Source organism: Rhinoraja longicauda, chromosome 5 (genome assembly GCF_053455715.1).
Source record: "Rhinoraja longicauda isolate Sanriku21f chromosome 5, sRhiLon1.1, whole genome shotgun sequence".
Lineage (NCBI taxonomy): Eukaryota > Metazoa > Chordata > Chondrichthyes > Rajiformes > Arhynchobatidae > Rhinoraja > Rhinoraja longicauda.
Genome location: NC_135957.1, coordinates 3,161,508 through 3,273,433, shown reverse-complemented (window position 1 = coordinate 3,273,433; position 111,926 = coordinate 3,161,508). Strand labels below are relative to the sequence as shown.

General features: G+C 48.5%; 1 protein-coding gene and 3 non-coding genes across 4 annotated transcripts; all 4 read right to left on the bottom strand.

The window, feature by feature from the left end:
• Positions 1-35,298: 35,298 nt before the first annotated feature.
• Positions 35,299-103,824, bottom strand: wdr43 (WD repeat domain 43). The gene is made up of 18 exons (XM_078399974.1): positions 103,496-103,824; positions 94,887-95,021; positions 90,085-90,206; positions 81,219-81,339; positions 78,356-78,495; positions 77,116-77,218; positions 75,078-75,142; positions 74,009-74,174; positions 72,413-72,499; positions 70,186-70,317; positions 67,749-67,886; positions 64,554-64,640; positions 56,312-56,343; positions 54,307-54,370; positions 51,202-51,315; positions 41,335-41,404; positions 38,582-38,637; positions 35,299-36,007 (listed from the first exon to the last, which is right to left on the bottom strand). The coding sequence occupies exons 1-18, from the start codon at positions 103,781-103,783 to the stop codon at positions 35,888-35,890; spliced, it is 2,040 nt and encodes a 679-aa protein (XP_078256100.1). The 5' UTR covers positions 103,784-103,824; the 3' UTR covers positions 35,299-35,887.
• On the bottom strand, positions 39,645-39,777 carry LOC144594135 (small nucleolar RNA SNORA31). Its single transcript, XR_013547357.1, has one exon. It is a non-coding gene; the product is annotated as a small nucleolar RNA SNORA31 (small nucleolar RNA).
• On the bottom strand, positions 80,330-80,403 carry LOC144594094 (small nucleolar RNA SNORD53/SNORD92). Its single transcript, XR_013547326.1, has one exon. It is a non-coding gene; the product is annotated as a small nucleolar RNA SNORD53/SNORD92 (small nucleolar RNA).
• On the bottom strand, positions 84,692-84,765 carry LOC144594095 (small nucleolar RNA SNORD53/SNORD92). The gene has a single exon (XR_013547327.1). It is a non-coding gene; the product is annotated as a small nucleolar RNA SNORD53/SNORD92 (small nucleolar RNA).
• Positions 103,825-111,926: the final 8,102 nt, after the last annotated feature.

Sequence of the window (111,926 nt, the reverse complement as noted above, 5' to 3'; positions counted from 1 at the left end):
GAGAGAATCAATATTCATACCACTGGGCTGTAAGCTGTCTGTGGCAGCTAGCTTATTTAGAAAGATCCAAAAAGGCAGCTTACCGTATAAAGTAGTAATGGGAGCCGATACCTTTCCTACGCACATAACAACGGAGATCTCCACAACGTAGCAGTTGGACGTTTATTTGAAGTTGCAATATAACATATTGACATATTGACATATCAGTCTGAAGAAGGGTCTCGACCCGAAACGTCACCCATTCCTTCTCTCTGAGATGCTGCCTGACCTGCTGAGTTACTCCAGCATTTTGTGAATAAATACCTTCGATTTGTACCAGCATCTGCAGTTATTTTCTTATACTACTTTAACATATTGACATATGCTTATCGTGCACTTATTATGGCTCGTTGTTAGCTTGTAGTAATTGTGTGGTAAAAATCTAATATCAAATCGTCGTTCCTACGTAACTAATGACTGTTTGCTGATCTTATATCAATAGGTTTGGCTTGTAAGCTGACCTTATTGTCAACAGGTTTCTTCGTTGTCACACACTAAAGCATTTCGTAAATGTGAAGCAAGTTATACTAAGGATCCTGGCTCCTCCCAGTCCACCGTAAACATAATATTAACCTCTTAGTGTCCAAAATACAGCAGGGTACAAAGTAATATAATAATACTAGACCAAGTGGACCCGTTGGGCCCAAACCTCTCCTGCATTGGTGCAGCACCCTCTCCTACCCCACTCTCCCTCCCCCTCCCTCCCCCCTCCCTCCCTTCCCTCCCCCTTTCTCCTCCCTCCCTCCCTTGGGTGCTGGGGTGGTTTGGATGGGAAGGGATGAGTTAACCAGGAGTTGCCGGAGGGAACGGTCTCTGCGGAAGGTGGAAAGGGGTGAGATGGGAAGATGTGGCTAGTGGTGGGATCCCGTTGAGGTGGCGAAAATATCGGAGGATTGTGTGTTGTATGTGACGGCTGATGGGGTGGAAGGTGAAGACTAGGGGGACTCTGTCTCTGTTGTGACTAGGGGGAGGGGGAGCAAGGGTGGAGCTGCGGGGTACTGAGGAGACACGAGTGAGGGCCTCACCCACATAACCTCACCCAGCCAGCGGCCGGCCACCTGCTCCCGCTGCCACCAATGATGGCTGCCCGGGCCGGGAGGCGGGTTGCTACGCAACCTCCGTTAGGCGACGCCCGGGCCTCCGGACCTACAGCGAACCCCGGGCCTACAGCGTCAGGGCCTACAGCGAACCCCGGGCCTACAGCGTCCGGGCCTACAGCGTCCGGGCCTACAGCGTCCGGGCCTACAGCGTCCGGGCCTACAGCGAACCCTGGGTCTACAGTGTCCGGACCTACAGCGAACCCCGGGCCTACAGCGTCCGGGCCTACAGCGTCTCCTGGGCCTACAGCGAACCCCGGGCCTACAGCGTCCCCCGGGCCTACAGCGTCCCGCGGGCCTACAGCGTCCCCCGGGCCTACAGCGTCCCCCGGGCCTACAGCGTCCAGGCCTACAGCGAACCCCGGGCCTACAGCGAACACCGGGCCTACAGCGAACCCCGGTCCTACAGCGAACCCCGGCCTACAGCGAACCCGGGCCTACAGCGAACCCCAGGCCTACAGCGAACCTCGGGCCTACAGCGAACCCCGGGCCTACAGCGAACCCCGGGCCTACAGCGTCCGGCCTACAGCGAACCCGGGCCTATAGCGTCCGGGCCTACAGCGAACCCCGGGCCTACAGCGTCCGGGCCTACAGCGTCTCCCGGGCCTACAGCGAACCCCGGGCCTACAGCGAACCCCAGGCCTACAGCGAACCCCGGTCCTACAGCGAACCCCGGGCCTACAGCGAACCCCGGGCCTACAGCAAACCCGGGCCTACAGCGAACCCCGGGCCTACAGCGAACCCCGGGCCTACAGCGAAACCTCGGGCCTACAGCGAACCCCGGGCCTACAGCGTCTCCCGGGCCTACAGCGAACCCCGGGCCTACAGCGTCCCCCGGGCCTACAGCGTCCCCCGGGCCTACAGCGTCCGGGCCCTACAGCGTCCCCCGGGCCTACAGCGTACCCCGGGCCTACAGCGTCCCCCGGGCCTACAGCGAACCCCGGGCCTACAGCGAACCCGAGCCTAAACGAACCCCGGGCCCTACAGCGAACCCCGGGCCTACAGCAAACCCCAGGCTATAGCGAACCCCGGGCCTACAGCGAACCCCGGGCTACAGCGAACCCCGGGCCTACAGCGAACCCCGGGCCTACAGCCGTCGTCCGGTCCTACAGCGTCCCCCGGGCCTACAGCGCTCCTCGAACCTAATACGGGACAAGGTCGGTCCCGTACAGGACAAACCAATTTAGCCCAATATACGGGATGTCCCGGCTAATACGGACAGTTGGCAACCCTAGGGAGAACGTACAACTCTGTACAGGCAGCACCCGGAGTCAGGATGGAACCTGGGTCTCTGGTGCCCCCTGCTGCCCTGTGTAGTTCTCCTCCAACAACAAGCTGGTCCTGTCAGGACAGGGGTGCTTTGAGGAGGGTCTCGGATCTGCAGTGTCACCGTGCTAGAGGAATTCACCACATTTCGGCTATGACGTCAATGGTCTTCCCAGTATACTCCCTTGGCCACTGCACTCCTATAGCCCTTGCCACCACCCCTTTTAGTTTAGTTTGGAGATACAGCGCGGAAACAGGCCCTTCGGCCCACCGGGTCTGCACCGACCAGCGATCCCTGCACATTAACACTGTGGTGTGGGATGACTATAGTGGCGTTTAAGAGGCTTTTAGATCGGCACAAGGATATGCAGAGAATAGAGGGTTATGGATCACACAGGGATAGGGTGGCGCAGCGGTAGAGTTGCCGCCTTACAGCGAATGCAGCGCGGAGACCCGGGTTCCATCCCGACTACGGGCGCCGTCTGTACGGAGTTTGTACGTTCTCCCCGTGACCTGCGTGGGTTTTCTCCGAGATCTTCAGTTTCCAACCACACACCAAAGACGTGCAGGTTTGTAGGTTAACTGGCTTGGTGCATGTGTAAATTGTCCCTGGTGTGGTTGGGATAGTGTTAGTGTGCGGGGATCGCTGGTCAGTGCGGACACGGTGGGCCGAAGGGCCTGTTTCCGCGCTGTATCACTAAACTAAACTAATCTGTTGTATCTCAGCCAACCCTATTCACTATAATCAGAAAGGTATAATTCTGTGAGCATTACCACGTTAGGCTATTCCCTTTCTAGTTTGTTGCCCAATTGGCTTGGTAAAAAATGTAAAATTGTCCCTTGTGGGTGTAGGATAGTATTAGTGGGCCGAAAGGGCCTGTTTCCGCGCTGTATCTCTAAACTAAATTAAACTAAAAACTACAGTGGCGTTTGAGAGGCTTTTAGATAGGCACATGAATATGCAGAGAATGGAGGGACAGGAATCACGTGCAGGCAGAGGAGGTTAGTTTACCTTGCCTTCATGTTTGGCATGGACATTGTGGGCTGAAGGGCCTGTTCCTGTGCTGTACTGTTCTGTGTCATACAACGGCAGCAAAGTATTTGAGTATTTACCACTGTCCCGATTTGAATTGGAGTAATGAACTTCCTGGACCAACAACTAAAGGCACAACTTTGAGGAATAGATCGGGTAGATACACAGAGTCTCTTTCCCAGAGTAGGGGAATCGAGGACCAGAGGACACAGGTTCAAGGTGAAGGGGAAAAGATTTAATAGGAATCCGAGGGGTATGGAACAAGCTGCCAGAGGAGGTAGTTGAGGCTGGTACTATCCCATCGTTTAAGAAACAGTTGGACAGGTACATGGATAGGACAGGTTTAGAGGGATATGGACCAAGCGCAGGCAGATGGGACTAGGATAGCTGGGACATGTTGGCCGGTGTGGGCGAGTTGGGCCGAAGGGCCTGTTTCCACACTGTATCACTCTGTGACTCTATGAAGGGTCTGTTTCCACACTGTATCACTCTGTGACTCTATGAAGGGTCTGTTTCCACACTGTATCACTCTGTGACTCTATGAAGGGCCTGTTTCCACACTGTATCACTCTATCACTCTATGACTAACTAAAGCTTTGATGATTGATGTACAGACACACGTTTGCTCCCAACCCTGGCAGCGAGGGAATTTAAATTGATGCAATTAAGTTATAAATGAAGGTAGACACAAAGTGCTGGAGTAACTCAGCGGGACAGGCAGCGTCTCTGGATAGAAGGAATGGGTGACGTTTCGGATTGAGACCCTTCTCCTGATCTCCGCTGATCTGGTAACCCAGTGAGGTGTGTGGGAACGTTGGCTGAGGCTGGTGAATCTGGAGAATGCTCTGTAGGACATTGCGCACAGAAACTCGTTTTTGTTTGGATCCACGATATCTCAGTTGACCACGACGCCAATTTCAACTGAACCCACAGAGCAACAAGCAATCTGACAGAGACACTCAGCGGGTCAGGCGGCATCTGTGGAGGGGAAATGGACGGGCCACATCCCGGGTTGGTTGCCTGCAGTTTAGTTTAGTTTAGTTTAGAGATACAGCGTGGAAACAGGCCCTTCGGCCCACCGAGTCCGCGCCGACCAGCGATCCCCGCACACTAACACGAAGGTAGACACAAAATGCTGGAGTAACTCAGCGGGTCAGGCAGCATCTCAGGAGAGAAGGAATGGGTGACGTTTCGGGTCGAGACCCTTCTTCAGACTCGACCCATAACGTCACCCATTCCTTCTCTCCAGAGATGCTGCCTGACCCGTTGAGTTACTCCAGCATTTTGTGTCTACCTTCGATTTGAACCAGCATCTGCTGTGATTTTCCTACCCGCACATTAACACTACCGTACACACACGAGGGACCATTTTATTTTTTACATTTGCCCAGCCAATTAACCTACAAACCTGCACGTCTTTGGAGTGTGGGAGGAAACCGAAGATCTCGGAGAAAGCCCACGCAGGTCACGGGGAGAACGTACAAACTCCGTACAGACAGCGCCCGTAGTCGGGATGGAACCCGGGTCTCCATCCGGCGCTGCATTCGCTGTGAGGCAGCAACTCTACCGCTGCACCACCGTGACCGCCATATTGGTGTTTAGATCTCAATCCCCATTACTAATCCTGTCAGCCTGCATGTTAAACTGATAAAACATAGAAGCAGAATTAGACCATTAGTTTCATCTGCTCTGAAATGGGACAATGACATTCGTACGTGCAGCAGCACAACAGAATATGTAAACACAGCTCTCTGTTGATACCCTTAATAAAAGGAAGATCAATAAATGTCAACAAATGGAAGCTCAATAAATTAATTCGGCCCATCAAGTCTACTCCGCCATCCAATCATGGCTGATCTATCTCCCTCTCAACCCCATTCACCTGCCTTCTCTCCATAACCCCTGACACCCGTACTAATGAAGAATTTATCAATTACCACTTTAAAAATAGCCATTGACTTGGCCTCCACAGCCCTCTGTAGCAATGAATTCCACAGATTCACCAGCCCCTGACTCAAGAAAATGCTCCTCTTCTCTCTCAAGATGAAAAGATGCAAATACGTAATACATAGAAATGAATTAAAGAGAGAGCTAGATAGAGCTCTTAAGGATAGCGGAGTCAGGAGGTACGGGGAGAAGGCAGGAACGGGGTACTGATTGAGAATGATCAGCCATGATCACATTGAATGGCGGTGCTGGCTCGAAGGGCTGAATGGCCTCCTCCTGCACCTATTGAGGGGGCGTGGCTGTGTTCTGCAGCTGCGGCTCACCGGCAGTCTCTCTGTTTTTTTGGGGGGTTTTTTGTCATTGTCGTTGTTAAATGTACGTTTTGTTTTATTTTTAACTCTGTGTATGTGGGGGGGTGGTGGGGGGGTTGGGGGAAACCTTTTTTCAAATCTCCTCCACAACGGAGATGCGACCTTTACCGTGTCGTATCTCCGTTCGCGCTACGGCCTAACATCGTGGAGTCGGCGGCCTCCAGCTGGGATCGACCTCAAAGACTCCGGTCGCAGGGCCTGGACTTACCATCTCGGAGGCTTCGGCCGTGGGCCCTGCAGACCGCAACATCGGGAGTTCACAGGTCCCTGGCTGGCGACCGGCTTTTGGGAGCTCCAGCCGTAGCAGCTTCGACCGCCCCGAAGCGCGAGGTATGATCGACCTGCCCGCAGGCCCTTCATCGCCCTGCGTGGCCCGGCCGCGGCACTTTCCATCGCCCGGTGGGGGCTTGGGATTTTCATCGGCCTGCTCGGCTCGGCTCGGCCCTGGGACTTTCCATCGCCCGGTGGGGGCTCAGGACTTTCATCGGCCTGCTCGGCTCGGCCCTGGGACTTTCCATCGCCCGGTGGGGGCTTCAAAAAGTTGGGAGCCTCGATCACCTCGTGGCACCACGGGAGAAGAATGAGGAGGAGATAAGACTTTGCCTTCCATCACAGTGAGGGTATGCCTAGAGCAATCACTGTGATGGCTGTTTTGTGTAAAAAATTATATCTGTGTGTCCTGTGCTTTTTAATGTCTACTGCCGGACCCTGACGTGAGAGGACGCTGGCGTTGAGTATTAGCCGCTTTTCCGTCAGGATAGTTTGTCTGTTTGTTTCTATGTTCATTGTTTTTGTAAAGCGCTTTGAGCATGTGATAAGGCGCTATATAAAATAAATGGATTATTATTATTATTATTATTGTCTATTGTCTATAAAGGAGCGTCCTTTAATTCTGAGGCTGTGCCCTCTGGTCCTAGACTCTCCCACTAGTGGAAACATCTTCTCCACATCCACTCTATCCAGGCCTTTATAGGCCCAGTGCCGATAAATAACATGATCCATATTACTTCCTCTTTCAATGCCCCCTGAAGAGCTAGTCAGGATTGTTTAGGTGGCATTTTGAGCGGCACACAGAATGGTGGAATATAGATCAAATATGAGGTGGAATGTCACAGAAACTTACCGAACAGTAAAAGGGGTGGATGGGGAAACGATGTTTCCACTGGTGGGAGAGTCTAGGACCAGAGGCTACAGCCTCAGAATTGAAGGATGTGCCTTTAGAATGGAGACAAGGAGGGATTTCTTTAGTCACAGGGTGGTGAATCTGTGGAATTCTTTGCCACAGATGGCTGTGGAGGACAAGTCAGTGGATATTTTTAAGGCGGGCACATTTTGGCAAGTTCAGGGAATTGAGGGAGATGGGGAACAGGCACAGAGGAGGGGTTGTAGCCTGGGGCAGTCACACTGGATGACAGCTGGGGGAGGTTCAATGGGTTGAAAGGTCTACTTCACCCAGGGTTGCCAACTTCCTCACTCCCAAATAAGGGACAAAAGGTGATGTCACCGCCCCGCGCCCCACCTGACCTCACCCAGCCAGCGGCCACGTGCTCCCGCTCCACCAATGGCGGTCGCCCGGGCCGGGAGGGCCTGTTTCCACGCTGTATCCCTAAACAATAGACAATAGGAGCAGGAGGAGGCCATTCGGCCCTTCGAGCCAGCACCACCATTCAATGTGATCATGGCTGATCATTCTCAATCAGTACCCCGTTCCTGCCTTCTCCCCATACCCCCTGACTCCGCTATCCTTAAGAGCTCTATCTAGCTCTCTCTTGAATGCATCCAGAGAATTGGCCTCCACTGCCTTCTGAGGCAGAGAATTCCACAGATTCACAACTCTCTGACTGAAAAAGTTTTTCCTCATCTCAGTTCTAAATGGCCTACCCCTTATTCTTAAACTGTGGCCCCTTGTTCTGGACTCCCCCAACATTGGGAACATGATTCCTGCCTCTAACGTGTCCAACCCCTTAATAATCATACGTTTCAATAAGATCCCCTCTTATCCTTCTAAATTCCAGTGTATACAAGCCTAGTCGCTCCAGTCTTTCATCATACGACAGTCAATAGACAATAGACAATAGACAATAGGTGCAGGAGGAGGCCATTCGGCCCTTCGAGCCTGCACCACCATTCAATGTGATCATGGCTGATCATTCTCAATCAGTACCCTATTCCTGCCTTCTCCCCAGTCCCACCATTCTGGGAATTAACCTAGTGAACCTACGCTGCATGCCCCTCAATAGCAAGAACTTCTGCATTTGTCTCTGGGTTCCCTTGCGTCTCGACCGTGAAACACCGCGCACACTGACCTCTGCAGACGCGCGCTCCACGAGCATTTGTCCCGGCTTCCTTTCCCCCTTTTGCAAACTTCGCTCCCCTCTAGACTCAGGCCACTGTGCGGACTAAGCACCACGCTTGGATATCCTGCTGCATGAAGCTGGCTGGCCTCTCCCCTGGGCAGGAACTGGTATAGAATGCAGCCACCCGTTCAGCGAAGGTAACTGTAAAGTAAACAGGAGCTGAGTTAGTGAACAAACAGCGCAGCCTAGCAACCATGAATCCCAGTTGGTGGCCAGAATGTGGCAGGGACTCTGTCTCAATAGGACCAACACATGACATAATTACTGCTCGGTCGTTAACAGTCTGTGTACCTGACAACAGGCACAGCAGTCTTTGTTCTTCCCTGCGCACCGGTGATTAACTATTGCCGAAGGTAGACACAAAAAGCTGGAGTAACTCAGCGGGTCAGGCAGTGTCTGTGGAGAACATGGATGGGTGACGTTTCACAGAGTGTTGGAGTAACTCAGCGGGTCAGGCAGCATCTGTGGAGAACATGGATGGGTGACGTTTCACAGAGTGCTGGAGTAACTCAGCGGGTCAGGCAGCATCTGTGGAGAACATGGATGGGTAACGTTTCACAGAGTGCTGGAGTAACTCAGCGGGTCAGGCAGCATCTGTGGAGAACATGGATGGGTAACGTTTCACAGAGTGCTGGAGTAACTCAGAGGGTCAGGCAGCATCTCTGGAGAACATGGATGGGTGACGTTTCACAGAGTGCTGGAGTAACTCAGCGGGTCAGGCAGCATCTCTGGAGAACATGGATGGGTGACGTTTCCGGGCCAAGACGGTTCCTCAGCACGACCCGAATCGACGCCCATTCCTTCTCTCCAGAGATGCTGCCTGTCCCGCTGAGTTACTCCAGCACTCTGTGTCTCCCTTCGGTGTAAACCAGCTTCTGCAGTTCCTTCAAACACATTTACTATTGCTGCATACACGGATGGTCACTTGCCCAGATAATCATCATCAGAATCACCATCACACTTTATTAGCCAAGTATGTTTTGCAACATACGAGGAATGTCATTTGCCGTACAGTCATACCAATAAAAAGCAACAGGACACACAAGATACATGTTAACATGAACATCCACCACAGTGACTCCTCCACATTCCTCACTGTGATGGAAGGCGAAAAAAAGTTCAATCTGCTTCCCTTCTTTGTCCTCCCGCGGTCGGGGGCCTCGAGCCTTCTGTTGACGGGACAATCTTGACTCCCGTAGCCGGCGGCGTTTGGACCCTCTGCATCGGGGCGATCAAGCTCCCGCATCGGGGGGGGGAATCTCAGCTCCCCCCCACCGGGCGATCTGACCCCGGGTCGGGGCTAGTCGAACCTTCTGCGACTTTGGAGCTTCCCGACATCGGTCTCTACCCGAGACTGCGAGCTCCTCGATGTTGAAGTCCGCAGGCCGCAGTTGGAGCGTCGATCCCAGGCAAGGGATCGCAGGCTCCGATGGTAAGTCCATAGCCCTGCGGTGGGGCTCAAAGTCAGTCTCGAGCAAGGCCGCCAGCTCCACGATGTTAGGCCGCAGAGTGACCGGAGATACGATCCGGAAAACAATCACATCTCCGGCAGGGTAAGAGATTCCAAACAAATCCAGACTCCGACAGACTTCGGCATGGATTCCGGAGAAATCCCAATAGAATATATCGGCTGAATGAGAGAAAAACTGGCGACAACACAATTCCACATTTTATCTCCCCTTCCTGTTCCACAAGGATGTTAGAACAATGCAGCACAAGAACAGGCCCTTCAGCCCACAATGTCCATGCTGAATATGATGCGAAGCTAGAGTTGCCAACTGTCCCGTATTTTGGGCTAAATTGGTATTTTGGGCTAAATTGGTATTTTGGGCTAAATACCGCCCTTGTCCGTATTGCACTGTAAGCCCGGACACTGTAGGCTCGGACACTGTAGGCCCAGGGGCCACTGTAGGCCTGGACAGTGTAGCCCGGGGGCCGCTGTAGGCCCGGACAGTGTAGGCCCAGAGACTGCTGTAGGCCCAGACGGTGTAGGCCCAGGGATCACTGTAGGCCCGGACAGCATAGGCCCAGGGGCTGCTGTAGGCCTGCACGTTGTAGACTGCTGTAGACCCGGACACTGTAGCCCGGGGGCCGCTGTAGGCCCAGACGGTGTAGGCCCAGGGGCCGCTGTAGGCCCGGGCGGTGTAGGCCCAGGGGCCGCTGTAGGCCTGCAGGTTGTAGGCCCGGACACTGTAGGCCCGGAGGCCTGGGCGCCGATTAACGAAGGTTGCGTAGCAACCCGGGCGGCCGCATTTGGTTGAGCAGGAGCACGTGGCCGCTGGCTGGGTGAGGTCACGTGGGGCACGGGGGCGGTGACATCACCTTGTCCCTTATTTGGGAGTGAGGAAGTTGGCACCTCTATGCCAAGCCAGTCTCTTACCTACGAGAATCTACAGTGCTGGCTCAAAGGACCGAATGGCCTCCTGCTGCACCTATTTTCTATGTGTAATAGACACAGAGTGCTGGAGTAACTCAGCGGGTCAGGCAGCATCTCAGGAGGAAGGAATAAGTGACATTTCGGGTCGGGACCCTTCTTCGGGCTGAGAGTCTTTGGGGGGGGGGGGGGATCTGGAGTGAGAAAAGGCCAGAACAAAGCAGGGCCGGCAACTGATGACCAAGGAAGGGTGGAGCCCACAATGGCCCATTGTTGGCTGGGGAAGAGGTGATGAGGAAGAGATACAAGGATGCAAACAGTGGAACTGGTGGGATGACCAGGGTGGGGGGGAGGGGGAGGAGAGGGAATGCAAGGGTTACTTGAAAGTAGAGAAGTCAATGTTCATACCGCTGGGGTGTAAGCTGCCCAAGCAAAATATCAGATGCTGTTCCTCCAAATTACGTGTTCGTCTTCAGACCAACGTTTCGGGTCGAGACCCTGCTTCGCACAAAGGGTCCCGACCCAAAACGTCACCTATTCCTTTTTTCTCCAGAGATGCTGCCTGACCCGCTGAGTTACTCCAGCACTCTGTGAAACGTCACCCATCCATGTTCTCCAGAGATGCTGCCTGACCCGCTGAGTTACTCATCGTTGATGTGCTGTGACGGTTGTCCACAATGGCTACTGTATGTAGAGTCAAACAATGAGTTATTTCCACAGTAGATACAAGGAACTGTAGATGCCGGTTTACCAAAAAAGTTGCAGAGTGCTGGAGTAACTCAGCGGGTCAGGCAGCATCTCTGGAGAACATGGATGGGTGACGTTTCAAGTCGGGACACTTCAGCAGACGAATTGTGCACACAATACTACAATGTACAATACACACAAGAATGCACTGTATAAGAAGGGACAGAGCCGGATGGGGGTGGAGTTGGACTCACGGGAGGTGGTCTTGGAGGGGAGGGTGCTCCTCAAACTGTGGAGCATCCTGGACAATACAGCTCACCCCCTCCATGACACACTGGCCAACCTGAGGAGCACCTTCAGCAACAGACTGGTCCCACCAAGATGCAGCACAGAACGCCACAGGAGATCCTTCTACCCTGTGGCTATCAAACTGTACAACTCCTCCCCCTTCTGTCCTGGAGGAGACTGAGACTGACCCCCCACCCCACCCCACCCCAATCATTGTGACATCCCTTTCCACTCATCACGTTAACTTCATGCTTCATGTATTTTGCGTTTCTATGGCAGACCAATTTCCGATAAAGTCGTATCATATCGTATCGTATACATCTGACTAATTATGGGAGGGGGAGGGGCAGAATAAAAGCTGGGAGAGAGGAGGGGCAGGACAAAGCCTGGTGGGTAGATGCAGGAGAGGGTGGTGGGGGAAAGAGGTTGATAGGCAGATGGTTGGACAAAGGCCAGAGACAAAACAACAGAAGGTGTGGGACTAAAGGATGGAAGAGTTGCGAATTGTGAAGCTGGAAGAATGAACATAGGTGGAAGGGGAGGGGGGAGAGAAATACTAGGTGCGGGTCCAGGTGAGGCAGAGGGGAGAGGTAGGGCTGAGGTTCGGGTGGAAGGAGAGAGAGAGAGAGGGCGGTTTTTTGGAGTCACCCAAAATTGGAGAATTCGATGTTCACCCCATCGTTAGGTTGGAAGCTACCCAAGCGATATTTGTGGTGATGTTCCTCCAGTTTAGGGCAGAACAGAGGCACAGCGGTAGAGTTGCTGCCTCACAGCGCAAAAGATCCTGGTCTCATCCTGACCACGGGTGCTGTCTGTATGGAGTTTGCACGTTCTCCCCGTGACCTGCGGGAGTTTTTACCCGGTGCTCTGGTTTCCTCTCACACTCCAAAGACGTGCAGGTTTGTGGATTAATTGGCCTTCTGTAAAATTGTCCCTGGAGTCCAGGATAGACGGGCGGTCACGGTGGCGCAGCGGTAGAGTTGCCGCCTTACAACGAATGCAGCGCCGGAGACCCGGGTTCCATCCCGACTACGGGTGCCGTCTGTACGGAGTTTGTACGTTCTCCCCGTGACCTGCGTGGGTTTTATAACAATATAACAATATAACAATATAACAACTACAGCATGGAAACAGGCCTGTCCGGCCCTACCAGTCCACGCCGACCATTCTCCCTGACCTAGTCTCATCTAACTGCACTCAGACCATAACCCTCTAATCCCCTCCTATCCATATACCTATCCAATTTACTCTTAAATAATAAAATCGAGCCAGCCTCCACCACTTCCGCCGGAAGCCCATTCCATACAGCCACAACCCTCTGAGTAAAGAAGTTCCCCCTCATGTTACCTCTAAACCTTTGTTCCTCAATTCTGAAGCTATGTCCCCTTGTTGGAATCTTCCCCACTCTCAAAGGGAAAAGCCTACCCACGTCAACTCTGTCCGTCCCTCTCAAAATTTTAAAAACCTCTATCAAGTCCCCCCTCAACCTTCTACGCTCCAAAGAATAAAGACCCAACCTGTTCAACCTCTCTCTGTAGCCTAAGTGCTGAAACCCAGGCAACATTCTAGTAAATCTCCTCTGTACCCTCTCCATTTTGTCGACATCCTTCCTATAATTCGGTTCTTCGGTTTCCTCCCACATTCCAAAGACGTGCAGGTTTGTAGGTTAATTGGCTTGGTAAATGTAATAAATGTAAAAATTGTCCCTTGTCGGTGTAGGATAGTGTTAGTGTGCGGGGATCGCTGGATGGCAAGCACCCGATGGTCCGAAGGGCCTGTTTCCACTTAGTATCTCCAAACTAAACTAAACTAAGGTTGGCGTGTGACCTCACTCTGGCCATGGAGGAGGCCCAGGACAGAAAGGTCACTTTTTTAACTGGAATTTAGAAGGATGAGAGGGGATCTTATAGAAACGTATAACATTTATTTAAGGACTGGACAGGCCAGGTGCAGGATAAATGTTCTGAATGTTGGGCGAGTCCAGAACCAGGGGCCACACACAGTCTAAGAATAAAGGGGAGGCCATTTAAAACTGAGGTGAAAAAAAACATTTTCACCCAGAGAGTTTGTGGAATTCTCTGCCACAGAGGACAGTGGAGGCCAATACACTGGATGAATTTAAAAGAGAGTTAGATAGAGCTCTAGGGGCTAGTGGAATCAAGAGATATGGGGAGAAGGCAGGCACAGGTTACTGATTGTAGATGATCAGCCATGATCACAATGAATGGCGGTGCTGGCTCGAGGGGCCGAATGGCCTCCTGCGGCACGGTAGCGCAGCGGTAGAGTTGCTGCTTTACAGCGAATGCAGCGCCGGAGACTCAGGTTCGATCCTGACTACGGGTGCTGCACTGTAAGGAGTTTGTACGTTCTCCCCGTGACCTGCGTGGGTTTTCTCCGAGATCTTCGGTTTCCTCCCACACTCCAAAGACGTACAGGTATGTAGGTTAATTGGCTGGGTAAATGTAAATGTAAAAATTGTCCCTAGTGGGTGTAGGATAGTGTTAATGTACGGGGATCACTGGGCGGCACGGACTTGGAGGGCCGAAAAGGCCTGTTTCCGGCTGTATATATATGATATGATACTGCACCTATTGTCTATGTTTCTTTGTGTGTATGGGAATGGGAGGTAAAATGGTTGGCAACCGAGAGATCCAGTGGACCTTGGCAGTGCAAGCTGTGTACACAGGCCCATTGTCTGGTAGTAACAAGGACCACTGTTGGCTTCGTCAATGGTTAACCTCTGCGGACTGAGTCACATCCAGCACTTGTGTCCAACACAGTATCAAAACAAGGTCCAACCATTGATCGTGCTAAGACAGAGCTGGTGCAAGTTTTTTTCCCGTAAACATTGAACTGTGGTGAGGTCTATTTTTCTCCACTCCACTTGTTCCCACAAATGTACAGGGTCACTGATGAGGCCGACACTTGGAACTTAGAAAAGTACAGCATAGGAACAGGCCCTACGGCCCAAGTCACGTCTCAAGAGTGTTTCATTATCACATGTTTAGTTTTTAGTTTAGAGATACAGCAAGGAAACAGGCCCTTCGGCCCACCGGGTCCGCGCCGACCAGCGATCCCCGCACACTAACACTATCCTACACCCACTAGGGACAATTTCTACATTTACCAAGCCAATTAACCCACAAACCTGCACGTCTTTGGAGTGTGGGAGGAAACCGAAGATCTCGGAGAAAACCCACGCAGGTCACGGGGAGAACGTACAAACTCCGTACAGACGGCGCCCGTAGTCGGGATGGAACCCGGGTCTCTGGCGCTGCATTCCCTGTAAGGCAGCAACTCTACCGCTGCACCACCGTGACTGCCCCTAATCTGTGGAGGGGAATATTCAGGTGTCGTTTTGGGTTGAGACCATCCTTGAGGTTGAAGAAGGGTCCCAACCTGCAGGGTTGCCTGTTCATTCTCTCCACAGATGCTGCCTGACCTGCTGAGTTCGTTCCTCCAGCACCCCAGTGTTATGTATTATGTATTTGCAGTTGTATAATGTATTATTTGTATTGTGCTCACTTCAGTCGATGGACTTGGTTTTCATTCATAACTTCGAGGAGTAGAATCAGGCCATTCGGCCCATCGAGTCTACTCTGCCGTTCAATCACGTCTGATCTATCCCTCCCTCCTAACCCCATTCTCCTGTCTTCTCCCCATAACCCCTGATACCCGTCAAGAACCTGTCAATCTCCGCTTTAATAACATCCACTAACTTGGCCTCGTCTGTGGCAACAAATTCAGATTCACCACCCTCTGACTGAAGAAATTCATCCTCGTCTCCTTTCTAAAGGTGCGTCCTTTTACTCTGAGGCTGGGGCTATTTCAAGCTCCCGTCCAAAGTATTCTGATATGCACAGGCTTGCAGAAGTTGGGACGTGTGCATCAGGTTTAGTTTGGTTTAGAGATACAGCGCAGAAACAGGCCCTCCAGGAGCGCGGCCGCCATTGGAGCGGGAGCACGTGGTCACTGGGAGAATGTACAAACTCCGTAACAGACATGTAGTCTGTAGTCCGTAGTCGGGATGGAACCCGGGTCTCCGGCGCTGCATTCGCTGTAAGGCAGCAACTGTACACGCTGATAAAATGTGTACGTTCTCCCCGTGACCTGCGAGGATTTTCTCCGAGGTCTTCAGTTTCCTCCCACACTCCAAAGGTGGCGTGGCGGTAGAGTTGCTGCCTCACAGCGCCAGAGACCCCAGTTCCATCCCGACTACGGGTGCTGTCTGTGCGGAGATTGCACGTTCTCCCCGTGACCGCGTGGGTTTTCTCCGGGTGCTCTGGTTTCATCCCACATTTCCAAAGCGTGTGGATTTGTAGGTTAAATCTCTTCTGTTTTTTTTCCCTAGTGTGCAAGATGCAAAAACTGGAATAACATGGAACCAGTGTATGGGTGATCATTAGTTGGCGTGGACTTGGTGGGTGAGGGACTGTTTCCACATTGTAACTCGAAAAACTAAACAAAAACTTTTTAAAATGTAGGTTTAACTCCCATGCCCCAAATACTTAGATCACACAACACGGAAATGGCCTCTGGAGCCTAACTCTCTTATGCCAACCGATGCACAACGGTGGTATCATCAAAGCACTGCAGATATACACCGATCATTATGACCACTGACAGGCGAAGTGAATAACATTGATTATCTTGTTACAATGGCACCTGTCAAGGGGTGGGATATATTAGGCAGCAAGTGAACAGTCAGTTCTTGAAGTTGATGTGTTGGATGCAGGAGAAATGGGCAGGAGTAAAGACCTGAGCGACTTTGACAAGGGCCAAATTGTTATGGCCAGACGACTGGGTCAGAGCATCTGTGAAACGGCAAGGCTTGTGGGGTGCTCCCGGTCAGCAGTGGTGAGTACCGACCGACAGTGGTCCGAGGAGGGACAAACCACAAACCGGCGACAGACAGGGTGTTGGGCGCCCAAGGCTCATCGATGCGCAAGGGCAACGAAGGCTATCCCGTCTGGTCCGAACCGACAGAAGGTCGACTGTGGCACAAGTCACAGAAAATGTTAATGGTGGTCACGGGAGGAATGTGTCACAATACACAGTGCATCGCACCCTGCTGCGTATGGGGCTGCACACGGAGGACCAACAGCATATTAGGCAGGTGGGCATAATGTTTTGGCTCATCAGGTCATGATGTTTTGGCTGATGGGTGTACGTGTAGGTTAATTGGCCCTCTGTAAATTGCCCCTAGTGTGCAGGGAGTGGGTAAGTGGGATAATATAGAAATAGTGCGAATGGGTGTTCGATGGTCAGCGTGGACTCGGTGGGCCGAAGGGCCTGCACCCATAGATGGACACAAAATGCTGGAGTAACTCAGCGGGACAGGCAGCATCTCGGGAGAGAAGGGATGGGTGACATTTCGGGTCGAGACTTGAAGGCGCGCTGTGACTTACAATTGATCAATGCCACCACGATCAATCCCTCAAATGTTGGCCAACTCCCTGAGGCACCTCACCCTCCCCTCCCCCCCCCCCCTGCTAGTGAGTTACTGAAACAACAGACCATCCACTCTCAGGATGTTAGCCGCAATGGCACAGCGGTAGAGTTGCTGCCTCACAGCGCCGGAGACCCGGCTTCCATCCCGACCATGGGTGCGGAGTTTTGACCTTCTCCCTGTGACCTGCGTGGGTTTCCTCCGGGCGCTTCGGTTTCCTCCCACATTCTGGTTTGCAGGTTAATTGGCTTCGGTAAATAAGTTCAGGGCGGTCATGGTAGAGTTGCTGACTTACAGAGAATGCTGCACCGGAGACCCGGGTTCGATCCTGACTACGGGTGCTGTCTGTACGGAGTTTGTACGTTCTCCCCGTGACCTGCGTGGGTTTTCTCCGAGATCTTCGGTTTCCTCCCACACTCCAAAGACGTGCAGGTATGTAGGTTAATTGGCTGGGTAAATGTAGAAATTGTCCCTAGTGTGTGTAGGATAGTGTTAGTGTGCGGGGATCGCTGGTCGGTGCGGACTCGGTGGGTCGATGGGCATGTTTCCGTGCTGTATCTCTAGTGTAAACTAAATCAAACTAACTGCAGATGGAGGTCGCAACACAACGGTCGAGAAGTTATGGATGAGCTTATTCCACATTGTGGTGGTGAAGACCAAGCTACTGCGATGGAATTTGAACGTACACACCATTCCCAATAATGAACAGGCTCCCTTTTTCACACACGTCAATCTGGTCCACAAGTAGGAAAAAGCACAAAGGTCCCGTGATACAAGCTCACAAGTTATAGGAGTAGAATTGGGCCATTACGGCCCATCGAGTCCACTCCGCCGTTCAATCATGGCTGATCTCTGCCTCCTAATCCCATTTTCCTGCCTTCTCCCCATAACCCTTGACACCCATTCCAATCAAGAATTTGTCTCTCTCTGCCTTAAAAATATCCACTGACTTGGCCTCCACAGCCCTCTGTGGCAATGAGTTCCACAGATTCACCACCCTCTGACTAAAGAAGTTCCTCCTCACCTCATTTCTAAAAGAGCGCCCTTTAATCCAGAGGCTGTGACCTCTGGCTCTGGACTCTCCCACTAGTGGAAACATCCTCTCCACATCCACTCTATCCAGGCCTTTCATTATTCTGTTAAGTTTCAATGTGGTAACTGTGCCTCCCGAGCGCAGTAATGAATGGCAGCCAAAGCACAGAAGGCCGATGAAAAAGAACAATAACGATAGAGGTGGATTATTATTGATTCACAAACTCTTGGTTACCTTTTGAAAGTTATAGATCCGTACAGTATAACCTAACAGAATGAAAACTGCTCCAATTCTACGGTGTCAAACGGCTGGAGACCATATCAATAGACAATAGACCATCGTTCTCAAGGTAGAAGATGTTATTAGTCAAATTACAAGCAACCCAAGCTGTTGGAACCTCCCAGGTTAGAGAATCCCATGCTAATCCCACGGAGAAAAAGGACTGGCTTCCTCCTTGGCAAAGTTGCCAATTCCCGTTTGAACAATCGGAACACTCCTTTGTTAATTTGATGGCCTGCATTATTCAGGAGGAAAACCTGGGATTGATTTCTCCGGAAGGTCGGATTGGAGGGGAGACCTGGCGGTAGTGTGTACAATTCTGGGAGGCATAGACAAGGTAGACAGTCAGAACCTTGCCCCTCAGGTGGAAAGGTCAAAGACTAGAGGGCACTTGTTTTAAGGTGAGCGGGGCAAAACGTAAAGAAGTATAGGGTAGGCTAATTATTTACATGCTGCGTAGGCAAACATTGTATCACGGGTCTTCCGACTAGCATCAAATGGGCAACATTAGAAGCCGTGAACATCACTCTGTTGGCAGCAACATTGCAAGGAAGGTAAATAGGGATATTTAATAGGGTGCTCTGGATTGAGAGCTGTGCTGTGGCACTGAACTAGCTCTGGATCCTAGACTCCGTGAGGGCTCTACGAGAATCTAAATGGGCCACCGAGCTGCAGTGTGTGGTTGCAAAGGATAAAAATAGGCAGTAGTTCAGAAATCAGGGGAGCGGGATTTCAAAGCCCGCAGGTCTTAGTGTGGGAAAGTTGAATGGCGTGGAGCTTCAAAGCAGAGTGGTACGGTGTATTACGACCAAGCGTACAAGTTACAGCAAACCCTTGCAATACGGTGGCGCAGCGATAGAGTTGCTGCCTTACAGCGAATGCAGCGCCGGAGACCCGGGTTCCATCCCGACTACGGGTGCCGTCTGTACGGAGTTTGTACGTTCTCCCCGTGACCTGCGTGGGTTTTCTCCGAGATCTTCGGTTTCCACCCACACTCCAAAGACGTACAAGGTTTGTAGGTTAACTGGTTTGGTGTAAGTGTAAATTGTCCCTGGTGGGTGTAGGATGGTGTTGATGTGCGGGGATCGCTGGGCGGTGCGGGCTCGGTGGGCCTGTTTCCGCGCTGTATCTCTAAAATCTAAACTAACGGATCACGGAGAGGGTTATAGAGGATAGTGTCTGTAATTGCCGATTGTCCGTTATAACTGAGGGGGGAAAAAGTTTAGGCCAAATCCAGGAGCAATGAAACGCGGCTTAAATAAGAGGGAGATGGGGGATACATCCTGAGCATATGAAAGGTTTATTCTGCAGTCTAATATCAGTGGGGAAGAAGGTGTTCCTGAATCTGGCAGTGTATGCTTTCAGGCTTATGTATCTTCTTGCCCGGTAGAAAAGGGATTGAACTATCCTTGATGAAGTTGGTTGCTTTCCCAGCATAGCAGTACTGTGGAGAGGGTGAGCAGCTTTAAATACCTGGGAGTCCACATCACAGAGGATCTGACATGGACAACACACATTGCCGCACTGGTGGGTAAGGCAAAGCAGCTGAGGAAATTCAGAGTCTCTCTGAGGATCCTTCAGTGCTTCTACTCTGGGGCTGTATAGAGCATCCTGTCCGGCAACATTACAGTCTGGTTTGGGAACAGCTCTGCCCAGGACAGGAAGGCCCTGCAGAGAGTAGTGCGTTCGGCTGAACGCACCATGGGAACTACACTCACCCCCCTGCAAGACCTATACATCAGGAGGTGCAGATCCAGAGCCAGCAACATTATGGGGGACCCCTACCACCCCAGCAACGGACTGTTCCAGCTGCTACGGTCAGGCAAACGCCTCCGCTGTCACGCTGTGAAAACAGAGAGGATGAGACAGAGTTTCTTCCCACAGGCCATCAGGACTGTTAACTTTTATAACTCCAGGGACTAAAATTTCTTTTCTGTATTCATTTTAATTTATATGCTGTAATTGTAAATTGTTTTTGCACAATCCGCAGGCAATGCCACTTTCATTTCACTGCACATCGTGTATGTGTACGTGACAAATAAACTTAACTTGAGAGTTGCTGCCTCACAGCGCCGGAGACCCGGGTTCCATCCCGACCACGGGTGCTGTCTGTGCGGAGTTTGTACGTTCTCCCCGTGACCTGCGTGGGTTTTCTCCGGGTGCTCCGGTTTCCTCCCACACTCCAAAGACGTGCAGGTTTGTAGGTTAAAAGGCTTTGTAAATTACCCCTAACGCGTAGGATAAAACTAGTGTCTGGGTGAATGCTGGGTGGTGTGGACTTGGTGGGCTTATTTCCACACTGAATCTCGTATCTGAGTTAGAGGTGGAGAAGGAGGGAGGGAGGGGGGAGTTGGGGAGTTGCTTCAGAAAGGCTGGTCCACGTGAGAGACTGGGCTACATGCACAACTTTAGTTTAGTTTAGTGATACAGCACAGAAACAGGCCCTTCGACCCACCGGGTCCGCGCCGACCAGCGATCCCCGCACATTAACACTATCCCACACACAACAGGGACAATTTTACCAAGTCAATTAACCTACAAACCTGTCCTGCCGTCTTTGGAGTGTGGGAGGAAACCGGAGCTTCCTGGAGAAAACCCACGCAGGTCACGGGGAGAACGAACGTACAAACTCCCTACAAACAGCACCTGTGGTCAGGATCGAACAGGGGTCTCAAACGCTATAAGGCAGGAACTCTACCACTGTTCCACCCCTTTCTGCAGTGCTTTGCAATCTTGGCCAGTGCTGTTGCCGTACCAAGATACGATGCTTTCTATGGTTTATCTTCTGAAACAGAGACTAGAGGGAGGACATTAGACAATAGGTGCAGGAGGAGGCCATTCGGCCCTTCGAGCCAGCACCACCATTCAATGTGATCATGGCTGATCATTCTTAATCAGTACCCCGTTCCTGCCTTCTCCCCATACCCCTGACTCCGCTATCCTTAAGAGCTCTATCTAACTCTCTCTTGAATGCATTCAGAGAATTGGCCTCCACTGCCTTCTGAGGCAGAGAATTCCACAGATTCACAACTCTCTGACTGAAAAAGTTTTTCCTCATCTCAGTTCTAAATGGCCTACCCCTTATTCTTAAACTGTGACCCCTTGTTCTGGACTCCCCCAACATTGGGAACATGTTTCCTACCTCTAACGTGGCCAACCCCTTAATAATCTTATACGTTTCGATAAGATCTCCTCTCATCCTTCTAAATTCCAGTGTATACAAGCCTAGTCGCTCCAGTCTTTCAACATATGACAGTCCCGCCATTCCGGGAATTAACCTAGTAAACCTACGCTGCACGCCCTCAATAGCAAGAATGTCCTTCCTCAAATTTGGAGACCAAAACTGCACACAGTACTCCAGGTGCGGTCTCACTAGCAGAAAGACCTCTTTACTCCTATACTCAACTCCTCTTGTTATGAAGGCCAACATTCCATTGGCTTTCTTCTTTCTGTAACAGGATGTAACAGGAGCTCACACCAGGAGATATCAAAAGCAGTATTGCAATATTGATATTAAATCCAGTTATGGGCCACGGTTGCTTTGCCAGGAAAAGAAAGTCAACATCCCACATCTCATTATAGACTGAGAAGCACAGTCATTAAGTCATACAGCACAGAAACAGGCCCTTGGGGCATCCACCATATGTATCCATTGTGTAAGAAACAACTGCAGATGCTTGAAGACGGACACAAAATGCTGGAGTAACTCAGCGGGACAGGCAGCATCTCTGGAGAGAAGGAATGGGTAACATTTCAGGTAGACACCCTTCTTCAGACTCTGAAGAAAGGTCTCGATCCAAAACGTTACCCGTTCCTTCTTTCCAGAGATGCTATCTGTCCCGCTGAGTTGCTCCAGCATTTTGTGTCTGTTAGGTAGCTATATTAAAATAATTTACCAGTACTTAGTCTTCTTGAAGGAAACTTGGCCCAAAAAAATGAGTTTTTATAATATCGACATTGCCGAACATGGATGGTTGTGTTGACCAGAAATTCTGCCATCCTGTGTTTCAGAATGCCAAGACGTGATGCAGTCACCACTCAGTTTCTAACTCATTTCCCAGAGGCAACATTAGTCAAGTCAAGTCAAGTCAATTTTATTTGTACAGCACATTTAAAAACAACCCACGTTGTACATCAGTTCAGGTACTAAGAACGAACACACAATAGCACACAAACATAACAGCACATACATAAACAGTTCACAGCGCCCCCCCCCCCTCAGAGGGCCTCAAACGCTAGGGAGTAGAAATAGGTTTTGAGCCTGGACTTAAAGGAGTGGATGGAGGGGGCAGTTCTGATGGGGAGAGGGATGCTGTTCCACAGTCTAGGAGCTGCAACCGCAAAAGCGCGGTCACCCCTGAGCTTAAGCCTAGACCGCGGGATAGTGAGTAGCCCCAAGTCGGCCGACCTGAGGGACCTGGAGATAGAGTGGTGGGTTAGAAGATTTTTGATATGGGGGGGGAAGCCCGTTTAGGGCTTTGTATGTGAATAGGAGGAGCTTGAAGTTGATTCTGTACTGTACTGGGAGCCAGTGGAGAGAGGCCAGAATCGGGGTGATGTGGTCCCTTTTACGGGTACCCGTCAGGAGTCTCGCTGCGGCGTTTTGGACCAATTGCAGGCGGGACAGGGATGATTGGCTGATCCCAGTGTATAGGGAGTTGCAGTAGTCTAGGCGGGAGGAAATGAATGCGTGGATGATTTTTTTCAATGTCGCCAAATTGGAGGAATGGTTTGATTTTAGCTATGGTACGAAGCTGGAAGAAGCTGGCTTTTACCACAGTGTTGACTTGCTTGTCAAACTTGTCAAACATTACAGCGGTAGAGACCCGGGTTCCATCCCGACTACGGGTGCTGTCTGTACGGAGTTTGTACGTTCTCCCCGTGACCTGCGTGGGTTTTCTCCGAGATCTTCGGTTTCCTCCCACACTCCAAAGACGTGCAGGTTTGTAGGTTATTGGCTTGGTATAAGTGTAAATTGTCCCTCGTGTGTGTGTGTGAGATGGTGTTAGTGTGCGGGGATCGCTGGTCGGCGCAGACTCGGTGGGCCGAAGGACCTGTTTCCACACTGTATCTCTGAAGGCAAAAACTGAAACACCAGCAGCACATTAAAACCTCTGACCCCACAAGTGCGCACATACACAAACATTTTCCAATTGTAGTTCACTGCCACCTCGTATTGCCGTTTGTGCACGAACCAGTTACTTTGGCCTAGGAACGAGCGATCAAAATCATAATAATAATAATAATAATAATATTCATTTATTGTCGTTGCAACGAGTACAACAAAATTAAAAATAGCAATCCTGACGGTGCGTAAAAACATATATGCAATAAATGCAAAACAAATAAATACAAATATATTAAATACAAAAGTTTTAACAGTGTGACCTAGTGCAGAAAGTAGTGTTCAGTTCTCGTATGGCCCTGGGGTAAAAACTGTTCTTAAGTCTGTTTGTTCGGGATTTGATCGACCTGAAACGTCGACCAGAGGGCAGATGAACAAACAGACGGTGGCCGGGGTGGGATGGATCTTTTATTATTTTTCCTGTTCTACTGAGGCAGCGTAGGCTGAACAGGTGCTCCAGGGAGGGCAGTGAGCAGCCGATGATCTTCTGGGCCGTCGTGATGACCCTCTGAAGGGCCTTCCTGTCCTTTTCTGAGCATCTAGCAATTTAAACATGAATCGCCAATAATAATAGCATAAAAACAAATAATATTACCTTCAATATTGAACATAGTTGAGAACTGCCTATCCAAACGGCTCCACAGTGTTGCATGGACTCCTGCACATCAAGATTAACTGGACCAATACTCAATAGCTTCTATTTCACCCAAGCTTCTGTGATGGCAACTGTCGCCATGGTAATAAATCATTCTTTTCCAATGAGAAGGCAACAAATCATAATGAAAGGCAGTTTTCAAGAACTGAACTCCTGTTACACAAACTGCTGAGGGCAAGACCGATCTAGCTTGGTAGGTTACACGCTTGAGAGAGCACTTCATCGTATACACGTCAACACCAACTTTACAAGTCTGGCAACAATCACAGGGATTTTAACCTGGTGTGGGAACCATGTCGACAGACTACTTTTAGCCTCAAGATACAGCAGAGAAAACAGGCCCTTCGGCCCGACGGGTTCCCCGCCGATCAGCGATCCCCCCCATATACTAGCACAATCTTACACACTGGGGGCAGTTACCAGAAGCCACAAGCCTTTACATCTTTGGAGTGTGGGAGGAAACCGAAGCACCCGGAGAGAACCCACGTGGTCACAGGAAGATCGTACAAACTCTGAACAGACGGCACCCGTAGTCAGGATGGAACCCGGGTCGCTGGTGTTGTGAGGCAGCAACTCTACCGCTGTCATAGAAACAAAGTTTGCTGGTCAATTTCTGTTCTGAACTTTCTGGGTTTGAACGGACGTTTCGTCAGCTTACTGACTCGTGGAAACAGTCCACCATGACCATGCCAACCACTGCACGGTGGCGCAGCGGTAGAGTTGCTGCCTTACAGTGCTTACAGCGCCAGAGTCCCGGTTTCCATCCCGACTACGGGCGCTGTCTGTACGGAGTTTGTACGTTCTCCCCGTGACCTGCGTGGGTTTTCTCCGAGATTTTCGGTTTCCTCCCACACTCCAAAGACGTGCAGGTTTGTAGGTTGATTGGCTGGGCAAATGTAAAAATTGTCCCTAGTGTGTGTAGGACAGTGTTAATGTGCGGGGATCGCTGGTCGGCACGGATCCGGTGGGCCGAAGGGCCTGTTTCTGCGCTGTATCTCTAAAGTTTAAAAAAAAATTCTCTCTACTATCTCCATTTACCTGAAATAGTGACATAACCTTCTATGCCTTGACATATGCAGCCTTAATCAGTCCAAACCTGCACTTCCTTGACCTCCGCGCATCAGATATTGGACCAATTAGTCACACAGCATGGAAGCAGGCCAACTTGCCCGCACCGACCAACATGCCCCGTCTACACTAGTCCCACCTGCCTGCGTTTGGCCCATATCCCTCTCAATCTATCCTATCCATGTACCTGTCTAAATCTTTCTTAAACATTGGTATTTATTCACAAAATGCTGGAGTAACTCAGCAGGTCAGGCAGCATCTCAGGAGAGAAGGAATGGGTGACGTTTCGGGTCGAGACCCTTCTTCAGACTGATGTCAGGGGGGGGCGGGACAAAGGAAGGATATAAGTGGAGACAGGAAGATAGAGGGAGATCTGGGAAGGGGGAGGGGAAGAGAGGGACAGAGGAACTATCTAAAGTTGGAGAAGTCAATGTTCATACCGCTGGGCTGCAAGCTGCCCAGGCGAAATATGAGGTGCTGTTCCTCCAATTTGCGGTGGGCCTCACTATGGCACTGGAGGAGGCCCATGACAGAAAGGTCAGACTGGGAGTGGGAGGGGGAGTTGAAGTGCTCAGCCACCGAGAGTTTCTTAAGCGTTGAGATAGTAAGATTGTAAAGGTCTATTTGCTCATTGCCTTCGCGTGAAGCTCAAACCAGGTGCAATTTATCAAGACTTTAGAGCTTCCGTACAGCATGGAAACAGGCCCTTCGGCCCATCGAGTCCACGCCGACCGTCCATCACCCATTCCCACTAGTTCCACGTTATCCCACTTTCCCGGTCCACTCCCTGCACCCTGGCAGCAATTAATCTACGCCAATTAGCACTTAACCTAAGCCAATTAGCACGTTCTTGGAATGCGTGAGGAGACCGCAGCGCCCGGAGGAAACCCACGCGGTCACGGGGAGAACCAACCTGCAAACTCCACACAGAAAGCATGGAAGACGAGGATCAAAGCAATGAGGCAGCAGCACCACCCGCTGCATCACTGTCGCCAGCATTTGTGACATTCTGCAATCGAGTCTCATTTCCTGATAGCCAAATTGCATCCTAAGATTGGTGTCAGTGGGTATGGGTAGGGGTGGCCGGGGGGGGGGCAATATACGACTACTTTAGACTTTAGAGACACAGACCCTTCGGCCCACCTATTCATAAGGACGTAAGGTCATAAGTGATAGGAGCAGAAATAGGACGTTCAGCCCATCAAGTTTATTCCGCCATTCACTCGTGGCTGATCAATCTCTCCCTCCCAACCCCATTCTCCTGCCTTCTCCCCATAACCTCTGACACCCGCACTAAACAAGAATCTATCTATCTCTGCCTTAAATATATCCAATGACTTGGCCTCCACAGATTCACCACCCTCTGACTAAAGGAATTCCTCCTCATCTCCTTCCTAAAGGATTGTCCTTTAATTTTGAGGCTGTGCCCTCTGGTCCTGGACTCGTTCAGTTTGTACGTTCTCCCCGTGACCTGCGTGGGTTTTCTCCGAGATCTTCGGTTTCCACCCACAATCCAAAGACGTACAGGTATGTAGGTTAATTGGCTGGCTAAATGTAAAAATTGTCCCTGGTGTGTGTAGGATAGTGTTAATGTGTGTGGATCGCTGGGCGGCACGGACCCGGTGGGCCGAAGGGCCTGTTTCCGCGCTGTATCTCTAAACTAAAAACATCCTCCCCACATTCACTCTATCTACATTTCAATGAGGTCCCCCCTCATCCTTCCAAACTCCAGCGAGTACAGGCCCAGTGCCAACAAACGCTCATCATGTTAACCCACTCATTCCTGGGATCGTTCTCGTAAACTCATAGTCAGCATTAACCAGCTCGCCCCATGCAATGGCACTACCCGACAACTTACAATACACAGAAGCTGATTAGCTCACAAACATGTACGCCTTTGGAGTGTGCAAGGAAACCCGAGGAAGCCCACGCGGTCGCCGGGAGAACGTGCAAACTCCGCACAGACAGCACCCGTGGTCAGGATGGAACCCGGGTCTCTGGCGCTGTGAGGCAGCAGCTCTACCGCTGCGCCACCGAAATGCCTTTGAAGTGACACAGCACGGTGGCTTCACGGCCGTCTGCCCTCAAGTTTTGTGCCGAACAACCGGCACCAGTCTACACAGACATTTTCCAGCGATCCATGCAAACCTGCACAGTCCCTGCCTGCTTCAAAGCCAAGGATTACTGGTCTTAATGACTACTGGTCCTTATGGCGGAGCGGTAGAGTTGCCGCCTTACAGCGAATGCAGCGCCAGAGACCCGGGTTCCATCCCGACTACGGGTGCTGTCTGTACGGAGTTTGTACGTTCTCCCCGTGACCTGCTTGGGTTTTCACCGAGATCTTCGGTTTCCTCCCACACTCCAAAGACGTGCAGGTTTGTAGGTTAATTGGCTGGGTAAATGTAAAAATTGTCCCTAGTGTGTGTAGGATAGTGTTAGTGTGCGGGGATCGCTGGGCGGCACGGACCCGGTGGGCCGAAGAGCCTGTTTCTGCGCTGTATCTCTCAATAAAACTAAAGGCCTGTCGCACTGACCTCTGTAGTCATGAAGGCCTTTGAAAGACTTGTGCTGGCCCAGCTGAAAAACATCACAAACCCCCTGCTGGACCCCCTGCAGTTTGCATACCGGGCCAATAGATCGGTTAATGACGCAGTCAACTTTGGCCTGCACTTCATCCTCCAGCACCTAGACCACAAGGGGACCTATGCCAGGATTCTGTTTGTGGACTTTAGCTCTGCCTTTAACACCATTGTGCCAGAGCTACTACACTACAAACTCTCCCAGCTGACTGTGCCTGAACCCATCTGTCAGTGGATCACCAACTTCCTGACAGACAGGAAGCAGCATGTGAGGCTGGGAAAGCACATCTCGGACCCGCAGACCCTCAGCATAGGAGCACCGCAAGGCTGCGTACTCTCCCCTCTCCTTTACTCTCTCTACACCAACGACTGCATCTCCACAGACTCCTCTGTCAAGCTCCTCAAGTTTGCGGATGACACTACCCTGATTGGACTGATCCAGGATGGGGAGGAATCTGCCTACAGATGGGAAGTGACACAGCTGGCGTCCTGGTGCCATCGCAACAACCTGGAGCTCAATGCTCTCAAGACAGTGGAACTAATTGTAGACTTTCGAAGAGCTCCCCCTCCCCTCCCCCCCTCCAGTCACCATTAACAACACCACAGTCACATCTGTGGAGTCATTTAAGTCCCTTGGAACCATCATCTCCAGGGACCTTAAATGGGAGGCCACCATCGACTCCACAGTCAAAAAGGTCCAACAGAGGATGTACTTCCTGCAGCAACTGAGGAAACACAATCTGCCACAGGCAATGATGGTCCAATTCTATTCTGCTATCATTGAGTCCATCCTCACCTTCTCCATCATGGTCTGGTTTGGCTCAGCCACCAAGCACCACATCCGGAGGCTGCAACGGATCGTTCGCACAGCTGAGAAGGTTGTTGGCTGCAACCTTCCCCCCATTGACCAACTGTACACTGCAAGGGCCAGGAAGCGAGCGGGCAAGATCATCTCTGACCCCTCTCACCCTGGCCACAAACTCTTCGAAGCACTTCCCTCTGGAAGGCGACTCCGGACTGTCAAAGCAGCCACAGCCAGACATAAAAACAGCTTTTTCCCCCCCACGAGCAGTAGCTCTACTCAACAGCCAAAAGTCTGTAGCCTCCTTGTGCTCTGGTATTTAATTTCATTCTTCACACGTATAAATTATAAACGGTTTATTTATAATTGTCTGCTGTGTACCGTGTTGTTACTTGCGAGCAAAGCACCAAGGCAAATTCCTTGTACGTGTACATGTTTAGCTCATAAAATGTATTCAATTAAATTCATTTGGCAGTTTTCAGAGGATTGGGGATTACGGCCAAAAGCCAACTCAATGTCTCGTCAGCAGTTCTATGAACAACCAAGAGGCCTTTCAGCATTCATGAACAGATTAGCGACAGCTGGGGTTTCCAATCCCCACAGAGACAGAGCATTGCAGGGAATCCAAGTTCATTGAGTTAGAAAATTAAAGTTAAATATAGTTTAGTTTAGAGATACAGCGTGGAAACAGGCCCTTTCGGCCCACCGGGTCCGCGCCGCCCAGCGATCCCCGCACACTAACACTATCCTACACCCACTAGGGACAATTTTTTACATTTTACCAAGCCAATTAACCTATAAACCTGCACGTCTTTGGAGTGTGGGAGGAAACCGAAGTTCTCGGAGAAAACCAACGCAGGTCACGGGGAGAACGTACAAACTCCTTACAGACAGCGCCCGTAGTCAGGATGGAACCCGGGTCTCCGGCGCTGCATTGCCCCAGTGCTGTCAGCAATTCACGTGTGACATTCTCAGTGTGCGAATCTGAGACTCCGATTGGGAGCCACTGACCTTCCTTAGACTTGAGACATTGCAGGGTTCAGGCAGAATCTTGGATGATGTGCTGAATGTGTTTGGGCAGGTTTGGAACCTAGCTCAGTACAGCTTGCCCACAATCTGACCTTTCTGTCCTGGGCCTCCTCCATTGTCAGAGTGAGGCCCAGCGCAAATTGGAGGAGCAGCACCTCATATTTCGCTTGGGCAGCTTACACCCCAGCGGTATGAACATTGACTTCAGATAGTCTCTGCTTCCCCTCTCTCTCCATCCCCTCCCTTTTCCCAGTTCTCCCACTAGTCTTCCTGTCTCCGACTACATTCTAACTTTGTCCCGCCCCCTCCCCTGACATCAGTCTGAAGAAAGGTCTCGACCCGAAACGTCGCCCATTCCTTCTCTCCCGAGATGCTGCCTGACCCGCTGAGTTACTCCAGCGTTTTGTGTCTATCTTCTATATGTTGGATTCTGTACTTTAGAGATACAGCACGGAAACAGGCCCATCGCCCCTACGAGTCTGCATTAACCCACGATCACCCCGTATACTAGCACTTTCCGACACACCAGGGACAATATACAATTTTTACCAATAAACCTACAAACCTGTAGGTTTGTACGCTCTCCCCGTGAGTGCTTGGCTTTTCCCCGGGTGCTCCGGTTTCGTCCAACACTCCAAAGACACGCAGGTTTGTAGGTTAATTGGCTTCGGTAAAATTGAAACTTGTCCCTCATGTGTAGGATAGTGCGGGACCGCTGGTCGAAGCAGACTGGGTGGGCCGAAGGACATGTTTCTGCGCTGTATCTCCAAACTAAACTAAAGAATCATAGGAAAGCGAGGCTGATATAAGAAGCCTATTGTGCCCTGAATTCAATACTGCATACACCTTCATCCAAAGAGGGGTGGGTATGGTCACAGAACGCACAGGGCTTTTTGCGTGCTGATCAGCTTTGGAACTGTACACACAAAATGCCGGAGTAACTCAGCAGGACAGGCAGCATCTCTGGAGAGGGTGAATGGGTGTCGTTTCGGGTCAAGACCCCCTGAAGGGGCCATTCTCTCCACAGATGGTGCCTGACCCACCAAGCTACTGCAGCACTGTTCCTTTTCTTGTAAACCAGCATCTGCAGTTCCGTGTCTCCTCGTTTTAATCTTTTTTTATTTTGGTTTTGGTTCCAGTGCCATTTTTGGGAGTCGACCCATTTCATTCTCATACGTCCTGAAAAGCCTCTTTAAAACGTAGGCCACGATGATGCAGTGTTCCAGGTTTGGTGCCAGCAGGGCTCCATACGTTTTAAGTTCTAACAACTCCATCAGTTTTAAATTCCATCCTTTAGGAAATGAATGGCAATGCTTAGTTTGCCCTACCTGATGAAATGACTGTCATATGTTGAAAGACTGGAGCGACTAGGCTTGTATACACTGGAATTTAGAAGGGTGAGAGGGGACCTTATCGAAACGTATAAGATTATTAAGAGGTTGGACACGTTAGAGGCAGGAAACATGTTCCCAATGTTGGGGGAGTCCAGAACCAGGGGCCACAGTTTAAGAATAAGGGGTAGGCCATTTAGAACGGAGATGAGGAAAAACTTTTTCAGTCAGAGAGTTGTGAATCTGTGGAATTCTCTGCCTCAGAAGGCAGTGGAGGCCAATTAATAATAATAATAATAATATTCATTTATTGTCATTGCAACGAGTACAACGAAATTAAAAAATAGCCAATCCTGACGGTGCGTACAAACATATATGCAATAAATGCAAAAACAAATAAATACATAAATACAATTAAATACAATTATATTAAGTACAAGATTTTTTAACGGTGTTGCCTAGTGCAAAGGTAGTGTTCAGTTCTCGTATGGCCCTGGGGTAAAAACTGTTCTTAAGTCTGTTTGTTCGGGATTTGATCGACCTGAAACGTCGACCAGAGGGCAGATGAACAAACAGACGGTGGCCGGGGTGGGATGGATCTTTTATTATTTTGCCTGCTCTACTGAGGCAGCGTAGTCTGAACAGGTGCTCCAGGGAGGGCAGTGAGCAGCCGATGATCTTCTGGGCCGTCGTGATGACCCTCTGAAGGGCCTTCCTGTCCTTTTCTGAGCAGCTGGCATACCATGTGGTTATACAGTATGCCAGCACACTCTCGATGGAGCAGCGATAGAAGGACAACATGAGCTTCTCCTGCAGGTTGGTTTTCCTGAGGATCCTCAGGAAGTGGAGTCTCTGCTGTGCCTTCTTTACTGTGGTGATGGTGTTGGTAGACCAGGTAAGATCCTCTGCGATGTGCGTACCCAGGAACCTGAAAGCTGGTACCCTTTCCACACAGACCCCATTGATGTAGAGTGGGTCGTAATCTCCACTGGTTTTTCTAAAGTCAATTATAAGTTCCTTTGTTTTGGAGGAGTTCAGGACCAGATTGTTCACTGAACACCATGCTGCCAGCCTTTGGATTTCATCCCTATAGGCTGTCTCATCTCCTTCTGAGATGAGTCCAACCACAGTCGTGTCATCCGCGAACTTGATGATGGTGTTGGTGGGATGGGTGGGGCGCAGTCGTGAGTGTAGAGGGAGTAAAGGATGGGGCTCAACACACAGCCCTGTGGTGAGCCGGTGCTCAGTGTAATGGTGGAGGAGAGGTGAGGGCCTATTTTGACGGTCTGGGGGCGGTTGGTCAGGAAGTCCTTGATCCATTGGCAGATGGTTTGGGAAAATCCAAGGTCGGAAAGTTTGGTGACCAGTCTGCTCGGGATGACCGTGTTAAAGGCAGAGCTGAAGTCGAGGAAGAGCATCCTCACATAGCTCCCCTGGTGTTCAAGGTGGGTCAGTGCAGTGTGAAGAGCAGTGTCGATGGCATCCCCTGTAGACCTATTTGCTCTGTAGGCAAACTGGTGTGGGTCGAAGGTGGGTGGGAGGCTGGCTTTGATGTGCTGCAGGACCAGTCTCTCGAAGCACTTTGTGATGACCGGTGTGAGTGCTACCGGACGGTAGTCGTTAAGACCGCTGATGACAGACTTTTTCGGCAGTGGGATGATTGTGGCGGACTTCAGGCAGGGAGGGATGGTGGATGTTAAAAGGGACAGGTTGAAGATTTTTGTGAAGACCTCAGATAATTGGTCTGCACATTCCCTCAGCACTCTGCCCGTCACACCATCGGGGCCTGCAGCTTTCCTGGGATGCATTCAAGAAAGAGCTAGATAGAGCTCTTAAGGACAGCGGAGTCAGGGGGTATGGGGAGGCAGGAACGGGGTACTGATTGTGAATGATCAGCCGTGATCACATTGAATGGCGGTGCTGGCTCGAAGGGCCGAATGGCCTCCTCCTGCACCTATTGTCTATTGTCTCGACCTGAAACGTCACCTATCCATGTTCTGCAGAGATACATCTGAAGGGGCCTGCCCTGAAACGTCATCTATCCATGTTCTCCAGAGATACGATCTGACCTAGTGAATTACTCCAGCGCTTGGTGTCCTTAATCTCCATGTCTACTTGAACTGCATTTACAAACTCTGTGTTTTCATAAGTACAGGAGTGAATCAGGCCATTCGGCCCATCAAGTCTATTCCGCCATTCAATCATGGCTGATCTATCGCTCCCTCCTAACCCCAATCTCCACAGAATCCATCTATCTCTGCTTTTAAAATATCCATTGACTTGGCCCATTCAGTTTAGTTTAGCGATATGGCACAGAAACAGGCCCTTCGGCTCACCGGGCCCGCGCCGACCAGAGATCCCCACACATTAACACTATCCCACACACACTAGTGACAATTTACACATACACCAAGCCAATTAACCTACATACCTGTACGTCTTTGGAGCGAGGGAGGAAACTGAAGATCAGAGAAAACCCACGCAGGTCACGGGGAGAAAGTGGCAGAGTTTCATTCACCACCCTCTGACTAAAGTAATTCCTTCTCATTTCCTTCCTAAAGGAACGTCCTTTAATTCTGAGGCTGTGACCTCTGGTCCTGGACTCTCCCACTAGTGGAAACATCCTCTCTATCCAGGCCTTTCACTATTCGGTACGTTTCAATGAGGTCCCCTCTCATTCTTCTAAACTCCAGTGAGTACAGGCCCAGTGCCGACAAACGCTCATCATATGTTAACCCACTCATTCCTGGGATCGTTCTCGTAAACCTCCTATGGACCCTCTCCAGAGCCAGCACATCCTTCCTCAGATATGGGGCCCAAAATTACTGGGTTAACCAGTCAGCGACCATTGAAACATTGTTTTGGGGGCATCAAAAGGGAGCAGTTGTCTTCAAAATAGAATTCACGTCTTTTCCAGGATAACGGATTTTTATTAGAGACTAGACCAAGTGGACCCGTTGGGCCCAAACCTTTCCTGCATTGGTGCAGCACCCTCTTCCACCACCCTCCCTCCCCCCACAGTCCCCCCCCCCCACTCAATCCCCCTTATCCCCCTCCCTCCCTAGGAGATAGATTTAAACTTTAAAATGTGAATAACTTAAAAAATATAACACCGATTTCAAGAATGAAGAAGGGTCTTGACCCGAAACGCCACCCATTCCTTCTCTCCTGAGATGCTGCCTGACCTGCTGAGTTACTCCAGCATTTTGTGAATAACCACCGATTTCAATGAAACTTCTTCCATTAGCACCAAAGGGACGACGGTGAGTTCAACAGTTCAACAGAGCTTTATTTGTCATTCGGTACCAAGGTACCGAACGAAACTACATAGCAGTCACACACAAAAAAGAACACAAGACACATGACCCCAACACAAACGTCCATCACAGTGACTCCAAACACCCCCTCACTGTGATGGAGGCAACAAAACTTCCACTCTCTTCCCCACGCCCACGGACAGACAGCTCGTCCCCGACCGACCCGCAGTCTCCGCACCGGGCGCTGAAACGTCTCGCGGCCGACCTGGGCGGTGGAAGGCCCCGCGACCGAGCCGTGCGCAGCTAAGTCCCGCGGCCGAGCCGCACCGGGCGATGTTAGGCCCCGCGGCCGAGCCGCACGATGGAAGGCCCCGCGGCCAAGCCGCACCAGGCACTGTTAAGTCCAGCGGCCGAGCCGCACCGGGCGATGTTAGGCCCCGCGGGCGAGCCGCACCGGGCGGTGGAAGGCCCCGCGGCCAACCCTCACCGGGCGATGTTAAGTCCAGCGGCCAAGCCGCACGAGCGATGAAAAGTCCTGCGGCCGAGCCGCGCCGGGCGATGTTAGGCCCCGCGGCCCGGGCACTGTTAAGTCCAGCGGCCGAGCCGCACCAGCGATGTTAGGCCCCGCGGCTGAGCCGCACCGGGCGATGGAAGGCCCCGCGGCCAAGCCGCACCGGGCACTGTTAAGTCCAGCGGCCGAGCCGCACCGGGCAATGTTAGGCCCCGCGGCCGAGCCGCACCGGGCGATGTTAGGCCCCGCGGCCGAGCCGCACCGGGCGATGGAAGGCCCCGCGGCCAAGCCGCACTGGGCACTGTTAAGTCCAGCGGCCGAGCCGCACCGGGCGATGTTAGGCCCCGCGGCCGAGCCGCACCGGGCGATGGAAGGCCCCGCGGCCAAGCCGCACCGGGCGATGTTAAGTCCAGCGGCCGAGCCGCACCCCGCGCCGTGAGGAAGAGACCTAAAAGCGAAAGGTTTCCCCCACCCCCCCCACATACACAACCAAAACAAACAAAAAAAACATCCCAACACCGACACACAACAAAAAAAAAAGGAAAAAAGACGAACAGACTGCTAGCGAGCCGCAGCCGTTAGGCGCCGCCACTTCCGCAGTAAGGTGGGCCTAAAATTGTCGCGCTATCGTGTACCGTTTTGGCTGTAGTTCAGGAACAAACAAACAAACGAGAGTTTTAGTGTATAGATGCTGCTAAAGACAAAAAGTACAGAACGATCTTGTAAAGGAGAATCTTGTTTATTCACTATACAAAGGAGAAAACAGCATTAATAGCTGCAAATTGATTTATGGACAAATATGCATAATTCTGTCAACCAGCTAGTGACTACATACCTGTAACATACCAACCTGTAAGCACACAAAGCAGCTGGTCAGAACCAACCCACCTGGGAGAAACCTCCAAACCACATCCTCCCATCAGGTTAAAATGTCACAGCAGTAGTCACGATTAGACGACTGGTGTTAAAAGCTCCCACCCCTTTTCAAATGGTCGCGAGTTTGCTCCACATTACTGGCTGTGGCGATCACTCCAAATAGAAATTGTCTTTTGAGAGAAAAAAAATGACCTGCATTAGAAACATGGTTGCAGAAATATATAACTGTGAGCCTTGTACTGCTGACAAGAGTCACAAGTTCCTTGGAATCCAATGTACACGGACAATCCTGGGTGCAGTCTTCACCGCCAGTCTGTCGTCTGCTTTCCAAACTAGATTTTCAGCGTGGAAAAAATATATATATTCAGATGCTCAGGGCAGACTCATTGGCCCACGTGTGCAGATATAGTCAATTTTCCTTTAAAAAAATGATTTCATTCCTCTTCGCTCTCGTTCTCTGTGTGCAAGTCCTCGCCAGAGTCTTCACTCACTTCTTTATCAATGTTCATTTTTGGGTCGTCCACACGCTCTTCTTTCTCTTCTTCCCAGTTTTCCTAAGTTTAGAAACATTGGACATGTGTTACAAACATTTCCCTAGAAATGTATCCCCATTTCATCCCCAGAAATCAGCCAAAACATGATGATCTGATGAGCCAAAACATTATGACCACCTGCCCAACATTATGACTACCTGCCCATTATGACCACCTGCCTAAACATTATGACCACCTGCCTAAACATTATGACCACCTCCCTAAACATTATGACCACCTGCCTAAACATTATGACCACCTGCCCATTATGCCCACCTGCCTAATATGCTGTTGGTCCTCCGTGTGCAGCCCCATACGCAGCAGGGTGCGATGCACTGTGTATTGTGACATATTCCTCCCATCACCACCATTAACATTTTCTGTGACTTGTGCCACAGTCAACCTTCTGTCGGTCTTCGTTGCCCTCGCGCATCGATGAGCCTTGGGCGCCCAACACGCTTGTCTGTCGCCGGTTTGTGGTTTGTCCCTCCTCGGACCACTGTCGGTCGATACTCACCACTGCTGACCGGGAGCACCCCACAAGCCTTGCCGTTTCACAGATGCTCTGACCCAGTCGTCTGGCCATAACAATTTGGCCCTTGTCAAAGTCGCTCAGGTCTTTACTCCTGCCCATTTCTCCTGCATCCAACACATCAACTTCAAGAACTAACTGTTCACTTGCTGCCTAATATATCCCACCCCTTGACAGGTGCCATTGTAACAAGATCATCAATGTTATCCACTTAGCCTGTCAGTGGTCATAATGTTTTGGCTGATTGGTGTAGTTTATCCACTGCGAGCTCAAAAATTATACATTAATTTTCAAGATTCCCAACCCTGTTGCAGTTTTACAAACATGGCTTTCATTGTTTAGTTCAATTTAGGGATATAGTGTGGAAACACCCTTTGGCCCACCGAGACCAGGCCGACCAGCAATCCCCGCACACTAGTTCTACCTTACACGCCGGGACAATTAACCTACAAACCTGCACGTCTTTGAAATATGGAAGGAAACCGGATGTGGTCACGGGTAGAAGGTACAAACTCCGCACAGACAGCACCCGTAGTCTGCATGGAACACGGGTTTCTGTAAGTCTGGATGGAACACGGGCTCTACCGCTGCGCCAAGGTGCAGCCACATATTCATAAATGGACAGGGTTTGCCTTCCTCCTGCACCTATTGGCTATGTCTACGTCTAACTTAGTCTCCTCTTTTAAAGGGCGAATTCCACGAGGCGTTAATGGAGCGATACAGTTGGAAACAGGCCCTTCGGTTCAAATTGCCCACACCGACTAACTTGCCCCCTCAACACTAGTGCGACCTGCTTGCGTTGGGTCCATATCCAAACCTTTCCTATCCATGTACCTGTCCAAATTTATTTTTTTTAAACGTTATGATTGTACCGTTATCTAAAACGTTATTTAGATGTCCCAACAACCACCATACAGCTCGTTCCATACACCCACCACCCTTTGTGTTAAAATAAAGTTGCTCATCAGACAATAGACAATAGGTGCAGGAGGAGGCCATTCGGCCCTTCGAGCCCATGGCTGATCTTCCACCATCAGTACCCCGTTCCTGCCTTCTCCCCATACCCCCTGACTCCGCTATCCTTAAGAGCTCTATCTACTAGCTCTCTCTTGAATGCATTGAGAATTGGCCTCCACTGCCTTCTGAGGCAGAGAATTCCACAGATTCACAACTCTCTGACTGAAAAGGTTTTTCCTCATCTCAGTTCTAAATGGCCTACCCCATATTCTTAAACTGTGGCCCCTTGTTCCGGACTCCCCCAACATTGGGAACATGTTTCCTGCCTCTAACGTGTCCAACCCCTTAATAATCTTATACGTTTCGATAAGATCTCCTCTCATCCTTCTAAATTCCAGTGTATACAAGCCTAGTCGCTCCAGTCTTTCAACATATGACAGTCCCGCCATTCCGGGAATTAACCGAATAAACCTACGCTGCACGCCCTCAATCAGGTTCCTATTAAATCTATTCTCCCTCACCTAAAACTTGCGTTCTCTTTCTTAATTCCTCTTATCTGGGTAAAAGACCCAGAATTTACCCCAGCTATTCCTCTCATGGATCACATACACCTGTATAAGATCACCCCTCATCCTCCTGCGCTCCGAGGAATAAAGTCCCAGCCTGCTCAGCCTCTCCCTAATGCTCAGGCCCTAGAGATCGGCCAACATCCTCGTAAATCTTCTCTTCCAGCTTAACAGCAACTGCACAGTGGCGCAGCGGTAGAGTTGCTGCTTTACAGCGAATGCAGCGCCGGAGACTCAGGTTCGATCCCGACTACGGGCGCCGTCTGTACGGAGTTTGTACGTTCTCCCCATGACCTGCGTGGGGTTTCTCCGAGATCTTCGGTTTCCTCCCACATTCCAAAGACGTGCAGGTTTGTAGGTTAATTGACTGGGTAAATGTAAAAATTGTCCCTAGTGTGTGTAGGATAGTGTTAGTGTGCGGGGATCGCTGGGCGGCGCGGACTCGGTGGGCCGAAGGGCCTGTTTCCGCGCTGTATCTTGAAATCTAAAAAAATCTATAACGGCGTGACTAAAATGCATGAATGATTCTGATAAACTTGCATCGGATTCCTGATCCTCCATCAACTCGTCTTCGGAGTTTTCGTCTTCCGATGATTCTAGAACGGATCAAAAAGAATCAGTGTCAATGCACGGGCCGTATTTTTACAACGCCTCCCACATTATGCACCGGGATGGAAGGAAATGCTGCGGTCGGCATCAAGAGGTGGCGGATAGGGTCTTAATGGAAGGCAATAATATTCTTAACAAACCTTTGAGGGTAAAGAATCAGGCAGGAATTTGGGAGAGTGTTTTAAGAGCAATTATAATGAAGTTAGAGAAGCTACTGCAGTTGTACAAGTCCCTGGTGAGACCACATCTGGAGTATTGTGTGCAGTTTTGGTCTCCTAATTTGAGGAAGGACGTCCTTGCTATTGAGGCAGTGTAGGCTCGCGAGGTTAATCCCCGGGATGGCGGGACTGTCATACGAGGAAAGATTAGGCTTGTATTCACCGGAGTTTAGAAGAATGAGAGGGGATCATATAGAGACATAAGTCATAAAAGGACTGGACAAGCTAGATGCAGGAAAAATGTTCCCAATGTTGGAGTCCAGAACCAGGGGCCATAGTCTAAGAATAAAGAGGAGGCCATTTAAAACTGGGATGACAAAAAACCTTTCCACCCAGAGAGTTGTGAATTTGTGGAATTCTCTGCCACAGAGGGCAGTGGAGGCCAATTCACTGGATGAATTTAAAAAAGAGTTAGATAGAGCTCTAGGGGCTAGCGGAATCAAGGGATATGGGGAGAAGGCAGGCACAGGTTACTGATTGTGGATGATCAGCCATGATCACAAAGAATGGCGGTGCTGGCTCTAAGGGCCGAATGGCCTCCTCCTGCACCTATTGTCTATGTTTCTAAGTGGATGGAGGGCGGGGACAGTGAAAGAAATGTGTGCACACTGGGAAAATGGTCTCTGGCTGGCAGTTACTACACTTCAGCTTGTTTTTCTCATTGTGAGGAAAACATTCACAAAGGTGGTCGGTCATCTTTAGGTATGTAAAGGAGCAGTAATGCATGAGTGAGTTTGCAGGTTAAATGATGCGAGGCGCACTTAACATTGTAGTGTTACTGTGTTCTTTTATTCAATCCGAGCTGCCACTGGGAAGGCAGGCAGAAAGCGCAAAGAAACTTGATCTTGCATCTCAGTAAAAATGACCTGCAAAGTTAGTGTCAAACTTGAGGCCTGTCAATAGATGCATTATCAGCCTCGCGCTCCCTTCCATAAAAGTTTGTTACATGTGGCGATGTACAGTGAAAAGCCAAACACAAAAAGCTGGAGTAACTCAGCAGGACAGACAGCATCTCTGGAGAGAAGGAATGGGTCGCCTCGGCCCGAAACGTCACCCATTCCTTCTATCCAAAGATGCTGCCTGTCCTGCCGAGTTACTCCAGCGTTTTGCGTCTGGCTTTGGTGTAAACCCACATCTGCAGTTCCTTCTTACAGTGAAAAGCTTTTTGTTGCATGCTATCCAGTCAGCGCAAAGGTTATACATTATTACAACCGAGCGGTCCAGTTTGCATGCAGGATTAACGGGAAGAACATTTAGTGCAAGGTAAGGTCCAGGAAGATAGTCCGACTCATGGTATAAAATTATTATAACATGGTCTGTTATTCTCAATTGTTCCTCATCATCAAACCTTCCACCTGCAAGAGTAATTCCAATAGTGGCGTTTCTACCAGTTGTTTTCCTCTCCTGATTCAGGGATGGTTTCTTCCCAGCCATTACCAGGGAACTGAACTGTCCACTCACCAACTAGAGTTTGGTCCTGACCTCCCCACCTGCCTCGATGGAGACCACTGAATTATCTTTAATCGTTTATTTTGCACTAAATGTTGTACCCTGTATCTGTACACCGTGGATCGCTTTATTGTAATCATGTATAGTCTTTTCCTTTGACTGGATAAAACGAACAAAATACTTTTCTCTGTGCCTATACACTGGAAACATCGCCCATTCCTTCTCTCCAGAGACGCTGCCTGACCCGCTGAGTTTCTCCAGCACTCTGTGAAACGTCACCCATCCATGTTCTCCAGAGATGCTGCCTGACCCGCTGAGTTTCTCCAGCACTCTGTGAAACGTCACCCATCCATGTTCTCCAGAGATGCTGCCTGACCCGCTGAGTTACTCCAGCACTCTGTGAAACGTCACCCATCCATGTTCTCCAGAGATGCTGCCTGACCCGCTGAGTTACTCCAGCATTTTGTGTCTACCACGAGAAGCCAATGCCTTCAGTCCCGAGCCCCCAAATTCCAAATTCTCAACCTACCCATCCCTGCATCCTGCCATTCCTTAAACAAAAACAAATTCCCCACAAAACAAGCCCCACCTGTGCGTGCAATTTCCCACCTTCTCCTTCAGTTCCATTATAATCCCAATCCAAATCCCACGCACTTCTTGTTTGACACGACCTATTACAGCGCATTCACACATGCGTGACTGGGCACTGTTACTTTAAATGGACTGCAATATCTTGGTACGTGATGATAAACCAGCCACCAATACCACCTTACACTTTCCTTTACCTGGTCTTTCTCTGTAGCTAGAACACTGTGACAATCAGTTTCCTTTTTCTTTGCACTACCCACTGTGTATGCACTTCACACACACATGGTACGATTTGCCTGGACAGCGGCAAAAAGTCTTTTCAATGCAACTCGGTACATCACAGTAAAAATCAAAGTAACTGTGCCACCGAGAGTTCAAAAGACACACACACACACACACAGATAGATACAGGCCCCTGCTCGTGCTTACCTTCTGCATAAACTAGTTTTGCTGTTTGGTTGACGGTGCTTGCATCCTGCACACGCTGTGATGCTGCAACCTAAATGATATCAAAACATCCACTCAGTTCACAAAAGTTACACTGGCAATTGCAAGAACGTACATTCGAGCCAAGCAAGACCTTCACGATAAACAAGTGGTTGACGTGCTTGATTTGTGGGTTACATTTAACAGACCTTTCAGGAAAATAACCAGGAGCCATTACAGTGCCTTTGAAATGTCATTATCTTCATGTAGGAATTGCAGAAGTCTATTTGTGCTAACATAATCCTGACACAATCTACTTTTGTTTCCGTAAGGTTGAGAGGAGTATAAAATAGACCAGAAAGCACGGAACACCCTCCTTACTGGTCTTCAAGATAATACAACAATCCCTTTAGAAGAGCATCTCTGGAGGAAAGGAATGGGTGACGTTTTGGGTCGAGACCCTTCTTCAGTGGATGAAGAAGGGCCTGGACCCAAAATGTCACCCATTCCTTCTCACCAGAGATGCTGCCTGTCCCGCTGAGTTACTCCAGCTTTTTGTGTCTATCTTCAGTTTAAACCAGCATCTGCAGTTCCTTCCTACAATATCTTTGAGGGCAGACTTGGTTCAATGCCTAATTTGAGGGAAGCCACTGCCAAACAATGTACCACCTTCCCAGCAGTACATTAGGGTGTCGGCCTGGACTGTGCCCAAGTCTCTGCCAATGAACCTTTGACTCAGGAGGTATAACCTTCTAACGGAAGCGATCAAGAATGGATGAACCATCCCACAGCAGATATCTGAAATTCTGCCAAGTTACCTCCTGGCAGCTGGAACTGCATCCCAACAGCCTCCTCCTGTGCTGTCCTCTTAGGGCAGCACGGTGGCACAGCGGTAGAGTTGCTGCCTCACAGCGCCAGAGACCCGGGTTCAATCCTGACTACGGGCGCTGTCTGCACAGAGTTTGTACGTTCTCCCTGTGAGCGCGTGGGTTTTCTTTGTAATTGGCTTCTGTAAATTGTCCTTAGCATGTAGGATAGTGCTAGCATACTGGTTGGTACAGACAGGGTGGGCTGAAGTCCTGTTTCCACACTGTGTTTCTAAAGTCTAAAGTAAATACCTTTACGAGCCATGGGTTATAGCTAAACGTATGCAAGAGCCACAAATGGTACCATACCGCGACATGGATAAGATGCCCCATCCCCAGCCACTTTCCCCTGCAACTGCAGGAGATGCAACACCTGTCCCTTTACCTCCCCCTTCAACTCCATCCAAGGACCCAAACAGTCTTTCCAGGTGAGACAGAGGTTCACCTGCACCTCCTCCAACCTCATCTATTGTATCCGCTGCTCTAGATGTCAACTTCTCTACATCGGCGAAACCAAACGCAGGCTCGGCGATCGCTTCGCTCAACACCTTCGCTCAGTCCGCCTTAACCAACCTGATCTCCCGGTGGCTGAGCACTTCAACTCCCCCTCCCACTCCCAGTCTGTCATGGGCCTCCTCCAGTGCCATAGTGAGGCCCACCGGAAATTGGAGGAACAGCACCTCATATTTCGCTTGGGCAGCTTGCAGCCCAGCGGTATGAACATTGACTTCTCCAACTTTAGATAGTTCCTCTGTCCCTCTCTTCCCCTCCCCCTTCCCAGTTCTCCCTCTATCTTCCTGTCTTCACCTATATCCTTCCTTTGTCCCGCCCCCCTGACATCAGTCTGAAGAAGGGTCTCAACCCGAAACGTCACCCATTCCGTCTCTCCTGAGATGCTGCCTGACCTGCTGAGTTACTCCAGCATTCTGTGAAATAAATACCTTGGATAAGATGGTCGATACCATGGCCGCTACACTACTTGAGCGCTTGCTTTTTGTGGTGCACAATGATTTAGACGTCATTGTCAGAGCTATAAGTTGTTTCAAAACTGTGCGGTTAGCAGAGTCACAAGCTGCAGACTGAGGTCAATCTGCACACTATTCATGCAGGCAGAAGATTGACAATAAAAGGATCATTAGGCTAAGTATGTGGTAATGCACGTAGGAAGGCAAACAGGAGCACACAAATGCTACGACGAGATATTAAAACGTGTGAACAAATGCCTGAACGAACAGCGCAGAGAGATTAGGTACTGAAGAGAGCAAGTAAAAAATAATTTATAAGAGAGGGAATGTGTGACGTTTCGGTGCTCGACCCGAAACGTCACACATTCCTTCTCTCCAGAGGCCGAGTTACTCCAGCATTTTGTGTCTATCTTCAGTTTAAACCAGCATCTGCAGTTCTTTCCTACACAGAATAAATCTTTCATTCCCCGTGGCACAAAAAAATAAGTTACCTTAGGCCTTAAATACAGTCAAGTTACTTTGAGGAGAAAGAAAGAATTACTACATTTTAGAGGATGTTGCTTTGATTGAAGAATTTTAAGCATGAAGAAATAGCCAAGCTGGAGAGAAGGTGGATACATTTAAAAAAAAGCGTAAACAACATTTCTTCTTTGGAGAGAAGGTGGATACATTAAAAAAAAAGCGTAAACAACATTTCACAGGATGTTGCCATGACTAACAAATCGAAACGACCTGAAACGTCATCCAATCCTTCTCTCCTGAGATGCTGCCTGACCTGCTGAGTTACTCCAGCATTTTGTGAAATAAATAACTTCGATTTGTACCAGCATCTGCAGTTATTTTCTTACATTGCCATGACTAAAGTATTTTAATCACAAAGAGCTAGATTGTAGTGGTTTTCTTTGGACAAAATAGATTTAATCAGGTATAAAAAACAATTGTATTAGCTAATTAAACATAATTGTATTAGCTAATTAGCTAATAATTGTATTAGAAATTAAATAAATGTATTAGCTAGATTGTAGTGGTTTTCGTATAGATAATAGATTTAATCAGGTATAAAAAATATTCTAAGAATCTAGATCGAATACAAGGAATTTAATTTCCTTTGCTTAGAATGATCATCAGGGATCCCAGATTTAAAATAGTGGGTGGGATTGGAGGAATGCCTTTCCCTCAGGGCATGGAGGCGGGCGGGGGTCTGCAATTCACCGCAGTAACGAGTGGCGGCAGCACAAACTCTCACGTTTTAAACGTGCCTGGGTGTACACCAGGAACAATCCACAAAGTGGAGAACTGAGGCTAGGCTGGATAGCTTTTTAAACGCGCCAATTTTAGGTAACTACTAGACCAAGTGGACCCGTTGGGCCCACAACTCATTGGGTTGCCATTGTGATGTGGGGAAAAATTGAGCTTTTTTCTATAAAATAAATGGCTTTAAAAAAAAAAAAATAAATAAAATAAAATGAAAATGGCGATTTTTCTTTAAAATGGTGTGTTTGTTCTGCATTGGTCTAGCACCCTCCCCTAGCCATCCCTCACTCCATCCCCTCAACCCCCCTTCTTCCCCACCCACTCCCCCCTTCCCCTCCCACCCCCGTCACCCACTCCATCCCCCCCCTTATCTCCTCCCCGCCGCCATTCCCGCCCGTCGGGTTTCCATGGTGACGTGGAACATGGAGGTATTACTGCGCATGGGCGGCTGACGGGCACAGCAAGTGGAAAAGGGATTTATTAAAGTTTAAAATGTGAATAACAAAATATAACAATTGGAACGTTAATAGGATTTCTTGATGCAGGAATTTTCAACATCAGCATCATTTCCCCTTTTCACAACAGGAAGGAGTTGTCGAAAATCGCCACAACAAAAGGTAAGAATGCCGCCAAAAGGCTCATCGTTCTTTTTGCATAGATCTCGAAGAGTTCTGTCCACCGCTTCAAAGCTCTCCCTCCTAATCATCGGGCACTCATCCCAAACAATCAGTCTCACACTCCTGATCAAATTAACCATGTTGGAGTTCTTCTCAATGTTGCACATTGTATTATCGGTCACTTCGATGGGTATCTTGAATGGAGAATGTGCAGTTCTTCCACCAGGCATCAATGTAGCTGCTATACCAGAGGATGCTACAGCAAAAGCAACATCAACTTGACCTCAAACTTTGGAGAGGATCAAATTGGTGAGAATTGTTTTGCCCATTCCTGCTGGTGTATCAATGAAAAACATTGAAGGAACATTCCTTTCCAAGCAGGTGCACACATGGTCATACACTGCTCTTTGCTCAGCATTCAGCAGAGGCTCCTTCTCTTCAACAAATCACTGTTGTTCAGGTCTATTGTACCGCAGTTCACTCAGCAAATCTGGATTGTCACCATCAAGGTTCATCCTTCCATGTCTTGGTAGTGGCACATGAAAGTATCCCAGTGTCTTGTTGTAATTCACAAGCTTGTCTTGAATATACAACAGAGCCTGATCATGATGCCTCTCATCAATCATGATATTTGGATCATCGATTGTTCTCCATTTTCTATGAAGGTAATCTTCAGACATTGAATTCTTGAAGCGATCCCATAATTGTCGAGAAGTGTTGATCTCAGCAATCGTCAGTAAAACAAACAAATCTCTCATTGCTTCGGGGAGTCTTGCCAGTCAGCATTTTCCATCGTCTGTTGCCAATGGTCGTCAGTTTACAACAAACCTCTTTATGCAGACGTCTTTGAAGGAAGGAAGAATATGTCCGTCATGTGTCCTCGATGAATCGAAGGATACTGACCTTTTTACGTGATGGAGAAGCAGTCTCAAGTAGTAGAGGTCACATCTTGGAGAAACAGTATACACTCGTCCCAGAACGTTGGCTTCAAAAATACCTGGAAGATCTTCCATCTTCCCAAACTTCTTTCTTTGCCATTTCTTATTGTTCCATGTGTAAAATCAGGGTACATCAGCGTAGTACAGTGTTCTTGCAAATTGATCTCGAGAACACAATTCCATGAATTCAGTTAAAGTTGTTCTCGTGATATCCTCATTTCTCACCTGCCGACCAGCATCAACTCTGATGATGCCTTGTTGTTCTTGTGGTAGATGTACCTGGAGTCAAATGACAGCGGGGCGTCTCTCATGAGTTGGAAATCTAAGGATTGATCTCACTGCTTCTGACGGACCAATGTATCTCCCAGTAAAATACTGTGCAATTTCATCATCCCTGTTAACTCCAAAAACTGCTTGCTCACTCCCCTTCAAGGTGTACTTGAACACGTGTTTGACCGGCTTTACAGAGGAGCATATCTCAACGTTGATGTGACATTTGAACAACTTCAAGAGTTGAGCATTACAGGGCACCACCCATTCAGAAGTAATAGGTTGATCCCAGCGTCCTTCTTGATGTCCCTGAAATCCTCCCAACTCCGGAGATCGACTCCTGTACAGAGGATGTGACTCATCTCCACACCTTGCGCTTTCGATAAACGGCTTTGGGAATCTCTTTCTGCATCTTCCATTCTTCCAACATGGAGAGGTTTGGTCACAGTATGGTTCATGAAAAGACCTCCCAACATTTGGTTCAACAAATTCATAATTTTGATGTCCAAAATTCAGAATTTTACATCAAATTCATAATATGGCACGTAATGCAACTTTTCAGCAAAAAAAAGTATGCACGCCAAATGTGCATACGCATTACGCTACATTCATGTGTGAAAAACGACATTATTTCCACCAGTCTGTAGTTTTTGGACTACATGTCCAATGTCAGGCCTATCATGAGTATTTATAGAAGGTTATTGAACAGAAATACTGTTTTGTTTTTTCTATTTTGCTTTTTCCTGACACATCCCAATTCTCTTGGTATTGAATAAAAAAAGGACAATGGCCATAAAATGTATGACTAAGTTATGAAGAAAGAGTTTCATTTAAAACTGCACATACCTAATTTCATTGAAGACATACTTGTTCCAATGGTCTTCAACAGCAAATCACAATGGCCCGGCGGGCGGCGAGGCGAGGACCGGCGAGCTGTGAGATGAGGCAAGGCCCAGGGAGCGGCGAGGTGAGTCCCGTGGAGCGGCGAGGTGAGGCGAGGCCCGGGGAGCGGCTAGGCAAGGCCCGGGGAGCCGAGGTGAGGCCTGCTGAGCGGAGAGGCCTGGCGCGTGGCGAGGTGAGAGGAGGCGAGGCCCGGCGGGCAGCGAGGGCCGGCAAGCCAAGGTGAGGCCTGCTGAGCGTAGAGGCCTGGCGGGCAGCGAGGCGAGGCCTGCTGAGCGGAGAGGCCTGGCGAGGTACGGTGGGCGGCGAGGCCTGGCGCGTGGCGAGGCCCGGCCTGGCGGGCGAGGCCTGCTGAGCGGAGAGGCCTGGCACGTGGCGAGGCCTGGCTGGCGGCGAGGCAAGGCCCGGCGAGCCGAGGTGAGGCCTGCTGAGCGGAGAGGCCTGACGCATGGCGAGGCGAGGGGCGAGGCCCAGCGGGCAGCAAGGCAAGGCCCGGCGAGCGGGGAGGCGAAGTGAGTCGAGGCACGGTCCAGCGAGCGTAGCGGCAAGGAGAGTCCCGGTGAATGGCAAGGCCCGGCCTCGACTGGTGATGCTGGGAGAGCAGCGAGGCGGGGTGGGGCGAGCGGTGGGGCAAGCGTCAAGGCATGAGTTTTCCGGAAAAATGTGAGGCGAAATCGGAATGGCAGAAATGAAATAAGAAGGCGGAAGCTTTCTGCCAAATTCGGAAGGGTTTGGAGGTCTACCTGACCTCGGAGGTCTTCCTCCCTCTTGGCATGATGTTACAAAGAGATAGGTATTGATCAGGTGAAGGGAGGGGGGATAAAGGGGGTGGAGGGGGGATGGAGTCGGTTCTTTAAAACAACCTTAACTCAATTTCAGTTAATGCAGGGGAGGTCTGGGGGAGTTTATAAGGGGGGTTATCTTTAGCAGCTCAGCAGCAAAAACTCTTGTTTATTTGTTTGTTCCTGAACTACAGCCAACACGGTACACGATAGCGCGACAATTTTAGGCCCACCTTACCGTCGCCTTGTGGTCTTATTGGAAGAAGTTTAATTGAAATAGGTGTTATATATTTTTAAGTTATAGGGGGAGAGAGGATGGGGGGGAGAGAGGAGGGGAGGGAGAGAGGAGGGGAGGGAGAGAGGAGGGGAGAGAGAGGAGGGGAGGGAGAGAGGAGGGGGGGGGAGAAAGGAGGGGGTGAGAAAGGAGTTTTCACTATCTCTAAACGTAACAACAATAAACCAATGCCACAAAATTATAGCAGAAGATAAGTCTAAATATTGACCATGTTTTCCTCTATTCAATCCGATCTGCCATTGGGAGAGCAAGCAGAAAGCGCGAGGAAATTAATCTTGCACTTAAAAAAAATAAACCAGAAAGCCACTGTTGAGGCTTCGTGGCTGTCAAAAAGTGCATTATCGGCTTGTCTTCTAACCGTTAATAGACTACAAGCTACAAGATTTCATGATTTAAAGGTGACTTTATACATTCTGTATCACCTGTAAAATTAGTCTTGATTGAAAGACTGATTTCACTGCCTGTTCATTCCACTGAATCCATGCTGATCATCGACCATCATGGTATCCCACTTTTAGTTTAGAGATACAGCGCGGAAACAGGCCCTTCGGCCCACCGGGTCCGCACCGACCAGCGATCCCCGCACATTAACACTATCCTGCACACACTAGGGACAATTTTTAACATGTACCAAGCCAATTAACATAGATACCTGCATGTCTTTGGAGTGTGGGAGGAAACCGAAGATCTCGGAGAAAACCCACGCAGGTCACGGGGAGAACATACAAACTCCGTACAGACTGCGCCCGTAGTCAGGATGGAACCCGGGTCTCCGGCGCTGCAAGGCAGCAACTCTATTGCTGCACCACCGTGACATCCCAAGGGAGGTCATAGTCAGCAAAGGAAGTGATGATCATAGTGTTTTGTTTTCAGTTTGAGGGGGGGAAACGCAGGTCAAAAGAAGGAGAAAAAGAGAAAGGATGGGGGGGGGGGGGGGAAAGCGGAGGGCGAGAGAAGCGGAGGGGGAGAGGAGCGGAGGGGGAGAAGAGCGGAGGCGGAGAGGAGCGAAGGGGGAGAGGAGCGGAGGGGGGAGAGTGGAGGGGAGCGGGGGGAGAGGGGGGTCGGGCGCTGCACGAATGCGGGAGGGGTTTGGGCATAGCGGGTCCACTTGGTCTAATTAGTCTGACCTTTAACTGCTCGGCGGTGGATCCGGGGCCCGTGGCTGAGAGCGTCGGCAGCAGCGGCGATGATGCTGAGCGGAACTGAAGTCTCGTCAGCGACGGCAGCGATGGGAACGCCCGGGGTATAGAGCGGCAGCAGCGGCAGCGGGAGCAGCGGCGGCCATGATGGAGATGCCCGGGGTTTAGAGTGGCAGTAGCGGCGGCCATGATGGAGACGCCCGGGGTTTAGAGCGGCAGCGGGAGCAGCGGCGGCCATGATGGAGACGCCCCGGGTTGAGAGCTGCAGCGGGAGCAGCCATGATGGAGACGCCCCGGGTTTAGAGCGGCAACGGGAGCAGTGGCGGCCATGATGGAGATGCCCGGGGTTTAGAGCGGCAGTAGCGGCGGCCATGATGGAGACGCCCGGGGTTTAGAGCGGCAGCAGGAGCAGCGGCGGCCATGATGGAGACGCCCCGGGTTTAGAGCGGCAGTGGGAGCAGCGGCGGCCATGATGGAGACGCCCCGGGTTTAGAGCGGCAGCAGCCATGATGGAGATGCCCCGGATTTAGAGCAGCAGCGAAAGCAGCCATGATGGAGACGCCCCGGGTTTAGAGCGGCAGCGGGACCAGCCATGATGGAGACCCCCCCCGGGTTGAGAGCTGGAAGGAGAAGCAGTAGCGGCGGCGCGATGGATCAGCGGGGCTCTGGGGCCTAGCAGTGTTGGAGACGCCCGTGGTTTGGAGCGTCGATGGCGGGGACTCCGAGGTGGAGCAGCGGCCATGATGGGCATGCCCAGGGTTTGGAGCGGCGATGGCGGGGACTTCGGGGTGGAGCAGCGGCCATGATGGGCATGCCCAGGGTTTGGAGCGGCGATGGCGGGGACTCCGGGGTGGAGCAGCGGCCATGATGGGCATGCCCAGGGTTTGGAGCGGCGGTGGTGACGCTCCCCCACTTGGACCGCTGGCGTCTGGCGGGAAGTGGGAGTTAATCCAAAATGACGACCCTCCCCCCAGCAGCCATCTTACGTAAGTGTTGGCGCTGGTCTGGCGGCCATCTTACGTGAGGACCGCCCCAACTGCGCATGCACTGGTTTTTAAAAACTAAAAATATAACACCGATTTCAATAAAACCACAATATTTTACCATTAAAGCGACAACGGTGAATAAGGTGGGCCTAAAAATGTTGCGCTATGTTGTACAGTTTTGACTGAAGTTCAGTCACAAACAAACAAACAAACAAGTGTTTTAGCACATAGATAACCTTGACCATCCCTCCCTCCCCCACCAACTCTCTCCCCTGCGCCCATTTCTCCCCCACCCCAGTCAACTATACAAGTCCGTAAGTTCACAGGTCATAGGAGCAGAATTAGGCCATTCGGCCCATCGAGTCTACTCTGCCGTTCGATCATGGCTGATCTATCTCTCCCTCTCATTCTCCTGCCATCTCCCCATAACCTTTGACACCTGTACTAATCAAGAATCTGTCAATTCTGCGCTTTAAAATACCCACTGACTTGGCCTCTTAATGTGCGGGGATCGCTGGTCGGCGCGGACCCGGTGGGCCGACAGGTCCTGTTTCCGTGCTGTACCTCTAAACTAAACTATCTGCCTCAGTTGTATACACCTATAATTGACCAGTGTTTGCCCTGCTCCTCTTCCTTTCCCGCTCTCTCCCCTCCACCAGTCAGACTGAAGGAGGGTCCTGATCCAAACCACCCCAACCATGTATCCAGACTCTGCCCAAGCCGCTGACTGACTCCACCGCGTTGCGTTGTTTTTTTTGGGGGGGGGGGGGGGGGAACACTAGATACAGGCCATCTATTGTTTTGAGATGCTAAACGGCTTCCCTTTCCGCTGAACGCCATTGGGATCAGGAGTCTTACCTGCGCACTGAGGAGGTACAGCTTGCCATGCAGGCGAGACAGCTTCTGCAGGGTCTTCACTCTGCTCTCCATCAGCTGGTACAACACGCCGAGTTGTGGCACAAGGTCAGGCAGCTGCAGAGTCAAATCATCCATGTTAGCGCAAACCCAGGAACAGCAGAAACAAAGCTCGGCTAAAGTGGAAGCACACCGACTGAAGGATGAGGTTCCACATACGCATGGTACTTAACAAGTGCTGTGCAAGAAGGAACTACGGACGCTGGTTTAAACCCTAGACACAAAAAGCTGGAGTAACTCAGTGGGACAGACAGCATCTCTGGAGAGAAAGAATAGCTGACGTTTCAGGTCAAGTCACAAAACCAAGTGGTGAATCTGTGGAATGGGAGGAGAATCACTGGAGTTTAGAAGAATGAGGGGGGGGGGGGGGGGGACTTCGAATAGTGAAAGGCCTGGATAGAGTGGATGTTTCCACTAGTGGGAGCGTCTAGGACCAGAGGGCACAGCCTCTGAATAAAAGGACGTATCTTTAGAAATGAGATGGGGGAATTTCTTTCTGAGGAGGATTCACAGATGGCGGGTCTGTGGAATTCATTGCCACAGACGGCTTTGACGGCTCATTGGGTATTTTTAAAGTGGAGGTTGACAGACTCTTCATTAGTACGGGTAGTACGGGTGTCAAAGGTTACGGGGAGGTGGGAGAACGGCGCCTTTCTTCCGTAAACGTTGCTGTAAGGCTGTGCCACCGAATGTTAGAGCCAAGAAAGCACCTCTAACTCCTCAGAAAGCAAAGCACGTCCCCAATGACTGCCACCACTTTCCACGGGACCATCGCAGAAAGCATCCTAACCAAATGCACCCCAGCTCGGGATGGCAACGGCCCTGCCCAAGACTACAGGAACCAGAGAGAGTTGTGCATGTAGCCCAACAAATCACAAACCAGCATTCACCAACCCAACCGAAAATCAACTCCATCGAAACATCGCACCACCTCGGCAGCAGCCAACATAATCAAGGGCCACTCACAACCTGTCCTCTTCTCTTCTCCCCTCTCCTTTCAGGCAGAAGATACAAATGTTTGTAAGCAGCTAGCACCAGATTTATCAGACTTTTGAAGAGAACATCACATGGTAAAGGGTTGATGCTCAACATGCTGGCTGTCCTATTGCGTTGCAGCCCTTGCACTTTTTAATCTGCATTTACTCTGTAGCTGTAATACTATATTCTGCACCTTTGTTTCTTTTGTCTCGTACACTACCTGCGCTTACAGTGCCAGTGACCCGGGTTCCATCCCAACTACGGGCGCCGTCTGTACGGAGTTTGTACGTTCTCCCCGTGACCTGCGTGGGTTTCCTCCGAGATCTTTGGTTTCCTCCCACACTCCAAAGACGTACAGGTTTGTAGGTTAATTGTATAATGTAATGCTTGGAACAAATGTAAATTGTCCCTAGTGGGTGTAGGATAGTGTTAATGTGTGAGGATCACTGATCCATGCGGACTCGATGGGCCAAAGGGCCTGTTTTTTTTAGATTTAGAGATACAGCGCAGAAACAGGCCCTTCGGCCCATCGGGTCCGCGCCGTCCAGCGATCCCCGCACATTAACACTATCCTACACCCACTAGGGACAATTTTTACATTTACCAAGCCAATTAACCTACAAACCTGCACGCCTTTGGAGTGTGGGAGGAAACTGAAGATCTCGGAGAAAACCCACGTAGGTCACGGGGAGAACGTACAAACTCCGTACAGACAGCACCCGTAGTCGGGATGGAACCCGGGTCTCCGGCGCTGCATTCGCTGTAAGGCAGCAACTCTACCGCTGCGTCACCGTGTCGCCCTGTTTCCGCGCTATATCTCTAAAAGTAAACAGGGAAAAAGCACAAACTGTGTACAGACAGCACCAGTAGTCTCTGGCGCTGTAAGCGCTGTAAGGCAGCAGCTCTACCACTGCGCCACCGTGCCCATGTGGGTTTTCTCTGAGTGCTCCAGGTTTCTCCCACATTCTAGTCGTTCAGGTTTGTAGGTTAATCGGCTTCTGCAAGTTGTCCCTCGAGTGCAGCGTAGAACGAGTGTATCAGGTGATTGCTGGTCGGTGCGGACTCAGTGGGCCCGTATACACTCTATCTCCAAATCAAACCGAATGAACTCGTGTACGGTCTGATTTGCCTGGGTAACACGCTAAACAGCTTTCACTATCTCTAAACGTAACAACAATAAACCAATGCCACAAAATTATAGCAGAAGATAAGTCTAAATATTGACCATGTTTTCCTCTATTCAATCCGATCTGCCATTGGGAGAGCAAGCAGAAAGCGCGAGGAAATTAATCTTGCACTTAAAAAAAATAAACCAGAAAGCAACTGTTGAGGCTTCATGGCTGTCAAGAAGTGCATTATCCGCTTGTCTTCGAACTGTTAATAGGCTACAAGCTACAAGATTTCATGATTTAAAGGTGACTTTGTACATTCTCTATCACCTGTAAAATCAGTCTTGATTGAAAGACTGATTTCACTGCTTGTTCATTCCACTGAATCCATGCTGATCATCGACCATCATGTTATCCCACTTATAGATTTAGAGATACAGCGCGGAAACAGGCCCTTAAGGCCCACCGGGTCCGCACCGACCAGCGATCCCCGCACACTAACACTATCCTGCACACACTAGGGACAATTTTTTACATGTACCAAGCCAATTAACATACAAACTTGCACGTCCTTGGAGTGTGGGAGGAAACCGAAGATCTCGCGGAGAAAACCGACGCAGGTCACGGGGAGAACGTACAAACACCGTACAGACAGCGCCCGTACTCGGGATGGAATCCGGGTCTCCGGCGCTGCAAGCAACTCTATCGCTGCACCACCGTGACATCCCAAGGGAGGTCATAGTCAGCAAAGGAAGTGATGATCATAGTGTTTTGTTTTCAGTTTGAGGGGGGGAAACGCAGGTCAAAAGAAGAAAATGACAAATGAAACGAGAATAGAGTTGGTCAAACTGAACAGGCTAAGTCAGCAGAAAAGACAGGAGATGAGCAGTGGTAGGAAGGAATTCATGACACTCAGCAAAAATGTATCCCAGAGTGGAAAAATCCCAAGGGATGGACTTACTGTAGATAAAAAGGAGGCATGTTGCGTGAAGACAGCCTTTAGCCACCGGACCATTAACAAAGCACTAAGAGTAAAAGACAGGGAAAAGTCATTAAAATTGAGCAAAACCCATAAAACAATCACAGTGAATGACCAAGACCAATTTGCATAGAAATTGAGTATAGTTTAGAAATACAGCAAGGAAGCAAGCCCTTCGGCCCGTGCCAACCAACAATCACTCCAAACACCAGTCCTATCCTACACTCTAGGGATCATTTACAGAAGCCAATTAACCTACAAACCCGCACGTCTTTGGAGTGCGGGAGGAAACCGGAGCACCCGGAGAAAACCCACGCAGGTCACAGGGAGAACGTACAAACTCCTCGTAGTCAGGATCAAACCCGGGTCTCTGGCGCTGCGAGGCAGCAACTCTACCGTTACGCCACTGTGTCACGTATGAGACATGAGAGGCACCGATCTCCGAGCTTGTCAGAATGCAGGGTAGATCTCAAAATATGCAGCTTATCCATGCTATAGGAGCAGAAGTTCTATCCCAACCTCAGCACTACAGCTCAGTCTTAAAATTAAAGCAATTCCTCCCACAAGATATCAACAGATTAAACCTCAGCCCACGTCCACTGGTCCGTGTTGGGCTGGCAGCCATTTGCCAGAGAGAGCCAGTGTTGTTATAACTGTTGCAACTTATAATGCTGGCAAAATCATTGTGCTCTTCATGCTGTGCACCATGTTGTGATGACTCCACAAGGACAGGCAATCTTGATACATTAGGCTGCACGGCTGAATACAGGAAACCTCTATGGTAATGGGGGAGGGGAGAGTGATGGTACCCGTTATTGCTGGCTGTCTGATATAACTGAGTGAGGTGGGTAACGTTAAACCCAAGGCCGTGAGGTGAGCCGGGGATGGGCCCGGTACTCGCGCCCACCTCACACTGCTCACTCTCTCCGCTCCCACAACTGGAGCCTCAGCCTGCTACAACCAAAATCTGTTACATAGAGGTCCGTTATTGCAAGGGTTTACTGCATTTAGAACAAGAGGCAACTTAAAGCCAGTCTCTTGCAATGTGCTGATGGGAGCTGACCGCACTTTGATCCAATCGCCACACAGCTGAACACTACCAACTCCAACTCGGTAGCACTAGGGACCTCGCTCGGGCTGCTTTGTTTTGTTTTGCACTACATTGGGTTTTGTATTTATTGAACTTTTTGCAGTTCATTTAATATGTTATCTATGTGTTTCTATTAGAGCTCTAGGGGCTAGTGGAATCAAGGGATATGGGGAGAAGGCAGGCACGGGTTACTGATTGTGGACGATCAGCCATGATCACAATGAATGGCCAAATGGCCTCCTCCTGCACCTATTTTCTATGTTTCTATCTATCAAGGACAGTTGCGCTGCTGCAAGCAAGAATTTAATTGTTCCATTTCAGTACATATGACAATATAACACTCTCAGCACTGGCACGGTGGCGCAGCGGTAGAGTTGCTGCCTTACAGCGAATGCAGCGCCGGAGACCCGGGTTCCATCCCGACCACGGGCGCCGTCTGTACGGAGTTTGCATGTTCTCCCCATGACCTGCGTGGGTTTACTCCGAGATCTTCGGTTTCCTCCCACACTCCAAAGACGTGCAGGTTTGTAGGTTAATTGGCTTGGTAAATGTAAAAATCGTTCCTAGTGGGTGTAGGATGGTGTTAATGTGCGGGGATCACTGGTCGGCGCGGTCCCGGTGGGCCAAAGGCCTCATTTCCGCGCCGTAGCTCTAAACTAATAATGGTGCCAAGAATGGTGTTAGTCCTCCAGGCATAAGAAGCCTGAAGGTACAAGCACCAGAACACAGCAGCATGATGTTTGCCAGCCACATGCCAGTGTGCAGACACTGCTGGGGTACCGACCGGGTGATAGTTTGAACACGCAACCTGCTGTGCCACATTACCCGATTAACAAGCATGCAAAGATTACACGGCTAAAAACAGCAGTGGAATTAAGAACAAAATTAAAACCTCACCCGTAAGGATGGCCTTGCAATCGTCTTGTGATCTGGAGGGGGGGGAAAAAAACAGAATATATGATAAAGTTGATGGCACATTGTCTATCATCAATTACATCAACATAGAAGGGAAGGTGACCAAGCAACATTATGTGTGGTTATGTTCACCTGCGTCCAGCTGTGGAGACAGGTTGGAGAAAACGGAAACTCAGCATGTTTCGTCATGACATAAAGGAGGCTGTTTCAATTGATGGAAAACATCAATTTTCCCATTCCCATTCTGAACAATCCCATTCCCCTTGTAATATTAACCCTGGAATCTGTTCTTGCTGTATCTCATTCAATTCTCTTAATTCTCCAACTGACCAATGTGCTCGGATCAATTTACAGTGGCCAATTAAGCTGCCGACCAGCAAACCTGAGATGCGAGAGTTGACAGGAGCACCTGGAGGGAACCCATGCGATCACGTGCAAACTCTGCATATATGGCACCCAAACCCAGGTCACTGGAGATCAGAATCAACGAGAGACAGAGTCAGAGACACCACAGCAGGGTGGTGCAGTGGTAGAGTTGCTGCCTTACAGCGTCAGAAACCCGGGTTCCATCCTGATTACGGGCGGTCCATATAGTTTGTACGTTCTCCCCGTGACCTGCGTGGGTTCTCTGGGTGTTCCGGTTTCCTCCCACACTACAAAGACGCACAGGTTTGTAGGTTAATTGGCTAGGTATCGTTGTAAATTGTCCCTAGTATGTAGGATAGTTGTTAGCGTGTGGGGATCGCTGTTTGGTGCGGACTCAATAGACAATAGGTGCAGGAGTAGGCCATTCAGCCCTTCGAGCCAGCACCGCCATTCAATGCGATCATGGCTGATTATTCTCAATCAGTACCCCGTTCCTGCCTTCTCCCCATACCCCCTCACTCCGCTATCCTTAAGAGCTCTATCCAGCTCTCTCTTGAAAGCATCCAACGAACTGGCCTCCACTGCCTTCTGAGGCAGAGAATTCCACACCTTCACCACTCTCTGACTGAAAAAGTTCTTCCTCATCTCCGTTCTAAATGGCCTACCCCTTATTCTTAAACTGTGGCCCCTTGTTCTGGACTCCCCCAACATTGGGAACATGTTTCCTGCCTCTAATGTGTCCAATCCCCTAATTATCTTATATGTTTCATATATATGGGTCAAAGGCCCTGTTTCCGCGCTGTAGCTCTAAACCAGGGGCCGAGAAAACTTTTCAGCATGAGGGCCACATTATATATTTGGCACATTTTTTGCGGGCCGTAGGGAAAAAAATTAAAGTGTGAGTTTTATAAATTTAATGAATTCAAAAGTTTAGACTAGGTTACATTAGATTAGGAAAGGTTAAACTGTCTTTGGGATATCCTATCAGTTTCCAGGCTTTGTCCAGCTCCCACCTCTTTTCCAGCTTTCTCCCCCCCCCCCCCCCCCCCCCGCAATCAGTCTGAAGAAGGGTCCTGACCCAAAACATTGCTTATCCATGCCCTTCAGAGATGCCGCCTGATTCACTGAGTTACTCCATCATTTTGTGTTTTGCTCAAGATTCCAGCACCTGCTGTTCCTCATGTCTTTGGGATATATTGGCATGGTTTATTATTATTGACACGTTTACTGAGACAACAGTAAAAAGCTTTTGATAGCGCGCTCTTGAGGCAGTGCAGTGTAGGTTCACGAGGTTAATCCCCGGGATGGCGGGACTGTCATATGAGGAAAGATTGGAAAGACTGGGCTTGTATTCACTGGAATTTAGAAGGAGAGGGGATCTTATAGAGACATATAAAATTATAAAAGGACTCGACAAGCTAGATGCAGGAAAAATGTTCCCAATGTTGGGGGAGTCCAGAACCAGGGGCCACACCGTCTAAAGGTAAAGGGGAGGCCATTTAAAACTGATGAGAAAATACTTTTTCACCCAGAGAGTTGTGAATTTGTGGAATTCTCTGCCACAGAAGGCAGTGGAGGCCAATTCACTGGATGAATTTAAGAGAGTTGGATGGAGCTCTAGGGGCTAGCGGAATCAAGGGATATGGGGAGAAGGCAGGCACGGGGTACTGATTGAGAATGATCAGCCATGATCACAATGAAGGGCGGTGCTGGCTCGAAGGGCCAAATGGCCTCCTCCTGCACCTATTGTCTATGTTTCCATGTTTCTCCAACCAGGCAATACTGTGCACATACAATCAAGCCATTCACGAGTACCACAGGTGGAGTGAAGGGAAAAATGCCAGAACGTGGAGTAAGTGGGATGAAAATGGAGCAGCCATGGCAAGCCCACACCGCCACGATGAGAACATGCACACTCCATACAGGCAGCGGCCCAGGTCTGGATTGAACCTGGGTTCTGACGCTACCTGATAGCAGCTCGTCTGGATGCTACCCTGGGCACCAGGACCACTGTGTTGCTGTCTTTCAGAAAATGGAGACAAAAAGGCCCTGTTCCACACAACAACGAATGCCACTCTCCTGTGCATGATTTACTTGGATTGGGTTCTGTATGATGCCAGCCTGGATAGAAAGGGTCATTGTACCAATCTACCTCCGACTGAACACACTCATTTGCAGGCACAGAAGGTGGAAAGAAAGAATACCCATTTAATCGATTAATCCAATCAGAATTTTATCTTTGGATTGATCTTAGAATAAAGGGGAGGCCATTTAAAACTGAGACGAGAAGGAACTTTTTCACCCAGAGTTGTGAATTTGCGTTAGATAGAGCGTTAGATAGAGCTCATGGGGCTAGCGGAATCAAGGGATATGGGGAGAAGGCAGGCACGGGTTACTGATTGTGGACGATCAGCCATGATCACAATGAATGGCGGTGCTGGCTCAAAGGGCCGAATGGCCTCCCCCTGCACCTATTTTCGATATTTCTATGTCCTAGATGTGTATAAAATCATGCGGAATAGATAATCGGGGCCCGAGCCATACAGGTTGATCGGGCCAGGACTCTTACAGCTCAAGAGCCTGAGCTACAGGGAGAGGTTGAACAGCTTAAGACTATTTCTTGGAGCCCAGGAGGCTGAGGGATGATCTTATAGAGGTGTATAAAATCATGAGGAATAGATTGGGGAAACGTAAAGTCTCTTGCCTAGGGAAGGGGAATTGAGAACCAGAGGTCATGGGTTTAAGGGGGGGGGGAGGAAGGATGAAATTTAATAGGAACACGAGGGGTATTTTTTAAACTCAAAGGGTGGTGGGTATATGAAACGAGTTGCCGGGGGAAATAGTTGTGGTAGTACTATCCGAACGTTTAAGAAGCATTTAGACAGGTAGATGGATAGGATAGGTTTGGAGGGATATGGGACAAATGCAGGCATGTTGGACTAGTGTAGATTGGATATGATGGTCAGTGTGGGCAAGTTGGGCCATAGGGCATGTTGCCATGCTGTATGACCATGAAGGAATTAAGTCTAGTTACATTTCTCGCTACTCTAAGCCAAGCACTGGCGGTACAGTGGCGCAGCGGTAGAGTTGCTGCATTACATCGAATGCATCGCCGGAGACCCGGGTTCCATCCCGACTACGGGTGCTGTCTGTACGGAGTTTGTACGTTCTCCCCGTGACCTGTGTGGGTTTTCTCCGAGATCTTCGGTTTCCTCCCACACTCCAAAGACGTGCAGGTTTGTAGGTACATTGGCTTGGCAAATGTAAAATGTAAAAATTGTCCCTAGTGGGTGTATGATAGTGTTAATGTGCAGGGATCGCTGGCTGAAAGGCCTGCTTCCGCGATGTATCTATAGACTAAACACTATACTTCACATGCAATAAAATCAAAGTGTTTCATCCTGTTATTTGGCAGTGTCCAAATTTCTAGCACAATTCAGAAATTGTAACTGCCATGGTAACCATGTGGCACTACATTGACACAATATTTACAGCCCACATGGTCAAACTGAATAGGCGATAAATCAATTTTTTCATTTTTCAACACAAAGAGGAAAGATCATCTCGAGCCAGAAACTTCACAATTGAATCCCGCACAGCACCAACACCCCATGCAAATCACTGGGTGGTCTTAAGTCAACGATTGACGAACCACTCCTGCCCTTCATAACACAGCGAGAGAGCTACTATGCTCAGAAATGGGAACCTCCACCCAATTCAGCCATGCCGACCAAGTTGTCTCACTGAGCCAGTTGCCAGAGCCAGACCACTCCAATCTTTCCCTCCCTTACTAGGTTAATTCCCGGAATGGCGGGACTGTCGTATGTTGAAAGGCTGGAGCAATTAGGCTTGTATACACTGGAATTTAGAAGGATGAGGGGGGAATCTTATTGAAACATATAAGATAATTAGGGGATTGGACACATTAGAGGCAGGAAACCTGTTCCCAATGTTGGGGGAGTCCAGAACAAGGGGCCACAGTTTAAGAATAAGGGGTAGGCCATTTAGAACGGAGATGAGGAAGAATTTTTTCAGTCAGAGAGTAGTGAAGGTGTGGAATTCTCTGCCTTAAAAGGCAGTGGAGGCCAGTTCGTTGGATGCTTTCAAGAGAGAGCTGGATAGAGCTCTTAAGGATAGCGGAGTGAGGGGGTATGGGGAGAAGGCAGGAACGGGGTACTGATTGAGAGTGATCAGCCATGATCGCATTGAATGGCGGTGCTGGCTCGAAGGGCTGAATGGCCTACTCCTGCACCTATTGTCTATTGTCACATGTATTCACAATCATACTTTATTAGCCAAGTATGTTTTGCAACATACGAGGAATTTCATTTGCCGTACAGTCATAACAATGAAAAGCAGCAGGACACACAAGATACATTTTAACATGAACATCCACCACAGTGACTCCTCCACATTCCTCACTGTGATGGAAGGTGAAAAAAAGTTCAATCTCTTTCCTTCTTTGTTCTCCCACGGTCGGGGGCCTTTAACCTTCCGTTGACGGGACGATCTTGACTCCCGTAGCCGACGGTCGGGCCTTCCTCGTCGGGGCGATCAAGCTCCTGCATCTGCATCGGGGGGGGATTTCAGCTCCCCCGCGCCGGACGATCTACCCCGGGTCAGGGCTTGTCGAACCGCGTGTGGCTTTGGAGCTCCCGATTTCCGTTTCAACCCGAGGCTGCGAGCTCCTCGATGTTAAAGTTCGCAGTCGATCGCAGGCAAGGGATCGCAGGCTCCGATGCCAAGTCCACGCCCCGCGGGGGCTCAAAGTCAGCCTCGAGCAAGGCCGCCAACTCCACGATGTTAGGCCGCAGAGCGACCGGAGATACGAACCGGAAAACAATCGCAACTCCGTCAGGGTAAGAGATTGAAAGTTTCCCCCGACCCCCCACATAAAACAAACCAGAGAACATTAACACAGACTTTTAAAACTCACCACAAATAAGAAAAGGATGAAAAGGACAGACTGTAAGCGAGGCTGCCATCGCGGCGCCACCCGGTGGTAAATAACCGTCTCAGTGCCTTTTAAAAGTCATAATTGTATCTGCATCTACCTCTACGTGCACCAAAGTACAGTAAAAAGCTTTTGGTTGCTTTCTAATCGGATATTACTGTGCACGAATACAATCCAGTTACACACAAATACAACAGAACAAAGAAAAATATCAGACTATAATACGGGATGCTTTAGTTTAAGTTCATTGGCATGTGTACCGAGGTAGTGAAAAGCTTTATAGTCACAGAGTGATACAGTGTGGAAACAGGCCCTTCAGCCCAACTCGCCCACACCGGCAAACAATGTCCCAGCTACCCTAGTCCCACTTGCCTGCCCTTGGTCCATATCCCTCCAAACCTGTCCTATCCATGTACCTGTCCAACTGTTTCTTAAAACAATGGGATAGTCCCAGCCTCAACTACCTCCTCTGGCAGCTCGTTCCATACACCCACCACCCTCTGTGTGAAAAATTTACCCCTCGGATTCCTATTAAATCTTTTCCCCTTCGCCTTGAACCTATGTCCTCTGGTCCTCGATACCCCTACTCTGGGCAAGAGACTCTGTGCATCTGCCCGATCTATTCTGCTCATGATTTTGTACACCTCCATAAGATCTCCCCTCATCCTCCTGCGCTCCATGGAATAGACCCAGCCTAATCAACCTCTCCCTATAGCTCACACCCTCTAGTCCTGGCAACATCCTCGTAAATCCTTTCTGAACCCTTCCAAGCTTGATAATGTCTTTCCTACAACATGGTGCCCAGAACTGAACACAATATTCTAAATGGGGTCTCACCAACGTCTTATACAACTGCAACACGACCTCCCAACGTCTATACTCAATACACTGACTGATGAAGGCCAAAGTGCCAAAAGCCTTTTTGACCTCCTTATCTACCTGTGACTCCACCTTCTAGGAACTATGCACCTGTACTCCTAGATCCCTCTGCTCTACAACACTACCCAGAGGCCTACCATTTACTGTGTAGGTCCTGCCCTTGTTCGACGTCCCAAAATGCAACACCTCACACTTCTCTGTATTAAATTCCATCAACCATTCCTCCGTCCACCTGGCCAATCGATCCAGATCCTGCTGCAATCGTTCACAACCATCTTCACTATCTGCAAAACCACTCACTTTTGTATCATCAGCAAACTTGCTAATCTTGCCCTGTATGTTCTCATCCAAATTATTGATGTAGATGACAAACAGTAACGGGCCCAGCACTAAACCCTGAGGCACACTACTAGTCACAGGCATCCAGTCTGAGAAGCAACCTTCCCCCATCACCCTCTGCTCCCTTCCATGGAGCCAATGTGCGATCCATTCAGCTACCTTTCCTTGGATCCCTTGCGATCTAACCTTCCAGAGCAGCCTACCATGTGGAACCTTGTCGAACGCCTTACTAAAGTCCATGTACACATCTACAGTTCTGCCCTCATCAACCTTTTTGCTCAAGTCTTCAAAAACATGTTTTTTGCAAGGAATTTTGCTATCCAGTCAGCAGAAAGGGGGCACCCAGGGGCAACCCACACGAGAATGTGCACACTCCATGTAGGCAGCAGCTCCACTAGATGTGCCACTGTGCTACCCTGAGCACCATGACTACCGGGTTGCTATCTGAACCTCATTCCAGATACACATCACCCCATGAAAATGTTGCCCCAAGCCCTCTTCAGATCGTTCCTCTTTCACCTTTTGTCTAAGCCCTCCAGTTTTAGACTCTCTTATCCTGGGCAAAAAAGGCTGTGGCTTTCCCCTCTCACATTTCTAAGCCCCTCATGATTAAATGATTGTGACTATTCACCGCTGCAAGGTGAGCCCTCAGCCTCCTGCACTCCAGGGAACATAGGGTGCAGAAGATGAATCCTATAGAGACGTATAAAATTATAAAAGGATTGGACAAGCTAGATGCAGGAAAAGTGTTCCCATTGTTGGGGTTTCCAGAACCAGGGGACACAGTCTAAGAATAAAGGGGAGGCCATTTAAAACTGAGATGAGAAAAAACTTTTTCACCCAGAGAGTTGTGAATGTGCAGAATTTTCTGCCACAGAGAGCAGTGGAGGCCAATTCATTGGATGAGTTTAAAAGAGAGTTAGATAGAGCTCATGGGGTTAGCTGAATCAAGGGATATGGGGAGAAGGCAGGCACGGGTTACTGATTGTGGATGATCAGCCATGATCACAATGAATGGCGGTGCTGGCTCGAAGGGCCAAATGGCCTCCTCCTGCACCTATTTTCTATGTTTCTTTGAATGGTAATCTCAGTTTATCCAACCTCTACTTGTAACAATCTAGACCCAATAAAATCCTAGTGAATCTTTTTTTTGCACCCATTCCAGCTTAAGGACATCGTCCCTGCAGTAGGGCAACCAAAACAGCACTCAGTACTCTATATGTGGTGTTGTCAACGGCTTGTGCAGCTGTACGATGAACTCGTATATCTGAATGACCTGCAACCGTGCGTTTGAACAAGCAAAGCCCCACCACAACATTTTATCTTAAGACACTGAAGTGGTTAATCAGAGTGGAAAATCTGACACCATGGTCTTAAAATAACTGCACCTGCAAAACTATGTAGAAAGACCAGACACAAGGGGTTGTCGATGCTGGAATCTGGAGCAACAAACAAATCTGCTGGAGGAACTCAGCGGGTGAAGCAGAATCTGCAGGTGGACGTTTTGGGCTGAAACCTTGCATGCTGGAAACACAGGAAGACTGCTTGCCTCGAGTCTCCTTGTTGTGGCTTGGTGTCGAATTTTGTCTGAGTATACCGCTGTTGACGTCCTTAAAACACCGTTACCGGAAGGTTCTACATGAATTCAACTCATTGCTGCAAATGTGTTTGTCAAGCAAAGCTTACCTCATGGAGCATCGGAACTACTGCAGTAACAGGTAACCTCGCAATGGTGGTCTTTATCAAGGCATCCTTCTTAATCTGGAGCACTTTCTGGACAAGGATAATAAAGAAAAGAAAATTGGCATTGCGTTTTGTCATTAAAGGCTTATGTCATCCTCCAAACTTCTCAAAGCTAGACGTACAAGTGCAGGAAATGACTTTGAATTGATGGTGGCATGACCCCACTAGCTGTTGTGCAGACGTTTGTTTTTCACTTAGTAAACACTAAGATGGCGACCACAGCTCACGTCAGCCTCCACCGTGTAGATTAACGAAACAAAATGCCAAAATGGGCAGGTACGGCCTTGAATTAAGTTGGAACAACTCTATGGAAAACGCACGGGATCTTAGATCGCCATCAAATGCTCCACTTCTCAAATCCAGAAATAATTGGCAAGGCTCACAGATTCACAACCTAACTTTCTTTTGCATTGTTATGCAACCACATTTCTTCTGAAGGGTCCAGCCCTGAAACATCATTTATCCATGATCTCCAGCGATATAGAAACAAGAAACTACAGATGCTGGTTTACACAAAAGTGCTGGAGTAACTCAGTGGGTCAGGCAGCATCTCTGGAGAACATAGATGGATGATGTTTCACAGAGTGCTGGAGTAACTCAGCGGGTCAGGCAGCATCTCTGGAGAACATGGATGGGTGACGTTTCACAGAGTGCTGGAGTAACTCAGTGGGTCAGGCAGCATCTCTGGAGAACATGGGATGGGTGACGTTTCAGGTTGGGACTTTTCTTCAGTTGATTGTAGGGGTGTGGATTCCACAAAGGCACTAAGCAACTCACTGGAGTTACTCCAGCAGCTTGTTGTCCTTCCTGACTTCAGGCTCCACGGCATCTCGTGAATACCGCGTGGAAAAGTGCCGGGAAAACTTGTGCTTCATCCTGCAAGTCTGGATGATGTCAGGGCTAAAGAGGGGTGGAGAAGGGAGGAGGTGCAGGTGGCAAAATGAGGACATTGGGTTCTGAATGCAACTTATGTGCTCTGTCTAAATTCTTACTGCCTCCCACCTAGCTGCCTCAGAAGGCAGTGGAGGCCAATTCACTGGTGTTTTCAAGAGATAGAGCTCTTAGGGCTAACAGAATCGAGGGATATGGGGAGAAAGCAGGGACGGGGTACTGATTTTAGATGATCATCCATGATCGTACTGAATGGCGGTGCTGGCTCGAAGGGCCGAATGGCCTACTTCTGCACCTATTTTCCATGTTTCTAGCTTTCTTCAGTGAAGAAAAGTGCTCATTTCCAGCAGCGTTGCAAGTTGGCTGTCTGGAAATGTAGTTATTTCTCCATGGAAACTGCCTGAACTGCTCAGCATTTCCCTGCAGTTTTACAACAGTGGCACGCAAGGAATACTAATGTCTTCTCAGCGAACTGAATCAGTTCATCCAGAAAAGGGATTCCTGTTAAGATATTTGGACCAACAATGTGGTATTTTATTGACAGCGCATACCAAACCAAAATAACATTCCACCCCAGATTCTGGGGAATAATAAGTCTACTGCATACACCTTTCTTCCACGCTGTGATTTTCAGTTTAGTTTAGAGAAAAAAAAACTCTCCAGCCCCACTGAGTCCACGCCAACCAGCGATCACCCCACACAAGAGTTCTCTCTTGCACACGAGGGACAATTTATAAACGCCAATTAACCTACAAATCTGCACGCATTTGGAGTGTGGGAGGAACACCTGGAGAAAACACACCAGGTCATGGGGAGAGCGTACAAACACCGTAGATAGCACCCGTGGTCAGTATCGAGCCCGTGGCCCCTAGTGTAAGACAGCAAACTCTACTGCTGTGCCACCATGCCACACTCCCAGTTTAAATAACTGGGCCAGTGGTGATTTTAATTTTCGATGCATGCAGGTATTTAGGGATAACTTTGGGCTGATTTTTGTTTCTCAGATCACAATTCTACGCATGGATTTATAAACAATGCACCAACACCATCTGGTGGCACTACCTGGCTAAGACAGTTTTACAGCTTTTGAAATGGACCTTTTCACACTGAGAAATAGATAACGTGTCACGGACATCAAACACGACTTCAACATTTACTGGTATGTCAACCTTAAGATTTTAAACTATGAGAAACTGAACTAAAATAACCCACACTCAATGAATTAGGCAACATATTTTTGACACGGTGTAGTTTAGATTAAAGCATAGAAACAGGCCCCTCGGCTCAGAGCGTCCATGCTAACCATCCTGGAGCGACTAGGCTTGTATACACTGGAATTTAGAAGGATGAGAGGAGATCTTATCGAAACGTATAAGATTATTAAGGGGTTGGACAGGTTAGAGGCAGGAAACATGTTCCCAATGTTGGGGGAGTCCAGAACCAGGGGCCACAGTTTAAGAATAAGGGGTAGGCTATTTAGAACTGAGATGAGGAAAAACTTTTTCAGTCAGAGAGTTGTGAATCTGTGGAATTCTCTGCCTCAGAAGGCAGTGGAGGCCAATTCTCTGAATGCATTCAAGAGAGAGCTAGATAGAGCTCTTAAGGATAGCGGAGTCAGGGGGTATGGGGAGAAGGCAGGAACGGGGTACTGATTGAGAATGATCAGCCATGATCACATTGAACGGTGGTGCTGGCTCGAAGGGCCGAATGGCCTCCTCCTGCACCTATTGTCTATTGTCATCCATTTACATTAGTTCTATGTTACCCACTTTCTATTCCAGAGACAATATACAGTGTCCAATCAGCCTACAAACCTGCATGTCTTTAGACTCACTGTGTGGCAACAGGCTGTTAGGCCCACCACATTCGCACCCACTAGTGTGTGATCACCCCACACCACAGCACGATCCTACTGGTGACAATTCACACAAGCCAATTCACCTACAAACCCGCACGTTTCTGGATTGTGGGAGGAAGCTGGAGCACCCGGTGAAAACCATACTAGGTCACAGGGAGAAGGTGCAAATCCGGCACAGAGTTGAACCTGGGTCTCGGGCGCTGTGAGGCAGCAACTCTACCGCTGCACCACCGTGCCGCACGAAATAACGATTTTGGACAAATGCCCACATTGACACCGTTTTCGCTCAAAACCTACAATCGTCAGGACTAGCGACTGACGAGTATAGCGAGAAATACAAAACGTTGTCTATTCAAGGCAACCGACATCCGACACAAGCGAAGCCTTACATTTAGAATAGAGGAGTCGTTGCTCTCCAGTCCTTGTACAAGCAACACAGCAAAGCTGTCAGCCTGTGGAAAGCCTCCTTTATGCTTCACTTTCATTGCATCAATATCCATGGCAGACAGACGCTCCTCAATGCTACACTGAAAAAAAGAACAATCAACAGTTAAGCAGAGTCATTTACAAGCATCTTTCCATCTGTTCATAGATGCCACTTAATCTACATTTACTCCAGATATTCTCGCCAGTTTTGGATTGAGTTAAATCACACAGAAAATTGGGCCCTTTTGTAGCTAAAAGCGAATTAAATTCAGAATGTGAGCTTCATTATTGAAGATACATATTGTGCGAGAGTTCAAATTGAGTTGTCTGCTCAAGAATTAAATGTAAACCTAATTTGTCCACGGGCAAATCAAACCCAATTTACTGACACTCAACCAGAATGACATTTGTAGTCAGGCTTCAGTCAGTTGAGGGAGAGTCTGCTGCTTTGGTGTTCAGCAGCTTTCAGAAGACTTCATTGCAGACATTGGCTTCAGCAGTCTCGCTTCCTTTGTATTCTTGCTCATCCTGTCAACGTTTAGGTTAGAGATGTTGTTGTTTGTCCTTCGGGTTGGAAGATGGCCATGACTTCACTTTAATCTAATTATTTCGACCGCTGTTTGGGATCGCCGCCAGCCGCGGTGTATACTCTGGCCGCGGTTGAAGTCATGACTTGCGCTTGACTTGGATTTAAATGATGGGGAGTTGCACAGATCGTCGGCCTCACTCTCCCGTCCCGGCCTATCGGGTTCCAGCAGCAAGACATAGTCGGGACGGCTGTGGACAGGTCAGGATGCAGTGGATGGTCAGAAATGTCCTACGTATCTCACTCTGCCTTGTTCGCGCTCCACAACGCTTTGCTGAGATCGACAAGCCTTAAGCCGCTGGAACCAACGACTTGCCGACTGTACTTGTAGCATGTACACAAGACAGTTTAGAGATACCTACAGTGTGGAAACAGGCCCTTCGACCCACTGGGTCCACACCATTCATTGATCACCCATTCACACCAGTCAATAAACAATAGGTGCAGGAGGAGGCCATTCAGCCCTTCGAGCCAGCACCGCCATTCAATGTGATCATGGCTGATCATTCTCAATCAGAACCCAGTCCTATGTTCTCCCACTTCCACATCCCCTCCCCACGTACTAGGGTCAATTTACAGCAGTCAATAAACCTACAAACCTGCACGTCTTTGAGATGTGGGAGCAAACCGAGGCACCCGGAGAAAACGGACCGGTCACAGGGAGAACCCGCAAACTCCGTACAGACAGCACCTGTAGTCAGGATGGAACACGGGTCTCCGGCGCTGTGAGGCAGCAACTCTACCGCTGCACCACTGCGCCTCCCTAACCTTAAAGCTTTAACCTCCCCTCACCCTGGATACAGAATGCACTCTGCCACTTAACAATGAAGTAAAATGTGCGCGAAACATAAAGAGCCACCCTAGCCCAATCTCACAAGAGCTCCCGGACTAATTTTCCCCAAAACTGACATATCCAGTCAGTTCATCGGCTATATTTAAGAGGGAGTTAGATGTGGCCCTTATGGCTAAAGGGATCAGGGGGTATGGAGAGAAGGCAGGTACAGGTTACTGAGCTGGATGATCAGCCATGATCATATTGAATAGCGGTGCAGGCTCGAAGGGCCGAATGGCCTACTCCCGCACTTATTTTCTATGTTTTCCATCCCAAACTCACGCAGTCAAACACCGAACCCCATGTAAATAGCCGCACTCTCCAAATATTGAGTACTGATTTCAGACAAGTAGGCGAAAGGAGATTGTAACTTAAAAAAGGATTTAGTATAAAATCATTTGCAAATGTATTTGGGATTGGCTTTAAGTATCCAAAATGTGGCCTAATTTAGACACATAGAAAATAGGTGTAGCAGGAGGCCAATTGGCCCTTCAAGCCTGCACGCCATTCATTGTGATCATGGCTGATCGTCCACAATCAGTAACCCGTGCCTGCCTTCTCCCCATATCCCTTGATTCCACTAGCCCCCAGAGCTCTATCCAACTCTCTTTTAAATCCATCCAGTGAATTGGCCTCCACTGCCCTCTGTGGCAGAGAATTCCACATATTAACCTCTACTGCCAAGGGCAAATGTAGTAAGTCCATGGGAACACCACCATCAGCTGATCCAAATTTGGAAGTAGATCGTCAAAGTCTGAATCCTGGAAGACTTATTCCACCCAACAGCACTCAGTACTTTTATGAGAAGGAACGCTGTTCATCACTACCTCCTCATGGTACCTCCTCATAGCAAATGCTATGGACATCCAGAAAAAAAAAGAATTTCCATTTTGATTTTGATGCTACCGAGGTTAAAATTCTAAGATGGAGAATCAGAACAGGCTCCATTTCCAAACACAAGAATGAAACGTCAATCAATTACCTCAATTTCCGTTCCTTTCCGTTTAGCTTCAGTCTTTCTCGATTCCATCAGCCTGGGCTTCTTGCTTGCATCGTGGCCTGGAATGCCAGGCACCAATACTTTAACTTCAGATGTTACAACTGGAGTTTTTACCTGCAGAGTAAAAACAAGCAAAGAGCTACACCACAAACCTGGCAAGACAGTTCCTATATGCATAAATACACCGATCAGCCAAAACATTATGACCACCCGCCTAATATGCTGTTGGTCCTCCATGTGCATCCCCATACGCAGCAGGGTGCGATGCACTGTGTATTGTGACACATTCCTCCAGTGACCACCATTAACATTTTCTGTGACTTGTGCCACAGTCGACCTTCTGTCGGTTTGGACCAGACGGGATAGCCTTCGTTGCCCTCGCACATCGATGAGCCTTGGGCGCCCAACACCCCGTCTGTCGCCGGTTTGTGGTTTGTCCCTCCTCGGACCACTGTCGGTAGGTACTCACCACTGCTGACCGGGAGCACCCCACAAGCCTTGCCGTTTCACAGATGCTCTGACCCAGTCGTCTGGCCATAACAATTTGGCCCTTGTCAAAGTCGCTCAGGTCTTTACTCCTGCCCATTTCTCCTGCATCCAACACATCAACTTCAAGAACTGACTGTTCACTTGCTGCCTAATATATCCCACCCCTTGACAGGTGCCATTGTAACAAGATAATCAATGTTATTCACTTTGCCTGTCAGTGGTCGTAATGTTTTGGCTGATCGGTGTATGACACACCTTCATGCATTAATTGAAGAAAACAAAGTGAATCAGTCCACGTACAAAGGAGTCTGTGTCTCTATCGGTGGTCTTGTGTTGTGTGTCCACTCTGCACCCAAGGTTGAGATTGGTAAATAAATATTCACTCAGCCAAATCTCCCTCTGAATGGCAAAGAGGCCAGCCTCATTGGCACCCAACTCTTAACAGTCTCAAAGGCTGGGAACCCCCCCCCAAGATGCCTCACATATTTGAGCATCTTCTAACAGTATGCCATCAAACTTCCCAGAGGCAATTATGTCCCAATATTGGTTTCCAGCCATCCGAGCCAAGCAACAGACTGAACATTTGTGTTCATCGCTTGCACCCAGACATGGAGAATGAAAACATTAAGAGCAAGAAGATACGAGGAAACCAATTTAATGAATTTGATTAGCACGGGTATCAGGGGTTAGGGGGGAAAGGCAGGAGAACAGGGTTGAGTGGGAATGACAGACCAGCCTTGAGTGAATGGCAGAGTAGACTTGATGGGCCGAAAGGATCCTGGAACTTATGAAATACATCAAAAACTCAAATGAAGATTACTCTGACCTTGGAGACACAAGGAACTGCAGATGCCGAAACAGGGGAAAAAAAGACAAAATGCTGGAGTAACTCAGCGGTTCAGGCAGCATCTCTGGAGAATATGAATAGGCGATGTTTTGGTCTTGGACCCGTCTTTAGATTGATTGGGGGAGGGGGGAGAGCCGGACAAAGCTGCAGATGCTGGAATCTTAAGCAAAACAGAGTGCTGGAGGAACTCAGCAGGTCAGGCAGCATCTGCACAGGGAATGGACAGGCAACATTTCCTCCAGTCTGAAGAAGGGCCGCCACCTGTTTATTCCTACCACAGATGCTGCCTGACCAGCTGAGTTTCTCCAGTACTTGATGTTTCATTCTGTCCATGGCCTTCTTTTCAGTCACTTCTTCCGAAGGAAGTCATTGGGCTGACTGATTCTGTGCCAGGCCAGCCTGACATTTAGCAGCTCTCCTTGTCTTTCATATAATAGAGCAGAAATTTGGCATACGTCATACATTGCTCAGACGTCAAAAACCTCATGCAGAACTTTTAGCTGAAAAGATCAAATGGCCAAAGGACATGCAAGAGCAAAAGCTTTCTGCATTTTGGAAGCAAAGTATGAGTCTGAAGAAGGGTCTCGACCCGAAACGTCACCCATTCCTTCTCTCCTGAGATACTGCCTGACCTGCTGAGTTACTCTAGCATTTTGTGAAATAAATACCACAAAGACATAGATAGGAAAACACCTTTCCAATGCAGGACAGTGGAAACGCTTTTGATGATGGGGAGCTTTAATCCCCTGAATCTTTGTACCACACACCCAACTGTCCTCAGAAAAGTAAGCAATTGTTTAAATTTATGCAATTTCTCAAGAACGTCTTGGAATCTTACATCTGAAGCTCCACTAAATGTCTCTTTTAGCTTACTTTTGTTACAGCAGACTCCATCGAGATCGACATGGTCATCTGCGTATCTCTCACCAGGCAAATATGGGATTCACTCGTATTTAATGTCTGAAATGAAAAAATGCCAAATAACATGTGTAAGTTTGGGGGAAATGTTAATGGGGAAATCAGGCATGTGAGTGAGGTAAAACAAAGAGGAAAAGAGCCAATGAGTTTGCACGAGGCGTACAACGGGGGTCAAAATGTACACACAAAATCACCAGTTTCAAGATACTTTTAGTACATTTCAAAGTAAAAACGGACATTACAAAATAATGTGACTATGTCACTGTATACTAATAACATTATTATTTTAATTCATTTGGTTATATAATTGGTTATATACTCCAAAGACGTGCAGGTTTGTAGGTTAATTGACTGGGTAAATGTAAAAATTGTCCCTAGTGTGTGTAGGATAGTGTTAATGTGCGGGGATCGCTGGGCGGCGCGGACTCGGTGGGCCGAAGGGCCTGTTTCCGCACTGTATCTCTAAATCTAAATCTAAATTTAATATTTACTCATTACAGTTCCACCACTGATTTTCTGGCACTCGTGGTTCCAGAGCTTTGCTGGTTTATCCAGCCGGGCCAAGGAAGTCGCTGGGCGATGGGGATAGATGTGCTGGCTCCAGCTGGGCTGGAGTTCCACAGCCCCAGCAGCAGGTTGCAAACTCAACCCACCGACCGGCCGTGGAAGTCCCAATGGGCTAGAGATTGGCTGCCTTGCCCAGCCTAGGTGCCACATTTTTGGGGAGACTTCCAGAGCGGGGGGGGGGGGGATTTCACGTGGGCTATCGTAATTTTGTCCGGATTTCATTGATTAGCGGCTATTTCTCGTGAACCCCGAGCGACATCCAGCGGAACCCTAGTATTTCGGGGAACCCCGGCTGAGAAACACTGCTTCTTTCCTTTTTTCGATCCGATTTCTCCGTTGGTAAACGTGATTTTGGCAAAGTGAAAAACGCGGAGATGATGCAAAAAGCGCGGAAAAAAATTATTTTAAAAAGCGGATATCCGCGGAAACTTCACATGCCTGGGAATTAAAAAGACAAAACTGTGAACTGTGAATATTGAACTGTGGCTAATCGGGAAGGGATTACCAGTACAAACTGGGAATAGCATGTTCAGCCCTTTAAGCAGGGGGGGCATATCATCCACAGAATTTAACAGCTAGAATACAGAGCAACAAAAGTGCTCTGGAATCATTTCCAAAGTAGGTAAATGTTATTTATATTGATGTACATCAGCTGCTCAAATCATTATTCGGGTACATTTTATACCCACAGCATCAGGCATTGTGTTTGATCCCAATTTATTTTCGGATTTCTTTGGATATTCTCAGCAGTTTAGGATTGAGTTAAATCACAATCGAAAACCGGCACCTTTTGTAGCCACAAAGCAAATTAAATTCAGAATGTCCAAGCATCTTAGATAATTTTAGCCAATTAGGACTCAGTAACTCAAGAGGAAAGGGAACATTTAGGTAACTTGGTACTTGCACAGATCCTAATTTAAACTCCCACACAACAGCAGACAAGGAGAATGGTCATCCTAAAGTGCCCTCCATTTCATCACTTACCACTCTCTCTATGATTGGATGCAGCAGAGTGTTGTAAGCTATCAACACTGATCGACTGTCTGAACAGAAGGTAGCGGCCAGGATGGGAACAGGTCTCACGTCGTTCCCTTTCCCCGATGTTGCTATCTGCAAAGTGCAGGTCGGCATAAGAGGCTTTTTGCAGTATCTACAAAGTAAGCAAAACCATTAGTTAAGCATTAAAAAGAGATGAATATCATCTTTTTAGTTTAATTTATTAGCATTGTCACGTGTTCCGATGTACAATGAAAAGTGTCGCGTGCCATCCAGTCAGCAGAAAGGCTACACACGATTACGATCAAGCTGTCCAGTGTACAGATACAGGATGAAGGGAATAATGTTTAGTGCAAGATAAAGTCTGATTAAAGATAGTCCAAGGTTCTCCAATGAGGTTGATGGCACGTCAGGACCGCTCTCTAGTTGGCGGTAGGATGGTTCAGTTGCCTAATAATACCAGGGAAGAAACTGTCCCTGAATCTGAAGGTGTGAGTTTCCACACTTCTGTACCTCTTGCCTGATTGTAGAGGAGAGGAGAGGGAGTGACCGGGATGAGACTGGTCCTTGATTATGCTGCTGGCCTTGCTGAGGCAGCGTGAGGTGTAGATGGAGTCAGTGGAAGGGAGGTTGGTTTGTGTGATGGTCTGGGCTGCTGGCCTTGCCGAGGCAGCGTGAGGTGTAGACGGAGTCAATGGAAGGGAGGTTGGTTTGTATGAGGGCTCTGAGCAGGCAGCTCCAATTGACATGCCCAGGATTATCCTTGCGAGGAGTTCCCCTTGCCCCACCCAAGAGTGGTCTCTCTCAAAGAATGTTCATGTCAGACAAGAAGCCCCACTCACACAACATGCAGTGGGCAATGGTATATCAATATTATATAAAAAATGTACATATACCCACACACACTAGAAAGGGCTCTTCATTTCCGGCAATCAATCTGAAATGGGGACATTCATGCATTTCAGAGTCAACATTTATTGATTACTAAGGATCACATTCACTGCTTTAAGATACTCTAATCATCACGGGTACAGGATGTTGTAGATCCAATTCTTACCCATTTAAGATGTGTTCAAACAAATGCATCTGTCCATCCCGGCAAACAACCGCCAACTTCACCGGCTGAAGGACAAGATTACAAATTATTTCCCAATTTATATAATTAACTTACAGAATTAAATAATTAAAAACAGAACAGCGCAGCACAAGACAGGCCCTTCGGCCCACGATGTGTGTGCTGAACATGAGGCCCAGATAAACTAATCTCATCTGCCTACACAGGATCCATATTCCCCCCCCCCAATTCCCTGCATATCCATGTGCCTATCTAAAAGCCTCAACGCCACGATTATATCCGCCTCCACCACCATCTCTGACAATAGTTAATAGAAAATAGGTGCAGGAGTAGGCCATTTGGCCCTTCGAGCCAGCACCACCATTCAATGTGATCATGGCTGATCATACTCAATCAGTACCCCGTTCCTGCCTTCTCCCCATACCCCTGACTCCGCTATCCTTAAGAGCTCTATCTAGCTCTCTCTTGAATGCATTCAGAGAATTGGCCTCCACTGCCTTCTGAGGCAGAGAATTCCACAGATTCACAACTCTCTGACTGAAAAAGTTTTTCCTCATCTCAGTTCTAAATGGCCTACCCCTTATTCTTAAACTGTGGCCCCTGGTTCTGGGCTCTCCCAACATTGGGAACATGTTTCCTGCCTCTAACGTGTCCAACCCCTTAATAATCTTATACGTTTCGATAAGATCTCCTCTCATCCATCTAAATTCCAGTGTATACAAGCCTAGTCGCTCCAGTCTTTCAACATATGACAGTCCCGCCATTCCGGGAATTAACCTAGTAAACCTACGCTGCACGCCCTCAATAGCAAGAATGTCCGTCCTCAAATTTGGAGACCAAAACTGCACACAGTACTCCAGGTGCGGTCTCACTAGGGCCCTGTACAACTGCAGAAGGACCTATTTCCAGACAGCTCGATCCAGGCACCCACCACGCTCTGTGCAAAAGAAAACTACTTCATTTCCAAATATTATTTCTTCAGCACCTTTTTGAGAGAAAAGTGCCATCTTGACCTCCAGTCCCATTATACTTTATTCACTTTGCAGAGGTACACAATTCCACACCGCACTGATTCGAATCAAAATTTGCACAAGTGTTTTGTGCCACCACAGTGTCGCGGAAGAGAAGAATAAAAAAGGAGTGCTTGTCTCTGGTTCGTGATTCACTGTTGATGGAGCTGCACCAACCTAGGTAAGTGGGAAATGTTCCATCAAACTCCTGAACTGCACTGCGGGCAGTGGAATGCTTTTGGCATGGAAGGGGAAACGGCTTTTGTGCAAAACGTTCAAGAAGCCGTCTTGTTTCTTGATGGTGGTTACAATCAAGTTGCCAAAACAGCTTTTAGGCCGATAAGTTACTGGATTGTGTTATCTCTCCAAGCTAGTAACTGCTTCAGAAGAGGGTAAAGGATATTCTTGTAATCAGGTTTAGGGGCAGCATGGTGTCGCAGCAGTTTAGATTTTTAGATTTAGATTTAGAGATACAGCGCAGAAACAGGCCCTTCGGCCCACTGGGTCCGCGCCGACCAGCGATCCCCGCACACTAACATTATCCTACACACACTAGGGACAATTTTTTTTAACATTTGCCCAGCCAATTAATTGAGTCGCTGCCTTACATGGGTTCCATCCTGACTGCGGGTGCTGTCTGTACATAGTTTCTACGTTCTCCCCGTGACCTGTGTGGGTTTTCTCCGGGTGCTCGTTTCCTCCCACACTCCAAAGACGTGCTGGTTTGTAGGGTAAATAGCTTGGGAACAGATTGTAAATTGTGATAGTGCTCGTGTACAGGATTGCTGGTCGGCTTGGACTCGAGGGCCGGAGGGCCTATCCCCACGCTGTATCTCTAAAGTAAATTAAACTAAATGAGCTAAATGAACAAGCTGTCCTTGAAGACAGCTTAGTCTGAGGTCTGCAACCAAAAGAGGCGATGACATCCTGCAAAATCCACAGCATATCCGTGTTATTTTCAAAACCAATTTGAGATTCACAAACTTCACAAATTGAGATTCTCCACTTACATCTTCTCTGTCACCTGAAGTGGCCAGGTCCACACACACGGGCTCATCTGCCAGTATGAAGGAGAGCACTGCATTTTTATCTTTCTTATCGGATCGCACTTGCCTGTTGAACAATAGCGACAAGTTATCAAGTGCAGAAACAAGAAACTGCAGATGCTTGCTGACAAAAAAAAAGTGTTGGGCAACTTAGCGGTGAGGTGCCACCTCTGGAGAGCTTGGATAGGTGATGTTTCGACTTGGCACCCTTGTTCAGGCTGATTGGGGTTGGGGTGGGAACAAAGCTGGAAGTGGGACAAAGCCTGGCAAGTAACAGGATCCAGAGGGGGACGGGGTGCAGGAGAAAGGTGTTTGATTGGCAAATGGTTGGGAAAAGGCCATAGATAATAAGGCAGGTGAGACAAACGGATGGAAGTGCGGTGAAGCGAGAGGAAGGAATGTAGGTGGAAGGGGAGAGAAGTAGGTGCCGTCCAGGTGGGGCAGAGGGGAGAGGGAGGGGGTTTGGTGGTTACCTAAACTTGGAGAATTCAATGTTCACACTGTTCAGCTGGAAAAGCTACAGAGAGGATTTACGAGGATGTTGCCAGGACTAGAGGATCTGAGCTATAGAGAGAGGTTGAGTAGGCTGGGACTCTATTCCTTGGAGCGCAGGAGGATGAGGAGTGATCTTATAGAGGTGTATAAAACCATGAGAGGAATAGATCGGGTAGATGACCAGAGAGGGTGAATAGAGGACATAGGTTTACGGTGAAGGGGGAAAAAATTTGATGGGAATCTGAGGGGTAACTATTTCACACAAAGGGTGGTGGGTGTATGGAACAAGCTGCCAGAGGAGGTTGTTGACTATCTCAGCGTTTAAGAAACAGAAAGGTACATGGATAGGACAGGTTTGGAGGCATATGGACCAAATGCGGGCAGGTGGGACTAGTTGGCCGGTGTGGGCAAGTTGGACCAAAGGGCCTGTTTCCAGGCTGTGTGACTATGACTCTATGTTGGGTCGAGCAGAGGCTACAAGGTGCTCGTCCTACATTTAACATGTGGACTCACTGGCAATGGGGGTGGCCCAGGACAGAAAGATCAGCATTGGGAATGGGAAGAGGAGTTAAATTAGTTCGTAACCAAGAGATCCAGTCGTCCATGGTGGACCGAGCACAACTGTTCAAGAGGTTCGAATGAGCAGCATCATTACCCTATAGTTAACATGCAAATGACTTAAATGACCCAAAATAGACACGTGTCTCACCAAACATTAAGAAGTCGATCATGCACAGCTCCTGAGAGGAAATACAGGCCGGTTATGGCGTCAGATGGCTGGCTGTCGTTAGGTGGTCGTATTGTTGCAAATGTAAGTGACGATACTATCGTTGCATGGCCTGTAAACTTCTGCAGGCAGAACATACGGAAATCAATCACACTCTGTCTGCTTTGTTAGACATTGACCATAAGGTATCTCGATAAAATCATACAAACTTATTCCAACCTAAATGCAGCTGCCTTCTCCTGACCCATTCCTGTTATTTTGTTAATTCCACTTCCTGCCTTACAATTGACAATAGACAATAGGTGCAGGAAGAGGCCATTCGGCCCTTTGAGTCAGCACCGCCATTCAATGTGATCATGGCTGATCATTCTCAATCAGTACCCCGTTCCTGCCTTCTCCCCATACCCCCTGACTCCGCTATCCTTAAGAGCTCTATCTAGCTCACTCTTGAATGCATTCAGAGAATTGGCCTCCACTGCCTTCTGAGGCAGAGAATTCCTCAGATTCACAACTCTCTGACTGAAAAAGTTTTTCCTCATCTCCGTTCTAAATGGCCACCCCTTATTCTTAAACTGTGGCCCCTTGTTCTGGACTCCCCCAACATTGGGAACATGTTTCCTGCCTCTAACGTGTCCAACCCCTTAATAATCTTATACGTTTCGATAAGATCCCCTCTCATCCTTCTAAATTCCAGTGTATACAAGCCTAGTCGCTCCAGTCTTTCAACATATGTCAGTCCCGCCATTCCGGGAATTAACCTAGTGAACCTACGCTGCACGCCCTCAATAGCAAGAATACACTCCCCAACCCAAACACCACAATGCAGGCAGAGGCAATTGTGTTAATGTGCAGGCCTAGGCAGAATCTCACACACCTCACCACTTGGAATTAAACAGTCATGACATGGTTTAATTGTGCGAACCCAGCACCCTGGCGCTGTAAGGCAGTCATTCTACCGCTGCGCCTCCGTGCCGCCCAATCCTATTTATTACTCAATCCTATCTGCCCCTTAACCTAAACAATCTTGCAGGAAACATCTGAACTGTAGGTGATCAACTGGAACACAAATTTAAGAGGAAGAGAGGGCAGTTCACTCGTGTGTCACCGCTGTGCCACACTATTGTACAGTACGGTTACAAATCTCCAACTAGCCATTCTGTTATTAATTTCTAAAGTCTACAGACATTGCCTGCCAATGTAGCACTAAAATGAACCCTCGGAAAATTAATCGATGCTTAGAACAGAATGGCCGGTCATGATGGAATCAGTGACATCTCCAGGGCGAAAGGACATTTGGCCCCAGGACTCCATTGCCAGTCTCCATTGTGGACCTCGTGCTCCACCACAAATTCATGGTGATCACAAGGAACACAAGTTCATTCCCTTCTCCAACCAAAGCCCACTCCTCACGCACAAAAGCCATTCTGTTATTCAAATAATTGCCACCCAATTTTTCAATTGAACAGTTCCCTTGTTCTCCATCGAGATCTGGCTACTCTTATGCATATGTTATCAGGCAACTGAACCATCCTACCAACAACTAGAGAGCAGTCCTGAACTACCATCTACTTTATTGGAGACACTCGGACTATCTTTGATCAGACTTTACTGGACTTTATCTTGCACTTAACGTTATGCACGTTATTCTCTTTATCTGTACGCTGTAGGTGGTTCAATTGTGATCGTGTATTGTCCTGCCGTTGACTGGTTAGCACACAACAAAAGCTTTTCACTGTACCTTGGTGCACGTGACAATAAACGAAACTAAATTCATGTTAAGAAGAGAGTTACGAAAAGGCAAGAAGGAAAGTATTCTGTGCATTGGCAATTTCAACACAGGCATATTTTGGACACAGACGTACACAAGGGTTGTCAGTTTAAGACTTTTGGCACCTCTACTTCAAGTTGAGTCTGCACGAATACACAACATCCAAACAAACCAAGAGGTTAGTGGGCTTGCTCAGACAGCCAAGGAGGTGTCGTCATATTTATCAGCAATATAGCGAAACCTTAATGCATCATCACAGCAAGACCTTCTGGAATTTTGTATTGGTGTCAAAAGTAAAATGGTTCCAAGTTCACAAAGTTCATTGCATTACAACAATCTTTTTCCAATTGGATTGTTAGAAGCCGCAATGTTTTCATGCGTCCAAAGGAAAACAGGTTAATATTTGAAACAAAGGAAAATACATGGTTTTGCAGATAGAAACAAGAGCACTTGGATCTTTTGACTATTCTTGCAAATAACCAAAGGCAGATCAAAATGTCTAATTCTATGTGCTTCTTGCAGATTAGATATGTTCCATAGTTTAATAAATTTACTTAACATATAGCATTTTTCGCTCAACACCTTTGCTCAGTCTGCCTTAACCAACCTGAACTCCCGGTGGCTCAGCACTTCAACTCCCCCTCCCACTCCCACCTTTCTGTCCTGGGCCTGCTCCATTGTCATAGTGAGGCCCACCGCAAATTGGATGAACAGCACCTCATATTTCGCTTGGGCAGCTTGCACCCCAGCGGTATGAACATTGAATTCTCTAACTTCAGATAGTTCCTCTGCCCCTCTCTTCCCCCTCCCCTTCCCAGTTCTTCCACCAGTCTTCCTGTCTCCGACTACATCCTATCTTGGTCCCGCCCCCTCCCCCTCCCCTGACATCAGTCTGAAGAAGGGTCTCGAACCGAAACGTCACCCATTCCTTCTCTCCTGAGATGCCGCCTGACCCGCTGAGTTACTCCAGCATTTTGTGATACCTGCGACTGGAGACATTGTACTAATTTTCAAAAGAAAACAGAATTTGCAGCACAAAGTAATGTAATCTGCACAGCAAGGTCTGCAAGTACTCACCCTGTATACTTCTTTGGTCTCCAGGTTCCATAGCGTGATACCACAACCCGCTGATAGCAACATCTTTCCATCAGGGCTCAGACATAGGTAACTGACGCTGCCTTTCTCTGCTTTCCATTTGCTGTAAGGTGGGGTGGGTCATTAAAAAAAATTTAAAATTCTAAATTACTAGCGGGGTAACAAACATCGCATTACAAACCCCAATGATCAACATCACACAGCTCAATATTTAACGACAAACAGTTGGGTAGCGGAAGAGGCTTGGGTGGAAAGAGCAGCGGGATACTACGAGAAATCAACAGTACGGCGACAAAAAATAAAAGCAACGTCCAAAATGAAAACCTGGGTGCAAACCCGGTATTTTTAATGCGGAGATTGACAGATTCTTGATTAGTAAAGGTGTCTAGTGTTATGGGGAGGAGAATGGGGTTGAGAGGGAATGATAGATCAGCCATGATCGAGTAGACTCGATGGGCCGAATGGCCTACATCTGCTCCCATGACTCATGAATTTCACAGCGTTTCACTCAATCACACACAACGGCCGTCTATAGACTCTACAAGCCTGCCAACAGAATAAGAATAATGCAACCGCCACAATTTATGGGGAGAGTGCAGGGAAAAAGACTAAACCAAATCCTCAATTTAACTCTTATCTCATGGTCAAGAAATATTCCAAAATAAAAACTCTGGAAATACAAAGGGAAGAGTCACCTACGCTTTGCAGAGATGCTGTCTGACCGCTGAGTTACTCCAGCTTTTTGAGTCTATCCGGCAAAATACTAAATTGGCTTGCACAGACCATCCACTTGCAAAGCTATCTGCAAGGTGGGATCAGGTACAAGGAACACCCAAAGCCTCACCTACCCACGTTTTCCAGAGGTGCAGAGTCTATATTTGGTATCTGCAGTTCTTTTTTATTACAATGTGTTACAATGTGTTAACAATGTCAATAATTTGCATGCAAACACATGATATACAGACAATAGGTGCAGGAGGAGGCCATTCGTCCCTTCGCGCCAGCACCACCATTCACTGTGATCATCCACAATCAGTACCCCGTTCCTGCCCTCTCCCCATATCCCTTGACCCCGCTATTTTTAAGAGCTCTATCTAACTCTCTCTTGAAAGCATCCAGAGAATTGGCCTCCACTGCCTTCTGAGGCAGAGAATTCCACAGATTCACAACTCTCTGGGTGAAAAAGTTCTTCCTCATTTCTGTTCTAAATGGCCTACCCTTTATTCTTAAACTGTGGCCCCTGGGTCTGGACTCCCCCAACATTGGGGAACATGTTTCCTCTCTCTGGCGTGTCCAATCCCTTAATAATCTTATGTTTCAATAAGATCCCCTCTCATCCTTCTAAATTCCAGTGTATACAAGCCCAGTCGCTCCATTCTTTCAATATATGAGTCTATATTCTATAGTTGGAACTTATTGGTCTAAATCAGTGCTTCTTAAACTCATTCACCCATGAATCTTTATCACAAAATTTCATTCACCCTCAACTAAATGTTCTTATGTTTTTGGTAATTTTCGTCTTATTCTTCCTTGTGCATAATTTCTCATTTATATATAAAGTCATTCACCCTTCATGAACTCCTCTAGTTTCATTCACCATTGGGTGAACCATTCACCAGTTTAAGAAGCACTGATCTAAATAACTGTCCAATCTTACACTGACGTCTAAAAATGCTTTAGGGGAGGCAGATTGCAAAATGCTACTCGGGTTATAAAATAACCTTTTCCAAAAGAGATTTAGTTCAATATTGCAAGATACATTAGATTTTTTAAGCTCTTTGTTTAAAGTACTTAGCCTTACCTGCCCGAGAAGACAATTTTTGTGACTTAAAATTTGAGAGTATTTGTGTTCCTTCCTTGGTCTAGTGACCTCCTAGAAGTTAAACTTTAAAAAATCTCAAATAACATAGGGCAGCATCGTTGCGTAGAGTTGCTATTTATTCACAAAATGCTGGAATAACTCAGCAGGTCAGGCAGCATCTCAGGAGAGAAGGAATGGGTGACGTTTCAGGTCGAGACCCTTCTTCAAACTGATGTCGGGGGTCGGGACAAAGGAAGGATATAGGTGAAGACAGGAAGATAGAGGGAGAACTGGGAAGGGGGAGGGGAAGAGAGGGACAGAGGAACTATCTAAAGTTGGAGAAGTCAATGTTCGTACCACTGGGCTGCAAGCTGCCCAAGCGAAATATGAGGTGCTGTTCCTCGAATTTCCAGTGGGCCTCACTATGGCACTGGAGGAGGCCCATGACAGAAAGGTCAGATTGGGAGTGGGAACCTCTGTCTCACCTGAAAGACTGTTTGGGTCCTTGGATGGAGTTGAGGGGGGAGGTAAAGGGACAGGTGTTGCATCTCCTGCGGTTGCTGGGGAAAGTGCCCGGGGATGGGGTGGTTTGGGTAGGAAGGGACGAGTGGACCAGGGAGTTACGGAGGGAGCGGTCTCTGCGGAACGCAGAAAGGGGAGGGGATGGAAAGATGTGGCCAGTGGTGGGATCCCGTTGTAGGTGACGGAAATGTTGGCGGATGATTTGTTGGATACGCTGGCTGATGGGATGGAAGGGTAGAGTTGCTGCCTTGACCCAGAGACCCAGAGCTTGTAGGTTAATTGGCTTCTATAAATTGTCCCTGGTGCGTAGGGCAGAACTAGTGTTTGCTGGTCGGCGTGGACACGTGAGCCGAAGCCAGGGCCTGTTACTGTGCCATATTTCTTAATAACTAAAATTGACACTCCAATGGCCCCAAATTATAGCAAAACTACCCCGACCTAGAACATCAAGGTAGATCCAGTAAATAAAGCCAGTTCCCTGGAATCCATTCTAAATATTTCTTCTTTTCACAATCAGGTTCGATCCTGACTACGTCTGTATGGAGTTTGTACGTTCTCCCCGTGACCTGCGTGGGTTTTCTCCGAGATCTTCGGTTTCCTCTCACACTCCAAAGACGTACAGGTATGTAGGATAATTGGCTGGGCAAATGTAAAAACTGTCCCTTGTGTGTGTAGGATAGTGTTAATGTGCGGGGATCGCTGGTCGGCGCGGACCCGGTGGGCCGAAGGGCCTGTTTCTGCGCTGTATCTCTAAATCTAAAATCTAAATCTAAAATCAATGTCACCAAAGGCAAAGATGACAGTTCCCCATACAAACGGGAGAAGGAGAACATTTGAACATTACAATGTCGTAAGTTTTTGGGGCAGTAAACAAGGGGCTATTTGGTTCAAGAATCTTAACAAGTTACAAGAAAGTCCTTACATTCTATACTTATCTCACCGGTGTAACAATAGATGTATTTTTGATGCACAGGGACGAGGGTGAACGAGAGGCACAAGAGAGAGAAAGACTATTCTGTATTCCAGACACATGCATAAAGAAGGTCAATAGTCAACAGTTCACATGCAGAGTTTCCAGCTTCCTTGTGTTTTGTTAAATTACTCAACACCAAAGTAAAGGTGTTACATCAGCTTGCTCAGACAGCCAAGGAGGTATCGTCATGTTTATCAGCCATATAGCGAAACCTTAAGACATCATCACAGCAAGTCCTTCTGGAAACCCGCATTAAGTGTAAAACGCAGCCCAATTAAAAAAAAAAAAATCACACTGAATTACAAGATCAAAACTTCAAGAAACCTCAACAGCCACCCAGCAGCAAGAACTTTGGGTGGCACGGTGGCGCAGCGGTGGAGTTGCTGCCTTACAGCGAATGCAGCGCCGGAGACCCGGGTTCAACCCCGACTACGGGTGCTGTCTGTATGGAGTTTGTACGTTCTCCCCGTGACCTGCGTGGGTTTTCTCCGAGATCTTCTGTTTCCTCCCACTCCAAACACGTACAGGTGTGTAGGTTAATTGGCTTGGTGTAAGTGTAAATTGTCCCTAGTGTGTGTAGGGTAGTGTTAATGTGCGGGGATCGCTGGTCAGTGCGGACCAAGGGGGCCTGTTTCCACGCTGTATCTCTAAACTAAACTAAACTTCACAAACACACATCCTTCCAGCGCCAAAGTATAGCAAAACAAACTCCATAGACAACACTATTTTAGAAAGCTTGAAGTGGTACAATACCCCCTGTGATGTTACCGTTCATTTGCACTTTGATACTAACGAGAAAATTGTAACGTTCCTAGTTGCGTTTCCACCTGACAGTCAAAGTATTGTTCAAACATTAAAAACACACATTAAATGAACAGAATTGACAGTCAGAACCTTTCTTCTCCAGAGTGGAAATAGCAAACACTGGAGGGCATAACTTTAAGGTGAGAGTGGCAAAGTTTAAAGAACATGTGAAGGGCAAGTTTTGTATTACACAGAGGCTGGTGGCTGCCAGAGGTAGTGGTGGAGGTAGATAGAATAGTGGCATTTAAAAGGTATTGTTGCCTTGTTGAAGGTACACAACGACTTGCTTCTCGCCATTGACACCGGTGACTGTGCAAACCTGCTCCTGCTTGACGTCAGCACAGCGTTCGATACAGTGGACCACACCATCCTTATTGACCGTCTCCGGTACGGGGTTGGCGTAGATGGCACTGCCCCGAGCTGGTTCGTTTCCTACCTCAAATATAGGGGTTTCTCCATCAATATAGGCAATTTTTCCTCTTCCCCAGCTAGCCTCTCCTGCGGGGTTCCACAAGGCTGCATCCTAGGCCCCATTCTCTTCTCTGTGTACATGCTTCCCCTTTGCCAAATCGTTCAAAGGCATGGCATTTCTTTCCACTGCTATGCTGATGACACACAGCTTTATCTCCCCCTGAAACCCAACAACCGATCATATTTAATCACTGCCTTGAAGACATAAAATGTTGGATGGCACAGAGCTTCCTTCAGTTAAACGAGAGCAAGTCTGAGGTCATCCTATTCCCCCCCCCCCCCCCATCAAAACGACAACAGGCAGCCTTGGAAGTCTATCCACTCTAGTCAAACCTCATGTCAACAACCTTGGCGTGATATTTGACTTCACTTTTAAATTTGACAAGCCTGTCAACGCTGTGGTAAAAGCCACCTTCTTCCAGCTTCGTTCCATAGCTAAAATCAAACCATTCCTCCAATTTGACGATCTTGAAAAAATCATCCACGCATTTATTTCCTCCCGCCTGCACCTCCCTATACACTGGGATCAGCCAATCATCCTTGTCCCCCCCCATATCAAAAATCTTCCAACCCACCACTCTATCTCCAGGTCCCTCAGGTCGGCCGACTTGGGGCTACTGACTATCCCGCGGTCTAGGCTTAAGCTCAGGGGTGACCGCGCTTTTGCGGTTGCAGCTCCTAGACTGTGGAACAGCATCCCTCTCCCCATCAGAACTGCCCCCTCCATCCACTCCTTTAAGTCCAGGCTCAAAACCTATTTCTACTCCCTAGCGTTTGAGGCCCTCTGAGGGGGCGATGTGAACTGTTTATGTATGTGCTGTTATGTTTGTGTGCTATTGTGTGTTCTTTTTTAGTACCTGCACTGGTGTACAGCACTTTGGTCAACGTGGGTTGTGTTTAAATGTGCTATACAAATAAAATTGACTTGACTTGACGAGTGTATTCAGTATAAACTAGGATGGAATTGCAGTAACTAATTTATAAAGCTATCAAGTCTAGTCCACAATTTCTAATCATTCAAATCTCTACGGCAAAAATATGCATTTAGAATCTTAAATCTACTTAAAATGGAAATGGGAAGATACCTTTATTAATGGCAAGCAATCAACAATTTTAATAGAGACCAAAAACCAAATCCAGATACTGAAATATATATTTTACTCCTAAACTATTTTCTGTAATATTGTAAAACCAAGTCACTCCCCAAAAAAACTCCCTTAGGCTCACAGCTGGTGGGTCACTTCAGAGAAGGATCTGAGAATATATCAGAGAACACACCAGACGGCACAGGGGCTCAGCGGGTAGAGCAGCTGCCTCACAGCACCAGAGAACTTGGTTTGATCATGACCTCGGTGTCTGTGTGGAGTTTGCACGTTTTCCGCACAGGGTTTTCTCCCACATCCCAAAGATGTGCAGGTTAATTGGCCCTCTGTAAACTCCCCCGAGTGTGTAGAAAGTTGATGCGAAAGTGGGATAACATAGAACTAGCGTGAACGATGGTCAGCATGGACTCAGTGGGCCGAAGGGCCAGTTTCCATGCTGTATCTCAAAATCCTTGTATACACTGTCTTCCTTGCATACACTGGAATTTAGAAGAATGAGAGGAGATCTTATCGAAACGTACAAGATTATTAAGGGATTGGACACGTTAGAGGCAGGAAACATGTTCCCAATGTTGGGGGAGTCCAGAACCAGGGGCCACAGTTTAAGAATAAGGGGTAAGCCATTTAGAACTGAGATGAGGAAAAACTTTTTCAGTCAGTTGTGAATCTGTGGAATTCTCTGCCTCAGAAGGCAGTGGAGGCCAATTCTCTGAATGCATTCAAGAGAGAGCTGGATAGTGCTCTTAAGGATAGCGGAGTCAGGGGGTATGGGGAGAAGGCAGGAACGGGGTACTGATTGAGAATGATCAGCCATGATCACATTGAATGGCGTTGCTGGCTCGAAGGGCCGAATGGCCTCCTCCTGCACCTATTGTCTATTGTCTAAATCAAATCAACACACTTACCAGCTGGTGCGGTCAGGTATACTACAGATCCATTCATTTGATTTATTTCTGGGAGTGGTTCACACCACTTCCCGGGCAGCTCTGTTAACTGTCCCAGACTGAAGAAGGTCCCGGCCCAAAACATCACCTATTCACGTTCTCCAAAGATGCAGCCTAACCCACTGAGTTACTCCAGCGCTTTGTTTCTTTTTTATTGCTTAGAAAAATGCCTGCAAGCTGCACCTTCTGGGAGGAGCCAGAGATGGCAATCGCCTGAAGGGTCAAAGGCCACATATGGGACCGCGTAACCAAAGTGAAATCAGTCAGCAACTATCGAGCGCCATGGGGACAAAGTCTTGGCTATGCTGTTACGTGACATCTGCTTTGGAACGAGATTCAGTCGAATAGCAATCCAGCAGAAAATGGGATATCTGGCCATTGTGAGTTATTGCTGAAAAATAAACCCAACATGCCTGAAGCTTCGCCAAACTGATTTAAAGCTACAAACTGCAGTCGCTCGGGCAAGATAGTGGCAACTTTGTAGAAATAAGCACATCACAGAACCACTCAACCCCATACTCTCAGCCCATTGACACACGGTTTCTTCCATTTTGCTTTGAGTCTCGTATTCAGTGCTATGGAAATAAAATGATCCACCTGAACAGGCCGAACTTCCTCAGCCTCACCAGTGTGTGCTTCCTTGGACGTTGCTTCAACATGGGTGGTCCAGGAGAATTCGTTGGTGATATTTACTCCTAGGGATTTTCAACCATTTATGCTTTGGCGCCGAAAATGTCACTTCCTGAAATCAATCACTATCTCCTTTGTCTTGCTGACATTGAGAGAAAGGTTGTTGTCTCGACACCCGGACTCCAGGTTCTCAATCTCCTTCCTGCACTCCGATTCATCACTATCTGATACCCGGCCCAAAATGGCGGTGTCGTCTGTGAATTTGTAAATCTAATTAGATGTGTCCGTGGCTGCACAGTCGAGGGTGTACAAGGACTAAAGAAGGGGGCTGAGAACACATTCCTTGCCGAGCCACAGTGTTGAGGATCATCGCAGAGGATGATTTGTCCCCAATCCTCGCTGGTTGGGGTCTGTTGGTCAGGAAGTCACGGATCCAGTGGCAGAGATGAGCGCTGACTCCAAGTCTGTTTTCGAGTTTGCTCCCACTCGCCAAAACACAGGTGGGTAGGTTAATTGTCCACGGAAGTTGTGCAGTATGTCGCTGAGTGATAGCATCAGAGGGAGTTGATGGAAAGGTGGAGATAATGAAATGGGATTTCTGAGGAATTAATGTAAATGGGAGCTTGGCAGTTGGGGTGTCAAAAGCCTAATCCGCGTTTGATGCATCAAAGACGATGTCAAAGAAGGTGAAGTGAAGTCTAAGTCACGACGAAGGAGGACACTGAATGGAATTCAAGAGTTACTACCCAGCTAAGATCAGACTTCAGACTGTTTTCTTGAACCACTGACCATTGATGAATTGGAAGGGTAGAAATTGGTAGCAATTACTGCACTCCGATTATAAAATGATCTTGATGGAAAAAGGTTTGAAAAGATGATTATATTTTATCCACGCTGAGCATAATAATGGAAGACAAATTTCTACTCCATGGTTTTCAGTGAAACGGAGACCACAATTTCCTAGTTTAGGTAAATTGCAACAAAATTCTTAATTCTGCCCTGTTCTCGGGCTCAAGAGTTAAATTACCCCCCAAAAAACAAGCAATTATTGGTGCATTTCACAAAAAAATATTGTGCATATCACAAAATAGTAGACAACTTGAAACTGAAAATCAAGTGAATCTGAAGAAGGGTCTCGACCTGAAACGTCACCCATTCCTTCTCTCCAGAGATGCTGCCTGTCCCGCTGAGTTACTCCAGCATTGTGTCTAAAATCAAGTGGGAGGTGTTTTTTTTCCAGAAGTAATATGTGGATTCTGCTGTGATTTGAATTTGTCAAAGCAATTAAAGAAAAACTTTGCAACTATGACGCTGTTGTTGAAGGATATTTAGCAGTCTAAGCATTCAGGTGGCGCGTGCCAATTGTCTAACGCTCTCTCAACCATCGCAGCAGGAAGCTACAACAGAGGCAACACTACAAGCATAATGCAGCAAGACAACCAAGGCTCCATACAACGACTAATTATTGTGTCATCTTAGACCTACTGCACCGAACGTAAGAGCAAAGACCAATTGCGCCTGATCAGCTGGGAGCGAAAAGAACAAAATATGGAGAGAAGCAGGGAGCAAATACTAGATCAAGAAATACCACATCACTGACCATTTCACTTTCCCCGTTGGCACGCTCCACTCCACTATGTGCTTGTCATCTGAGCAGCTGTAGAGACGATCATTTTCGTGATGCCACCGTACACAGTTTACTTTACCGTTATGTCCATCACTCTGAAAATATTAAAAGCAAGACAAAAAAAATTGGATAAAAGCGAAGACAGTACACAACTACATTCAACCAACCACAGTACACTGATAAATGATAACGGGAATAATGTGAATAACGTTTAGTACAAGATAAAGTCCAGTAAAGTCTGATCAAAAGTAGCCCGAGGGTCTCCAATGAGGTACATAGCAGCCCAGGACTGCTCTTTAGTTGTTGGCAGGATGGTTCAGTTGCTCAATAACAGCTGGGAAGAAACTGTCCCTGAATCTGGAGTTATGTGTTTTTACAGTTCTATACCTTTTGCCCGATGGGAGAGGGGAGGAGAGGGGAGAAGAGGAAGCGGCTGAGATGCAGCGTGAGGTGTAAATGGAGTCAATGGCCCCAGCAATGGATCAGATAATTCAACCTTTCCACAATGCTAGGGGTTAAGCTCAAAATGGCAAAAACTTGCACGTAATCAATGGAATTTGTAGACAGGCTGGTCGACATAGTGGACATATGATGGTACTTTCACATATTAAATTTGCTTTAAGTGATTCACTGCAATAGGAAGAACAAAGAGAATTCAAGATTAAAACATACAACAGTATTTGGATGCAGGTTATGTGCATCAACCCTTGTAGTTGGGAGTGTAGGTTGAAAAAATACTTCAAATGAGTGCCTTGTTTTCTTGACTTTTTAAAATAGGGGCATAATTCAAAAAGAAAGGGGCAGTACAGAAGGTACATTGGCTGTCTCAACAGCACCAGCTTCAATTGGGTGCTGTCTGTGTGGAGTTTGCATGTTCTCCCTGTGACTGCGTGGGTTTCTAGGAGATGATCTGGTTTCCTCCCACATCCCAAAAACATGCAGGTTTGTTGGTTAATTGGCCTCTAAAATGGCTGCTAATATGCAGGAAGTGGACGGGAAAGTGGGATAACAGAGCTGGTGTGAATGCCAAGGGCTGAAGGGCATTGTCCACGCACTGTCTCTAAACAAATATTTAAAAGTCAGGATTCATCCGTTCAAAATCCTGGAGGATTGCATTCATTTCTCTTCACCCAACTTTACTGGAGCAGGCACATTACAGGGCGAAGGAACTTGTGAACAAAAGCAAGAGAAGCCTGGTGGAAGGTTCAAGAGAGAAGATAAAGTTAAAGTGCCTATCAAATTAACCAAAACCTCAAATGGATAAATTAAAACACAAAGCAAGCAGTGAGCATCAGAAATGCATTTGTCTGACAGAATTTCTGGAGGCAAATTCAATAGCCTTTCAACAGGGAAAGAAATCTAGAAAATAAAAAATGCAAGGTTACATGAAAGATATGGGGAAAGCAACCAAAGTCTGTCCGATGAGGCAAGCTTTATTATTCTTGCCTCAGATTCAAAAGGGGTAAATGTTCCTTTGTATGATACAATATTAAATGGTCCACATTTCAATAGCAGAGGCAGCAAAGGCAATTACACTGTGTAGGAAGGAACTGCAGATGCTTGTTTAAACCAAAGATAGACACAAAAAGCTGGAGTAACTCAGGCGGCATCTCCGGAGAGAAGAAATAGGTGACGTTTCGGGTCAGTCTGAAGGGTCTCGACCCGAAAAGTCACCCATTCCTTCTCTCCAGAAATGCTGCCTGTCCCGCTGAGTTACTCCAGCATTGTCTATCTTTAAGACAATTACACTGGTTAACAAGCTCTCAATACTTGCAGAGCAGTATTGATTGATGCAGTTCAGTCATAATAGTCAAAGTACATCAACTTGTGTTATTCCATGCCAGCTTGGCAGGGGGTCGAGAAGAGGCCAGGAATGCGAGGACAATGAATGAAAGATCGAGAGCCAGGCAAGAAAAATGAGTGTGCTGAGGTCGAAGGAAAGGAGAGTGAGCAAGTGAAGATCAAATAGCAGGGTGTGAAAGGGTTGCCAGAAAATAACTGACTGGTTAGATGGGCAGAAGAGAATTTATTTTAGAGAAATGTGGGTTATTTGTAAAAGCAGAATACATGATAAATAGCATATGATACAAAATATAGTTTAGTTTATTGTCACGTGTACTGAGGCAGTTAAAAGGTTTTGTTGCGTGCTATCCAGTCAGTGGAAAGACAATACATGATTACATTCGAGCCATTTGGTGTACAGTGCCCTCCATGTTTAGGACCCATCATTTATTTATTTGCTTCTGTACTCCACAATTTGAGATTAGTAATAGAAAAAAAATCAGGTGGTTAAAGTGCATATTGTCAGATTTTAATAAAGGCCATTTTTATACTTTTGGTTTCCTCATGTAGAAATTACAAGTGTTCATACATAGTCCCCCATTTCAGGGCACCATAATGTTTGGGACACAGCAATGTCAAGTAAATGAAATAGTCATGTTTAGTATTTTGTTGCATGTCCTTTGCATGCAATGACTGCTTGAAGTCTGCGATTCATGGACATCACCAGTTGCTGGGTGTCTTCTCTGGTGATTTTTCTTTATTATTGAGAATTCTTCTGTCATCAGCTGTGGAGGTCTTCCTTGGCCTACCATTCCCTTTGCGATTAGTAAGCTCACCAGTGCTCTCTTTCTTCTTAATGATGTTCCAAACAGTTGATTTTGGTAAGCCTAAGGTTTGGATGATGTCTCTAACAGTTTTATTCTTGTTTCTCAGTCTCATAATGGCTTCTTTGACTACATTGGCACAACTTTGGTCCTCATGATGATCAACAGCAATAAAAGTTTCCAAAGGTGATGGAAAGACTGGAGGAAAGACTATGTGCTGAGAGCTCTCTTATACCTGCATTAAGGAGGCAATTAAACACACCCGTGCAAATTCAAATGCCTGTGAAGCCATGTGTCCCAAACATTATGGTGCCCTGAAATGGGGGGACTATGTATAAACACAGCTGTAATTTCTACATGATGAAACCAAAAAGTATAACACCCTTCAATAAAATCTGACAATGTGCACTTTAACCACATGTGATTTTTTTCCATTGCAAATCTGTGGAGTAGAGGCAAATAAATAAATAATGGGTCTTTGTCCCAATCATTACGGAGGGCACTGTAGATACATGATAAGGGAATAACATTTAGTGCAAGGTCGAGCCAGCAAAGTCCGATCAATGATAGTCCAAGGATCACCAATGTGGTAGATAATAGTGTAAATTTAGTTTGGTTTATTATTGTCACATGCCCCGAGCAATGAAAAAAAAAGCCTTTTGTTCTTGTAACGGGACAGGTTAATCTTGGGACAAAAGGTTATATTCATAGTTTAATTTGTTTTTGTCACGTGTACCGAGATACAGTGAAAGGCACAAAACATGATTCTCATTTCCCCTTTACCCTGTATCTGCACACTGTGGATGGCTCGATTGCAATCACGAATTGTCTTTCCGCTGACTGGTTAGTACGCAACAAAAGCTTTTCACTGTACCTCGGTACACGTGACAATAAACTAAACTCAACTCAAGCCTTTTTGTTGCGTGCCATCCAATTAGCAGAAGAACTATACGTGATTTCAATGAAGCCGCCCAGTGTACAGATACAGGATAAAGGGAGGATCTTTAGTGGAAGACTAGACAAAGTCAAACCTCTCCTGCATTGGTGCAGCATCCTGTCGTCGTCCCCTCTCCCTCACCCCTCACCCCCCCCTCCCCTCTCCTCCCTTCCTTTTAAACTTTAAAATGTGAATCTTTAAAAATATAACACCCGATTTCAATAAAACTACTTGCATTATCACTAAAGTGACAATGGTGAGTAAGGTGGGCCTAAAATTGTCGCACTATCGTGTACCGTTTTGCAGTCACAAACAAGATAACAAAAGAGAGTTTTAGTATATAGATGAACTCCTGAGGTATTCTAAAAACAGCTTTGAAAGTAAAATTGAGCCTATTTATATAGTGGCACACAGATTAAAAATCAAACTTTTGGAAACCGTCCAAAACGTTATTTCTAGCAGGTAAGAGAACACTTTTACAACTACCTTGAACTGTGGTGCAATGAACATGTGTGAAATGTATAAGACAATAACTGCAGATGCTGATACAAATCGAAGGTATTTATTCACAAAATGCTGGAGTAACTCAGCAGGTCAGGCAGCATCTCAGGAGAGAAGGAATGGGTGACGTTTCGGGTCGAGACCCTTCTTCAGACTGATGTCAGGGGGCGGGACAAAGGAAGGATATAGGTGGAGACAGGAAGATAGAGGGAGATCTCGGAAGGGGGAGGGGAAGAGAGGGACAGAGGAAGTATCTAAAGTGGGAGAAGTCGATGTACATACCACTGGGCTGCAAGCTGCCCAGGCAAAATATGAAGTGCTGTTCCTCCAATTTGCGGTGGGCCTCACTATGGCACTGGAGGAGGCCCATGACAGAAAGGTCAGACTGGGAGTGGGAGGGGGAGTTGAAGTGCTCAGCCACCGGGAGATCAGTTTGGCCAACGCGGACCAGGCGCAGGTGTTGAGCGAAGCGATCGCCGAGCCTGCGCTTGGTTTCGCCGATGTAAATAAGTTGACATCTGGAGCAGCGGATGCAATAGATGAGGTTGGAGGAGGTGCAGGTGAACCTCTGTCTTTTGCATGTGTGAAATGTTATTAACATGCCAATCTCTGTTGGGTGCATGGCCTTAAACATTCTGTTCCTTTGTTATTACTTTGAAAGATATTCATATATTACACAATTCAGTCAACTGAACAGATTTTTGCCAATTTAACGCTACAAGTAATCTTACCAGCTTCCTCTGTAATTCTCCTTTCACTATACTGTATAACAAGATGCTGCCAACTGCTGTGCCAATAGCCAGTAGATCCAATTCCTCATTGACTTCCACTTTCTCCGATCTCCTCTTTTTTTTCTGAGGAACCTCCTAGAAAGAAGAGATAATCCACACCTTTACTCAGTAATTTCACACCACAGAAAAAAAAGAATTAGTGATTGAAAAGTGTCTGGCTTTACCAGAGTCTGGGTAAAGGTCAAAATCAGAGCCTTGCTTCTAATCATCCCTGTTTCAAGACGGTTTTTTTCCAATGTGAAAAAAGACAAACGCGCCGGAGACACGGGTTCGATCCCGACTACGGGCGCCGTCTGTACGGAGTTTGTACGTTCTCCCCGTGACCTGGGTGGGTTTTCTCCGATATCTTCAGTTTCCTCCCACACTCCAAAGACATGCAGGTTTGTAGGTTAATTGGCTGGGCAAATGCAAAAATTGTCCCTCGAGGGTATAGGATGTTGGTGTGCGGGGATCGCTGGTCGGCGCGGACCTGGTGGGCCGAAGGGCCTGTTTCTGCGCTGTATCTCTAAATCTACATCTCTCAGATTTTATTTCAGATTTCCAAGTGTTTGCCTCTTTTGTGGGAAAAAAACATTTTGGCTGGATAGTTGCAAACTCACTCCTACGTCCCTTCCCAGAACATTTAAATCCTGCTAGCATACACATCCATCAGCTGGACAAGTGCGGGCCAACTAATTAATGGCAATTTGCACCATTTCCACCACAGTCAGATGAAGATGTTGGTTGAACGTCACAATGGTGCAGCATAGGGCTGCTGCCTGCACGCAGCGCCAGAGACCCGGGTTCGATGCTGACCTCAGTGCGCAGCTTGCACGTTCTCCCCGTGACCAAGTGGGTTTTCTCCGGGTGCTCCAGTTTCGTCCCACATGCCAACGGTATGTGGGTTTGTAGGTTAATACTTGCCCCTATCATGCAGGGAGAGGATGAGAAGGTGGGATAACTTAAAACCAGTGAGTAGGTGATCGATGGTCAGGGTGTACTCGGTGGGCCAAAGGGCCCATTTCAATGTTGTATCTCCAAAACTAACACACAGCAAATCTGCAGGAACAGGTTATTTTTCTCATGGTTGCGCCCAGACAGAGTAATAAACTGATTACTAGCCAAATGAAAACCAAAACCTACCCTCAATCTGTGACTTTGTGGCTTGAAATAGGGAGAGAACACCTCTTCACAAACCCAAGGAGCAGAACCTCCTCATTGTTTCCTTGAAGAGGGAGAGAGAAAAGAGCGAACTAGACTTTTCAACCAAACAGCAGTACTGTGAAAAATGCTGGAATTTATAACAATGCTACAATGGAAGAACACTGTGGAAAATAGGACTGGATTTCTGAAAGGAAAATCATGTTTGGCTTTTGATCTCAGAAGGCATTTAATAAAGGTCTCCCGCACGAAATTAGACTTCAGACTCTAGATTTTACTTTAGACTGTCGAGATGCAGCACAGAAACAGGCACTACCGGCTCACCGAGTCCACACCGAACAGCAATCACCCCATGCATTAGTTCTATCCTGCACACCAGGCACAATTTTACTGACGCAAATTAACCTGCAAACTAATTTAGACACCAGGAGAAAACCCAGGCCGTCACAGGGAGAAGATGCAAACTCCATGCAGGCAGCACCTGTAGTTGGGATCGAGCCCGTGTGTCTGGCGCTGTAAGGCAGCATTTAGTAGCTGTCAATAAGGTTAGAGGATATGGAATTGGGGATATAAACCAACACAGATTGAAAATTGGTTACCAGACAGAAACAAAGAGGGTATACGCACATCTTTCTCAGACTGGCGGCTGTGGATCGTACATGCGAGTACCTTATGGGTCATTGGTTGGTCCATAGCTATTTGCCCTCAATAATTAACAATTTGGCCAAGAACAAATGTCAGATTTGCACATGATGCAAAACCAAGCAGGATTATGAATAGGAAGTGAACATAAAGAGGCTTCAAGATGACGTAGACATCTTACTTGGCCCAATAGACAATAGGTGCACGAGTAGGCCATTCGGCCCTTCGAGGCAGCACCGCCATTCACTGTGATATTGCAAGAAAATGGCACTGATGTGGATGATCAGCCATGATCATGACAAATGATGGAAAAGACACAAAGGAGCAAACAGCCAATTATTTCGTACAATGTTCTAAATTCTGCAATTTCGCTGTACACGGGTAATACTAATTTTGTTTAGAGTACCCAAATCCAGCTCCAAAATCAAACAACAATTTTTATGTAAGAATAGGTCCCATAATCATACTATTTCATTCATCTCAAAAAGCTAGTATCTGGGGCAAAAACAACCCTGACAATCTACTCAAAAACATCAAATGTCATATTTTCAAAGCAGCTGCAAGCAACTTCCTTCCCCCCTTGCCACCACCAAAATAATCAACCACTCTTTGAAAAAAGAGCCACTCCCATGAGAAATCAATTATTCACCCCTTATTTATATACATTACCCACTGTAACATTATTCAAAGCTGTTTGCTGATGCTTTATTCACTAATTCTCAACTCCTGTCCTGCCTATAATATCAGATCACTCATCTGACAACCAAACTAGCAATGGGCTGCAGCTTTCAACAATTAAACATTGAGTCAAAAGTGGTGAGTAGAATTAGGCCATTCAGCCCATCTAGTCTACTCCGCCATTCAATCATGGCTGATTTATCTCTCCCTCCTAACCCCATTCTCCTGCCATCTCCCCATAACCTGACACCTGTACTAATCAAGAATCTAAATAAATAAATAAAAGGATCTAATAAAGAATCTCTGCCTCAAAAATATCCACTGACTTGGCCTCCACAGCCTTCTGTGGCAAAGAATTCCACAGATTCACCACCCTCTGACTAAAGAATTTTCTCCTCATCTCTTTCCTAAAAGAACATCCTTTAATTCTGAGGCTGTGACCTCTGGTCCTAGACTCTCCCACTAGTGGAAATATCTTCTCCACATCATCCAAGCCTTTCACTATTCAGAATATCTTTAAACGGGGTCCCTCCTCATTCTTCTAGTGTCCCCAGTGTCTTTGGTCACAACCACACCTAGTCAGTTCAATCACATGTCCTAGTCAACTACACCTACTGGTCACAAAAAGCTGGACAACTCAGCGGGTCAGACAGCATCTCTGGAGAAAGGAATAGGTGACGTTTCAGGTTCAGACCCTGTCTCCAGTTTTTTTGCTGTCTATCTGCGGTTTAAACCAGCTTCTGCAGTTCCATCTACTAGTCAGTAATTTCATACCCTGCCTGCCCCTATCAAAGATTACACTTTTCTAAATCTCCAATGTGCTACTAAAACTCCATCCTCCCTTTATAAAATTGCCATTTTCCACCAAATCTTATCCACCTCCTTTGCTGTCCACATGCTGCCGAAATGCTGGATACTTCCTGACTATGAGTCAAAATGGCCTCGCTTAGTTTCCACCTCAATCACACGGCCTCATATTTCATCACAACCTCCATAAGAGCACAAGGAGCTTAAATCCAGAGACACGGTGTCAAACACTTTCTTTGACATAGGGCAGCATTTCAACAAGTGTGGCAGCAGGGAGCCTCGGAAAAGAATTACAGGAAATACATCAATACAGGGGGGAAAAACTCCCGATGATTGCATTTTCTGAAGATCAATCTCATGCTTGCACGAGTACATAACTGCAGCAGTTCCACAGGGCGGTGGTCTAGACACAACACTTGGAGGCTTCAATCAATGGCCATGAGTGAGGTGCCTGCACAACATTCAAATTGTCTTGTGCTGGAGTAACTCAGCGGGGCAGGCAGCATCTCTGGAGAAGGAACGGGTGACGTTGAGTCGAGACCCTTCTTTGTCTCATCGCAAACAAAGCAGCACACAGCACAGACAACATTTAGCATGGTCTGATATTTGACTATTAACACTGTTTAACACCCGGGCAATGACCAGCTCCGACAAGATAATTCAATCCTTTACCTATAATTATGCAACGGCAGTAGGATTGCCAAGAACTCCACAACCAACATACTGAGGCTCGTAAACTCAACTGCTCCAACCACAAAAGCTGCAGCCTAAACAACACGTCAGATTGTGAGCGTCCTGCCACCCGTGAACATCCCAAAGCCACTCCATCATCGGCAATACACGAACACTGTGGAACCTGGACAAATGCGACTCCCAACAATACTCAAGCATCCAGAAATGGGCAGCCTGCTTCAATAGTTCCAGGTGAGGCAGAGGTTCACTTGCACGTCCTCCAACCTCATCTACCGTATCCACTGTTCCAGGTGTCAACTCCTCTACATCAGCGAGACCAAGTGCAGGCTCGGTGATCTTTTCACTGAACGCCTCCGCTCAGTCCGTCTTAACCTAATTGATCTCCTGGTGGCTCAGCACTTCAACTCCCCCTACTATTCCCAATCTGACCTCTCTGTCCTGGGCCTCCTCCATTGTCAGAGTGAGGCCCAGTGCAAATTGGAGCAGCAGCACCCCATATTTCGCTTGGGTAGTTTACACCCAAGCGGTATGAACATTGACTTCTCTAACTTCAGATAGCCCTTGCTTTCCCTCTCTCTCCATCCCCTCCCCCTTCCCAGATCTCTCACTGGTCTCACTGTCTCTGACTACATTCTATCTTTGTCCCGCCCCTTCCCGACATCAGTCTGAAGGGTCCCGACCCAAAACGTCACCCATTCCTTCTCTCCCGAGATGCTGCCTGACCCGCTGAGTTACTCCAGCATTTTGTGTCTACCTTCAATAGTGCCTCATTCATTCCACCAGCTCTACACTGTAATTGCAAGGAATTTAGATTTAGATTTTTTTAGATTTAGAGATACAGTGCGGAAACAGGCCCTTCGGCCCACCGGGTCCACACCGCCCAGCGATCCCCACACTATCCTACACACTAGGGACAATTTTTTACATTTTTAATTAACCCAGCCAATTCACCTACATACCTGTACGCATTTGGAGTGTGGGAGGAAACCGAAGATCTCGGAGAAAACCCACGCAGGTCACGGGGAGAACGTACAAACTCCGTACAGACGGCGCCCATAGTCAGGATCGAACCCGAGTCTCCGGCGCTGCATTCGCTGTAAGGCAGCAACTCTACCGCTGCGCCACCGTACCGCCTAGAAAGTGCACCGCAGTCACTCAACACCATCACTTGCAGGTCCCCTCCACGTCACACACCATCCCATCCTGGAAATAAATTCCTGGCTTATCATCAATGTTGGGCCTAAACCCTGGAGCTGCCTACACAATAGGACTGGGAGCAACTTTATCAAAAGAAGTGCAAGCATTCAAGGCGGCAGTGCGTCTTCACAAGTGCAATGGGATGGGGAATAAGTTCTGGACTTTTCAGAGTTTAGCAGGGGGGTGCTTGGGCTACAGCACACTGATCACCTGCAAAGCTGAGAAGTGCAATGATATATGGAGTATCATTCTGCCACGTACAGTGATACATTTTGGTTTCAGAGATAGTGTGGAAACAGGCCCTTCGGCCCACCTCGATCAGCAATCACTCCGTACGCCAGTTCTATCCGAAATACTAGGAACAATTTACCAAAGCCAATTAACCTACAAACATGCACGTCTTTGGAATGTTGGTGGAAACCGGAGCACCCGGAGAAATCCCACATGGCCACAGAGAGAACAGTACAAACAGCGCCGGTGAACAGGATTGAACCCGGGTCTCTGGGCCTGCAAGGCAGCAACTCTACAACTGCTGCTTTTAGAAGGACAAACAAGAATAGGACATACACAGCAAATGCCCATAGAGTTTTGATGAAGAGTCTGTGATGCTAAAACTAGCAGCACATGCAGGTGTTGGTAGCATGGAGGGCAGCATGTAGGATACTCAACTTCATCTTGCGATAGAATACAAGTGCAGGTATGTCACGTTACAACAAAACACTGGGTCACAGTTACGCCTCCTCACCTGTATCTGCCCATGTCTTGCAAGTTATTGCCTGCCTCCCCCTCACCTCGTTACCAGCTTTTTCCCCTCTACTCCATCAGTCTGAAGAAAAGTTCTGACCCGAAACAATGTGTATTCACTTTCTTCTACAGATATTGCCTGGACTGGCGAGTTCCTCCAGCACTTTGGCATTTGATGAAACATTGGAGTATTATTTGTAGTCCTGTGAATGCCTTTTAAATCATTACAATTCCTTTTGGATTTTGCAGTCCCTTATCCCAAATGCTGCCCAGGCTTTTCAAAGATGGACAAAAATCCTCAGGAAATGTAACCAAAAGAGACATTAGGATAACTAAAAGCTCAGTCACAGTAGCTTAATAATGTCTGAGAGGAAGAGGATAAACGGAGATCTGTGAAGGCTCCACAATTTGCAGCTTCATCAGCTGAAATATATCCATCAATTGTAAGGTGATCGAAAACCAAACTGCCATACCAGTTGAAAATCTGAAATAAAAATCAGAAAATGCCCAAGGGACTCAGGTCAGTCACCACCTGTGGAGACAGAAGCAGAATTAATGTTTTAGGTTCATAACCCTTCAAAGGAATGGTGGGATGAAAGTAATCAGGGTAGTGGCAGTTAGTATCCTCAACCATGTGTCCTCAAGATTACAAGAGGTTAGAAAGATAAGGGAAAGGCCATAACAAAGTTAAGAAAGCAATAATGAAAGTTTATGACAGTAGTCCCCAGACCATGATCTAACATTCAATAACACAAAGTTAAGATATGAGCAGTATGTAGACAAGTTTCGAAGAGCCCAGGATTAAAATGGCAGACAGTTAAGATAGTGGGATAATTCTAAATGTCATGAAATTATGTGTCGGAAGGAAATGCAGATGCTGGTTTAGACACAAAATGCTGGAGTAACTCAGCGGGACAGGCAGCATTTCTGGGTAGAAGAATTGGGTGACGTTTTGGGTCGAGACCCTTCTTCAGACATAAAGTCATAGTTGTATGAGAGATTAGAAACATTGATGACCATCCAAGAAACTCACTTCATGGTTAAAAAATATATTTTACTGGTCACCGCAGCAGAAAAGATATTCAACTAAGATTATAGGTAATGAAAATGAAAAGTCAGTTCAGGCATTTCTGAAAGACAACATTATCACTAAAGAAATATTTTTCTCTCAGTTTTGTTTTACACAACATATTGTGAAAGCAGAAACTCTATATACCCCCACCTCAGTATATTCCTTTGACTAAAGAACTGGGATGCTTTCACATCCAACCCACAGATTGTATAATCAACTCGAATGGCTTGAACAAACGTTTACTGCCACTTAGCATTAAGCCTCAGTAGTTTTTTGATCTTGCCCTGGAAGTATCTGATGACCACGTGAATTAAATTCAGATGATCTACGTGTCTTACTTGAACAGGCCACAAATCCCCCTCCAGTTTAAATAAATTCAATTTGGAATATTTTGGAGGACCAAGAACCCTCGAAAGCGCAGACGCCTCAACATGCCGTTCAAGTAGGGCAATCACCGGCAGCTACAAGCAACAGGTCGAGATGACTGAACATTTGCGCAATAAAGCCGAAAGGGTGTGAAGCCCAAAGAGAGTTGTAACGTGCCAGGGCCTCCATGTGGCCGACGTTTACTTACTAGCGTGCTTGCTGTTTAGAGTAAAAAACGGGACGGCGGTTTCTAGGTTTCTAAAGGGGAGAGGACTTTTTATTTAATGCATTTGGAAGAATTCCTCGTCGAGTGTTAATTTTTTTTAAGGTTTTTTTTTGGGGGGGGGACAAAATTCAGAGTGAGATTTATAACCAGAGTGAAGCTCTGTGAGTGTTGAGTGAAGCTCTGTGAGTGTTGAGTGAAGCTCCCACTTGCTCCACACTGAGGGAGGACGATTTGGCAGAGTCTGAGCCTGGAGTCACATGTCTTCCCCACACCGAGCCCCCTTCTCCCTGTGAGCCCGGGCCCCCCAATCCCCGGCTTCTCTCTCTCTCCCCCTTTCCCCCCCCCCCCCCCCCCCCCCCGGCTTCTCTTTCTCTCTCTCTCCCCCCCCCCGGCTTCTCTTTCTCTCTTCCCCCCCCCACCCACACCACCACCACCAAGCCCAGTCTCCATTAGCCAGCTTGTAGTCCCCGTCCCCCCCAGCCCAGCGTCCACTCCCCCGCCCCCCCGGCCCTCAACCTGTCGTGGAGCCGGGCTTGTATCGAGCCCCGAGTCCCCCTCTTCTCCCCATAGCCCCAGATCCATCGCCGACCGGGCCGCAGCCCCGGGCCTCAGCAGACCCATATGCCCGGCCCGGCCTCTCCCCTCGCTCCCCACATGCCCGGGCTCTCCCCTCGCTCCCTGGGCCTAGCAGCCCCGGCCTCTCGCCGCAGGCAGCCCCGGCCCTCGATCCCCGGGGCCTCAGCCTCGCTCCCCGCATCCCCGGCCTCTCCCCCCCGCTCTCCTCCCCCCCGCAGCCCCGATACCCCGGGATCTCAGTAGACCCGCATCCCCGGCCTCTCCCCCCCCCCGCTCCCTGGAGCAGCCCCGGCGCTCCCCCCCCCCCCCCCCCCGTTCTCTCTCTGGAGCTGCCCCGCTCCCGCTCTCCCCCTCTCCCGCTCTCCCCCTCCCCCCCGCAGCCCGTCCCCGGGCCGGGGCCTCCCTCACCTGTGCTGGTTGCCGGGCCGAGGCATGCGCGGACGCGGGGGGGGCCCAGGCCAGGCAGCTGCAGGTGGCGCTGAGATGGGCCGAGGGCACGTACTCGTGTCGCAGGCGGCGGCCCGCCGCTCCCCCGGCCTGCGTGTCCCACAGGCGGACGCGCCCGTCGCCGCCCACCGTGGCCAGGCACCGCGCCGGGGTCGGGGCCGGCGGCGAGAACACGCAGCAGCCGCCACTGCCCGGCACCACCTCTCCCGCTCCGCCATCACCGTCTCCATCGCCAGCAACCGCCGCCATGCCGCCGCCACCTCGACACGTGTTGCACAGCGCGCATGCGCCGCCGCCGCCCGCGGGGCGGGGCCACGCATCCCGTCAATCACCGCGGCGACACGCCCCCCCCCCCCCCCCCGGCAGACACGCCCCCTAATCAGACACGTCCCCTCTCATCACACCCCGCCCCCGCTCATCACACCCCGCCCCCGCTCATCACACCCCGCCCCCGCTCATCACACCCCGCCCCCGCTCATCACACCCCGCCCCCTCTCCGTCAGCCCCGACCCTCCCACCCTCCCCGCCCCTCCCACCCTCCCCGCCCCTCCCACCCTCCCACCCTTCCACCCCCTCCACCCCCTCCCCACCAAACCCCGCCCCCTTCTTATAAAGGGACGCCTCCTCTCATCGCACCCGCACCCTCTTATTGGACCCCGCTCCCTCACATCAGATACGCCCATCTCATCAGACCCCACCCCCTCTTGTCAGACACGCCCCCCTCATACGACGCGTCCCCTCTCGTCAGACCACCCTCTCATCAGACCCGGCCCCTCTCATAAGACCCCGCCCCCTCCCCACCAAACCCCGCCCCCTTCTTACAAGGGACGCCTCCTCTCACCAGACCCACCCCTGTGATGTTTGGTGGACCGTGTGGGGTGGGAGGACCCGTTGCTCCTCCCGTGCAGCAGGTGGCGCTGCACAGATGGTTATGTGGGCTGTACACTGTGGGCCGGGCCATGAGGAGGTCTGATTCGGCGCTGTTTCGGCACATGGTGTGCAGTCCTTGCAGTGGTCGGCTATATCGGCCTCGATATTCGGCCACCACACATGCGTGCGGGCGGGCGCCTTCATTCGCACAATTCCAATGTGTGTCTTGTGCAACACTTTCAGAATTGGCGATCACAGTTTCGTCAGAATGATCTCCCCATGGCCCGTCCCCGACCAACCATTGCAGCGAATCCACATAGATTTTGCCGGACCGTTCCTGGTGGGACATGTGGCTGGTCGTCATGGACGCCCATTCAAAATGGCCACATGTTATCCAAATGAATAAATATCCAACCACCGAAACAACCACTTCTGTGCTCGACGATTTGTTTGCCATTTGGGGATTGCCCTTAACAATCGTAAGCGACAATGGACCTCAATTTGCCTCGCAAATGTTCAGTGACTGGTGCAAACATCACTCAGTCGTGTATCTGACATCAGCACCTTTTCATCCACCCTCAAGCGGCTCGTCGGCGTTTTCAAGCAAGCCATGAAACGCGCTGTAGAAATTGAAAAGAAATTGGCATTGCGCGATTTCTTACAGCAGTATCGAACTGTTCCAAACTGCATTACCGGTCGTGACTACATATATTAATGCAATTATACGACCAAGCGTAACAAATAGTGCGCTGGCAGGATCATGGCTCACATTGGAACCACAATGTACACCATCCAAGGAAAAGAAGGACATTGCCGACGGCATGATGACCAATTAAGAAGCCGCGTTCCTCCAGTGAAGACTGCGCAGAACCTGACCAGAACCAAGCAGTCGGACACCCCGGTGCCGAATCGTGTGGACACTGGAGTGCCTGGTTTGCCCCTCCCCTGGCTTGACGAAGTTCCACCAGACGAACTCCCCGTCGATCTGCCTGTGGTCCTTCGTCGATCAACACGTTGCAATCGTGGTACTCCCCCAAGGCGACTCATTCAGGAATAGAGATGTTCAAACTTGAAAGGGGGAGTGTAATGTTTGATGGACTGTGTGGGATGGGAGGACTCATTGCTCCTCCCATGCAGCAGGTGGACAAAAGGAGATGTTTTGTACATAGTTATCTTGGCTGTATACAGTGTGGAGTGTTCAGTCAGATTGTGAGGTTGCAGCCATTTTAGTTGTCTTGCTGCCAGCGTTGAGTTACTGTAATAAAGACATTCTGTTGTGCCTTGAAGACTCGCAAAGTTTCATAGAGGCATAGAACAAGAACACGAAAACCCCCTCCCCACAAAACCCCACCCCCTTCTTACAAGGGACGCCTCCTCTCATCAGACACGCCCCCTCCCCACCAAACCCCGTCCCCTTCTTACAAGGGACGCCTCCTCTCATCAGACACGCCCCCTCCCCACCAAACCCCGCCCCCTTCTTACAATGGGTGCCTCATCAGACACGCCCCCTATCCGTCAGTTCCGACCCCTCTCATCAGACCCATGCCTTCTCATCAGACACGCCCCCTTCTCACAAGGCCCGCCCCTCTATCATCGGCCCCGCCCCCGACAATCACATCACGCCACTCCAGCTCTGAGGTCTTCACACTGGCTTTCAGTCTGTCAAAGAATTAATTTCAAAATACTACTGTTGGTTTACAAAGCACTGAATGGTTTATGGCCAACATTATTTCTGATCTTCTGCTGCACTATGAACCATCCAGACCTCTCGGGTAGTCTGGGACAGGTCTGCTCTCTGTCCCCAGAGTCAGAACTGCACATGGAGAAGCAGCGTTTAGTTTTCATGCACCATATATATGGAACAACTCCCAGAAAGACACAGGTAGACACAGAATGCTGGAGTGACTCAGCGGGACAGGCAGCATCTCTGGAGAGAAGGAATGGGCGACTACTCTTCAGTCACACGGCGACTTGCCTGCAGAGTGCACACACAAGTACAGTTTCAGTTTCCGCTTCGTATTCTGCTTGGGCAGCTTCAGTGTGACATAAGGAACTGTATGCTTCGTTTCCACCCTCCCCTAACTAACAATGACCCATTCTACAATTTCTTTGAACAGCATCCGCTCTGATCTGTTGTTTTCACACCTTACCCTGCCATATCTCTGTGTCTCGCTCTCCCCTGACTCTCAGTCTGAAGAAGGGTCTCGACCCGAAACGTCACCCATTCCTTCCATCCAGAGATGCTGCCTGTCCCGCTGAGTTACTCCAGCGCTATGTGTCTACCTGCAGATGCTGCCTGACTCACCGAGTTTCTGTCCCTTGTCAATCTCAGGGTGACTTACTTGCAAAATGCAGCCGCAAAAAATTGCAGATGCTGGATTCTTGAGCAAAACATAACGTGCGTACTGGACAAAATGTGCAGGAAGGAACTGCGGGTAGGCACAACAAAATGCTGGAGTAACTCTGCGGGACAGGCAGCATCTCTGCATAGATTTCTTGGAGACACCAGAAACTGCAGATCCTGGTTTATGGAAAAAATGACAACGGAGTAACTCAGCAGGTGAGGCAACACATCGGGGTCTGAAGAAGGGATGGGGTCTGAAGAAGGGTCTCGACCTAAAACGTCACCTGTTCCTTTTCTCCACAGATGCTGCCTGTCCCGCTGAGTCACTCCAGCATGTTTGGATCTATCTTCGATGTAAAAAACAGCATCTGCAGTTCCTTCTTTACACATGGACAGGTGATGTCTCGGGTCGGGGACACTTGGTCGGGACTTGTCTGTGCCGTTATGCACTTTGCATCTTTTACTGCAGTGCCTTAAGTCTCTACACTTTGATTAGAGTTGAGAATTGCTGGGTCAAGTCAAGTTTATTTGTCACATACATATACAAGATGTGCAGTGAAATGAAAGTGGCAACGCCTGCGGATTGTGCTAAACTACCAAAACACAATAAAAATAACATTTTTAACACAAAAAATAAATTAACACAGTAAATTAAATTAGTCCCTGGTGATATGAGAGTTAATGGTCCTGATGGCCTGTGGGAAGAAACTCCGTCTCATCCTCTCTGTTTTCACAGCGTGACAGCGGAGGCGTTTGCCTGACCGTAGCAGCTGGAACAGTCCGTTGCTGGGGTGGTAGGGGTCCCCCATAATGTTGCTGGCTCTGGATCTGCACCTCCTGATGTATAGGTCCTGCAGGGGGGCGAGTGTAGTTCCCATGGTGCGTTCTGCCGAACGCACTACTCTCCGCAGGGCCAGCCTGTCCTGGGCAGAGCTGTTCCCAAACCAGACTGTAATGTTGCCGGACAAGATGCTCTCTACAGCCCCAGAGTAGAAGCACTGAAGGAGACTGTCATTAAGGTGGCAGGGGGGGGGGGGGGGGAGGGGATGACTGGAAACACAAATGCTTAGTAACTCTTCAGGCACCCTGACAGTCCTTTCAGGTTAAGCAGAGGTTCACTTGCACCTTATCTACTGTATCCGTTGTTCAAGATGTGGACTCATACATCGAACACCGGGTGGCACCACCAGCACTGTCTGCCTCGCCAACAGTCTGTCTGTCCTCTCTACTGTTTTTGTTATTTTACGTTTGTGTTAAAGTATGTTTTAGTGTTGTTTTATGTGGGGAGGGTTCAGGGAAACTTTTTTTCAGTCTCTGACCTCGACGGAGATGTGATTTTTCCCCGTGTCGTATCTCCGTCCCCACTGCGGCCTAACATCGAGGAGTTGGTGGCCTTTCCTGGAGACCGGCCCGGCGCTTCATGCCGTGGGCGCGGCGCGGACTTTAACATCGCGGAGCTTGCGATCCTTTGCCGGGGATCGACTGCGGAGAGCTCCAACCGCGGGGCCTGTGGACGTTAACACCGTGAAGCCCACAGTCTCTGGTGAGAAGAGGCCGACTCGGGAGCTCCATGCCGCGGAGAGTTTCAACCGTCCCGACGCAGGGAGTTTCGATCGTCCCGACGCGAGGGTCTCGGACAGACGGCAGCGGCGACTGTGGACGGTTCAACAGCCCCGACCGCGGGTGGACAAAGAGGAAGATGATGGGACTTTATTACCTCCAATCACAGTGAGGAATGTGGAATCCACTGTGGTGGATGTTCATGTTACATTTTACTTCATGTGGCTGTGTGTCTTGTTGCTTTTCACTTAGTGTGGCTGTATTGAGTGGTTGCACGGCAGGCGAGGTCAGGCCCTCTGACCCGCGCTGTTGCCTCTCACTAGGGCAGGGGGTCCCAACTTTCTTCCCGTTTACCCCTGGCAACTTTTCTAAAGTATGTTTACCCCCACCCTGTTTTGTTCAGTAATTTGCGTTTACACTTCTACCATAGGAGGCAGAGAGGAGAGCTCTTCAGTGGGTAGTCCATAGAGCTCAGAGGACCATCGGAACACAGCTACCAGCCTTGGAGGGCATCTACAACACACAATGCCTCAGAAAAGCCACCAGCATCCACAAAGACTCTTCACAACCCTGCAACAGTCTGTTCGAACTTCTACCATCGGGCAGATGATACAAGGCCTTCTACGCCCGCACCTCCAGACTCAGGAACAGCTTCAATAGACAAAAGGTGCAGGAGGAGGCCATTCGGCCCTTCGAGTCAGCACCGCCATTCAATGTGATCATGGCTGATCATTCTCAATCAGTACCCCGTTCCTGCCTTCTCCCCATAACCCCTGACTCCGCTATCCTTAAGAGCTCTGTCTAGCTCTCTCTTGAATGCATTCAGAGAATTGGCCTCCACTGCCTTCTGATGCAGAGAATTCCACAGATTCACAACTCTCTGACTGAAAAAGTTTTTCCTCATCTCCGTTCTAAATGGCCTACCCCTTATTCTTAAACTGTGGCCCCTTGTTCTGGACTCCCCCAACATTGGGAACATGTTTCCTGCCTCTAACGTGTCCAACCCCTTAATAATCTGATATGTTTCGAGCTTCATCCCCAGGGCCATAGCTGCTATGAACCGGTCCTGCTGAGCCGGATGGTCACATCGCACAGTGAACCGGCACAGATCTACTTGCACTTTATTCTGTCTTAAAACTGTTCCAATTTGTTTCGTTGGGTTGTTTAAATTAATACTGACTAGCTAATTAATTTATTGCATCGTATGGGAGGTGCATTCCCAATCTCGTTGTACCCCTGTACAATGACAATAAAGATATATTGTATTGTGTTGTATTGTATAATAAAGCAACCGACAACGGGGACATTTCAAAATACTATTATTTTTTAACATTATTATTTTAAGTTCAAATAACACTAGGGCGTTCAGTGCAGCAGGCCCGGCTGGTCTACTCCCATCAGCATGTCTCCGGCTCCCTCCCGGCGCTCCGAGTGTCCCGCCACCACTCCCCGTTCCTGCGCTCCTCGCTCCTCCAGGCTCGGTGCCCCTGCTCCACGCCTCGCTTCCTGTGGCTCTTAGAAACATAGAAAATAGGTGCAGCTAGCACCGCCATTCAATATGATCATGGCTGATCATCCAACTCAGTATCCCATACCTGCCTTCTCTCCATACCCCCTGATCCCTTTAGCCACAAGGGCCACATCTAACTCCCTCTTAAATATAGCCAATGAACTGGCCTCAACTACCTTCTGTGGCAGAGAATTCCACAGATTCACCACTCTGTGTGAAAAAAAACGTTCTCATCTCGGTCCTAAAAGACATCCCCCTTATCCTTAAACTGTGACCCCTTGTTCTGGACTTCCCCAACATCGGGAACAATCTTCCTGCATCTAGCCTGTCCAACCCCTTAAGAATTTTGTAAGTTTCTATAAGATCCCCCCTCAATCTTCTAAATTCCAGCGAGTACAAGCCGAGTCTATCCAGTCTTTCTTCATATGAAAATCCTGCCATCCCAGGAATCAATCTGGTGAACCTACTCCCTCTATGGCAAGAATGTCTTTCCTCAGATTGGGAGACCAAAACTGTACGCAATACTCCAGGTGTGGTCTCACCAATGCCCTGTACAACTGCAGCAGAACCTCCCTGCTCCTATACTCAAATCCCCTCGCTATGAATGCCAACATACCATTGGCTTTCTTCACTGCCTGCTGCACCTGCATGCCTACTTTCAATGACTGGTGTACCACGACACCCAGGTCTCTTTGCATCTCCCCTTCTCCTAATCGGCCACCATTCAGATAATAGTCTGCTTTCCTATTGTTGCCCCTCACCACTCCTGCTGGCCCTCCAGCCCTTCTCCCCGCTCGCCATCTCCGTCAGCCGGGGTCCACTGACACCTCGAGGCTGGGGCCGCCCGAGCAGAGCCCTGGCCTGGTCCCCCGCCTCGGCGCCCAGCGCCCGCCCGGCTCAAGCTGCAGCGCGGCCTCCGCTGCTGCTCGGCCTCTCCCCAGTCCTCTTCCTCCTCCTCTTCCACCGCCTCCTCCTCCAAGGCCGTCGAGCCTTTCCTCCCTAGGCCCTTCGCCCTCAGGCCCCGGTGGGTCGCCGACCTCCAGCGCTCGCTGCTTCTGCCCCTGCAGACCCTCCAGGCCCCTCGGCTCGGGTTCTTCCCGCTGCCCCTCTCCCAGCTTGCTCAACCTTGCCCTATCCTCCTCCTCCTTTTCTTCTCCTCCCGCTGGCCGGTCGGCGGCCCTCTGCTTCTCGACCTTGCTCTCCCTCCCCGGCCCCGTTTCTCCTTCTCCCGCCGGCTGGCCAGACGTCTTCCCGACTGCTCCTTGCGCCCGCGGGCTTGGCAGCCCTTCTCCCAGTCCCTCCTCCTCCGCCGGATCCTCCAGCTTCTTCCTCATTTTCTACAGCACAAAAATTGGCCTTTTGGCGGCTTTTCAAAGGTAAGAGTGCACGTGTTGCATGTGTTGCTAGTGTATGCTGGAAGCTGCCATGTCCTCCAGATGCCTTGAGCGACTTGAATGGCAGTGTGAACTGTGAGGAAGATGCTATGAGGTTGCAGGGTGACTTGGACAGGTTGTGTGAGTGGGCGGATGCATGGCAGATGCAGTTTAATGTGGATAAGTGTGACATTATCCACTTTGGTGGTAAGAATAGGAAGGCAGAGTATTATCTGAATGGTGTCGTTAGGAAAAGGGGGTGTACAACGAGATCTGGGTGTCCTAGTGCATCAGTCACTGAAAGGAAGCATGCAGGTACAGCAGGCAGTGAAGAAAGCCAATGGAATGTTGGCCTTCATAACAAAGTTGAGTTTAGGAGCAAAGAGGTCCTTCTGCAGTTGTACAGGGCCCTAGTGAGCCCGCACCTGGAGTACTGTGTGCAGTTTTGGTCTCCAAATTTGAGGAAGGATATTCTTGCTATTGAGGGCGTGCAGCGTAGGTTTACTAGGTTAATTCCCGGAATGGCGGGACTGTCATATGTTGAAAGACTGGAGCGACTAGGCTTGTATACACTGGAATTTAGAAGGATGAGTGGGGATCTTATCAAAACGTATAAGATTATTAAGTGGTTGGACACATTAGAGGCAGGAAACATGTTGGGGTTGGACACATTAGAGGCAGGAAACATGTTCCCAATGTTGGGGGAGTCCAGAACCAGGGGCCACAGTTTAAGAA

Coding starts and splice junctions, on each gene's coding strand:
- wdr43 (XM_078399974.1), bottom strand. CDS start 103,783: ATGGCGGCGGTTGCTGGCGATGGAGACGGTGATGGCGGAGCGGGAGAG. Junction 70,318..72,412: donor TGGAGTCTGCTGTAACAAAA/GTAAGCTAAAAG, acceptor TTTACTCTGCAG/GTAAAAACTCCAGTTGTAAC. Junction 64,641..67,748: donor ACGACTCCTCTATTCTAAAT/GTAAGGCTTCGC, acceptor ATCCTTGTCCAG/AAAGTGCTCCAGATTAAGAA.